The sequence below is a fragment of the Candoia aspera genome, chromosome 1 (genome assembly GCF_035149785.1).
Source record: "Candoia aspera isolate rCanAsp1 chromosome 1, rCanAsp1.hap2, whole genome shotgun sequence".
Lineage (NCBI taxonomy): Eukaryota > Metazoa > Chordata > Lepidosauria > Squamata > Boidae > Candoia > Candoia aspera.
This window is the reverse complement of record NC_086153.1, coordinates 101,621,684-101,765,862: the sequence shown is the minus strand read 5'-3', so window position 1 is coordinate 101,765,862 and position 144,179 is coordinate 101,621,684. Positions and strand designations below refer to the sequence as shown.

The following is a 144,179-nucleotide window of genomic DNA, read 5'->3' as shown; positions in this document are numbered from 1 at the left end:
GAGGACAGCTTAATAAACATTGCTTTTCTTTCCCAAGCTGAAGATATAGGTTTTGCAAATATATCTTATCCCATACTTCCTCTATTTATTAAGATTTAATTATGAAAACTCAAAAGTTCAGGCAGTTCATTAATTTTAGGGTAAGACAGATTAAAAGTCAAACAAATAAATTCAATATTAATAACAGAGGACATCATGTTAGAGACAGATCCACAATTCTTTTTCTTCTTGCACCAACAAAGTGGCTTGAAGGTTTGTTTTGACAATATTTGATTTATATTGACTAATTTAGATCATCATTTCATTGTTTACATTTTACACTTTGCAAATTATTTCAAGCTTTCCATTTATATCAGATTAACATACATATTTTTATCAGCCAAGAAATATTTTCAGATCCTACTGTGCATTCAAATTCATTAAACAGCATTTAATGACTGACTTGCAAGGTGCATGCTAAAACATGCTGGATTCCACATCCTTATATTCTACTTACAACTGAAGACCTTGGTTTCTGAAAAGGGATTTGAAAACCCTGCAATTACAATCAACTTTTTAAATGATATTCTCACTTAATTGCAAGTCCTGATTACAGTGTAGGCTCTTTCCTGATATTAAGATTTAATAATGAGCATCTTAAAAGCTACCTGGCATCATGATCTTATACTGAATTTTTAAAATATCATCCCAGAAGTGTACATTTTTAAAAAGCTCCTTAAGGTCTTAGAGTACATTGGATTGTATGAATTCTGAAATAAGGACAGCCAATGCCTGGGTTATCACCTTTGCCTAAATTTGGAATTTGGTCCCTTGGAAATTTATGCACCTTTTATTCACTTCCCTTATATAATGAACCCAAATGGAAGGAACCAGGATCATGAGAACTGGGGGAATCCACAGCAGTGGTCACTGGCTTCAAACTGGGAGGAGCAACTGGGGTGATCAAAGCTTCCCCCCCCCCTTTTAACCTGCATCATATGCACTGCATGCACATTAAAGGGGTAGGGTTTCACTTGCCACGTCATGCCTGCCATTTTGAAGCCAGAGACCTTTGCTGTGGATGCCCCCAACTGAGCATCCAGCCTAAGTCCTATATGCATGCCATAAGAATACAGAGTACATTATCCATGACTGAGCCTTTATATAATTGTGGTAGAAGTTGGTACTACACATGCAATTGTACAACTCCATGGCTAAGTGAAAGTGTTACTCTTTATTCCCTTGAGCATTCTTAATATACCTCTGACTGTATGAAAGTGGCTGTAGTATGATGAATTGAGCCATGGGTCTAATTGTAGCCTCCCAGTGAATGAGTGAAAGCTTTTGGGAATGCAAGGATTGATTTCTACCAAAGCCTTTGCTATGACAAAATCTTTAGCATCTAACAGACTCCAACAACTATCCTTCTGCAAGGGTTAAACTTTTGATATCTGAGCTTATGGTTCAAGTTTCATCATCCCTTTCCTCCTAGAGGAGTGGACTCAGCCTCCCATCCCACTCACTGAACAGTGGCCTTGGAGCTGAGCCAATGTGCCGTGTGATCTCTCTTGATAAACAGCTTCTCCTTTATCCTAGCAAAAAAGAAGCCTATTACAAAGGTATTGACTCTTTTGTCTGGGATTTCCATTGGCTGTGCTTGCATAACCCACTTTCACCTACCCCTTGCAGCATCAAGCAGTGTGTTCCATTGGAAACTGTAATGGCAAAGGAAAATCAGAGCAATAGCGCTCAGTTTCCTTCAAGCATCGGCAAACCTTTGGTGGGTCCCAGCTCTATGAATTAAAGGAGCTCTTCCTTTTATACAACTGCAACTCTGGACCCAACTCAACTGGAGAGGGAGAGGGAGATGAAAATCTGATGGTCATTTTTTCAATAACTAATCAACTATACTAGCTGTTATAAAAATGTATTTTCTTCTAAAAATATTGTTTCTGAAATAGGATTTAGTCAATCCTTATTTATATATGTCTTCACCTATGGGTTTGTAAATGGTAACACTTTTTTTCATTATGATTCTAATAAAATCTGGCTGTAATTCATCTTCCCTAACCATTATAACTTTCTTTCATAAGATTCTTCTTTAGGCTTTTTTTCTGCCTTTCATTCAGATTACATTGTTCAGTCTGTGATTACAAAAAGAGAGAGAATGAAAAAAGAAAACAACTTGTAACCATGCATTTCTGTGAATAATAACTAAAATGGATCTTGAACATTGTTAAGAAGATGTTTGGGAGACAATGCCCTACCCGGTAAAAATAGTTTAAAAGAAACACTGTGCCTCATCAGCAAAGGAGAGCTTATATTATAAAGTTGATCTTGGCAATTTTTTCTCTCCCCCCGCCCTTCTCATTAGATTAAGAGGGATAAATAATTATAATATTATAATAATTATATATAATATTCAATATATATATTTAATATATATAATATATATATTATAATGATTATATATTATATTTAATATATTTATATTGTATGTCATTTATATTGTTGTATATTATTGTATATTTGTTGTGGTTGAATGTTTTTATTGTGAACTGCCCAGAGTCCCTCCTTGTGGGGGAGATGGGTGGTGATAAATTTGATAGATAAATAAATAAATAAGGAACAAAAGTATAAGGAAAAAAAAGCATTTGAGATTATTTAATGCTCAAGTTGGATTTTGTGATTCAGCAAGTCTTCTCATATCATTGAACAAGATGTCCTTCCATTGCCTAGTGTGGCTTCTCCCTACATCTCTTGCAGGAGAGTTGTAGAAGTTTGTTTGGTCTAAGGCCATGCTCATAATCTATTATAGGCTGAATATCAGCAAGGCTAAAGTGAGTGGCATTATATTTCCCTTTTGTTTCCACCTTCCCCCACTATTTCTGCCACCCCCTTTCCTTCCTCTAGCTCTATTCAAAAAGCATCCATACTCACCAACAAGCAGTTCCAATAATCCCCATCCTATTGCATTGCTCAATCTTCTACTTCAGGACACACACACACACACATATATATATATGCATGCATGCATGCATACATACAGTATATATTATTTTATATATGTAAGGGGGAAAGCTTCACACCAACTATTGTACAAACAGGTTCTTTGCTTGGGTAGATGCCAATGTTTGCACAACTTCATACGCAAAGCCTTTACCTCTGCACTTATTATGTTTTTTACTTGATGTTGTGAGGCAGCAACATCATGGGAGTGATGTTGATTAGGTAAGATTGATCAAGAATTCTTCTACACCAAATGTTTTGGAGGGGGGGTGAGCTGGGCTTCTCTCCTTCTGCCTCCCTGTCCTGTGGAATACAGAGGGAAGGACTTTTCTTCTCAGAAGTACAGTATGTATACTTTAAAGCAGTGTTTCTCAAGCTTGGCAACTTGAAGATGTGTGGACTTCAACTTGCAGTATTCTCCAGCCAGCCATGCATTAAAGAGTTGTTCAAGGTAAACTCCCCACTCCTGCCATATAGTTAGAAATATATTATGTCTTGTAGTAAGAACCCTGGGTTTATGTCCCAACTCAGACTTGAAAAACTCTCTTAAAATTGTACTAGCTCAGCCACAAGTTTCTATAGGTTTAGGAATAGTAATCCCAATGTGATCTAACATATTAAAAGCTCCTGAGTTTCTATTTTAAAAAACGACTGGCTTAGTTAGGAATTTGTAAAGAAAACCCATTGGTGAAGTATGCCTAATCTGGCCTTGACAGACATCCATATGGAGCTGATGGACAACACTCACTGTGGTGGAATGTACTTTTGTAGGACATTCCTAAAGAAAAGCTAAATTACATGACAAAGATTAGAATTATAGCTGCTACCTTTTTACATTTTAGGAATAAAAATAACAATGAGTAAACAGTTCCAAATGTGTAAAACAGTACACTAAAGCCATCCCTATTTAATTGTACTTGCTGGTATAATTTGGCTGGTGCACCAAATCACAAATCAATATTCAGACACTCATTTATTTTTAAAGCCTATTCAAGAAAGCAATAGTGGATTCTACTATAACACTGTGATTTGTTCTATACTGAAAATCACTGAAAACATGAGGTGAACAATTCAGTAAATTCTGTCAAACTGAAGGGAACTATTGGGAAATACATTTTGTTTTATTTCACTTATATCTCACTCTACGTTTAGGGGATTCAGTGAAATGTAGACAAGGCTCCTGGGGACCAAACTAATCTGCCAAGTTTAACAGTTTAGCAATATCTTTTGACTCTATTCCATGCCCGAATGTTTTATAGATCAAAGTGGATCAGAATGGGATAGGAACTAAATCCTGGAGGAAATCAGGCCTGATTATTACCATCTGAAATGGTTTTGATGCCCCACATGTTTGGGGATTCATAATTCTAAGAAGAACAATGTTTGACAACATCTGGGAAGTATTCAGAAATCAACAGTCTAGGGTATAACATCAGATTATAAAGTGCAAAGCAGGAAGGGTTTCTAGGATGGGAAACGGTTCAGCAGATTGAAGGATGGATTATAAAGTGTTGAGTGGTTTAAAGGGATGCTGTTAGGAGGAGGTTGTGCAGTTTCCTAGATCAGCGGTACCCAATCTGCAACTCTCAACATCCCCACCAGTATGACCACAGATCATAGGAGAAGTATTTCACAACATCTGGAACCCAAAGTCGTAACGCATATAGGTACCTTTGATAGTGTTAATCATTAAAAGTAATGTACTGGTGGAAAAGAGATAGTGTTAAAAGACTGAGCTGAGTGGGACAGTGGCAAGAGGGGAAGGAGTTTTTCTCTGACAAAATCAAGGTAAACGATGAGAATGGTTGCCTTGCTGTTGTTAACAATGAAGGATCCATAGTTAATCCTAAATTATCTCATTTTGCTCTATTGCTCTGTTGACAATAACAAAGGTTTTTCTGTGTTGCCCTAAGAGCAGGAATAGATTTAGTGGCTTTATGTTACAAGGCAATAAATTACAGCTGAACATTGGGAGGAATTTACTGATAGTTGTAAGAGCATTTCAAAAATGAAGCCAGTTACCTAGAAGATGGTGGAGTTTCCATGTATCTCTTTGGAGTACCCTAGCAATGGATTTCCCACTGTAAGAAGAGGAAAAGACCCCTTCCAACTCAGTGGCTGGATCTGCACAAGACGCTAGGCTAGGCTGAAACTGGGCTAGGTAAGCTTATATTTATCTATATAGCCACCCATCTCGACAGCTCTGGGTGGCAAACAATAACAATAATAAAACAAATGCAATAGAAAAGTTAAAATTCATAGCAGCCAAGAAATGGCTCCATGCACTCAGGTTCCAGGCCTGAGCACAAAGCCAGGTCTTTCATTATTGCATTATCACGAATGTCTTTCAGGTATAAAGATAGGAGGAACAAGAGAGGTTAAGTTTCCACTGTGTGAGAGTATGTGAAACAAAGTCCCAGGGACTGTAATGAAGTTCTATAGTATCAGACTTTTAGCTGATTAATATTCATCAGCTTCAGTTCATTAACTAATGACCCAACTATATAAGCAACCGCAGCACCAAAAAACTATCTAGTTAGCATAGGGTGAGTCAGGGTGGTGTAGCAAGTGGAAATGTCAGAGAACTCTGCTTCAGGTCTGCATTCAATTATGAGGCTTATCAAGCAACTGTTGGAAATTTAGGTCATGATCCTATTTCAACTCAGCTGGGAAAAAATCTTACTGAACTCTTGGGGATTTACTTCTCAATATACTAATATAGGATTCCAAGGCCAGACAAGATGAACAAAATAAGAACTGTTATCCAGAACTTATTTCAGAACAAGTTGGATACAAATGAGAGAAGCAAATGAAATCACTGCCTGATGGATTCTGAATTTAGGAAGAGTACATTATAAATATTGGAAGAAGGTAAATCACTCAAGGTGGATATGATAAAATATAGTAGAACAATTGACATCAGTCCTGTCATCCCTTTTCTGAACATGCTATGGCATGGGTAGAAGTAGAATGGGCAACTCAAGATTGTTGAGTTGTAGGCGCTATATGTCATGGCAAGCACAGACTCAGATGAGGAGACCAATAATGTACAGCCTGTTGCAGAGTTACCAGATGAACCACTGCCTGAGGATCTACAGATAATTGAGGTGGGGCCATCCAGTAATCAACAGAAGCATCTGCTGTCAGTCTCTGAAGATGTAGAATCCGAGCTGCCACCACCATCCTACACAAGGGCTTGCCATGCAGAGAAGAGAGCAGAGCAAAGGTGCTCTGCAAGGCTCTTTGCAAGAAAGAAGCTATACCATCCCTAATGAGCAACAGCAGCACTGGCTCTACTTAAGTAGAGCAGCAGACCTAAGCTTCTCCAGTGGCAACAAACATCTGCTAGACCAGACTCTGTATGCCTTGAATCTTGACTTCAAAACCTGTGATTTTGGCTTTGGACCCCTGACCAGCTGGCAAACCTTCCGGCATGCTTGACTGTTGGACTTCACTTTGAGTACTCTTGGGCCTGCTGCTGATTTGGGACTCTTGTAAATATATTTGGGACTTCTTTCTTGTTGTCTGTGCATGTGTGTGTTTGGCTCAGGTTCTCCCTGCTGCTTTGGCACTTATCTAATAAAATGAAGAGTAAAGTTTGCAACCACCTCTTTTGTACGTTTGTACATACTTGGCCTCGGACAAGACACTGCTAATAGCTGTATGTTCATTATGAATAATGGAAATTAGATTGGTCCATGCAAGCCAGCAAGCTTTCAGGGTAGACTTTTCCCACAAAGAACGCTGCTGAAGAAACCTGTTTTGTGCTAGTCCCAACATCGATCCAGAGAACCAAGCTAGATTTAAATGCCCAAGAAACTTTTCCCCATGTCTAGATACCAAGCTAAATATCTATACACAAGTAACAACAGCACAGCTGTTTTTTTTTAACCAGTGAAGCTATGTCTAAACCATGTTTTAATCAGTTCATTTGGGGCAGGGAAAAGATGGCACTGCATAATGGCTGTCAGAAAGAACATTAACCTCAGAATATATTATGAATCTCAATGGTGCTTAAACCACAGGACTAAAGAGTGACCAAGATGAATAAGCAGTGTAATGTTAATCTTCAGAAAGTATTTGCTCTTCATGTCATCAGAAATTCCTTCTCACAAGTGATGTAGTTTACCCGGTAAATTAAATCTCTCAACTAATGGAAGAAATAACCCATGACACTGGTGGGGGAAATTAAATTAAAGTCACTAATAGTGGGTCAGCTCACTCTGAGCAGGTGTAATAGAAGTGACCACATGAATGATAAGCAGTCTTCTGCAAGGCTGTGACAACTGTCTCCCAGTGACGGTGACAAAAATTTATCTAGGTGGCAAGCAATTCACTGTCGAGGCACTAGCAGGTTTAGAAAGTAGTCTAGTGTCTCTGAGCAGAATGTCCTAATGCTGTAAAGGAGGAAGTCCTTGGTTGCTGTCACTCACAACATCATTTTGTCATTGCATGGAGTCCCAGTTTACTTTGCTGGGCAACCTGCTAAATCAGATCCTTTTACCAATCTGGACTTCGTTTTTTGTTTGTCCCACTGTTATGGGGAAACTATTTCAAATAAATAGGAAGAAAATGTGAAAGAAGATTGGAAGAAAAGCCAGTGCTTTCCATTTTTAGAATTCTAGAGTACATACTTTGCCAGATGAATAGCAGCTACTATTAGCAAGGCACTATGGTATAGACAAATGAGATATGCAGCAAAATATTATATTGAAATGAGAACTGTTCCTGATCACAACTCCATGTGCACCACCACCATCCCTGTTTTAATTTCATTGTTTGCTTTTTGGTCCCAACTGGCATCCACAATGATCATGGAACATTCCTAGCTCTTAGGAGATGCTCAGTCCTAGAGATGTTTTCATCCTGCAGACCTGAAGCATGCTGCCACTCCTTATTTTCAATATCCCATTTTGGCTACATGGTTTTATTAACTCAACATCTGAATTCCCTCTTGGTATATATGATGATTGATTAAAAAGGGAATATTCTCCTCTAGACTAAATTGCCTTTGAAACTAGGAGTATGATGAGTTTCTTAATAACACTCCACCGTGATGAGTGAGCTTCTTGTTTATATAAAAAAGGTAATAAATAGCAAGTAGACATGAAAAATAGATATTTCAGTAAAATTATAAGCTAGAGGAATAGGATCAGAACCTTAAAACAAACCAAATTTGATAGATGGGGCTTCTGGAATCTAAGCATAGCTTTACTTGGCTTTTAAATCAGGGTTGTTTTTGCAGGCTAGAGTATTTTCACAAATAATGTGGAAATCACCAAAATGAATAATGATGTTGTTTGGAAATGTCATTTGGAAATGTCTCTAGTGCACAAACTTCTGTTTAGGTAGTTAAAGTAAAGAAAATAAATTTGTGTTTACATTATCCATGGGATATAGATGAGTTTTTAAATTTTTTGTCATCTTGTTAAAAAGAAAGAATACATTAAAGTGAATTTTTCACCAGAGTTACTGATTTGCAAATGGAAATAATGAACTGTGTGTCCCCTGTTTGTTCATTCCACTTGTTTCCATTTAAATGATCATTTAATGATCACTGCTTAATACTGTGTGCCTTGCAAAACCTATAAAGCACAGCTGCAGGAATTATACTAAAACTAATATCAGCACTGGAATGTCCATATCTTCTAAGTGAAAAATTGCCCCCAAATTAATCCAGTTCCACCAGCTACCATGGGACCTGTTTTACTACATATAGAAAACATTTATAATCATTCACTTCCACTGTGTCAACAAAAAGCATCTCAGTCAGGAATTCATAGGCTTCACTTCTCACCTACATTTTTTCAAAGTTTAGTTGACAAAATAGCACTGTTCTTCTATTGTTCCTCAATGGTTTTTTTGGATTTGTTTGCCATATTGTAGTTTGGCTTTGGAAAAAAGTGTGGTTCCTATGTGTCTTTTGGATTTGGCTGCCACACTGTGCTTTAGAAAAAAGAGGGAATTATTCAATTATCTCATCTAACAGCAGGTAACTGCCATCCATGCAATCTTTTGAGATTTCTCCATGCTTGGGAGCTACATAAATTCTTCACAGGTCTGTGGGTATCACCTATGCAAATGGAATGAAGGGATATTCAGTTCAACATTAGTTTTAATATCAATTAGTACATTCACACATATTTTTATGCCCCATAACATCCAGATTGAAAGAAGTTATACAGTATACATACATACATACATATCCATTCTTAGCACCAAGAGCTGGTTCATTTGTCACATATAACTCTCCTTCACAAGCAAGATACGTGGCACATGTTTCCAACATCTTCATTGGTACAACTGCTGAACGGCCACTATTTTCTCTGTATTATGAATTCTGCTTTTCTGACCAGCAAGAAGCACAATTTAATGCATTGTGTCTCTGTTAATGTCTCTGTCCTCTGCTAGGAAAGCAGCAAGGAAATAACTGATCAGCAAAATTCTGACATGCGTCAAAACAATGATAAGTAAAGTACTCAGGAAGACCTTTCAGAAGATAAACATTTCGATGAATGTATTGATTTTAGGCTTGCAGATCCTTGTTGAAAAGCTGCTTGAAACTGAACAGGAAGTTGAAAAATGATCTTGAAAAGTAACAAAACTCAGTTTAGAAAATTGAAAACTTCTAAACTTTTCTTTTTCTTCAAACCTTTATTATACACACACACACACACATACAGGTATACACACAAACACACACACATTCACATACATATGTATTCTACATTTATGGTATATACATACATATATAGATACTGTCTCTATGGATCTATACAGTATCTATACACTAGATACACTATCTAGGCTTATAGATTACTTCCACCACAAACAATTGAAGTGTGTGTATAGAAAGTCCTTCCTGAACTAAAATATACATCCAGTTTTCTGAATGCTTATCAGAATAGAGCATTTGCATTTGTACATGCTATGTACATTTAATTCTGGGGTTGATTTTTATTTTATTTTATTACTTTATTATTATCAAATTTGATGGCCACCCAAGTCACAAATTATGACTCTGGGTGGCTAATGTAGGATTAAAGCCAGAACACCAACCAATTTTTTTTAAAAAAAAAAAAAGACAACCCCCCAAAGCATCATGTAACTGAGGCCAACCCACAATCACTCAGTGTCCACCCACTATAGTCAGGCTCAACACTACCCTGACCCAACTCCCAGATGGAGGGGAGAGAAACAGTTGGAGATTCTTTATCTTCTCCCAAGCAATCTTTCAGGAAAAAAAAAAAATCAGAAAAAAGGAAGAGACAAACCTTTCAGAATATTTATTTATTTATTTATTTTATATCCTGCCTTTATTATTTTTATAAATAACTCAGGTGGGGAACATATCGAATGCTCCTTCCTCCTCCTATTCCCTGTGAGGTGAGTTGGGCTGAGAGAGAGCGACTGGCCCAAGGTCACCCAGCCAGCTTTCATGTCTAAGGCGGGACTAGAACTCTCAGTCTCCTGGTTTCTAGCCCAGCACCTTAACCACTAGACAAACTGGCTCCAAAAAAAACAAAACAAAACTCCTGTATCACACATTAATATCATATAATATGAAACCCCTAAATCAGACCAAACAATGCAGCTGACCAGGCTTTTACTAACTCTGCAGAATATGATTAAGCTTAAAAATAAAAATAAGGAAATGGGGATAGGAGAGGGAAGAGGGAAAGATCCACTTTTTGAGCCTGATTTACATACCACTTTGCATACTCTGTTTCATCTCCAGTTAGACTTCCACTGTTTCCATACTTTTCAAACATTTTTTGTTGCTTTTGATTTTATAAATGCATAGCCTGGAGTATATATTTTGAATAGATGATGGTGGTAATGCCGTTGATGAGCAGGAAAAAGAAGAGACGTTTGCATGGTATGATTGTATAATATTGGAATTCTTGACCTTCTGTATAAAAGTTAAAAATTAAGTTAGCCATTCTAAATCTATTTCTTTGAGAAACAACAAAGAAAGCTATTCTGTAGTAATTGCTTACTCTTCAACTCTGTTATTAAATTAATTGCATTCATTTTAAAATCTTTTAATAGCAAGCATATGAACTGCTATTTATATTTCCAAGAAGAAAAATAAAAGGACACAATTCCCCACAGTCATACACAGTTCTAGAAATAATTCTAGTAATGTATATAATGCCTCTCATGAGTGACCCACAATGAACTAATATTTATAACGCAAGCTAATGGCTTACAGCTGACAAGAATCAGAGTGAAAGCAACAGATCAGCAAAGTTTCAACATGATTCAAATGGTTACTAGCGAGGTAATGGATTCCAAATGGCAAAAAGACACTTAAAACTCCAATGTTAATCACATTAATTTGGAAGTCAGTCATATTGATTGTACTCAGATAAACATACTTAAACTATCCTTCAATCATATATACTGTGTGTGTGTATATATATATATATATATATATATATATGTATGTATATCAATAATATCATTATAGAATTTACAGTAAGCCTACCACAGCACTGAGTAAAAAGGAACTTCTCTTAAGCCTAACTGTGTGCAATGGTCCCATTGATCCAGACAGAATTTTAGTGCAAGTGGCAACAGCCCGGAAATCAGCAGACAGAATAACAGGGCAATTCTGTAGATCAATGGGCAGGCCAACTGACTTCTATGCCCCAGAATCCATGTTGGGGCTATTCAACCCCCTGGGCTGAGAGTAGAACCCAATGCACCATAACTATGGAATTCTATTCAAACATGCCTTTTCATTTTCTAAAATACATTTTAAATTATTGAGCTGCAGGTTCTAGGAATTTAGTTTTGACCCCATTCTATCTACCTATCAATTATATGAAACGGGCAGCAGGACCGTATTTTTTATCCTTTGTATCAGTTAAGTCACCATAGTTTACCAATTCACATATTGTCAGTCCTTCGAGGTAGACCAGACTAGGAAACCAAAGTCATGCAGGATAATACTAGTTTTATTATAAGGTTACAGTAACAGAATTGTACAAGTCTGAATGCACTTTCCCCCTCCCTTCTTTTATCTTCATGAGAACTAGGGAGGGTAACATCTGAGACACTTTCTCAAATTACCTTTCTGCCCCAGATTCAGATTTCTTTTATCTGACTGTTGTATTGGTAATGGCTCTTCCTCCTTGTTCCTCGAGGTCATTCCTTCTACCCATTACATACATACATACATACATACATACATACATACATACATACATATATTGGTATGAAGTTTGAAAGTAGGTCATACAAATTGGGGGTACCCTATTGTGTGGAGAAACTTAGCACAAGTCCTATGCTAGTGTATCTCAAACATTTCCATATTGTGTTTTCAAGCACAATAATTGAACAGGAAGAAAATATCAGAGCTGTACTTAAGAAATCTTTCTCCCTGATCTAAGGATATGATATCGTAGGAAACAGCGTTTCTTAGACCAGATAGAAATGCTATGTAAACACTGAGCAGATGTCCTTCAATCTCAAAGCCAAGAAGCAAACAGCCAAATTTCTGCTGAATCAAAAACAGTAAAAGGAAGACACCTAGTATTGTGCATGTATGTATGTATGTGTGTGTGTGTATGTCTTAATGTCTGTAGGAAGCAGATTTTCTGCTAATTTATTATCTGCAATAAAGCAACTAATCTGTGTTTTCTGCATGAGCTTTTGCTGGATCGTCAGGGGGCCACCAAATGGTCTCCATGCCCTGGTAAAATAGACCTGTTTGGCTTCAGCAAAGTCATTCTTCATGGTTTCTAGATTCAGACTTAGTTGTGGTTCAAGAGTTGCATGATCAGGTAATACAAACCACCTAACCAAAAAGGGTGGAGTGCCATACTGTAGCATCTTTACAATATGAGTCAGTGCTGGAGTTAATGAAACTATTATGCAATATTTATTTAATATAAATGCGTCACACAGAGAAAGAAAGTCAGCTCAGTGGCAAATAAAGATAGAAAAAGTGACTGCCTTAGCTATTTGCAGGCATTTCTGTAATAATGATACTACCATTGCATCTTTTCTGAACAATGACTTTAGTTCAGCAACTTATTAATATGCTGCTCAAAATGCAAGCTTGGTTCATACCACGGGGGTCATCTGCTGCAGTGGCTTCCTTTTGGACAAAGGTCCTTTCACATATTAATTTTGCTTTGAAAGACTCAGTGGTTTTGTAGATGCTCATGTTCTTTTGAATTATATACCAGCCATCTGGAAATGTACAAGCCGAAACAGATTTTGCCTGCTTCTGTGTTTACAAAAAGATGATAAACCATTCTAGATCACCTAAAGAATGAGTCCCAAAACTTACTTCACCTTCTGTATTTGATCAAGTATTTTATTTGATTTTTTTTAAAACCACCCAATAGCTAAAGCTCTCTATTGCTGGGATATTCTATTGGAGGACTATATCAAAATGTGGACTGCAAACATCAGTTCATGTTTAATTTCCTCACTCTTTCCTAATGTCAAACTGATATAAACATATATGCTTTAATTTTATGATATATAGGCAAAACCAGTTTTGTAAGTATGAGAAAGATGGGGGGGTTCCTTTTTCTTCAATTTTCTATTTTTTTTTCTCTTTTTTCCTTTTTTTGCATATGTAGAAAAATGACACTATGTTTTCATATTAATATCCATCCTCCTTGCCAAAGTGCAATTATACTATTAGATCAGAGAAACATTCAAAAGGCAGGAGATTTGTTTAGTATTTCAAAACCATCTGTTCCTCATTACTAAGAAAAAAAATAGAGAGAGACGTGTTGCATCACATCTTCACCTGTTTAATTCAATTTCAGTTTATTATGGCTCTTAGCCAGCAAACAAATACAAAAAAAAAAAAAGAAGAAGAAGAAGAAGAAGGGGAAAAGAAGGGGAAAACAGGAAAGCATATACAGCACAGCACCTGTTTGTTTCTTTATTTATTTTTCAGAACAGCCTGTTTATGCCTACTATTCCTCCTGCTGCTGCTCTTTATTAAATTAACTCATTAATTACTGGCTTTTGCTTGTTGGATCCTGCAGTGGGCTGGGCAATGATGCTGTGATGTCATTGGAGAGATGGGTGAAATCTTTGCCCTCCTTTTCCCCCATTTTTATGTGTGGGGGAGTTAATGTATCAATTTGTATTTATTTCTCCAGGAAAATCAGTTAGAACAGCACCAGAGATATTTTCGCTGCAGTGTTGGGGTCTCTTGGATTTTCTACTCTGAGTCAGGACTCTGACCTAATGTAGGAACTTCTACAGCCAGTTCATTTTTAACACTGGAGATCTGAAATTTCCAAGGCAACACTCAGTCTTGGGAAGGTCAAATTAATCCACTGATTTTAATGCTCTTCCAATCCCAAGGAATGCTGCTATTGTGGGAAGCGATCTATGCCAGCCCTGGAGCTGGAATAAAATATTGTCTTCTCTCACAAAAAAATTATAGGGACAGAAATTGATGTCTTGCAACCCAATCAGCTTACACTGGAAAGGTATAGATGTCATGCAGTGGTTTCTCAGCCCTCTGAGATAAAAGAAAGGATTGTTTTGCCCCCAATTTTCATTCCTAAGCAAAGAATGATAAAAAAAAAATCAAACAGGGAAGCACATCTGACTGTAGAAAGTAGAGCTGCTGGTTACTAAAGCTACTGACAGGCTTATTTGCATCGGGCTATATCAAAGTGATGCTTGAGAAGGAAGACATCTGCCAAAACCTACTTTTGATGTTACTGTTGAAAAAGTGGTGCCAGCTTTTGACTTCAAAAGCGTTAGAAGCCAGGACAGAACTTGGTATTGCAAAAGCAGATGAGCCTGACTAAATCAAGTTATTATTGATTTATAACCACCCAGAGTCCCCTTTTCAGGAGAGATGGGCGGTGATAGAAATTTGGGAAATAAATAAATAAATAAATAAATATTATTATTATTTATTTAATTACTTGATTTTTATCCCGCCTTTATTTTTTTTATATAAATAACTCAAGACGACGAACATACCTAATACTCCTTCCTCCTCCTATTTTCCCCACAACCACCACCCTGTGAGGCGAGTTGGGCTGAGAGAGAGTGACCAGCTCAAGGTCACCCAGCCGGCTTTCATGCCTAAGGCGGGACTAGAATAGATAAAGTTAGCTTTATTGACTGTTGTTCAGGCTTCAGCTTAGGTTACTACTGCTACTACTGTTGTTATTACTATTACTACTACTACTGTATAGCTGTTTGATTGGACAAATACTCCCACTGTCAAGTTCTTCCTAGGAGGGATTAATTTAAAGACAACACAGTCAGGGTATAATTTGGAATATCTGGAAATGATGGTCTTCAGACTGTTGAGAAGTTTAACTCTGGTGAAGTCCTGGTGAACTAACCATCTAGATCAGTGTTTCTCAACCTTGGCAAGTTTAAGATGGGTCGACTTCAACTCTCAGAGTTTCCCAGTCAAGGCTGGCTGGGGAATTCTGGAAGTTGAAGTCGACCCGTCTTAAACTTGCCAAGGTTGAGAAACACTGATCTAGAAAGTATTATTGCATTCAAGCTGTGGGTTTCTGGATATACTTTTCTCTGTTCTCTGCTATTCAGAAGCTGATGTAGCTGGTCAATTACTTTAAAGTATTTCCAAATGATTTGCACCTGGTAATTGTTTACTCTAAATCTTGCTTGGGAACAAATCTGTGAAGCACCTTGTCTGCGATATTGCTTTTGCCTCTTGGCCTCTTTGCGCACAGTGATAGAAAGCAAACACCAGCTGGGCAAATAATCCTGTTCCAGCAGATGCTGAACAGTCAACAGCTGGGCAAATAGCTTCTACCTTTCACTTTAAGCCAATATGACTTTCCTTTCTACATCATTTTGCACTAAGGATTTGGAATGCATAAAGCATTCTTAATTAGCAGGGGTGATCCTTTAACAAAGCCATGTATAAAAGTATTAAGGATTCCTCTCTCCCTCTGTCTCTTGGCTTTCCAGAAGCAATAATTCTGGAAATTGCAGCAGAATGTAGGGTTATTGTCAGTTGTTCTGAATTACTTTATAATTCAAAACTTGAAAACTGTGTTCTCTCTCTCTCTCTCTCTCGTTTCCCTCTAGCCTAGATTTGCCCAACAATTTTACAGAAAATTGTATACAATCTACAGGATACAGTACAAAGTTTACATTTACATATCCTCTGCCCTGCTAAAGAAGATATCAAAGTCTTGTACAGTCATAATAAAAGCAATATATCATCACCATCATCATGGTATAATCAGTCAATAAAATAATACAAAGCAGCTATCACCACAATTCCATACTCAAAAGGAGATCCCATTTTGTCCAGAGTGACTTATTCCCGGGCACCTAACAACTGGGTTGCAGCTTAAAAATCAGCACGAACATAAAATCCTAAGCACCTTTACCAGAATATAAACCCCACTAAGCAATTAATTTCTAAGGAAATGCACTGCTAGAAGGGCAGTTGAGAGCCTGAAGGATGCTGCCGTCCTCCTTCCAGCTGAGAAAAAGAGAAGCTGTTCAGTATGGTGGCAAAAAACATGCTGTCCTTCTGATGATGGTGAGAGCAGAAGCCAGTTGTTCAAAGGGCATGATGGAGAAAGCGCAGATTCACAGATCACACTGAAAAGGCGTTTAGTGAACTACAACAGCTTTAAAATAAGAACAAAACTCCACAGAAGAAGGGTATAATATAAACTGGTCTTAACTTGCATATGCTGGCATGGAGTTGGAAAAGGTGGGCTGGATTTTGTTTGTGCCAGTTTTCAAACATCTGTTGTTGCCAACTGAGAAGCAATGGAACTAGTTGCTGAAAAGCAGATCTAGCTTTTGGCTGCCACGTGGCTATAAATAAACTGCTGCCCAGTGTACTTCTCATGCTACAAAACGTCATAAGCCAAACACTGTTGCTGGACAGATTGGTGGGTCTGCTTCTTCACATCTACCTAAAATTATCCACCCCACCTTTCTAAACAAATGTACAAAGACAATTTAAAAAAAAAGATAAATAACCAGGCAAGGCAACAATTAATCAAGCACAGCACGAAATACAGAAATGCAAACAAAATCAACAAAAGTGATGTGCATCAATTATTTTGCTAATTACGGCTACCACAATGAATATTGTGAGTCTGTGTTATGCAGCCAGACCTTTTACTCAAAAGCATCTTAGGTACCTGTGTTCAAGCGAGAAAGAACTATCATAAAGATATGACTCAGACTGAAGCTGGTACCATCCAACATGAGTTCTTCTCCCACGATATGACGTTTTGTGCATATTTTTCCAAACCATTCAAATTTATCCGCAGGCAATTGTCCTTAACATAAAAAGCTTTTGTCAATTATTTTTATTGCACATTTGTATACAGATTTTGCCATATTGTGTGCACACTTGCATCACAAAATCCAGAAAAAATCAAATATCAAAGGACAGTTTTGTTATAACAAGTGTATAGATCTGACATATTTATAATAGGCAAGTTCATACTTAAACGTGAACTGAACATACAGTATTTCTCCCCATCCCTATCCTGTCCTATGAAGAATGACTAGACTTCAAACTGCAGTAATAAACAATGCACTAGACCTCAGATGAACTCTTGGAGTATATAAGCAATGAATATTATTTGTGAATGCTGTAAAATCACTTCCAAGTGTCTATCTCTGTAGATTGGTTCAAACATGTGCCAAGTATCTCTACAGACTTGTTCATTGGGGGCAATCAAATGGTGGTTTACTTTTTTATTCATTTTATTACATTCATAAGGCCACTCAAATCTATAACAATTCTGGTGGCATACAATAAAAACAGTGATAAAACACAGATAACCCCCCAAACATCTGGAATAAACAAAGAACATCCATTCTAAACAGTGAAACACAGAGAACCCACCATTCATTCTAACCCAAGATCTGGGAGAAGAGCCAAGTCTTCAGGGCTCTTTTAAACACAGTCAGGGTTGGGGCCAGATGAATCTCAAAGATGCTTAAGCGTCAACAACTAACATCCAATATCAGGAGCTTCCACAGGGGGATCAAAAAATCGAGATGGTGGCCATGATCAAAGCCTTGCATGTAAAAAAAAAAGAAGGAAAGCTTTTATCACATGGTTGTAGCCACCATCTTGATTTTTTTGTCTCTGAATGCAAAAATCTGTTCATGTGTAATTTACATCCCGATAAACATAATCTGTTTAGATCTTCAAATGTAAGTTCATCTTACATTGCATTCAAATCTACAATGACCATTCAGTGATGATTCTTTAAGCAAGCAAATATATTCTTTAATATATAGATATGGTGGCCACATGGGGCTGGTCAAATTCTGCAAGATGGGAGGCATGGCATCATGATAGAAGCCCCACCTCTTTTATATGGGTCAACACATGTACAAAAAAGATAGGGTTTCTATTTCAACACCACATCTACCATCTTGCAAATTATAGCAAACCCCGCCCCCCAGGACCCACTTTATACAGGTTGTCCTGCTTTTAGAATTTGTTTAAAAAATGGTTCAACTTAGTGAGTATAGCAGGGAATAAAAGAAGATAAGCTTATTAGTTTCAATAGATCTAGGGTAAAAATATGATGCTTATCTTGATAAACATGTTCCTTCAATTAAACCATCACTACTTGAAGCCTTCATGCTCAATTATTAAGGAAAAACAAATGCTGTGATTAAAATTAAACAGTGACCAAAGGAAGAAACAAATTACACAGCACAGAATTGCTTGCACATGATGTCCATAATTGATAGATACCATAATTTATGGCTTAATCTGTTTCCTTAAAAGAATATTGCCAACTGAACACTGATATCATATTGCAAAACACACCATACCTTAGAGCACCATATCTACCATCTGTCATTGTAGTGCATAGTAGGGGGTGGCTTGGACATGATGTGTCACCTGTCATGTCCTCATAATATCTCCAAAATCAATAGGATGCATTTCTACTCGGGATTGGGGTGCCAGAAGATTAATGCAACATAACTTCCTGACCAGGAAACCAAAAAAGTTTGGACAGGGACTGAAACAATGCTGGGCAGCTAAGAAATACATAAAATAAAGCTTATTTTAATTCCCAATTTACAGCCCTTTAAAACTTGGTCGAGATAAAAAGTACGCATCCTAAAACCAGCCAGCCTATCTGGCCTTTAAAACCTAGTCAAGAGAGAAAGTATGAACTGACATTATTTAAAAAGCATTTTAATAACAAGACATTGATAAAGGTGAGATGTTCATGATACATTCTTTAACAAACATATTTATGGAACATTGAGGTATACATTATGCATGTGTGCACACACCCTGTAGCTATTCTATTCTGGACACTGGATGGTGATGATGATGATAGATTATTTTAATGTTTAATAATTTAATAACGTGTTTTATATTGAAATTTTATTATATATTTATTGTTTCATACTGTAAACCGCCCAGAGTTCCTCCGCTCGGAGGAGATGGGCAGTGACAAATTTGATAAATAAATAAATAATTTTTACAGTGAGACTGTATGGTTTTCTAGCATTTTCTACATGACCTCTATTTTCATTTATGAGCTATCCTCAATACCTACTAAAAACATTCTATTTCCCAGAAATATACCATTGCTAATTGCCTTATTCCATCCAATTGTAATTGTTTGGGCATTTGATGACTCATGCTAAAAAAGTTTCCCTTCTTCTTTTCTTACTTTTAATAAAACTGGTTTTTTTTAATCATAAAAGCTATGTTCTTGTTCTGATGTCCTCAAAAGGAATCAGGACTGTTATTTATAGCTATGAGGCCAGCCATATGCCTCAAAGCTACTAAGGTCAAAAGGTGATACTACAGAGGGTTTTTTTTTATCATCATCATCATTGCCCTACCATCACCATCACCAGTTTACAGGTGAGTAAATCGCTCAGATAATCTCTCTCACAAGCCACTCTTGAGGAGGAGGAGCCTGGTCAAGGCATTTCCATCCTCCAGGAAGATGGGTGGTGGCAATGGGAAAGTACTACATAACCCATAACCAGAAGTTGTACCATGCATTCAGGCAGAAGAGAAGTAAGGCTGAAGGGCACAGCCAAAAGGCTGAGGTCTCTCCAGCCACAATACCACACCCCCAGCCATTCACTACAGTCCTCTTCTCTCTAGGGTACTTTTGAACATTTCCTACCCCACACTATGAGTCTCAGAAATCAAATTATCAGAGCATTAAGGATTTCTCATCAGCTATCCTTCCTTTAGTCTAATGAGCTTAAATAAAACAGAGGCTTCTAAAATGTCGACATCTTTTAAAAGGGCACGAACTGAATAATATTTTAAAATAATTAATTATGTGGAGACTGAGGTTTCCTGGGTAGAAATAAAACTTTCAGGATCACAAAACAGAACAACATGGGTGGGAGAGAATTTTCCCGCCACAGCCTTATACTTGGCATAGGATCATTTTCATGCATATATATTCACCTGCACGTAATCTTGGCAAAGATGGACCCTGCGAGGCTCCAGCGCGAAACTAGAACAAATGCTCAGAACTATCATATAGCGCATTTCCTGGCACTGTGCCACTTCCAGACAGAGAATGCCCTTCTTTCAGATGAGAGTGCAATATGTATCATATAGAGAGGCACGCAACACAAGTCCTTTTCTTCTTCCAAAAGCTGATTATATTTCGAAGAGGAGAGTCCAAGTATGCAGGTTGCAATCACGCCTATCTGATCACCTCCACCTTTCTTAATTGTTAATATGAGTGTAGTCAAATGCTAATTGCCTCCAGTCAGAGTTTCCTCTTCTTAACTAGCATTTAAGTTTTAAGAGGGAAAAATGGCTCTTCAAATTCATATCGACAGCATGTGTCCTTTGTGTTTTCCACAGCTTGTGTCCTGTTAGCAACAAATGAAGATAAATATTGAACAGCAGCGCCTGCCCTGCGTCATTCGCACACAGGAGCCCTTTCCAGGATTCTGTTCTTTGCCAGAACTAAGTAGTTGACTGGTTGTTTATTTATTTATTTCTCATCATTAAATCCCAATTTTCTAGCCCATTTGACCATTTGCTTGTAACTTCCCACATAGCGGCCAAAGAATAATGACCAGTAAATGGTAAATGTTATCTCAACGGTTTACATCAGTGGTAATTGCCCATGATTTGTGGGCGTGTGGTGACAGTAATGACAAAAGGGGTGATGAAGAAGAATGCTTTTCAATTGGCACTAAAGGACACTTCTCAACATTTTATAATATGCTGAGCGACCCAAGTAAGAGCACATCTTTTAAATCAGTTTTTGAATTATTCCCTTTTGACATGTTCGTGATAATATAGCTAAGATTATGTACTTAAAAGGAATGGCCACAAATACTACATCAAGAACAGTGACAGAAGTTGGAGATTTCCGAAATCCCTAGGTGACTCACAGACCAATCTTCAGAAACAGTTTGGACAGTGAGAGCCCTTTAAAAATGAACAAGAGTCCTGCCAGCTTAAGTGCTTTAAGAATTAAAGGATGTTCCCATTTTCAGAGGACACATTACAGCAAAGTTCCCTAGTGCCTGTCAATGAGAATTGCCATTCGCTTCAAGGAGTCTCATAAGAATCACAGGATGTATTCTAGTGATAGGTTCCTAAAGGTCACTGCCTATAACAGGAGGTGGAAATGACCTTGGGAGACAGGGAGAAGAGCCACAGCCAGGGCAATGGTTGGACAAGAGGCAGCTGAGCCTGCAGAAGGAATGTGCATGTGGCAAATGTCTCAGAAGGGAACCTGAGCTGTGAAGGTGATGAGGGAGAAATGTACTTCCAGACTTGCATGATTCTGTTAAGGTAACCTCACGAGAAAGAATAATTCATTCACCTGGATGTGCTACCTCACAAGGCTGTGGTCAAGTCTAAAAGTACATTTCTCCCCTGTTGCCTTTACAGCCCAAGAAAGTAGGGAGGGTCCCTTCGGCGATGTTTGCCATGTCCACATTCCTTCTGCAGGCTAAGCTGCCTCTTATCCCAAGGTCATTCCCACATACCATTACAATGCCATAACCCTTTGTCAGCCCTTTGAGGTAGTCCAGACAGGAAACCAAACCATGAGTACTAATACAACCTTTATTATAAGGTTACAGTCACAGAATCTTGCAAGTCTGAAAGCACTTTCCCCCCTCCCCTGCCTTTACTTTCCAGAAAACTAGGAAGGGTCCTTTCTGAGATGCTTACTCCAGCCCCATTCCTCCTTTGGACTCAGATTTCATTTATCAGACCATTCTCTAGGCTGCAGCTCTTATTCTTGTCTCCCAACGTAATTCTCATAGACCATTACACCTTTATCCCAAAAGCCAAGTTGGGGGTCTAGTATAAAAACAGTGAGAGTGAATAGCCATGACAGAGAAAGGGGCATATGGGAAAATTCAGCCTTATAAAAAGTTCTGTTTCCCACCAGCATCCTGGCATCAGTTACTGGGATTTGCTTCTCTCATGTGTCCTGCCCATAAAGAAGGAGGCAGATTTGCCTTTAGTGGAAAACCAAAGTCATAAAGTGACTTTTCAAAGATTTCTTGTGTTTTTTGTGAGATCAGGTCTGAAAACATCAAGCAAAAAGAGTAAAGATAGACAAGAGTAGCTTTCTTTGATCTAGAGCCCTCTAATTGTTTTGAAATTACAACTCCCAGAATCCCTAATCCAACTAATACATTCTAGAGTTGTAGTCCTAATGAATCTGGAGGACACCAGGTTGGGGAATACTAAAGTGGACACTGTAACATATCACACAATACTACCAAGGAAACAGCTCAGTATCTTCTACAATGTCCACGTTTTTACTGTAAGAGGTTGGTATATAAAGAGCCTTGCATTAAGTATAGTGCCCCTTGGGAGTAATGCACTTGGAAATGGCATCATTTTAGCCTTAAGCATTATGTATTTAACTACTTCAGAGGGTTTGTCTTCCAAACTGCTCCTGCAGAAATGCTGTTTTCTATATAGCTTTTATCATGTTCAAATTGTTCTACTTTGCAAAGATCCAGCTCTCTGGAGAAGGCTGTAATGCTGGGAAAGGTGGAAGGAAAGAGAAGAAGAGAATGACTAGCAGCAAGGTGGGTGGACTGTTACAGCGGCGATGGGTACACTGTTGGAAGAGCTGAAGGACCAGGTTAGGGACAGATCATCATGGAGAACATCTATCTATGGCTCGCTAGGAGTTGACAATGACTTGGTGGGATGTAATCCTCCATCATCATCATCATCATCATCATCATCATCATCATCTAGCTTTTATAGATGTGAGAGCTTTATCCAACTGCTCCTAATCCCAACATGCTACTAAGTTGTCACTCTTATGTCATGAACAACAATGGACTAACCAGCATGCTAGATCTAGGGTCCATTAAAGTTGGGCAGCTAATCGATCTGTATAAATAAATAAATAAACAAATAAATAAATAAATTCTATTTTACAGCCTTCCTCAAATTTGTCGGGTCACACATCAAAGATCTAGTCTAGCTCTCCAGTGAATGAAGTGGGTTGGGGGAATATCTTACCTGTCGAGGGGGAAATGAAAGTCCTGCTTGCTCTTAGAAACAGATAAAGGGAGTAAAGTTAGCAGGTGAGGAGCAGGATTTGAAGAACTTTCGGTTGCCTTTTCCTGGGCAGCTTTCTCCGTCACTGTCAAGCAGCAGAGAACACACAGAATTGTATTTATGTCTTCCCTTGGATTTCAGTGTAATATCAGAGGTAACACAGATTTAATCTTCCTTCAGTTACAAATAACACCACCAACTCTTGAAAACCCAGAGGAGCATCTTTTCGGTCGCAGCACATACCATTTTGGAATACCCTTACCTAGAAATAAGGCCTGTGCCAATTCAGTTTCCATTTCAGTGCATGCAGGAAAGTTTTTTTTAAGAGGTATTTGATTTATGATGCTGCTCTTGTATCTGTCATCTGTATTTATACCATGGCATTTTATGGGTGCTTGCCACCTGGATAGCTAGTACTGACAGGTAGAGAAATATTTCTAAATAAATAAATACATGCATGCATGCATGATTCACAGCTCCTGACTCTGTTTAAAGTAGCCTTCTGTTATCTTAGCATCATCAAGATGAGTGGGCCAACTTCTAGAATTCTCAGCAGGGGCTGGCAAAAGTCACTAAAGTCATTTTCAATTCAAGCATGACTCCCAGTGACTTTGTGACTACATCCAGACATCTTGCCAACAGTATGGAAGTAATTTGCCAGTGCCTTCTTTCAGGGTATCTTTTGGATTTCCCCATCTGCTCTGCAGCCTGAGAATTTCCTGATGACCTCCCAGCAAAGCATTCATGAGGCCCAGCCCAGCTTAATTTCCAAATCCAGAGATGTTGTTACCTGTCTTTTTCAAACATCTGTAGGATATGGATTAGGTCAGCCTTCTCAAGGCAGAGCTTCTAGGAACAGTAGTCCAAACTTCTCTGGAAAATCTATATCCTGCCTAATTAATTTGGATATAGAATACAACCAAGCATTCTCCATTATTAAAATGAATACAAACGTGCGGAACTGATACCTTGTTGTAAAAAATTAAAGCTATGATTATAGTTGTATCCAAGGGGGAAAAGATAGCTCTAATACAGAACCTCTGTGGAGAGTTAGACGTCAAACTTTTCTTTCCCTCTGATTGCTAGTTTTAATCAGCCAGATCCAGTGAGACATTGACTTGAACAGCAACTTACAGTATGTAGTCAGGTTCTTTGATTTTCTAATCAGGGCTTAAAGAGTTCCTGCCGATATGTCATGGTGACAGGAGGAATGTTTGGATTGTAGATTCAATACACTCTAAGCTATCCCGATGCCTGCAAAGAGACCATTTGTAGGAACTCGTGGACCACAGTAAAAGCCAAGAGAGGAAATCAAGAGGTTCAGTTCACAATAGCTCTCTGCAGCTCTCTGACTGAAGGCCTTGGTTTTTTATTCAGGTCAGGCCTTACTGCAGACTCAAGACACATGGGAGAACAGAAGCTATATTGAGTGGATATCAAGCATGAGAATTCTGCACAAATAATTGATTGTAGCTAAGCACAAGTGGGGGAAAGAAACCGGGCGATTGGAATTGGAAGCTAAATTGTTTAAGCATTTTCCTAACAAAGCAACCAAACTTTTCAAATGAATACATGATATAGCATGCCAGTAATTTTATTTTCACACTTCTCTGGACATTATAATGCAGTTCTCCAATTATTTTTTTTAATCACGCAACATGTGTATATCTGCAGAAACTGTATACATACCTGCATACGTTATGAAATATGCCAAATAAGCCATGTGTGTTTTAGTTAACCTTCCTTATAAAGCACATTTAAATATTGTGGATAACCACTTCTTTTCCACAAGGCCTGCTAGACATTAAAGATTTGGGGCGGAGGGGCTAAGGATCAGTAATTGAACAATTGGCATTCCTTCCTCACAAACTGCTTCTCGGCTACCGGTGCAAGTTCCCCAAGGAGAAGAAAATGCTTTCCACAACCACTATTTCTCTCTCTCATACTACTCAACTCAGGGTCTTCTCCAAGTGCTTCCTCTGCTTCTCAGGGAGATAGAGAAGGGTGCTGAGTCCATGAGGAAGATAGGTGGTCTGAACTTAGAGGCAAGGATGTCATGGTTGGTTCGAATGGATGAATTTCAGATAAATATTCCTGTTCTCTAAACATGTCATCAGGGGTCTTAATGGTCCCCTCCCGACACACATGTTCACAGTTGGATAAACAAGAGGCGGAGAGAGATAGCCCACCGCTAGACAACAATGCACTCAAAGAATACTATCCCTGCTGCTAAACAGAGCTGCTTGTGTTTTGTGAACTTATTTTATTGGACAAGCTCTTTTGCCTCACCAAGCATTCAGGTGCCGAGAGGGTTCTTCCTCTCTTGTATGGTAGATGAACTGAATTTGAAGTTACCGTATCATGTCACTGGTTCGAAATAGATATTAAGAGCTATTCTTTGTCATGTGGCTCTACTGGATAAGTCAACTCAGACAACTAGCTAGCCTTTGGAAAACCAAAAGTTTGGACCACAGGGTTTGAAAAAAGTGTTTGTGTGTACAGCTATTCCATGATTCATCAGGTTCTCCCCTGAAATGAACAAAATTAAGTTCCTGACTTAAAATATTAATGCTCCTAGATTAAATTGCTTTAGTTAATTATTAATGTATTAATAATTATTAATAATTAATGTATTAATAATATTAACAAATGAATAAACTGGCTTTGGGGATCTCTTAAGAGCTCTCAATCCATTTTTACCATCAAGATGTAAAGGGAGGGACAGAGAGAAAAGAAGAGGAATATAGAGTAATAATGTATACGATTTATAGTGAAGCAAATTGTGCGCCAAAGGTAGAATATACTTCAGTCCCAAAGCACTTAAAATGTTGCACTCAAAGATCTGAAACCCACTTGAGATGCTTATAAGTGTGTGTGTGTGTGCTTATGTTTGTGTGTAGATTCTTGTAAGCTCTCTTTCTTATCCCAAGAGAATAATTTTTAGTACAAAAAGATCTGTTTTGCATTCTAGGTTTCTCCCCCCCCCACCTTCAGCATCCTCCCCCATCTCTAAAGATGAAGGTTAATATTAAACATGGTCTTAATGGTTGTCCAATCAATCACGATTTTTCTCTGAGTTAACGACAGGCAGAGCAACACACTTTGTAAGAAATCAGAGACAGGAGTGGATGAGATAATGTAAAATCACTTATGGAGGCACTCTAGAGACAGTGCCCATTAAATATTTAATAAAGTCATTAACCTGATAGAGGGAGGAAGAGGGTAATGGATGGCCTTTGCTTATAGGGCAAGGCTTGAAAAGTGCACCATTTTCCCCAGGGCAAGTATTGCAAATGCCCCAAATCTATAAAGAGAGTCACAGATAAAAAGACTTAAAGCAAGCTTAAAGTACCCATTTGGGTAATTTCAAAATTGCAGAAGTGTTTAGGATGACAGTGTGAAGATTGTCTATAGCATACACAGCCATCCCAAAGCAATCCAAAGGCTCGCTCAAGGTCTTTCTCCACCCACTTCTAACTAATTATGGCATAACACCTATTTTCTTCCCTTTCCCCATGAGATTGCCTTTATTTCATCTTCACTCATAAATGAGATCGGCTTAAGTTACCTTTAGCTGCCCTGGTGTTAAAGTAGCATTTCCCCCTGTAAGCCAATGGCATCTAAGGTCAGCCACAAAGTGTGTAAAAACTGCTAGGTTTTCTCACCCATTTCCTTTGAGGCAGGACTTGAAAGAGATGAGAGACAAGAGAAGAATCAGAAGTGGGGCAGCAAATTTCATGCTGGTATAGTTTTCTGCCTATTTAAGGATGGATGATGACAACTTCAACTCAGCAGTTGTGAAAGATCTTCAGTGTCATAGGGCAACAGCACAAGTATTCACAGTGAAATGACCAACGTATTTGGAGAAACAACCCCAAATAAACCATTACTTGGGAAGGGCGGGGACATACTCCAAAAGAAATGTGAATTCTATCTCTTTCTCCTGCCCTGTCCTCAAGGATTTGTTTGTTTTCAGTTTGGCAAGAAAAGCCCACCCTTAACTGTTACTGTATTGTTTATCTATTTGTTTATGGTGAATGACCAGCTTATAACTACAGTAAAATAGACTACAGGTACAGTAGGACACAATAAAATAAAACATTATAATGATATCTTACAACCCAGGGAGTAGTAAATGACACACACAGGATTCTTTCTCACTTCCCCTAACCATGACACAAATATGCTTTAGAAACTGCCTTTTTATGTCACACTCTGAGTCAGCTTACAGTTATTTTAGGTGATCCAGTTTCAGAGTAGGCTTTTCCCTTTCCCGCTCTTTTCCTGGCACAAATTCTGTGATGGATATGAACTAGCACACTTCGGATGAGCACAAATGCACTGCAGCATCCCAAAACACCAGAAAAAGGAAACAGGCTGCCTATACAGCATCTTCCAACAAAATGGATACCCACACAACTGTATCAAAAATTGTCTGACGGTGCAACCCACTATAGCACAACCAATGCAAGCTATGAAAAGGATAACACTGCCATACATCAGAAACATCTCAGAAACAACCAACAGAGTATTACAACCACACGGCATCACCGTAGCACACAAACCAACTAAAGCTGTTCAAAACATCTTAAGCCAACCAAAAGACCCAGTAGCCCAAGAAGAAAAAACGAGTTATCTACAACATACAGTGTAAGGATTGCAACAGCCACTGTGTAGGACAGGCAGACAGAAGACTAGCAGAGCGCATCCACGAACACCAACTGGCAGTCAGAAGACATGATGAAAACTCCCTAATCTCACAACACATGGATAACTCAACTATACATTCAGCTGGGAAACTATAAGCATCCTAGACCAAGCTAAATCCAAAAATGCTAGGGAATTCCTGAAAGCTTGGCATTCAGACAAATCAGCCATCAATAGCACATAGAAATAAACCATATTTACATACCATTCAAAAGAGGCAACAACAACAACAACAACAAGGCTAAGAAGGAAACAAAGAGACCAGGGCACATCCCTTCCAGCAGCCAACCCCCAGATAAGCAGGGATTAACACCAGACAGACAATCAAGCAGAGAACAATACCCTAATCAAGGAACTACCAAGGAGAAAACCACACCCCCACCAACACTGGCAGGGCAAGCTTCTGTATATAAGCCAGGAGCAAACCCCACACTCGCTGGCGCTGATGAGGTTACCTAGTTGGGTTAATTGGTATCTTTGTATATTTTGACCCACACAATTATTTTGTTGATGGGGATGAAAATCAGATGAGAAACAAAATATAAAAGGGGTAGGAAACTTACTAGGTTGTTTGTACATACATTTTCTATTGTGGGAGGATGGACAAAAGGGCTACACCTGCTGGACCCAAACTCAACTTCATGTTCTTGTTGCCTTCTAAATGAGATGACAAGGTGACAAAGGATAGTAAAAACAAGACATGATAGGAAAACTGTGCCAGGAAGATAGCAAGATATGATGGAGGTATGGTTCTAAAATCAGGAATATGTGATGGTAAACAAAACTATTCATTTAATTGCACCATGTTTTGTATCTCATCTAGACATTCCTTCCTCTGCACTTGGTTAATTAATTTTAGGTTGATCTCCAGTTGGATATCCAGGGTGGCAACAACTGCCCTCAATACTTTTTGAGCCTGGAGATATTGGGGAATGATGTGCAAAGCTTATGCTGTACTCCTACTGGATCCCACTTCTCATCCAGTTAGTGCTTTCCATGCCAGAGTGTTCAACCTATGGGCTCCATCACATCTCTCAGAATTATTTATGTGGCTATCAGAACATCTGGATTATGCTTTCAAACTCTGGTGGCAAAACTGGCAATTTTCAAAGGTGTGATTTTCTGATTTTGGAGCTTAATGAATTTATGTTGACTCCCCGGGCATAGAAATGACACTTAAACCAGTAGCCTTCAGAAAAGAGAATGAATGAATGAATGAATGAATGACTGCACACACACACACAGATTTTCACTTGCTTTTCTAAGTATCAGAGGGGCATCTTTTCCACCTGGATCTGGAGATGCCAAGGATCAAATGTCGCAAAATTTTTATTGTTGAACCATAGCTTCTGCAGAACTTGCATATGGCACATATGTTATTCTACAGTATATGTTACAGAGTGCTGAAGACCACAAGAGAGGTACGAGGAACTGGCAATGTTTAGTTGTGGGGGGAGGGGGAGGGTTACATTTAGAATTCCTGAAAAAATGTAACTCAGAAGAAGGCCAAGCTTTACTCCCTGTCAGCCTACAAGGGAAAATAGAGAAAAATGGGTTTAAATTACGGTTAAGTTTAAACAAAATATAAACAGACATCTATCATGGATGCTTTAATTTGGATTTCAGTCTGGAGCAGGAAATTGGGCATAGAGGACTAAATAGTCCCTTCTAATTCAAGGAGGAGGAGGAAGAGGAGGATTTACACTATATGAGGATTCACACCGGCGGCCTTCCGGAAGGATTTGAAGACCTGGTTCTGCTGCCTCACCTGGGAGGGAAGGGCAATAGCTCTTCCTGGTGGTGGCTGGTGTCCTAGAGTCCTCCCTACCAAATGTAATCTCCCCCACTTGGATTTTATATTTATATGTATTATTTTAGTATCTCGGTTGCTTGCTTTGTAATTTTATATGTTGATGCTTTTAAATGGCTAATTTTATTGTAAACCGCCCAGAGTCCCCCTTTTCAGGGGGAGATGTGTGGTGATAGAAATTGGAATAATAAATACAAATAAATAAAAATAAAATAGATTTAATGTCATTAAAGAATGACAGCACTCAAGAGATTGTTCCAGGCAAGCTTGGCTTTTCTCACCCAATCCTATGACAAGCATTGGAGGCATTAAAATGAAATACTAAACTCTCTAAAGAGGTTAGAAGGGGAGCAAGGACAAAAAAATATTTGTAAGCACAGCAAGTCCCATTGCTTGTTTTATATGCTTTTCAAGTTATACTTGAAATTGATAGCAACTTCCAGTGCTGATAAAGCAGCACTGCCTTTTAGCTTGCTGTGCTTTTCCTGTCTTTCAGAAATTATGGCAAGCTAAAGTCTAAATGATACCATGAGCCATTTATAAGAATGCAATTCAGTGACAAGAAGTTTTATTGTTGTTGCTTGTTTGTTTTGGAGATAACAGCATAAATACTCAGAAGGAAATTCAGAGTACTTCATTTTTAAGTTCAGTTTCCCCAAGAATAACTTTGCAAGATGTATTTTAGAGTTATTATGCAGTGCATTTCCAACAGAAAAAAAAATGCACTGTTAATTTCTTTATAAACAAATTGCATTACATCTGAGCCAATGGTAGGGTTGCCAACAGCTCTGCAATTATGGATTTCAGAAATGATTTCAAATAACTGTTGGCTGATATTTGTGTATCTTCAAAACAAATTATTTCCTGGGAAGCAGCTTTATCTTTGAGGTACTGTTGCTATAACCCTCCCAGATAACTTGAGAAATTATTTTTAAGAATGTGTGAGAAGTTTATTTTTCATGAGAACTTCCTAAAGTTGCCAAGAACTGGGAAAGGTTAAAAAAAAAAAGCCATTTCCCATTATTTTTCTGTTAGACCTCCCAGGTTTGCCCTCTTTCTTGTTTCATTGTTAGTGATGCTTCTTTAAGTCTAATGTAGCCAAGCATAAGGCAGGATAGTGGCCAATCAAGATATATCAGAGCTGAAAATGGCATCAGGAGGAAATGCAAGCAGGTGTTGACAGCCTGCTGAGTGAAAATGATACAAAATTACATCAACATAAAAGAAACAACATAAAACAACAGGACAGCAAGAACTCAGAATGGCACAGAATATAATGAAACAGATTCAAACCAATTTTGGATATGCATATAGCTTTTCAACTGTGCCAACAAGAGAGGGATCTAAATTGATCCTAACTGGATTCTCTGCCTTTCCATGTGCCACACCAACGGTCTGATTTTTTAAATTTACCTTATCTGAATGTTCTCCAATTTATAAATTATTAGCATTGTTTCATTATGTTCTTTTTAGGATTGCTTATTTTTTCAAGCTTCCAAATAAATTTACAACTTACCTAAAACAGATCTGATTATGTGCAATCAAGTCACTGCTGACTTTTAGTGATGATATAAAATTTCCCCAGGATGATTTGTTCTTCAGGTCTTTCAACTGTGCAACCATCACCACTGTTATTGATTCTTATGGTTTCCTCTTCTCTTTCCCAGCATTATAGACTTCTCCAGAGATCTACATCTTTGCATAATGTGTCCAAAGTATGGTCATTTGAGCCTGGTCATCTGTGCCTCAAGTGAGAACTTTGGGTTGATTTGTTCATTGATCCATCGGTTAGTTTTCTTCGTTACCCATGGTATTCTCAGGAGTCTTCTCCAACACCAAAGCTCAAAAGTGTCAATACTCTTCCTATCCTGCTTCTTCAAAGTCCAAATTTCACTTCCGTAGACTGTTGAAGGGAAACCCATTGCCTGCACAATTCTGATCTTTGTAGGTATAGACACATCCAAGACTCTGAATATTTTTTCCAGGGTCTTCATTGCTACTTTATCCAGCATTACTCTGTGGCGTATTTCTTGACTGGTGGTTCCTTTGCAGTTGATCCTAAAAGGCAGAAGTTAACTACCACTTCAGTATCTTGTTAATTCTAAGGCTGGTTACTGTACCTGTTGACATTAACTTGGTCTTCTTTATATTTAATTTTTTACTATGCTTGTTGACTTCTATTACTTGAGTTTTCAGATCATTTGCATTTTCAGCTAGCTAAGTAGTGCCATCAACATAGTGCAGGTTATTGATATTTCTTCCCCAGGTTTAAAACCACACACATCTTCTTCCCATCCAGCTTCTCTCAATACATATTCAGAATATATATAGGTTGAATAAATAAAGTGAGTTTATACAGCCTTGCCTCATTTCTTTGCCAACTTGAAGACGGTCTGTTTTGCCATGTTCCACGTGGACTGTGGCTTCCTAACTTGTATGTTGATATCACATAGAGACAATGAGATATTCACCTAAAACAGAACATGTTTTTAAATTAATCTGCTAGATAGATCCCTTGTATGACACAGACTGCTCAGTGCTCCTGGTCCTATTCTTAAAACAAAACAAAAGAAAACCAGAAAAAGGAACATGATCACACTGTTGTGAACTCATGAGCAGAACTTCTGTCTAATTGCACCTGTGAGCTTCTTTTTATTACTTTAAAAGATCATATTAATTTGGGCCTAATTCCTGAACAAATTAATATTTCTTCAGAGCCCCTTTGACATTGCTTCAGGTGAACACCTCAGCCCATATGGAAGCTGATATACCAAGCAATACATATTTCCCTGCTCAAATAAACTTTAAGGGACTTCTAATCCAAATATAGACCATACCTGTGACGTCAACAAGATACAGTATCAGATATTCTTGAAATAATTATATTGTTTGATTTGAGATAGTTTACCCAGCACCAGCCCTATATAAAAAAGCAGCTGGTGGTCTTCCCAGCCCTCCCCTTTATCCTCCCAACTGGACTTGCCACCTGAAGAGCCACTTCACTGAAGCTCTCCAAGGTAGCATGACTCCCCTCCCCCGCAACTGCAGATGAAGTAGAAAGGGACATGAAAGAGAAAGTAAGGGAGGGAATAATAGGTTCTTCACTTCTTGGCCTCCCTTATTGTTTATTAGCTATATCATACCATAATGGAGGCTGGCTATACCTTTGAATATACACTAGATACCACTGAATGAATAGTTGCAGCAAATACCTTGTGGCATAGACAGCAAAGTCCAGCCATTATGGAATGAATCTCTAGGCCAGGCTGTATATGTTGCTATGTAGCTCAGCCCAGCAGGAGAGACAGGCTTCCGATGACACTTATGACACTTTCTCTTGCAGGCCTTGCTTCGTTTAACTCAATGTCATATCAAATCTCTTTCAGGTCATAAGAATTTTAACTAACTCCAGTATATTTGGACAGCTTATATAGCAAATGCCCTTTCATTAAATTTTCCATTTTCTAGAATTTAAAGCAGCATTTTATCTCTCACTGACATATCTCAAAAGGTTTTGGGTTGTTTTTCTTTTTCCTCCCTTTTTCAGCACCTCTATGGTTTAAATTGATTTACTTACATTCTTGAATCTGAAGTCATTCCTTACTGTGCTGCATTCCTATTCTCTTTCCACCCCAAGTTAATAGCATTTACACAGGGAATATGTTGATCTTGTTGTTATTAATATTATCTGCAAAGCATTCATATCTCAGTAATCTAAAAATGGAGAGGAAAGCCTGCTTGCTCTGAATTTTTAATTATGTTCATGAAAATCATAACCACTGAAGAAGTGTGGAACTTGACTAGACCTCTCTTGTTGGCATTTGGTTCCTAATTGTTCCATACTGGAAGGCCCTAAGCAAGAGAAGCACATGAAATACCAAAAATTAAAGGATTGCCATGACATTTTCCCCTAAGAAAATACAGAGCAACTATGTGGGTCTTTAGATAAAACTTCTGAAAGCAAAGTTTCAGTGAGATTTCCTGAATTTCTTAGAAGGAAGTTTTGAATATACCAAGCCACACGGTTCAATTTTAGAGATATATGTAATTGCAAAAGAACTTCAAAATTGTCAAATCAGGAAAACAAAAGCTTCTAACAATAACCTTAAACCTTGACTTACACTCTTCAAACACATAGCTGAACTCTGACAATAGACATAATCCTAAATCAGTGGTATACAGCTGCTTTGGGTGCTAAGCAACATATTCAAATTTTCTGTTTGCTTTTAATTACTGTACATTAGAAAAGGCTTACAAATTTCCATTTCTCCTAGTATCGTCTTTTGTTCTAGAAGTTAATGAAAGCAAAAAAAAATAAAAGGGTAGTCCAAAGAAATAATTATTCTTAATCCTCTGAAATAATATAATTAATATATTATAATAAAAGATAATATAATATGGAAGCAATTCAAATTATATACATTAAATAACTGTTTATACAGAAAACATAGAAACTACTGTTTATTATCTTTTGAAAACTCTTATACCAGACAAAAGTATAGCAGACAAAAAGTAAAGAATATGCATTCCCAGCCCATGAACCATATTCATACATGAATAAATGGATGGATGGAGGAATAAATACATCTTAAGAGCAAAATATTACGGTGAAGCATTTGAATAATTTAAGGTGTTTATTTATTTAGAGTTTTACTTGAACGAATAGCCCACTCCAAATTCAGTTAAAATAATAATGGCTATAAAAATTCAGAAATACCCATTCTGAAAAATTGTTCCAATTGAAAGACTTAACTTGCAATTCACATAGTTTTGAGCAGCACAGTAACTCCATTAGTTGAATAAATAGGAAGTGAGGAATACTTTTCCATAATTCATTCATGACAAGATTATTTAGCAACATTTTCACTTCATTATTTCTTTCAATCAATCAATCAGTATCAATCTTTGGTCATTATTTGTTTCTTCTTTTTTTTTAAAGTGTCATCAATAAACTCATATTCATATCCAACAACGATGTGAAACATTGGAGTTACATACAATTGTCTTTATTTCCAGGTGGAAAATGAAGCCTAAAGAAACCAAATGCAGCCCATTTCTTGGACTGGACTATTTGTTCCTCGGCTGCCATCTCTCATTTCTTCTGCTGTTGAAGTCTAAGAACGCATTCACCTGAAATACACTGGGGGTCCTGGCATTGCCCAGAAATAAGTTATAAATAAGTTTCCACACAGGCTGAGTGTTCTCTCCGTCAATGCACAAATCTAAGAGTTCTCTGAGGTACAGTGTAACTGGAGGCTCTGGCTGGAGGAAGGTGTGTTTGACCATGCACCGAGGCAGAAAGGGGCAGGCAGACAGAAAGCTATTCCAGGAATGTCTCATCTAGGGAATATGCTGTAGGTGGATAGGGAGAGGCATTCTCAGCCAGCAAGGTAATGCAGAACAGAAAGTAGAGACTATTTGCCTCCAGTAGTCAGGTTAGTGAGAAAAAATAAAAGCGGGGTGCATCTCCCCCTCTGGTCTCCTGAGAAGGAATCACGGAAATCCCACCCACCCCCTCATTTTCTTCTAATTCAATCCTGATGCCAGTTATGGAACATACTGAAGATGCTTTTAAAATGCTTTTAAAAGTGCCTCGATAACAGCTTTGTTTTTCTGCCTATTGTGAAAAATCAAGCTATTTTTATTAGAGCTACCTCATTTCAAGACACACATTTCCATCTTTTAAAATAGTTTCTCATCTATCCCTCCTTTGGGCCATAGCACTGCTAGCAGGAATGAAATCTCTTTTCTTTTAACACCAAACTCGGCAGGAGATTACAGATGGAGTGATAATTCTACCTTTTCAATTTGCAAAGTCAGGGCAACCCTTAAGGAGTCAAACACTGATGTACAGTTTCAGAGAGAGAGAGAGAGATAAAGCACCTTCATGGATAACATCATGAGTTTTAGGTGTTACAATATAACCACATTTGTTCACTTCTTGCTAAGTACAGCATGGACTACATATTTCCCAACAGTCCCACTTCAATCATCCTTGTTATCTTCCATAATGGACTTTGATATCTTGCTAGTCCTTGGTTGACCTTATTTTTTCTCCTTGGTTGATGACTTTGGACACTGTAGTGGGGCTTGCTGCTTGAAAGAACATGCATTCCAAAGAAACAAGGTGGATTGTGTCCCTCTAGCTTCCCCAGGGGGGAGTTCTGTAGAACCTCTATTCACAACCCTCCTGCACCCTCCCACACTCCTGGGGAGAGACTTATTTTTTTAATCTCAGAGAAAAACTATCTCTGCATAGTTTATTAGAAAGAAGAAGGGGGAGAACACTTACGCCTTAGGGTCTTTCTTTCTTTCTTTCTTTCTTTCTTTCTTTCTTTCTTTCTTTCTTTTACATTAGAAGAACAGCAGAGGCATGTAGGCTAAATTCTCTGCCAGAATGACAGCAATAATTCAAGATCAAAGCCTTTATTATGTATAATAGATTAAGGTTAAGGAACTAAATCAGAGTTAAAGGCAATGGGAAAAAGCGAAAAAGAGAGTATCATGATTTTGGCCACTACTCTTCCAAAGAGGAATACATATACAGTATGTATCCATGCATACACAGACACACACAGACACACACGCCTCAGACAGAAAAAAAAAGGATGCAAATGCATGGCTCAGGTCAATCTACAAAACAAATGAATAAAATGTAGCTCTGCTATTCTCCATGGCTGTTTTCTTCTGTGTCTTCAACCCTTATCTGGGTTGGAGTGATTTTCTTAATTGGCTGGTGCCAGCCCAGAAGGAGGAGCCTTCTCTTCCTGCAATGGAAAACAAACCCACAATGACAAAATGGAGCTGACCTTCTTTCCCTCTTAAACATTCACTGAAGAGAAAGGGAATCTTCCCACTCCAAGCTGGTTAGTCAGAATTTGAGTTTCCCTGCCTTTGATCATCTCTACCCACTCTCTAGATTGGCGGGTCCAGCTTAAGTTTCTTTTAGCTCTTTTGTGTTAAAGGAACTTGGGATTTCACCCCCTTTGCTACATAGTATACACTCTGTGTACAACTCTTGAGGAACAAACTAATTACAATTGATGTTTCCGTAATTCTTCCTTCCCACTTTTTTTTAGTGAAATCAGTCCTTTTCTTCAATACTTTTTAAAGCTGAAAATCAGTAGCAGGAAATGCTCTCAATTTATTTTATTTTTAAGTTTCAGTGTACCTGAAAACAAAACTTCAGTTTCTCCTGTTATATTTATTTCTCCAAAGATGTTGTAGGGCAGGGAGGGAGGAAGAAAAGGTAGGGAATAAGACAGGACTTCTACTGTATAGGACTTATTTGTTTATTTGTTTTTCTGAAGTGGCCATATTGGATCAAATATTGATGCCCAGCCTGTTTGTGACTGTCTCCATATCTGTCATTTTCTGAATGTTCATTTGGGACCCCCTTAGTTGCAAGACACTAAACAAATAGCTGGACTACTGAGAGTTTCTCCCTTAAGCATGATAAGCCTGTGTGGAAAAGACCCTCATCTGGGGCTTATCTCAATAGCCATCAATGAGGCTGACAGAACACAAGCTCATTACCATCAACACGAGAGGCTGTTCTTTTGAGACCTCATCCTGTTATGCTTTTGAGACACTGACAGCTGTTGTGCAAAACTAAACAAATGTTTGGGAACTAGCTGGCTCCATCAAGTGACTGCCAATGAACACTGCAAAGCAAAGACATTTTAAATGTTTGCTTTCAGAAAACCTAACTTTACACACAAAGTGGGTTTGTTTAACAACACTAGTTATTTTTAAAGGCTCTTGTATGGGTATGTTGCTGATGAAACCCAATGTGGATGGATCTATATGCAAAAGAGACATATATATGCCATCTCTTTAATTGTTTAGGAAAAAAGTGGGAGAAATGCAGCTGTATTCTTTTTTTTTTAACAAATTTATCTTAAGGGAGGTTCCACCCAGCTCTTCAACTTCTGACCTAGAAGCGTTAGATGGGAGAAGTCAAAGATATAAAATCAGAATCAGGAACTAAATTCTGAGACCAAAGACCATTTCCATGGAGCCAACAAGACCACATTATTTCTCTAGCAAAAATTCAAAAGAGGACTGGCAATATAAGTGTATCAGCCACAAAGGAGGTCATTTTCAGGAGCTAGATTGATTAAAAATTAACCTGAAAAATCTCATATTGATGCAATTACTTAGAATCTCTAAATGATACTTTTTAAAAATGTTCATTTCTGATGAGAACAGAATAAACCTTTTAATAAGGAATCAGTACTTAGGAACTTAGTACTTAGGAGTAACTAGGAAACTTCACAACACATAAATATTTTCCAGAAATGTTTCTACTGATATGCTCCTATTTGACATCTACATGAGGCCGCTGGGGGAGGTGATCCAATGGTTTGGGGTGAGGTATCATCAATATACTGATGATACCCAGCTTTCTATCTCCACCCTGGGCCGCCTGAGTGATGCCGTGGATGTCCTGTCCCAGGGCTTGGAGGCTGTAAGGGCCTGGATGGGGCGCAATGGGCTTCGACTCAACCCAAGCAAGGCTGAGTGGACTTGGCTATGTAGGCCTTCCAGTGACAAAGTTTTTCCATTGTTGCTCCTGGATGGGGTTGCACCGCCCCAGACAGACCCGGTGTGCAAACTGGGGGTCCTTCGTAGACTCACAGCTCCTGCTTGAAGAGCAGGTGGCAGCTGTGGCTAGGAGGACCTTTACACACCTTCGGGTTGTATGCCAGTTGTTGTCATGTTCCACGTTGTAAGGCATATGTGCATCACAATGGGGAACATGCACGTTAGGTAAGAGGAAGGGATAAGCATAATCCCTTAATCACGCAAGCACCCATATCCATAAGGTAATCACCAACATAATAGAAATGCCCCTCAGACCAGACTTGGCACCCATCAAGAGATAGGGGGAATGCCTTCCCATTTCCCTAGGGGATGCACTCACATACCCCTCAGGCACCCATGTCCATAGAGGAATCACCAACATAATGGGAGCGCCCATCAGACCGGACTTGACACCCATCGAAAGATCGGGGAAACACCTTCCCATTTCCCCAGGGGACGCACCTGCTCTGGACGAAGGCAGGGAGACAAAGGAGAATGCCGGGGATCGCCGGAATCGCCCATCAGCTGACGCATCACAGTCCCAAGCACCCATCCGGTCCTGGCTCGAGGGGGGAGAAGCACAACGTCCGCCAACAGAGTATAAACAGGACACCCTGCCAACACATAAGGATTCCCATCTTTTTCTTTGCATGCACTCCATTCTAATAAAGCCAGAAATCCTTAGACCCTCTAAGTGAGTCTGTGTTTTATTTAGAGCGTGGCAGCCTTGACATAAAGACGGGAATCCAAACATTTTTTTTCCCTAGCACCAATCTGGACCAGTTCCGTGAGGGATCCACGCTAGGATGGAAGACTTCAACTCACAGAGAAGCAGCTACCCGGTGACCGGCGACGGAACTCCCGTCCAGACGAATGGAAGATGCCTGAGGCCCCGACGGCGTGACGTCCAGGGGAGCTCAGGATCGAGTTCGGAGGGAGAAGCCATGGCGAGCGCTACCCGTGAGTCCCGAGGCCCGTGGCTTGCCCTCGACGAGACGGACGGATCCTCACCTGGATCGCCCGGCACCCTGGAGGAACTGCGGGATGTCCCGACACCAAAGGCGTCAAGAACTGGAGGCAACCGCACCACGGCGAGCTCGTGAATGGCGGAAAGGTTGAGCACGGTCGAGGAAAAGCTGGAGGCGATGCGGCAGCTGCTCCAGAGGTTAGCAGAGGCGTACGAGTCCCAAAGCCAGGGAGCGGAGGGACCAGGCACCAGAAGCCCGACACTCCTCACCCCCCCCCTTGGAGACGCACCAGCCGGAGAGATGGAGGAGAGGTCCGGAGGACGACACAGTGCCAGGCAGAGTCCTGTTCCAGGTACCCGCCAGATGTGCTGCGCCCCACCCTCCCACCCCACAGCCGAGGCGAGCCCAACACACCGGAAGCCGACACGAGAGAGCACAAACACCACCGACACCAGATGGAGGGAATCCCCATGTCCCGACCACAGAGCCCTGACTGCCCAAAGTACCCAGCATCACCCAGCTGCGGCTTGGAGCCCACCGAGAGTGGCGATCAAGGACTTCAGGATCAAGTTCGATGGGGACCCCACAAAACTTTCTTTCTTCCTCACGAATGCGAGGCTTTACATGGAGGAATGGGGCCCCTATTTTCGAACTGAGAAGGGCAAGGTGAATGCCCTAGCTGTCAAGCTGAAAGGACAGGCTGCCGACTGGTACTCCAGTTGTGCCAGTCAGGTGCCCCAGAACTCGAGGACTGTAATGAGTTCCTATGGGCAGTGGGACTGTATTTCAGGGACCCCCTGGAAAGGGAGAGGGCAAAAAGAGCCTCAAAAGCCCTCAAACAAGGACAGTGCTCCATGGCAGATTATGCCATGGAGTTCCAAGCCCTGGCCGGTAAGGTCGAGGTATGGTCCCAATCAACCCTCATCGAAAAATTCAAGGAAGGGTTGAACCTGAATGTACTCAGGTGGGCACTCTGCAGAAACAACCCCAACACTCTGGTGGAGTGGATCTGGCTGGCAGGGGAGGCAGAGGAAGCCCAGGAAACTTTCCTCCAGGCACAGAGGGAAGCGCAGTACGCAGAAGCGGCGAGAGGACCCCGCACAGTTGCACGACCTGCGAACCCAAGATCCCAACATTGTATGGACGACCAGGACTGACGTTTTGCCAGTGGTCAGTGCTTCAAGTGTGGGGAGGAGAACCACAAGGCAGCGGCTTGCCCAAAGGCAAAGGCGAGAGACAGCCCAGGGAAGGTTCCAAACAAACCAACCCCAGCACCAAGAAAAAGACCAGCCGCGAAGGGGGAAACCTCAGCAAGGGGATTCCCTGACGTCACTGCTGACAAGGAAAGCGGAAGCGACGAACCAGCGGAAAACACCAGCCACCTGCCTTAAAGAGCGCCAAAGGACAGGTGGAGAACAACAAAGGGCGCAAAGACTTTGGGGTGAGTGAGAACTGTCCTACCCTATATGTGAGAGTCACCCTGGCCCACGGGGGGAAAACAGAGAATGTTTGGGCGCTGATTGACTCGGGTTGCTTGAAATGCCTCATGCACCCGGACCTGGTGGCCGCGCTTAACCTCCGCTGCTATCCACTTCAGCACCATTTGGTGTTCACGCAGTTGGATGGATCAGCAGCGGGAGGGGGCCCGGTCACCCAATACACGGACAGAGTTGCGATGAGGCTCGGCGACCATGAGGAAAGCCTCCCCTTCATCGTGGCACTGGTGGGCCAACCTCTACTCATCTTAGGGATCCCGTGGCTTGTGCATCACAACCCCCAAATAAATTGGATGACCAGAGAGATCACCTTTTCGGACGGGCATTACCAAGCACCCACAGGGGATCGGGTTCCCTGCGCTGCAATGGGGAGGGCGACAACGACCTCAATGCACCTGGAGGCAGCAACCCCGGAGGGCCTGCCAGCCAGGTATGCAGACTTTGCCGACGTTTTCGGTGAAAAGGAGGCTGACAAACTCCATAGAAAACCCCATAGAAAAACAGACTGCACCATCGAACTGATCCCGGGGGCAACTTTACCAAAGCCTAAGATTTATGCTATGACTCAGAGGGAGTTGGCAGCATTAAGGGACTTTATCAACAAAAATCTGGTGCAGGGGTTTATTGAACCAGCTAACTCACCAGTCAGGGCCCCAGTCCTCTTTAGGGAGAAGAAGGACAGGTCCCTCCAGCTCTGCACAGATTACCGTGGGCTCAATGCCACGTCCATTTCCAATAAATATCCCCTGCCCATAATAAAGGACATTTTAGCCCACCTCGCAAAGGGCAAAATATTCACAAAATTAGACCTCAGGGAAGCCTACACAGAAACCCCCCCGCCCCCACCCATCATGAAAGATGGGCAACAACATTTTGAGATACAAGAAATACTCGACTCCAGGAGGCAAAGGGGCACACTACAATACCTTGTCAAATGGAGGCATTTCCCACACCCAGAGTGGGTCCAAGCTCAACATGTCTCAGCTAAACGGTTGGTAAGGAGCTTCCATGAAGCATACCCATCTAAACCAGCACCCTAAGATTTTCTTTGGGGGGCAGCATGTCATGTTCCCCGTTGCAAGGCATATGTGCATCACAACGGGGAACATGCACATTAGGTAAGAGGAAGGGATAAGCATAATCCCTTAATCACGCAAGCACCCATATCCATAAGGTAATCACCAACATAATAGAAACGCCCCTCAGACCAGACTTGGTACCCATCAAGAGATAGGGGAAACGACTTCCCATTTCCCCAGGGGATGCACTCACATACCCCTCAGGCACCCATGTCCATAGAGGAATCACCAACATAATGGGAGCGCCCATCAGACTGGACTTGACACCCATCGAAAGATCGGGGAAACACCTTCCCATTTCCCCAGGGGATGCACCTGCTCCAGACGAAGGCAGGGAGACAAAGGAGAACGCCGGGGATCGCCGGAATCACCCATCAGCTGACGTATCGCAGTCCCAAGCACCCATCCGGTCCTGGCTCAAGGGGGGAGAAGCACAACGTCCGCCAACAGAGTATAAACAGGACACCCTGCCAACACATAAGGATTCCCGTCTTTTTCTTTGCATGCACTCCATTCTAATAAAGCCAGAAATCCTTAGACCCTCTAAGTGAGGCTGTGTTTTATTTAGAGCGTGGTGGCCTTGACAGTTGTACCCATTCCTGGACCAAGAGGCTTTGCTCACAGTCACTCATGACCTCATGACGTCCTACTGCAATGCACTCTACATGGGGCTGCCCTTGAAGAGCATTCGGAAGCTTCAGCTGGTACAGGATGCAGCTGCACAGGTAGTAAATGGTGTCAGATATTTGATACATGTATCACCACTATTATGTGAGCTGCATTGGTTGCCAGTGTGCTTCTGGGTGCAATTCAAGGTGCTGGTTGTCACCTCTTCACGGCTTGGGACTGGGTTACCTAGGGAACATCCTTCTCCCAGTTCTTTCTTCCCCTCCAATTTGGTCTGGTAGGTTGGATATGCTATGGGTCCCGTCAGCCAAGGAATGTCAGTTGGCAGGGACTAGAAGGTGTGCCTTCTCTGCTGTAGTGCCTGCCCTCTGGAATATTCTTCCTTCAGAGATCAGGACCTGATCTTCCTTCAGACCCTGTTGGCCTTTCATAATGCTATGAAGACCTGGTTACATCCCCAGGCCTGAGGCCCCAAGCACATTAAGGGCCCTGTTTCTTGGCTATATTAACATCTATGCATTGCTTACTTGGCAGCCATGTATGTTTATTTTGTATTTTTAATTGTTTTAATTATTTTAACTGTTCTATAATTTTTATGACTGTAAGCCACCCAGAGGGACGCGGTGGCGCTGCGGGTTAAACCGCTGAGCTGCTGAACTTGCCAATCGGAAGGTCGGAAAGTCGGCGGTTCGAATCTGCGTGACGGGGTGAGCTCCCGTTGCTAGTCCCAGCTCCTGCCAAACCTAGCAGTTCAAAAACATGCAAATGTGAGTAGATTAATAGGTACTGCTTCGGCGGGCAGGTAACGGCGTTCCGTGTAGTCATGCTGGCCACATGACCACGGAAGGGTCTACAGACAAACGCCAGCTCTTGGCTTTGAAATTGTCATGAGTAAGGATGGCGAGCAGGGGGCTCCCACCCAGACTGTCAAGCGCATGCGTAGCACTGAGGAACTGTTCAGCCATTCAAAGAGACACAGATCGGGACCGCCTTAACCTTTGGGGTTTATATGGCTGGGTTTTTCCCACGCTTCCTCAGTTTGTTAGGATTCTTGTTAAGTACTAGTAATAAATATTAGAGACCAAGTCATTGTCTCAGTGTGTTTCCTGGTAGTCAGGACAGAAATGGAGATGAGCACTGCCCCCTAGAGTCGGACATGACTGGACTTAATGTCAAGGGAAACCTTTACCTTTACCTAAGCCACCCAGAGTCACTTGTTGAGATGGGTGGCTATAGAAATTAAATAAATAGGAGACTTCCGGTGGGAATATGGCAGACTGAGCAGGCAGAACTGGCATTGTGGCAGTTCTGCTGGGCCCAGGCTGGTTTCTCCTGAAGCCCAGAGCTTTTTTCCGGATTAAGGAAAAAGCTTGGAATTGACCCATTTGTCCTCAGGACAGCAAATTGCAGCCAGGAGATCATGGACAGCATGCATAATCTATGGGTAAGACTTCACCAGGAGGCTGAGATTTCACCATTTCTGAGCCACGCTGCAGCCCTTAAAGGGACAATAAGTCCAGCCACCCCATTTCTAAAACACCAAATGTATACATATATGTATATGCATGTGTGTGTGTGTGTGTGTGTGTATGTGTGTGTGTGTATTTGTGTGTGTGTGTGTGTGTATAAATAAAGGTTTGCACCCTAAGAGAGGCTTTCTACAGTAAGAAGAAGCAGAATCACTTGGTGCTTGTCATTATTTCTGGATTAATTTTTAAAGTTTTATAAAGTTTTGGCTTGTTTTCCCATTTACGGTTTAAGGAGGACTGAGAATATACAAGTGCCTTCCTGTTATTCTTTTTGTACTGAATTTGAAGGGTTGAATATTTTCCTACATGCTGGATTTGTCATTTTAAATCTTCAGTTTTCAGTTCACTTTCCCTGGGACCTCCTCCTCAGTACACTTTCTCTTGTCAATTTCATTTGGAAGCTTGTAATTAACTCATTAACTTCTATCTGTGAGAGTCAAGTATCTAGGGGGCACCATAATTTACTGCCTGAAATATGGAGAATTTTAGGGAGGTTTTTCAGAACTTTGTTGTGACCTTAAGCAGACCTTCAAAGAGACTCTCTCAGAGTGCCATGAAATTATTCTGCAGAATACATGGGACATTGGAGAAGATATTATTTCTAAAGTGTGTCATCTGGCTGAAGATGTTATGGAGAAACATGGAGATTCTGGCAAAGATGGAGATGTTCCTGCTGTTAGTGAGATTGAAGTAATGCCAGGTGAAGACTACATTTTGGTGCTGAAGTCTGAGCTGCAGATTAGAGTTGTTTTTGTGGGAAATGTTATGGCTTTATGAGGGATTGTTATGGGAGAGAAGAGAGTATGTTTCATGGGAGTTTTTTTGCTGAGCAGTCTTGAGTTTTTAATGGGGCAGTTGGTTTGTTTGATTTTTGTAAGAAAAATGCCTTATGTGTAATAGGGAGATAGGTAAATGCTCTGGTATACTTGGAACTGGGCTAAAAATTTAAGAATGTGTAATTGGATTGATAATGAGGTTATTATGTTTTCACTTCTCTTTAATGATTTGGATTAAGATTTACTGGAATTCTTTTAAGGTTTGTTTAATTTGCAAGATTTACAAGGTATCTATAACTGAGGAGCCTTATGATGAAGGTGAAAGAAGAAAGTGCAAAAGCTGGCTTGCAGCTAAACCTCAAAAAAACCAAGATTATGGCAACCAGCTTGATAGATAACTGGCAAATAGAGGGAGAAAATGTAGAAGCAGTGAAAGACTTCGTATTTCTAGGTGCGAAGATTACTGCAGATGCTGACTGCAGTCAGGAAATCAGAAGACGCTTAATCCTTGGGAGAAGAGCAATGACCAATCTCGATAAAATAGTTAAGAGCAGAGACATCACACTGACAACAAAGGCCCGCATAGTTAAAGCAATGGTGTTCCCCATAGTAACATATGGCTGCGAGAGCTGGACCATAAGGAAGGCTGAGAGAAGGAAGATGGATGCTTTTGAACTGTGGTGTTGGAGGAAAATTCTGAGAGTGCCTTGAACTGCAAGAAGGTCAAACCAGTTCATCCTCCAGGAAATAAAGCCAGACTGCTCACTGGAGGGAATGATATTAAAGGCCAAACTGAAATACTTTGGCTACATAATGAGAAGACAGGACACCCTGGAGAAGATGCTGATGCTAGGGAGAGTGCAGGGCAAAAGGAAGAGGGGCCGACCAAGGGCAAGGTGGATGGATGATATTCTAGAGGTGATGGACTCGTCCCTGGCGGAGCTGGGGGTGTTGACGACCGACAGGAAGCTCTGGCGTGGGCTGGTCCATGAAGTCATGAAGAGTCGGAAGCGACTAAATGAATAAACAACACATAAGATATTGCTTGGTTTTTAGGTTTAATAGAGTTAAGATTGTTGTAGTACTATTAATTATAAAAGTAGACAATTTATATGTTTTTATAATTTGATTTTTATTATAGTGGACAGAAATAGATAGAATAGTGGTAGGAAGGAAATAATTAAATAAATGTTTTTTGTGGGAGGGAAATTGATTAAGAAATTTATATATTGTCATGAGTACTGATGGTGAGCAGGAGGGGGCCCCTACCCAGGGGGGAAAACGCATGCGTAGTTTAGAGACTTTGAGCTATCATTTAAAGAAACCCAGAACAGACCCGCCTTGACTCTAGGGTTTATCTGTCTGGGTTTTCCCACGCTTCTTCAGTTTGGTAGGATTTTCTGTCTACAATAGCAGTAATTGAACACTAGAGACTTTCTCCTCATCTCGGCGTGGTCTTTGCTTAGTCAGGACATCAGTCCTACCCAACTCTTACTCCCATCGAAAGAGGGAGGAAAGAAAAAAAAAAATTGGCAAAATGTCTTCAGAAAACCAGGAGCTATGACAAGCCATACAACAATTGGCAGCAGCCTTGCAGCAACACCAGCAGCAAGTAGATCTCCAGGTCAACACACTACAAGCGGCTATGCTCCAACAGTTACAACAACCAGCTCCGATCATCCCACAGCCAGTGCCAGCAGCAGCAGCAGCTCCGCCAGTAGTCTTGAGATCCCAGGGCAGCTTACTGGAGAAATTTGGAGGAGAAGCCGGACAGTTGAGAACTTTTCTTACCCAGTGTATGATGTTTTTCGACAGCAGACCGGCAGAGTTCCCAACAGACTGATCCAGAGTCACCTTTATTTTAAGTCTGCTAAAAGGTCCAGCAGCCAAGTGGGCTATGACCTGATCAGAGAGATCACTGCCAGCCGGGAAATACGTTTGTCCATAGACACTTCCATGGTCATGTGGCCGGCATGACTAAACAGAACGCCCACCGAAGCGGTACCTATTAATCTACTCACATTTGCATGTTTTCGAACTGCTAGGTTGGCAGGAGCTGGGACGAGCAACGGGAGCTCACCCCGTCACACGGATTCAAACCGCCAACCTTCCGATCGGCAAGCTCAGCAGCTCAGCGGTTTAACCTACAGCGCCACTGCATCCCTTATGTCTGTGTCTTACTTATATTTAAAAACAAACTATTATTTTATTCCAACAGGATTTTCTTCTATTGGTAACCTTGCTTATTCTTACTCACACTTGTAGCAATGTGCCATTCTCCAATTACAGAAGAGATCAGAAACAGTCTACAACTGCTATGTCATTGTAGCATTGTCTTTATACTTTTTCAATAAACTTCCTAAATGTTCATCCCTCAAAATATAAACAAAATACAGACAGTACTATGAATGGGAAAAAAAAAAATTGCCATTGGCTTTGAGCCTGAGTTCCTATGGGGATCCTGTGATCCAGCCCCATAAATCAAAGCCATGCACTTTGGAGTGTGCAGTAATTGGAGCACTAAGTGATCTGAATGATAGTAATTGGCATGTCATGCTTAATGTGAGTTGAAAGGAATGCATAAATAGGAATAATCTGGTATTATGCTACATAAATTATACATACTATATGTGAGGCAATGTGGCTATAATTACCTTTACTATAATCCCACCTGCCCCAATTACCTAGGTTCACCATTACCCATGCTCCAATTTCAAGGTTTAACTTCAGATCAACTTTTGTGCATGGAAATGTTCTGAGCTCTTAGCATTAGCTGAGCTTCACCTTTCTCACAGTGATGGAAGGGTCAAAGTCAATTGAGGTTTCAAGTTTCATTGGTACATGGAAAGGTAAGATAGAAAGAACTGAATATTTGAAAAAGCCATACCTGCCATCTACCTCCCTCCTCAAAGAGGCCCATGCCTGAATTCCAAAATGCAGGCATCCCCAAGTGGAGTTCAGTTCCCACAATTCCAGCCAGTCAGGAATTCTGAGAGTTGGTGTCCCAACATATCTCAGTGGTACCTAGTTAGGGAAGGTTGGTATTGTAGCATCACTAGAGGGTGATTTTGAGCAAGCAGAACACTTCCTCCAAACCATGAATAAGCCACCTCTGGAAATCTGGAAGCTGCTGAACTACAACTCTCAGAGTTCCTATGAAATACAGCTGCTGGCTTGGGTTGCTGGAGTTTTATTTAACTAGCCATCTGGAATGCTGCAGGTTGTAGGGCTAACACATCTAGCTATAAACATATAGATGGCAAAGAGACACAGAAACTCCAGCTACCCTCTAGTGGACTTCCAGATTTTTTCAGTCCAGATCTTGTAGCCCTGACATGTTGCGTATTCCTGATCCAACAAAACCCTGCTTCATCTGATGTGGCATCTGATGTGTGGCCCCAGGAAGAACGATCCCTGACAGCTCCTGGGTTGACAAGTGGAAGAGCAGTTTCCATGTTAGGAAAGCCACAGGCTACCTGATTCGTCCTGTTCAGAAGAAATTATGCACAAACATAGCACTAGGGAGGAAATGAAACTCTAAGGTTTACTATGATTTATGTTACAAACTTCTCAGCAATTACTCCTAAAAGCAGCAAGCAGGAAGACATCAAGAAGAAGGGGAAGATTTCCCCTCAAGAACATGCTGACCTTGGGAAGGCAAACTAAACTTACTTGGATAAATATATCATCTTAGAAAACTAATATCTACATTAGATGAAAAGTTATTTATGTGTTGCAAGGACAAAACATCACTGGAGAAGATGAGAGCACTGGAAAGGCGAGTCAAGAGGCAGCAAGATTTTTCTCCAGCACAGTTCAGCTTTACCTCTTTATGCAGTCACCTTTCAAATCAAGTGCACTGAAATGCAGCTCATGGCAAAACAAGCCTCTGTTTCTGGATCCAGCAGTCACAGCATTCTCCCATACTTTGCATTCCACCACCTCCATTTTTGTTTCTTTCTTCTGCCCTTTCTGTGTACCCAACAGCAACTGCAGCAGGAAGGGGTGTGGCAAAATGTACAAGATGGTGCTATCTTGCATAATTTGACCCTTTCTTCATATACCACTGAGTACATTGCAATTTATGGTCCTTGGCTGTCAGCATTCCATGATCAATGAGCTGTAGGGGGATTATAGTTGTGCAAATCCTCAACAGCCGAAAACCAAATAGATTGTTGCAGGAGACAGAAATATATTGCCCATGGGAGGAGTAATTGAAGGCATCCCTAGATGGCTGTTCAAATCTCAAGAAATCATCACATGTTATAGAATTTCAGCTTTTTTCATGGGATTGAAGGAAATTTTGAGACTACTTCAAATGATGAGATGTGATCATCTTGTAAGATCTTGGGTGATTCGGGGGACATTCTGTAACAAGATCTAATAATAATATATTGCACCAGAAAAACCTGGACTCACATAGTTCCTTCTTCTTCTGTCAGGTCCTTCCTTGACACACACTCACACATTTACACACACAAACATTGCTTTTCCTAGGCAGAAGTTTAAACTGACTGTATTGGAAAGAATGGTATGGAGGAAGAGTTCATTGGCTGAACTGCAACTTCCCAGTGTTTCTAAGGATTTCAGCTAATGCCTGTAGAAATCAGTGTAAGGATAACACAGGTACAAACACCCCACTTAATTCTTCTAGTTATGTATGAATTACAAATTAACAAATTAACAAATGCATAACGGACTTGGCAGTGTAGAAAATTCTATTATCACCATATCAAATAGTTATAAGTACTTAGCTCTGCCAAAACACTGAAGCCAAGTTTTACTCGTGTTCTGTATTTTAATTATTTTAATAACTTATCCTGATGTGTCTGAATAATTTGTTTTTGTTTAAATCCATGAAAAAAAATAGTTGTAGTCTTGTAGTTCCCAGACAACAAAAACATACTTTCTCACAACAATTCCCAGACTCTTTTGTTTCCAATGACAGCAAAAATCCACTTTAAAACTTTTAGTTGCAAACAACTCATTGGGGAGCAAGTGCAAGAGAGCATTTGGACCTGGGTTTTACCATATGGAAGAAAAATGTTTGATAGCAATTTAGAGACAGAGGCAGCTGTTAGTTCCTCATATGTTTAATTGACATCCATTATAGCAGTGGATGGTGCAGACCTAAGGTCAGAACTTGGCCCATTAGGAAGAAATGGCTATGGAAGAGAAGAAATGTGGTATAGGAAATGCTCTATTGGTTTTCAAAGACATGGATGAGCCATTGTTTACTCTGTCCTTACAGCTTCCAAGAGCTTCATTTCTTTTTAACAAGAGATACCACCATTACACTAATCGAAACTTGCCTCCTTCCAGATACTTCCCCTCTGACAACTTGCTTTTTCCCCAGCATCCAAATCAGGCTTGGCAGAGAATTCCTGCCAAATCGGCCTGATTGGTAGCCATCTTCATGAGTCACAACACAGCAGCTCCAGATGGAAGGCAAAGAAAACTGTTCCCTCCAGAGTTATTTCCAATTCAGTTCTATCAATCAACCAAGCAGCTGGGAATGAAGAACCATTCAGTGCTTTAGCCAGCTCACTCATGCCAACAATTCAGAACATGATGGGCTTCCTATCTTCATCCCTTCTGGGAAAGGAGGGGGGGAAAGGCTTTATCTAATCATGATTTCCCCAGGAGATACTACAGATATCAGGCTAATCTCAGGACGACGTTTGTTCATGTCTGAATGTGAATATGCTCTGGTGAATCTAATCATGGTAGATTTCATCATACATTTGTTGTAATCCTTGATCTGTAAGATTTATGGGAATTCAAGAATGGGGGTGGATGTATGCATGTATGTGCTGTTTAAAAACAACTCAGCTCCTCCAAATGAAGTATACAGTATGTATCTTTTAAAATGGAAAGTAATGAAAAGAAATGTGTTGGAACATAGAACTATGCTGGAGACATAAATGTAGCTTTTGAAGCTTATTATGTAGAGGAATTGGCTTACCTTCTGCAAGCATGGTTAAAACCAGGTTGTTACCTCTGGAGATAGAAGACATGGCAAGAATTGGTCCATCCAGGAGCCAAGATTAAAAGGGAACAGTTATACAATCCTGGCAAAATTGTGAAGGCACATAGCTATAAAACTAGCACACTGTGCAGCCAGAGAAATCCAGTGAGTGTTCTTAACACTGTTGACTTACAAGATCCAAGACAGGAGAGCAATGAAGTATACTGTGGCAGGGGAACAGATTAAAAAAAACCTAGGTATACTTGTGTGAGTTATAAGTATATAACAATAAGAAACAGAAAGCATCTGGAAGTTAAATTCTTCAATATTCCTTTGAATAGATGGGTTTCATAGTGTCGGTAACTCTGATGAGTTAGTAAGCTCATATTTGCCATGGAGGTGCCCTAGTTCACCAGTATTACATAGTTTAGTGCATTTCAAGTTCACCATTGCAGACTTTGATATATTCAGCTAAAGGATTACAGAAAGATCATCATCATCATCATCAATTTCAGATATTCAAATCAATTCCCATACATTATAATTATTTGTTAACTTTACACATCCTTTTTAAGAAAGGTCAATATTATCATTTGCCAGATTGCTGGTGGGGAACACAGCTGCGTAGTGAATTCATGAAAGAGGCAAGTTTTAGATCAGGGACTTTGTGGCTCATAGTTTTATGTCTTAGCCACTAAGCCAAAGCAAAGTTGAGGAAATTCTATCAGAGACTCTGGAAAGTTTTATGCCTATTAGTGCAGACAGAACTAGATTAGCTGGACTGATTGTTCAGATTTATGGCAACATCATTTCAGCACGTTTGAAATTTCATCTTGCTAAGTGTATGGGACTGCCTTGAATGTCCTGACTGAACAATAGTTTCAGTAGTTGTTTGACATTGACATGACATCTGTTCTAAATTTGTTGCCTGATGTCTTGCTCCTCATTACAATAGAAAATCTCCTCACTAGTTTATTTTAATGAAACCAGTTGCTATTCCTTAGCATTATCACTAATGCTTCAGAAGAATCTTAGAAAACTATTTTTTCCCTGCTGGAATAAAAACAGGATAAAGATCAGGAAGTGGTTTCAATTACTCTTCAATTTGTGTATCCTACAGGTGGAGTGGGTTAAGAATGTACAAGATGCTGTTGAACAAAGATGAGGAACTGAATCTTGCCCCAAGTCAGAGTCACCTCCATAGAGGTACTTAACATGCTAGGAAGACTGGCTGATGTGAGTTGGGGGGCTTCAAGGATACACCTGCATACGTAAGTATAAACCAAATATGCTAGTTGATGTTGGCAGGCAAGATTTGTTTGTTTGTGGGATTTATACAGCCACCTATCTAAACTATGTGATTCTAGGATAACACAAAAACACAGTATATCATAAAAACACTTTACAGACAATATCCCATACATGTTAGGCTCAACTAATTGCCTGCCCAAGTGCCTGGGGGGAAAATTTTTCTAGAAGGCTAACAGGGACTGGGCCACCTGGATTTCATGGGGGACACTGTTCCATAGGGCAAAAGCCATGACAGGAAAGTCATGCTTCCTGGGTCTCACTAGGTGTCATTGAATCATGGAAGGGACCCAGAGCATGTCCACCCTGCCAGATCCAATGACACAGACTGGGGACAGAGTTCCACAAATAATATGGCCCCGTGCCATGTAAAGCTTTATTAGTAAGCACCAGCAACATCATTAGTAATATTAGTAATATTTATGTGCCATCCCAGTTCAGTGACTCTGGGTTCAGTGACTCTGGGTTCAGCTAGGAGAAGCCCCTCATCTTCTCTCAGTGCCTATCCATTTTAGCCCTTTGTTCAACATGAAGGGAAGGGCTGAACTAGAGCTGGAGATGAGGAATGGGCAGGTCTTGTGGAGAGAGGCTCGTACCTGGCTTCCACCGGCTACAAGTGAAGACCTTGTGAGCTCATTGGTCAGAAGTGGGCACCACTGCTAAACAGCATCAGCATCAAACAACACAAGTTGCTCTAGGATGTTTGGGGGTAAAATTCGCAGCTTTCCAAATCTCTACATTGTGTGTTTCCCTTGGTTTTATCACCAATTAAAAATGAAATTAAAATGTATAAAATATGGCAAAGAAGGAAACAGAATTCATTTGGCAAGGTGATATTTAGGAGACCTATTCAATCTTTAGCTCCACAAGTCCCAGTAGTAACAGATTTCCTTGGCATTGCTCTGAGAGTTTCTTCATGCTATATCCAATGTAATATTTTAGTTCTAAAAAGCCAGAATGTCATTAAATAGAATGACATTTGACATTGCCTTAAGCTGCCCTTGTGAAAAATGTGACTATCAGCCCAGGGAATTGGGCAAATCTGTATTGTCTAGTGAGGTTAAAAACCAGTCATATCTTTCTTTACATCTGCTCTTTTTGGTGGCACCAGGGAAAATCAGTGGCAGGCACAAATGAACCGGGCCTCCATCTCTTCAGTCAGAACTATTAAACACTGTTTAGGATGTTTTAATTCTGAAACAGGACAGACAGTTCACCTTTCCAAAGATTAGGACTGGAAGGTAGAATAGTGACTCTGCCTCGGTTTTCAATTGCAGCATCAAGCTGGACAAAACCCATCCTTTAACTGACGAACAAGTGACCTAAGCCTTCTTTGTACCCATATTCCAAAATCAGTAGGGGGCTTGTGTGGAAATAAGCACCCAAGGTGTATATATATGTTTGCAGCCAAACACAATTCTCTGCCCTCAGAGCTCAGCTCTCTTCACTCATCATACTTCTCCCAAACCACCTGTCACTACTTGGAATGTCATGTTAATGTTTTATGGGCAGACCACCTTCCTTGCTTCCAGAAATGGCAACACCACTTGAATAATTTACAGCACTACATTTCTGCTCTACTTTTCTGCTTTAGATAGCAACAAAAGGTAGGGTTCCAATGGGACGCTGGTGATTTGTTTGCTTGCACACCTTTGCCAAGTCTTTATCTGGAGGAATTAATTGAAAAAACATGTTCCCAGATGTAAAGAAATAGATTGGGGAAAAGAGTTGTAGTAATGTCTATAAGTTTAATTTACTTCAGGTGCAAGGTTTAAATATGGTAGATGGGCCTCCAGCAGAAAATGCTGACTTCCAGGCCCTTGCAGCTTCTTACTACAAATTCCCATTGCCTGGCTGCCTCAGGAGTCAGAGATCAGATCCGCCCTTTTGGTCAAACAGCAAGTTTAAATAATATCTTTGTCCCTCTCCCTCTTGCATTCACACATTGTTCCATCAATTTTGGTAAAGGAGGTCACTGGCAAGGAGTGATACCATCTCCTTCATGGAAGCTCTTTTGCCAGTGCTTCTTCATACCACCCCATTTCTCATGGCTTCCATGGTTGCCCATCTAGGCCCAGGCAAACTCTTCAAAGATGCTGCTACCATTATTGCTATCATCTCCACTGATGTTGCTGCTATGTTTCCAGCAGCTGGTCCTCCATCCTACTATGTCCTGGTGGAATGTCCCTCACATTCTTTTTTAGTATCCTAAAATAAGGACAAGTAAAAGATAGTTTGAATTCTACTAGGACAGCCACCTACAATCTAATAGATACATTGACACTGCAACTTTGGCCTTTGTAGCTGGGCACTGAGGACACTGTGGGGTCAACACATCTAGATTCATTGCTGCTTGAAAAGCTACCAACACATGGTTCTTAATGGTTCTATATAACAGGGGAAGAAATATCCACTGGGTTACCTCAGGTTCTATCCTGGGCCCAGTGCTCTTCAACATTTTTATAAATAACAGACAAGGGGAGAGAAGAATGCTCATCAAATTTGCAGGTGACACAAAGCTGGGAAGGGGGAGAGGATTGCCAACACCACAGAACACAGCCTCTTAAGGTTCCAAAGAATCTTGATAGATTTGAACATTGGGGTCTGTCCAATAAAATTTAATTTAATTTAGTACTGTAGTGAGAAATGTAGATTTCCACACTTAGGTAGGAAAAACTGGATAAACAGGTACAAGATAGGTGATACCTGACCTGGAAGTTGTATTTCAGAGAAAAATCTGGGCATCCTGGTAGACTACAGATTGATGCAGTCTTGGGCTACCTCAGGATTCCTGGAGTTGTGGGTGGAGGTTTTCACTGGAGGTTTTCTGGGATGGTATAAAGATTCCTGTCCTGGGAGGGACTTGAACTAGAAGACTTCCAAAGTCCCTTCCAACCTTATGATTCTGTGATTCTAGATAATGTACAGTAGACCCCTGAATGGCTTACAGAAGATTTGAATTAGTTTTTTTATTTCTAATAGCTTATAGTAATAGTAAAATGACAACAAAACCCACATCTTTGCTCTGACTAGTCCTCTGTTAATTAGACACTGGTTGTGTTCATACAATATATCCATAATTGCCTCCTTGAGTTATATATAAAAAAGGCAAAAGATGTTGATGATGATTCTGGGCTATTTCTGTTAATCCAACTTTATTGTTTTGCCCAATACCTTGAACCTTGTTTTGCCCAATACCTTGCCCAAAACATACACTATTCATATAGCTTAGGTTCACATATTAAGCTAGCATGCAGTTGACCCATTTTTAAAAAATGAATTTAATTAAAAGTTTTAAAGAGAACATAAAAGCTAACACAAACTAATACAAAATAGAGAGAAGAAAGAAAGAAAGAGAGGAATAAAAAAGAAAAAACAAAAATGCACTGAAAAAGAAAAAAAAAGAAATAGAAAGAAGCAGCTTCTGGTTTTCTCTGCAGCAAATATAAGTATGACTACAAAATCTCTTACTCTTTGATTACAAAAAAGCTCACTTTTTTCTACTATCCATTTTTTTCTAATCATCAAAACCACAAGTCATAAGTGCATTTTTATCGTTTCATGCAAAAAGTCTATAAGGTGTTAACAGTCAGATATAAATCCAGATGTTGTCTTCTCTAATCAAGGAAGTCAATTTAGCCATCTCTGCAAGTTCCATCATTTTCACCAACTGTTCCTCCATTGTGGGTGGTGTCGAACCTTTCCACTTCTGAGCATATAATAGTTTTGCTGCAGTTGTCATATATAAAAACAAAATTCCATGACTTTTTTCTCATTGCCTGATTAGTAATCCCAAAAGAAAAGTCTGTGGTTTCAGCTGCACTTTAACCTTTAAAAACTTCTGAATTAATGTATGTATTTGTGTGCAAAATGTTTTACATGTCCACCAAAGATGAGAAAATGTCTCTTCATGTTGTTCACATTTCCAGCAAAGATTCAAAGTAACTTTATACATTCTAGACAATTTCTCTGGTGACAAATACCAACAATGCATCATTTTATAAAAATTCTCTTTAAGCGTGGAACATAATGTGAATTTTAATCCTTTCAACCACATATTTTCCCATTGATCTGTTTATATATTATAGCCAAAGTTTCTAGCCCATTTTATCATACATTCTTCCACTTGTTCTTCTTCTGTCTCATATTTCAGCAAAAGTTTATACATTTTAGCAATAACATTTCCATCATTAGTACAAAATTCTACTTCAAACTAGTCTTACTTCGTTCAAAACCAAAAATCTTCTACCCACTTCAAACCTTTCTGATAATTGTACATAAGAAAACCATTGAAAACTATAACTTTCTGTTGACAAATCTTCTCTTCATTTAGTTTTACAATCCCTTGGAAGAAATTGTAGTACATCACAGCAATTTAACCATTTATGTTTACTTAAGGTTTCTTGTCTATAAAATGCTTCTTGCGCTGAAAGCCACAAAGGCGTTTTCAGGCAGAACCTAAATTTATATTTATTCCATACTCTAAGAATGGCCTAATGCAGTTGATTAATTTACGCTTCAGTGTTCATGCAAACATACCCTCAGTTTTCCCCAACTGTATCATGTTTAAAAATGATACATGATTAAGTTCTATAGCTCAGTCATTTGAAGTTAAAATTATGGACATAAGTAAAAAGGCGGAGTATTGTAGTTTGACATGATCACCACCACCACCACCCTTTAGCAGAGATTAAGCCTGTTTCTCCTAGCCACACGGAGCACAGTGAGGCTTAGTGCTTAAGGAAACATTGACTGCATGTGACACAAAATATCTCTGGAGAAAGAAACTGAAAACTTTTCCAAGTGGAAAGGAAAACCTCAACAGAGGACTGAAGGAAAGGTTTTATTTTTTTTTTCCCCCCAGATTGGGAGAAATGCATTTCTAATCACAGGATATAACTATACGCCTCAATTCTGGGGCTGCAGTTTAATTTTACTCATAAAATATAAAAGACAATAAAGTATAGAGGTCAACACTGCATAGCTTTAGGAAATATTATCATTAGGTTTTAGATCCCAGTCATAAGTTAACTCAAAATCAATATTTGATGCTTGCACTTTATTTAAATTACCATGCTGAAAAGTGCATTAAAATTTTAATGTTTAAAAAAGTCCTTGACTTCTCATATAAAACCAAGAAAGGGCCAGGCAATAAACAATTTATACTTCTTTAGCACTTTTTTTTTCCAATTCCATTGTGCCCTGTGGGTGTATTTCATACCATAGCAAATTGCTTCAGATAGCTCTCATTTTCCATTCTTCGTAGAATTTATAAGGTTTAGTGGCCTTGAATCAGACCCCGATCGTGAGCTTGCAACTTGTAGCCCTTGATGGGAAGCATTTTCCCCACTGCATTAGAAGCCACAGTGGACCATTCCAATGGGACATTGTCATTCAGATGCAACTAACCATCTGGATGCAAGTTACATTACATATCAGGTTGCAATTCCTTTTTCTGCTGTCTTTTGGACAAAACACTCTATCAGGTAAGAATAAAAAAGAAATATTAAATTTCAGCCCAAACAAGACTTTGCTCAGGCATTTTTGGTATACTTGTTATAATGAGGATGGATTACTGTAGTGGATTCTCTGAGGGGCAGCCCTTGAAGCAGGTTTAGAAATTACTGTTTGAGTGGAATGGGCCATCTTCAAAATTACGGCTGTGCAATGCTTTAGATTCAAAAGCAAAACAGTGCTTTGGCATGTGCAGTGGCCACATTAACCCCACATTCAGGAATTAGCAGCAGCAGCTTCACAAGCTTGACACAGTTTGAGAAGTTGCTTTATTGCAGACGTGAAAGAAGTCACAGAAACAAAGAATCTCTTCCCACTATGCTGAGGCCTCCATGGGGGAGGAGATGTCATGATGCAAGCAGCATTGCACTGTTGCACCATTGTGACACAACCTCTGCTCCTTTGGTATGTGCATTGTGATAGTGCATGCATGCATGAATGCATGAAAGGGGTGGAGTTTGCACTGGAACAACACAACACTGCTCTCCTAGTTTTGATGAAAGCATTGGATCCCACAGACACCTCTGCTACCTTACAGAACACGGAAATGAAAGCATGTGTGCATCTATGGGTTGATCATGTTTTTCCCAGCTTTGAGATTGGACTGCACCCATTCAGTGTTTATATAATGGTTCTGTTTGGCCTGAGCAGCACTACTACCTGCCTCACGGGCTTCAGCCCTTATACAAAATGCTGGCCAGTAATTATGGGAGTTGAAGTCTGATATCTAAAGGACATTAGTTTGGGAAAAGCTGACCTATTGTGTCTCAGTTGCACTGGCTGATTATTAGCCTCTGGACCTAATTTCAGGTACGTTGTTTACTGAAACAGAAGACAATTGTGCATAGTTATTTATTAATTTATCAGTTTAGCACATTTACACCTCACCACATTCCCATAGGACTCTCAGCAGTTTGACAGGTCTATGAAAACATCTGCCGTCGCTGGTTTGTATTCAAACAATAATAAAACCTTTAAAACATACCCCAAACCAGATCTCAGATCCCAAATGCCCTTTGGAAGAGCTCCATTTTCAGCTGCTTCCAGAGGCAGCCAAGGTCAGACATAGCCTCAGCTCCAGAGGGAGGCTGTTCCAGAGGAGAAGCAGCATCACTGGGCTGTGGCCACCTGTACCTCTCAAAAGTAGAGAACTGGCAACTGCTTCTCCCAGGAAGACTGAATATAACAGGGCATGTATTTTATGTCATTTAACACATATCCCCCCAAAGAAGAGTAAATTATAACAACACAGTTCTATTTTTAAAAATGTGCCAAAATAAAGAGTGGGTGTCTTCTTATTTTTCTTTGCACCTCTGCCTCTCACTTCTACACAACCTGTCACTTCCCCAATCATTTGCATGTGCCCTGACCTTGCCACACATCTAATTATATGTCAACATGATTGTAATGCATGAAGTGTTTTGGGGATGTTACATCTTTTCTTTTGCTTTGGTGTAATTGAATAGCATGTCAAAGTAAACTGGAGTTTGGCTTGTGATTTGATTTTTGTATAATACAATTATAGAATTGGAAAGGCCACTGAGGCCATTGAGGCCATTCCTTGTTCCTTGCAGGAATCCAAATTAAAGTAATCCCAAGAAATGGTTGTTTAGCTTCTCCTTAAGCCTATCCAGTGAAAGGATCCTATAATCTTTCTGGGACCACAAAGTTTTGAAATGAAAACAGAAATCACGATTTTAAAATGGCAGACTGTGAGGAAGTGAGACGTATGAGGAGAAAGTGAGGTTCTCTGGTTTTGTGGGGGCTTCAAGTCAGGGTTGACTCCTGGTGACTGCCTGGACTAGTCCCTGCAGTTTTCTTGGAAAGATTTCAGAAGTGGTTTGCCATTGCCTCCTTCCTAGGGCTGAGAGAGAGAGACTGGCCCAAGGTCCCCAGCTGGCTTTGTGCCCAAGGTGGGACTAGAACTCACAGTCTCCCAGTTTCTAGCCTTATGCTTTAACCACCACACCAAACTGGTTCTCTGTAGATTCTGAGACTCTCAGTAGACAACTATTATTAGAATGCATTGTTTATATACTCCAGCCACTGTCTTTCTGGGAGATTTAACAAGCTATTTCCTGAACTTTAGGTATAATGTCTCCTTCAGAATTGGCTTTCCCTCCCTTCCCTATGGATTCTACAGTTTGTTTTTCCACATCATAAAAGTGTCCCTCTTCTCCTCCCACCTTCACTATTACATTCAACTCAACTATTGTACTCAGCTCAACTGCCTTCCTCTGACAGTATGGGACCAACGATTTCTCCATCTCTTTCCCTTCTTCCTAGCCTATTATCTGTGCACAGCAAGGTGTGCAGTGTGGGGTCCAGTTTTCCCAGTCAGCAAGAGATATGTGGTGGCAAGCGGCTTCACTCTCTCTCCCTGCTCTTTCTCTTCCCCCTACCTTCATTTCCGTCTTCCAAGTGAGGGACCTGAGTGAGGCACTTGCTTTCCTAAATCAACTGCCATTCTCCCCCTGTTTGCATTATAGTTGTCTTCTAACTTTCATTTCTAGGTCAAGGGGTAAAAAATGGGCCTGCCTTTTCGAAGATAACTTACATGGGAATTTTAAAAAAAGAAACAAGAACACCTCACCTTCTTTTTTGGGAAATACTTCTTTCTTTTCTCCTCCTCTCCACCATCTTTTAAAACCTATATTTTGGATCATGGATCCATTATACCTCTGTGAGCCTCTTGAGCATGAAGACTCAGTTGGAGCTCCTATTTTCTGGCTTTTCAACCAATAGATGCCTCAGCTTGACACATATAAGAACATATAAGAACATATAAGAACATATAAGAATTCTTGGTTCTTGGCCCCACAAGTGCAAGGACTCAAGAGAGAAAAGCATGGCTTCAGCATTGCTAGTGTAAAAAACCCTTCAGAATGCATGCTTGTTTCAGTCTGTCCTTGTACTTCAGCCCCTGCTCCTGCTGGTTTTCGTGGTTGCAGTTTTGTTGTTTACTCTGAACTGATCTCATATTTTCACGTGTTTCAGAGTCTTGTAAGCTGATGGGAATATTTCCTGCAAGGCAAATACATCTTTTCACTCAACAATTAATGAATAAATGAGCTCCAGCAAAATGGCACATCAAATCTCTATCTATCTATCTACCTACCTACCTACCTACCTACCTACCTACCTACCTACCTACCTTCCCACCCTATGTATTTAATCTTGAAATGTTGTAAGACATAATGATTCTATAACCTTAGGATGAAACCCAGGAATGGGCACAGTGAATCCTTAAACCTTTCATCAGCAGATATTGAACCTGATGGTAATCATGCCAGCTTGCTTGACTGCAAGTGTGCTTGCCTGGGTGGTCTGTGAGAAATGCTTTTTATTTGCTACATTTTATATACTGTAGCATAACAATAGAAATCTATGTAAGGCCTCTAATGTCTCTGCTTTGGGGTTTCACTATAAAATCTGCAAGCTATAGTAGACCTATCAATAGGGTGCCTACAAAGGGTGTAAGTGTATTCCCTTTAGTTATCTTTGAAGGTGCACTAAAATAAAAATCTTTACCTCCATCTACTGGGGATTTTAGAAATTGCTAAAAAATATATCCATGGTACTTCAGGTTCTGCTTTGTATAACTGAATTAAAGATAGTGCTGAGAAAAAAAACAACCAACCGCATAGTTATTCTTCTTTCTGGAGCAACTGTTTATATTATTAGGCTTCTGAGTGACACTTTACAAGGTTATGTTGAATCTATTGAATGCATTTTTCTTTTAAGGGAAAAACTAAGTCAATGTCATCTAGTATTTTACTTTATTTTTATTTTATTTATGAGATTTAGAGGCTGTCCAACTCCAGAACAAATCTAGGTGGCTCACACTAAAAAAAGAAAAAGAAAACCCTTTGCGTCCAGACAAACCACACTTCCTAAAACACAAAATGTAACCAGCAAGGGCTCCAAAACTGCCTGACTCCAAGACCTGGGAGAATTATTTTTTCCCTTTCTCTCAGCCCAGCCTACTTCACAAGGTTGCTATTGTGGAGACAGAACGAAGATGTATACCCAGATAAGCCTTGATTTCTTCAAGAAAAAGTGAGATATAGGATTTCCAGTGGGGACATGGCAGACTGAACAGCTGTGCCCACGGACTCAGCAGGCAGAACTGACAATGCAGCAGTTTTTTCAGGCTCAGGCAGGTTTTTCCTGAAGCCCAGGAGTGTTTTTCCAGAGAAAAGAAAATACTAGAATCACCCCATCTGTCCTCTGGATGGCTGCTTGCAGCCAGAAGATCAAAAACAGCATTCGTGTTCGACTGGTAAGAGCTAGCCAGGAGGCTGGGACGTCACCATTTCCAAGCCACACTGTAGCCTTGATGGGACACTAAGACTGGCCATCCCATTTCTAAATCACCCAATTTATATTTCTAAGTACATATACATAAGTACATATACGGAAGATCTGTATAGGAAGGATAACAATATTGGGGATAGCTTTGACGGTGTGGTCAGTGAGCTAGAGCCAGACATCCTGAAGAGTGAGGTTGCATGGGCCTTAAGAAGCATTGCTAATAACAAGGCAGCAGGAGACGACGGCATCCCAGCTGAACTGTTCAAAATCTTGCAAGATGATGCTGTCAAGGTAATGCATACTATATGCCAGCAAATTTGGAAAACACAAGAATGGCCAACAGATTGGAAAAAATCAACTTATATCCCCATACCAAAAAAGGGAAACACTAAAGAATGTTCAAACTATCGAACAGTGGCACTCATTTCACATGCCAGTAAGGTAATGCTCAAGATCCTGCAAGGTAGACTTCAGCAATTCATGGAGCGAGAATTGCCAGATGTACAAGCTGGGTTTAGAAAAGGCAGAGGAACTAGAGACCAAATTGCCAATATCCGATGGATAATGGAAAAAGCCAGGGAGTTTCAGAAGAACATCTATTTCTGTTTTATTGACTATTCTAAAGCCTTTGACTGTGTGGACCATAACAAATTGTGGCAAGTTCTTAGTGGTATGGGGATACCAAGTCATCTTGTCTGCCTCCTGAAGAATCTGTATAACGACCAAGTAGCAACAGTAAGAACAGACCACGGAACAACGGACTGGTTTAAGATTGGGAAAGGAGTACGGCAGGGCTGTATACTCTCACCCTACCTATTCAACTTGTACGCAGAACACATCATGCGACATGCTGGGCTTGAGGAATCCAAGGCTGGAGTTAAAATCGCTGGAAGAAACATTAACAATCTCAGATATGCAGATGATACCACTTTGATGGCTGAAAGCAAAGAGGAACTGAGGAGCCTTATGATGAAGGTGAAAGAAGAAAGTGCAAAAGCTGGCTTGCAACTAAACCTCAAAAAAACCAAGATTATGGCAACCAGCTTGATTGATAACTGGCAAATAGAGGGATAAAATGTAGAAGCAGTGAAAGACTTTGTATTTCTAGGTGCGAAGATTACTGCAGAGGCTGACTGCAGTCAGGAAATCAGAAGACGCTTAATCCTTGGGAGAAGAGCAATGACCAATCTCGATAAAATAGTTAAGAGCAGAGACATCACACTGACAACAAAGGTCCGCATTGTTAAAGCAATGGTGTTCCCCGTAGTAACATATGGCTGCGAGAGCTGGACCACAGGGAAGGCTGAGAGAAGGAAGATAGATGCTTTTGAACTGTGGTGTTGGAGGAAAATTCTGAGAGTGCCTTGGACTGCCAGAAGATCAAACCAGTCCATCCTCCAGGAAATAAAGCCAGACTGCTCACTTGAGGGAATGATATTCAAGGCAAAACTGAAATACTTTGGCCACACAATGAGAAGACGCTGATGCTAGGAAGAGTGGAGGGCAAAAGGAAGAGGGGCCGACCAAGGGCAAGGTGGATGGATGATATTCTAGAGGTGACGGACTTGTCCCTGGGGAGCTGGGGGTGTTGACGACCGACAGGAAGCTCTGGCGTGGGCTGGTCCATGAAGTCACGAAGTGTCGGAAGCGACTGAATGAATAAACAACAAACATGTACCCTAATAGAGGTTTTTTACAGCAAGGAAAAGTGGGTTCTCTTGGTGCTTATTGTTATTTTGGGGATTTAATTTTTTAACAGTTCTTTTTAAGTTTTGGACTTTCTTTTCCCTCCAAATATTAAGGAGGATTGAGTGTAAATAATTGTCTCTCTGTTAATATTTTTGTACTACATTTGAAGATATTAGCATTATCTTACACATTGAAATGGCTGCTTTGAACTTTCAGTTTTCTGCTTCTACTTTCCCTGGGGAACTGTCTGCATATCTCACTTTTGCTTGTGTAAGCACATTCCAGAATTCTCTCATAGCTTTGACTTTCACTGGTTAAGCTGCTAAGGGGCACCATAATCTACTGCATGAGACATGGAGGATTTTAGACAGATTTTCTCTGACTTCCACCAAGATTTTAAAGAGATTTTTTCTGATTCCTACCAAGTTTTTATGCAAGGCATTCAGGACATTGTGGAAAATATGAGGTCTAAAATGTGTTACCTGGTGGGGATGTCATGGATGAAAGTGAGGAATTTAACAGTGACAGAAATGTCTCTTCTAAGGGTGAGATCAGGATTTCTGTTGAAATGCTGGATGAAGATCAGACAGTCGAGTTGAAGAATGTTAAGGGAGAGAGCGAGTTGCAAGCCATAACTGAAATTCATCTTCTGGTGGAACACCTTGGAAAAGAAGGAGGTACTATGTATGGGAGAAGAGAAGAGAAGAGAAGAGAAGAGAAGAGAAGAGAAGAGAAGAGAAGAGAAGAGAAGAGAAGAGAAGAGAAGAGAAGTCAGAGTTTTTGAGGGGGCCAGTTGGGCTGTTCAATTTTTTTAAGAAAAAATCTCTGTGCACATTATGGGGATATGTAAATGCTCTGGTTTATTTTGAAGTGGAATAAGCGTTAAAGAATATTTATCTGGATTGCTTTTAGGGTTTGGCTGACTTCATTTATCTTTAACGATTTGGATTTAGATTATTAAGGTATAATAAAAAATGTCTATTTGGATGGTTTTGGGTTTAATATGAGTAAGATTATTAAAATTGTTGTATTATCAAGTACAATGGCAGACAATTTATATGTTTTTTAGTTTGATCTTTATTATAGTAGACAGGAATGTATAAAATAGTAGTAAGAAGGAAATAATTAAATAAATGTTATTTTTTGCGGGGGAGTTGATTAGGAGCTTTGTATAAATTTTTCTTTTTTTTTTCTTTTTTCTTTTAATATAAGGGGAGGGAGTAACTGTATTTAGTTATTTTTACAATGTGCCAGTGGAATGATTTATAGAAATAATGTGATTTTGGTTTAATATAGAGTAAGGGATTGATTAGGGAAATTTTTGTATATCCTTGCTGTTAAAAGTTGGAAGTCACCTCTTTTTGTAACTTTGAAAAAAAAAATTCTCTTGTGTTTCCACACTTTTTTAGATTCTTCTCTTTTTTTCTTTGTAGTTTTTTGTTTTTCTGTAGCTTTTATCTTTGTTTGAAACTTAATAAAATTCTTATTAAAAAAAGAGAAAAGAAAAAGTGAGATATAAATCTAACCAGGCACTGAACCCAATCTCAGTAGACCACTTGCTCAGATGACTTAATGCCATTTAAGAAGGTTTATTCTTTCCACCTGCCACAAAAATGTCCTTCAAGGTAAAATGGAAAAGTATATTTCATTTGTTTCCAATCGTGTATCAAACATTTGGGATGAAAAGTCATCATATTTCTCACACTGCAAACAATGGGACAGAATTTAATCAGGATATAATTCTAGTCCATTGTTTAGCAATAAATTACTTTTTCTAATTGGAGTTAAGCACTAGATTCAAATCACTCTTGATACAAATCTCTCAGGGCTGGAAAGAATTCTTAGCTCTGAGATTCTGAGGTGGCCTATCATCTAATTGTTAACTAGGCCTGATCCTATTTAGTTTTTTGAAGATCGGCCTCCAAGTTCAGCTTGGTGCTTTCAGCTGCTATGATTTTTGTTAGTATACGCTGCCTAAGTTTCTGCCTTCTTTTCTGAATTATTCTGTAAAATAATTCTTTTTTATTATTATTATTCATTTTTTTCTGACCCCTTTAGAACATAAGAAGAGCCTTACTGGATCAAACCAAGGTCCATTTTAGGCCAGTCTTTTGTTTCCCAAGGTGGCCAACCAGATGTCTCTGGGCCTCTCAAGCAGGAGATGGAGACATAATGCCTCTCCTACTATTGTTCTCCTGCAACTAGCATTTAGAGGCATGCTTCCCCCAGCTTGGGAATAACACTGAATTTCAAGATTCTTATTCTTTGACAGGGCTGTCCTTTATGAATTCGTTCCCTCTAAAGCCTACGAAGTTGGTGGCTGTTACTACATCTTGTGGTATTGAATTCCACAGGTTTATTATACATGAAGAGTTACAGTTCTAAATCTCCTTCTGATCAACTACATAAGACAACTCCTGGTGGCAGTTCTGAGATGGGGACAAAACTTAACCCTGTCCATTTTCTCCATGCATGATGTCAAACCACTCAATCAAGTCCCCCTCACTTGCCCTGTTTCTAGGGTAAAGAGTCTCAAACATTATGGTATTTTCTTGTAAAGAAGGTGTTTGAGCCTCGTCATCATTTCAGTTGCCCTCTTTTGCACTGTTTCCAGCTCTGGCACTTCCTTTCCCAAATGGGGCACATTATCCTAGTTGTGGATATACCATTGATTTGTATCGGCAGTCATATTGTTAGGCCCCTTCCTAATGATCCCTAACATTTGCTTTTTTCACAGCTTCCATTCTTTGAATCAAGATCATTTTTCTTGATTACAGTGAAGACTCCATCAGTTTATATGTGAGATGGCAGGCCAGACAGGAGTCCTTGCCCTAATGTGCATCACTTTAGATTTTCTTAAATTGAGCTGTGTTTTCTGTTTGATTAACCATTAACCCAAAGATCCTTCTGGAGCTCTTCAAAATCACTTTTGGTTTTTACCACTTTGAACAGTTTGCTACTATCTACCAGCTCACTGCTTAAGAGTCGAGGTCATTTTTTTTAATGACTTAAAAAGCACTGGTTGCAGCATGTCTCCTTGGCAGACTCTACTTTTTTTTTCCATTCCTAGTTTTTGCTTTATGTTTTTGAGCCCATTAGTAATCCCTTAAAGAGCAAGTCCTCTTGTTCCATGACCACTGCATTTACTCAAGACCTTTTAATAAGGAATTTTGCCAAAGGCTTTTTGAAAATTCCAAGTATAAGATGTCAACAGGGCATCTCCATTCACACTCCTGCAGATACCCTCAAAATAGGTTGATGAGACAGGATTTGCCTTTGCAAATTCCATGCTGGTTTTCCTTCAACAAGACTTGTACCACTATTTTTTATTTGATTATTGTTTTCATCAATTTATGGGGAGCAGACATAAAGCTCATGGGCTCATCATTTCTCAGATGTCCCTGGGTCCCTTTTTTAAAACTGTTGCCACAAATGGTGTCATTCCTTTCCTTCGTTGGCCTCTTTCTCAGTTTGGCTATTTACCAGCCTGCCATTCATGCCCAATAAGAGACACAGGGCTTTCCTTACAAATTCTCCTGCATCTGGAAGGTGCACTTCATGGAAGCTGAAAGAAACTTAAGCGAGAAGAGATAACTGCTTCTTGAGATTTGGAATCCCCACATGGGAAGGAATTCCAGCCTATTCAGTACTTCTCCATCAGCGGCAGAAATGCTGACATGTTATCAGAGAAAATGTCTTGAAAACTTATAACAATAGGAGAGTGGTTTTGTGCATGCTCTTATTTTAATAAATTGTTCTACAAATTGAACTGATATTATTATCCCATAATAATCCCACAATATCTTTAGGGTATAATTTTAGAAGCACTGTAAAATTAGAGTATAATTTTAGAAGCATTGTGGGAAAAACAAAATGGTGAACACATGCATTGTTGGACTGAGATGGAAAAGAAGTCATTGAGAATTGGGTGGCATAGAAGTTTAAATTATTATTATTATTCTCTTACTTCAAGCTTCATCTTTATTTCTTAATAAAATTTTAATTTAGTTTCATTTTACTTCATTTAGGAAGCTAGCTTAGTGAATAACCTAAATGTTATGAATAACTTAAATATTGGGTATCCTGTAGCTACTTTGGGTAATTTGCAAGAAAAAACATATCCAAACTTTCTGTGTAGTGAGTTTCATATGATATTTTATAGATGATTGTAATGGATATTATTCATTATTTATTAGGTGTGTACATCAATACTAGAGGCTTCTATTTAATACAGTATATTATATAATGGATGGGATACTTGTGGACTGTGGACTTCGCTTTTACTTTTTGAGATGGAGGGAAGAATTTTCTGTAGAAGCATTAGGAACTACAGTACAAACCTACAGCACATTTAGTTCTTCTTGTTGTAGTACTTTTAATGTGTGATTGATCCCCTATCTGTGATCAAAGTAATTTCCATTGTCTCTGGCCAGTTCTATTGCCAGTTAGCATTCTAAGTTCCTTCTCTCTATGCTTGGGTACTGTATCAGACCGGGGTTTATATTTTATGTCTGTGTGTTAAAAAAAAATTGTTTTCCTTCATATGGTAATGCCAAAATGTACTTCAGAAGAACTGTGGAGGGTTACAGCAGAAACCTCTGCAGCATATGCATGATTTTAGTTATTTATTTATTTATTTAAATTTATTGGCTGCCCAACTTTAGTGGACTCATATGCTGAATAGATCCTCAGGAAGTTTGAAGAAACTTTCTGTGGTAACAAGCCCATTCTTCAAAGTTTATGTGCATGAAAGCAGGAAGGCTCCTGTCTAGACAGTCATACAATCTATAAATATGAATATGAAAGAACCTTATAAAATGAAGTCAAAACTTAATTAAAGATGAGCCAATGTATTTCAGCTGCTTTCTCTATTCTTGCATAAATCAGACAAATGTAATTTGCCATTGTGAAATAGCAATGTGGAATTTTTTATGGAACCAAATCCATACAACCAATCTAAGAGTAAGGTTAAAATACATTTTAACTCAATGCATTATGTAGTGAGTTGCTCTTATAATTCCTTCTTTCTTCTCTTACATCTCAAAGAAAAAGAATATACCAGCAGAGCCAAGTGGCACATTAGGGGATTAGCTATATAAAAAGCAGACATGTGGTCTCCATCCCACCTGATCCATAAGCAAAGAAATTTGGGGGACCATTGCCTTGAATTTTTCCAGAAGAAGGATAAATTCTCAAGGAGATGTTCATTAATAGCAGTCATAATAACATGACTTTTCTTTTTTCTAAGATTTGTTAGGTTTTTAGTTTTGTGGATAGCCACTGTAACAGTTGGCTCCATACATAACATTAGGATTAAATCATAAAGTGGGTTGCTTGGTTATGCTTTAGCATGTTGCATGAACCAAGTCTCTGTGGCTTCTCAATAAACAATGGTTAAATAACCATAGATTAGCATGATGAAAGAGCCAGGCTATTTTGTTGACAGCTTGGTGATTCAAATTCACTTAATGCTACAGATTTAGCTTCATTCCAGAACAATTTGTGTGGGAAATACAAAACTGAGAGAGGATACTTGGAGAAAATTCTGGAAAGCTTTTCACCCCCTAAGGGATAACTATAATAAAAATTTCAGATTTTTTTTAAAAAAAATAGAAATAATTCATCTTTAGATTTTATTAGAATCCCTCCTTCCCCTCATGCATCATTCATTCACCGTCCATTACACTATTGTGTGCGTTAATGGTGCTTACACCTTTTCATTTACATACATCCTAGCCCACCAAAGACAAAAGCAAAGCATTTTGTTTACTCCTGAAATAGAATATAGCATGAGTGCATTCAACAATTTATGTGACTAAGACTACATTTTCATAAGCAAATCCTCATTGCCAAATAAATGCATTTCTCTTTAATATAATATTGAGAATGGATGACAGAATCTTCTTTTTTAATTAGAACTGAGTATCTACTGTATATGCAGTTGCAGATAGTGGTCCCTTCCCTAGCATCATGGCAGAAAAGAGACAATGCAAACCAATGACATTGTTCTGTTCACAGATAATGACTCACTGGTGTTATGCCACCACTGTCACTGAATTGAGTAGCCTTCTCCCTCTCCACTATAACTAACTGGTGGTATTTTTTCAGTGATCCTAGTAAAAAACTGAAATGTAGAATTCTGGACATAAAAGGCTTCAGAAATCAAGTTCCTTAAATGTCACTCATAGAAGAGATTAGTCCAACATACTGTAAAAGAATCATTTGTAATAAAGTTATCATTACAAAAATGAATTGAAATAATTTGAGAGGAAGATTTCAGTCTATATTTTATTTTTACTGCAAGTGAACCATTTTTTACCACACTGAAGGGTGGTGCTTTCAACATGCAAGTTTGGTCCCTGATAATACCTGCAGAAGTTAAACATGATCTCATTGTGTCCTATGTATAATGTATTTTCTTTTCAGTGTCAGAAACTTTTCATAGTCTCACTGGATTTACCATTTATGGAAAATCGTTTGCCAAAATAACTGGCATTGTGGTTCTCAATAAAACAGACTAAAAGAACTCACCATTAAAAGATAATAAGCAAGATGTCTAACCGAATAGTAACTCTGTCTGGAGAAATTGCTTTTATTTAACATGCCAATGTTTTACACTAGATTCTTTCCACACTCCTAGAAGTACAGTCTAAAGACTTCCAGTAGGCAATTCATAAACAGGATGAGTGGCCCAATACAATCAGTGCTGTGGTCCATGATCAGACAAATAAAAGCAGAAATCCATCCACATCAGAAAATTGGTTGACAGAATTAATTGAAATCATTGCTTGAAAGCAGCTGAGCCCTACTCAGGGCCTGCTAAAAGAAGTAGAGGCTGGCACTCTAATGCAGTGGGATCAGATAGGTTCTCATATATAATTGTGTAATATTTGATTTTTTTAAAAATTACAAAGGCTGTATTTACCAACTTAAGCTCATCACTTGACTGTCAAACAGATACCATTTGAAGAATCCCATTATTTCTGCAGAACGTGTTTCCCCAAGTGTATCCTCTTTTTCCTAAAGCAAATATATATCCATTGCATATATGCACTCCCAACATCTAACTCAACATTGCCATTGTAGCTGCAGAGTATGAATAGAAAAGATAAAAAAGTACAGGAAAGTGTTTTTATGGACAGGTCCTGCTATGCACAGGAACAATCATATTCTTTCATAAAACCAAATCAATGAGATTTAATAGATTAGCTGTGGAATCTGGAAAGTACACATAATCATTCCAAAGCATTAAAAGTACGGTGTTACAATGCCTCTTGTGCAGCAGCTGTTTAAGATTTGTGTTCTTGACTATCTCTTGTTTAAATAATAAATAGAAGAATAACTTCATTGTACAGCAGAGAGAGAGAGAGAAAAAATCCTGCCTATTTTAGTTTCCTTAATCTTACAGTATAAATACTGCCATCAAGACTGTGGCATAATGTCACAGATTTTAATAAACACACATTCCTTAGCCTTTGCCAGTATTTTAAGCTCACCATTTATCTATTCTGAGGTTAGATTGATCTCACAGTTACTTTGGTGAAAATAGCAGCCTTTGTTTGATGTAGCATGCAATAGCCTAACAAATGCATTACTCTTGCAGAAAAGGCTTTCCTTCTTCCAATTCCATTGCAGACAGTACATATATACACACACACATATATACAAACACACACACATACATCAACCTACACATGCACACACATAGATGTACCTGCATTCTACAACTTTGACTTTAAAAGATTTTTTTAAATTCCTAAAGAAAAAGTGTTCTTGAACAGTAGCAATATGTATTCCTTCAACGTATAAAAGTATTTGCATCTGCATAGGATGTGGAATCCATGTCATAATAATCTTCTAGTCGCCAATGCAATGTTTCAAAGGTTGGCCGTTCTTTGGGTTCGACATTCCAACACTGTAGCATAATGTTGTACAATTCTAGAGGACAATTAGCTGGTTGAGGAATTCTGTACCCTTGATCCAGTTTCTGGAGCACTTGAAAACCCATCAGACCTATAATGTAGTTTTAAAGAATTGTAAATTATGCATGTGTAAGATGATAAACACGCTAATTTAAAATAAATTGGGGAGATGATGCATTCTCAGGGATAGTCTTTTGCACAAGACTCCATGCTTTCTGACATCTCTGCAGTAATGGCAAATCAGTATTTTTAATACAAGAAATAATTCTACCCATTTTAATCTAACTTTTATTTTGGCAAATGGCTAAAAAACATGGAAAAACTCGAATTCAGAGTTTTGGGCTTCTCAACAGGATCATATAAGAACTGAATCAAGAAATGTTGCTGTCTTTGCTGAAATGACAGAAATCTCTCCCTGTTCTTTGTAAGGATGCCAAGAAAATTATCCATAAGCTCCTGAGGTGATCACCTCAGTTTGCCTAATGGTAGAGCCAGCAGTTGCTTCTGTTAACCAAATATTGACACAGGACCCTAACTATTTCCTTTCACTTAGTGGGGGTGGGGGTGGGGGTGGGTAAGGCTTGATACAATAGGCATCTCCCAAAAACCAATGACAAAAAATAGTTAAAGTTGCATTGCATGTCAAAACATAACCCCTAGCCATTCATATTTTCATTCTGATGTCAGACACAAGTACATATGCCAGGAGATTTGTATTGTAATATCACAATGTATGTTTTTTCACATGATCCCCTTCTCCCCTCCCTGCAAATGCCTATGGTTATTGCAGCATATGAATTTGGCCATTGGGGCTTAGTATTATGAAGGAACCTTGCCATTATGACTTAATCCACAAACAATAGTTAAAATTATGGTTTAGAATTATTAGCAGCCATAACAGAAGACATAAGGCAAGAAGAGGAGTATCAGTCTTTTCAGATGGTGGGATCACTGAACAACTGTGCACAATAGTGTGGGTATTCTACAATGAAGATTGTGTGGGTGGGTGGGTGTATAGGGTTCTTTTAAAAATATAAAATATACAAAGTCCCAGATCTCATGTGAGAACATGGAGTTTGACAAACTGGACCAGGTGCTAGTTTGCTGACAGATGAAAGCTGGCACATCAGAGTGATACCTAAATTGTAGAAGCTACATCGGTTCCTATGTTTCCAGGCCCAATTCAAGGTGCTAGTTGCTACTTACAAAGCCTTTTGTGGTGCTGGACATCATTACCTCTGGGACCACATGCTCCAGGAGAATCTGCCACACATGCTGATCCAGAGCACGTGCTATGATCCCTCAGATGTCAAGGGGAGCACAAAGACAGGCCTTCCCAGCTGCAGCCCCCTTGCTCCAGAATAGCTTGTCCCTCTAAGTTCAGGCCAGCCCCTTACCTCTTTATCTTTCAGGAAAGGTGTAAAACTGATGCTTTTTCTCAGAACATTTGAGGCAGAGGATGTCACATAAATGACAGCAGCAGTTTTGGGTAGTAATGTGCTAATTTAGCTGAAGATGTTGTTTACAGATGTATGGTTTTATTATTTTATTGATGTAAGCTGCTTAGCAGCTTTGGAGGAGGTGGCAAACAAATAGATGTATAAATCAACCTTGTGACATTTTAATTGTTTTAATTTTTAAAATACGGTATATATATGTTAGAGATTATCGGTGCTATTTAGTTTAGTAGATGGTGCAACATTTGCAGCTGCTGCATTGCCAGCCCCTAGTATAGGACATCCAAGAGTTTTTATTCCATACAAAAATTGTCTAAGCTTTATTAAGCTTTCCCATCAACTGCAGAAAAGTGAGGAAGTCTAATTAAAAAAACGTTGAAAGCATGATTTTCAAACAAAGCACTCACCTGCATAAGGCATTTTTCCATAAGTGATTATTTCAAAAAGGAGTATTCCAAATGACCAGACATCAGATTTAATGCTAAACCTATTAGAGCGTATTGCTTCAGGAGCTGTCCATTTCACTGGTAGCTTTGTTTCATGCTTGGCTTCATAGACATTTTCATTTTCTACCTATTTAATGCAAACAAGAAACAATGTGATAAATGCCCAGATCTGTTCATTTCCACTATTGTGAAATTCAAATTAACTTAAAGCCTTTTTTTTCATTTGCTAACATTTACATAATCCTAATAATCATTATAGTGAAATTGCTTGTTGATCGTTAGCTGAAATTAATGGACTTTCAAGATGTTCCCTGACAACCTGAACTAGCCAGATAAAACCTTTGTTCCTTCATTCCTAGTCCTTGTTTTGTCAACCATCCATGCAACACCAGTATGCCCATGATTAATTGGGGCCTACTACTGTGAGTCCTGAATCTGTCAGTGACAGCAGTGTAAGCTACCTGTTGACTGCAGGGCCACAGGATTCATGTGAGGCCTTTAGCAAGAAGGTGACAGCGAGAGCTAATGCATTCAGAACCTTTGTTTTGTGATTAATTGCAGGCACTAAAGAAACACTGACTTTGATCATCATCACTTAAACAGTTCCAGGATTTAAAAAGCAAACTCCAAGAAGTGTAAATTAATATATTGGTTCAAAGTGGCACCAATTAATTTAGGCAAAATGAGCTGACAGACTCCAAAGAATAAATGGAGAATTATTTACTTATATATTAGATTTTTTTTAGGTTAGCCTGCTTCCTTTCCCAGATGTGCATTGTTCTGAGTTTCACAAATGGAATACTTACATATTCACTCTTTCATTCTTTTTTTTTCTTAAATAAGACTACACAGATCACCATCCAGATTTCTGTATTACTTCAGTGTACCTTGTTAAAACTACGTATTTCTACAGCAAGTTAAGGCAAATTGGTTGCTCCTGTATGGTCTCTCTGCTCTCTAGAGTAGTTAAACAAATCACAGAAACAAGCGCAGTACAAATATTTGACCTAAAGTTTCAATCTGAAGGCAATTTGATAGAATCATTCTTTTGAATAAAATATTATAATGAACTCATCAGATCGATCTGACAGGTAAAATCAAATCAGGCACCTCCAAATTGATTTTGACTTAATTCAACAAAGAAGCAAACACACTTTCATCCAAATCACTATTAAATTTATCAGTTTCATCCACGACATCCCCAACCAGATGACACATTTTAGATCTCAAATTTTCCACAGTGTCCTGAATGCCTTGCATAAAAACTTGGTAGGAGTCAGAAAGAATCTGTTGAAAATCTTGGTGAAAGTCAGAGAAAGTCTGTCTAAAATCCTCCATGTCTCAAGCAGTAGATTATGGCGCCTCCTAGGAGCTTAACCAGTGAAAGTTGAAGATACGAAAGAATTCCAGAATGTGTTTACACAAGCGAAAGTGAGATATGCAGACAGTTCCCCAGGAAAAGTAGAAGCAGAAAACTGAAAGTTCAAAACAGCCGATTCAACGTATAGGAAAATGCTAATATCTTCAAATTTAGTACAAAAGTAATAACAAGGAGACAATTATTTACTCTCAATCCTCCTTAATATTTGGAGGGAAAACGAAGTCCAAAACTTAAGAACTTTTAAAAAATTAAATCCCCAAAATAACAATAAGCACCAAGAGAACCCACTTCTCCTTGCTGCAGAAAGCCTCTCTTAGGGTACACATACTTAAAAGAAATACAAATTGGATTATTTAAAAATAGGGTGCCCGGTCTTAGTGTCACATTAAGGCTACAGCGCAGCTTGGAAAATGGTGACGTCCCAGCCTCCCAGCTTGCTCTTACCAGTCGAACACGAATGCTATTTTTGATCTTCTGGCTGCAAGCAGCCGTCCAGAGGACAGATGGGGTGATTTCAGTGTTTTCCTTTTTCTGGAAAAACACTCCTGGGCTTCAGGAAAAACCTGCCTGAGCCCCAAAAAACTGCCACATTGTCAGTTCTGCCTGCTGAGTCCGTGGGCACAGCTGTTCAGTCTGCCATGTCCCCACCGTAAGTCCTCTTAATTAAAGTTGCTGATTTTTGGATACCAAGAAGGCCAAAAAGATAAATAAGGGAGGATGCTATTCCTTCTTACTTGTGTCCAAGACAGCCAGCACAAATTTAAACACTACTTTTCCTAAGTATCTGATCTCTTCCTCTCTGAATGAAGAATCCTAGTCTGTCTTAGATCATATAATAAATGCTGCAAATGCTGCCATTTTAACCTACAATAATCCACCTACAAATTTGCTGCAGCCCATTGTCTTGATTTGCTGGAACCCAACACAGGGCCTAATCCCAACAGGCCTGAAGCAAAAAGCCAATCTACCGAAACCAGCCCAGAACCTCTCGCCCTTTCACAAGCCAGCACGTCTGCAGCAGGGCCAGCAGATCAAGGAATGAGCAATGAGTGTTCCAAATGTGCATGCTAAACAAATCACAGAAGGAGTTTTTATTTAGCCACTGCTGCTGTCAGGAAAATCCAGCTAGGAGAAACTGAGCAAGATACAACACCGCATTTCAGGGTAAATTAGAATTGTGTCTTGCTGTGACTTCCAAACATAGCCTTTGTCTCTAGCTACAGCCAATCAGCTGATTCTTACTGTGGAAACTCCATGACAATCATTACTGTTTTTTGTTCCCAATATTAGAGACCATATATATATACACAGTAGATGCTGCCTCTGCACACAGCAATTCCATTCTTAAATACCACATTTGTACTGTAGATGTCATATTATTTAGGGCAGTGTATCTTAAAGTGTGGTCTGGGGACCACTTGGGGGTCCTCCAAGACCCTTTCACGGTTCCTTGAAATTAAAATTATTTGCCAGATATTGAAGATATTTGCAAAACTTTAAAGCAATGTCACTCTTCTCATTATTTTTTTTTATTTCTTAAAAAAAGGGTACTTTTCATGAAAAATATTTTATTCATGTTAACCTCTAATGGGTTTAATGTTATTTTTACATGATTCAATAAATATTCTACAGTTGCATCAATCTTAATTTTTAATATGATAAATATTGATAAACATAACCATAAATGTAAATGTATAAATATAGCCCATACAAACAAAAGCTCTTCTACAGTCCTCCATAATTTTTAAAAGTGGGAAGGAGCCCTGAGAGCAAAAAGTTTAAGTAACACTGATCTAGGGCATGAATTCCTAAATTATATATTGGCTTTCATGCCTAATATAGCTAATGCATCCAAACATCTGAGACATTAATTTAAAAATTATACTACTGCAGGCTACCTTAAAAACCCGTGCAAGTCCAAAATCTGCCACTTTGTAAACATTGTGATCACCAACCAGGACATTCCTTGCTGCCAAATCACGGTGGATGTAATTCTGGGATTCCAGATAAGCCATTCCAGAGGCCACTTGAGCTGCCATATCCACCTGTTCTGGCAAATGGATCCTGGAACCTGCATCATCTGAAAGAAGAAATATTTGGAGAAGGTTGGGGGGAAAAAGCTTCTAGACATGACTTGCTACAAGCATTCTCTACAGGTATGCCTTGAGCAGACAGATTCTACCTGGAATAAGCAGCCTTGCAAATACCCAGTCCCCAAGCTATGTAGGACTTCACTTGCATGTGGAAACCAACTGGCAGCCAAAGCTGCTCACACAGTACTGGTGTTTTATGGCTATATTGGATGGTGCTGGTCAGCAGGCCAGCCATAACATTCTGTATTACAAATGTAGTCCCCTGTTCAGCACAGTAGTCCAACATAAGGTGGTGAAGATAAAAGTGACAATTGGCAGTATTTTATGTTCTTGAACAGTACACAATTGGCATACCTGACATAGCTGGGCACAACTGTTCCAGCAGGAGCTGGCCCTTTGTAACTTTCGCCCTACCACTCTCTCATCAACCTTCTCTAGAAAGTGAAAGGGAAGGGACTGGGCCACAGTTATCTAATAGACTTGGGTCCAGGTTTAGCCCTTAAGTGGGGAAGGAGCATTCCAGCATTCTCTTCAAGGACACTGGCATCTCCCCCTCCCACAGCAAAATGATCACAATAGCACAGCATCCAATCCCCAACTGCACATACAAGCTAGGAGAGGCAGGGATCTAGCCCATGGGACACAGAGCTCATCTCAGGATCTCTGTCCACTTCCTCAAGATCAACAGATTCAAACTCATCCCAGGGAACCCTAACCCTAACCCTAACTCTCCAACCAGCTTCCAACTATGAACCAATCTTAATTTAGATTATTTATTCCAATATTTTACTGATAACAATAAGGTAAAACATAGCATCCACCATTTTTGATGAAGAAATTTGCTACAGAAAAGGTATCATGATGGATATTATGGGTGGTGTGGTCAGCATGTCTCTTTCATAGGTATGCTTTCATAAATCTATTCTTTTTTGTTTCTGTGTAAGTTTTTTTCCTTAACCCCACAGTTCTGAAATTGTGCTGCAACACCCCAGGGCACTGCAATATACTGTCAGGGTCACCACAGAATATTTTACTACTTAATAAATGGAGCTGTCCTAATTGTCCCCAGGGCGTCGCAGCACACAGTTTGGGAACTGCTGCAGGTGCTGTGAAAAACTTATTGAGATGCCAAGGATGTTGTGAACTGAGAATGTTTGGGGACTTCTGCCTTAACCACATAAATATTTTAATTATACACATTTTTGGTAGAACAATTGTATCACAAATTCTCAGAAATGCTAACAAACCTGAGGGATACTTGTCTTCTTATCTGCATGTTACTCTAGTAAGTGCAGAAGAGGTTGGTTCATTTGGATGTAGACCAACTTTTTTCTCCCTATTTATTTATTTACTTATCTATCAGATTTTATCACCACCCATCTCCCCAAAAAGGGGGACTCTGGGCAGTTTACAATAAAACAAAGTTAAGAATTCAGTGCCAATTAAGTAAAATAAATATATTATAAACAGTAAAAATATAAAACATGATAAAATCCAGATGGCTAAGTTTGCAATTAAACTTAGCCATAAGAAATCTTCCCTGCTCCTGAGAGTTGCATTTCTACATATAGAGAGGATGTTATTTGCATCCTCTATCCCCCATTTTTTATGGTGCAGATCCACTGCTTAGCAATATGAAATTGCCATCATGTTCAAAAGACTGCATCAGGTTGAAGTGCTATTATCTTCCCCGTTAGATGCCATCTAAGATGGCTAAGTTTGCAGTTAAACCTGTGAGTACAACGGGCCCTTCTAGGGCACTAGCCATCCCCAAAGAAAACCGTTCCCCTTCATGCTCCAGGCATGTTGACACAACCAGGTTTTTAGTTTTTTGTGGAAGTCCAGGAGCAAAGGGGCCTGTCTCACCTCTGGTTCCTATACCTTCCAAGATCTCATCAGTCTCCAAACTCATCCAATAAAATTACTGGATTCTTTTGATCTACAAGACTGTGGTTTGGGGTTTACTGCTCGTTGTTGTTCTTTGTTCACCTAGCTAGTCTCAAGCTGCAATGGGATGACTGCAGTATTGTTTTTTTGTTTTGTTTTGTTTTTTATCTGGCTGGGGGAAAGTGGAACAGCTGGGAGACAAGAGAAGAAGTGAGTGACAAGTAAGGTAAGTGTTTCAGCAGATATCAAAGGCTAAGTAGAAGAAAGGAGGCATTGTTATTACAGACTGCTACTGTTCCTTGAGCCTGAGATACATGTACTTGCTTTTTCCCCTGATCATCTTCCTGCCACAGTAGCATTTGCTTCTTTCACTGATTCTGCTTACTGAAAGCACTGTGGCACTTGCTTCAGCTTCACCTATTCATGGAATACAGATGCAGCCATCATGTTAATACTGCAGTTTGGGAGGTGGGAAGGAAGGTGGATGAGTCTGTAGGTTGAGTCATGGCAACTGGATTTCCTTCTTTTGGTAGAAATGTTTCGCTGCTTGTCCAAGCAGCTTCTTCAGTCTGGGCAAAGGTTGGTGAGAGGACCCCATATATGTCTTCCAGGGTGGCTGCATTGTCCCTACAACAGGTGTAGGGACAATGCAGCCACCCTGGAAGACATATATGGGGTCCCCTCACCAACCTTTGCCCACACTGAAGAAGCTGCTTGGACAAGCAGCGAAACGTTTCTACCAAAAAGAAAGAAATCCAGTTGCCATGACTCAACCTACAGACAATTCCACCTGGATGACCGAGAATCTTCATCGACATAAGATGGATGAGTATTTGGTGTTTTAAGAACCATGCAGTATAGTCAAGTTATATTATACAGTACTGAAGATTAGGCACTGAGAGGATCTTTCAGCAGTCTTATTGTGGTATGCAGTTGGGAGGGAATATGTTGGGACAGAGTAACTGATGAACGTTGTACAAAATAGCTCACTGTTAATATTGCAGGTCAAAATGGGACTGAATCTTCCCTGCTCCTGAGAGTTGCATTTCTACATATAGAGAGGATGTTATTTGCATCCTCTTTCCCCCATTTTTTATGGTGCAGATCCACTGCTTAGCAATATGAAATTGCCATCATTTTCAAAAGACTGCATCAGGTTGAAGTGCTATTATCTTCCCCGTTACATGCCAACTTTCACCTCTAGTTCTCCCACATTTCAAACGGTTGCCTCCTTTCTGAGAAGGAAAATGTGCCTATTCCCATCATTTGAAATATTATCTTGATATTGTACTTGTAAAGTCCCATTACACTCCTCTTATTAGGTGATGTAAAGGCTAGAGCTGGCAAGGGAGAAGTGAGGAGCTTGCAACTAGACAAGGCTGTTTTGTTAATATTGTCCAGGTACAGCCAGACCAGTGTGAGAAATGGAGTGCAAATGATCTCTTACAAAACAGCACACAAAAGAAACGCAGACTTTAAATCTAAGAAGGGTGTGTCTGTGTCTGTGTCTGTGTCTGTGTCTGTATCTGTGTAGTACCCCTCATAGTGAGAGAACCAGTTTGGTGTAGTGTAGCGGTTAAAGCATCAGGCTAGAAACCAGGAGACGGTGTGTTCTAGTCCTGCCTTAGGCACGAAGCCAGCTGGGTGACCTTGGGCCAGTCACTCTCTCTCAGCCCTAGGAAGGAAGCAATGGCAAACAACTTCCAAAATTTTGCCAAGAAAACTGCAAGGACTTGCCCAGGCAGTCGCCAGGAGTCAACACTGACCTGAAGGCACAAATTATTATCTACCTACTATCTGTCCCTCCCTTCCTCCCTCCCTCCCTTCATTGCACCTAGTCCTGTTTTTTAAATAATAATAATAATAATAATAATAATAATAATAATAATAATAATAATAATAATTCATATGCCACCTGACTCTCAGAACTTTTGCTTTGAGATAGGCATGCTTCCATAATCTAGCATTTTTTTATTTAATTTAATTTTTATTTATTTTTATTTTATTTTCTATCCCACCTTTATTATTTTTATAAATAACTCAAGGTGGCGAACAAACCTTATAACTCTTTCTCCTCCTATTTTCCCCATAACCACCACCCTGTGAGGTGAGGTGAGGTGAGGTGAGCTGGGCTGAGAGAGAGTGACTGGCCCAAGGTCACCCAGCCGGCTTTCATGCCTAAGGTGGGACTAGAACTCACGGTCTCCTAATTTCTAGCCTGGTAACTAATCTTAATCTTTTGGTGGAAAAGTTATATATATTTATATCTGGAAATTGGTCTCACAAATTCCTAAGCATATTAATTTAGATACTTTTTTTAAAAATTGTGTGTGTTTTTCTTTTTTTTATCTACAAAACCACTCTTTGTTAGTTTGCAATGCATGACTAGAGGACAAAGCATGGCTAGGAGAGTAAGACCTGAAATGAAAAAAGAGGTGTCACATCCCACACCAGGTAATAAGGCCACACCTTGTCATATATCGCTTTTACCTAATCTCAGTTGTTTAAGGGGCTAGCTATGGTTCCTCAGTGATAAGGAAAGACAAAGTATTATTTATCATTCATATCACTCTTTCTACATTATATAAAGAAAGACCTTCATTCTCTTCATCGCTTTCCATTTGATCCTGATGTAGGTAACTTTTTGGTGGCTAGGGACCATACTCAATATTTTTGGGTAGAAAAATATGCTTAACAAGGCTACTCATATAGGTAGAGTCAAAATGTTCTATATTTTTCCCCTTGGCTTTTGGGAGGGAAGGAGTTTTGTGGGAGTTAAATGTTTTGGGGTTTATAGGCTCCTGGGTCCAAGAGAGAGAGATTGGGTGGCTGTTTGTGGCCTTGGACCTCAAACTGCCTTCCCCTGATCTAACAATCCTTGATGTGATGTCCATCACATTTGGAAATGTTACATCAGATGAGGAAGAGTGCAAGAACTGAACGTGGACCAGAAAAGCCTGGGTCAAGGCCTTTTCTGAGTCAAGCAGTTTTCTGGATAACCCCGAAACAGCCAGACTCATACTGTAATATATTGTGTAGTCCTGATTTGTTATCAGAAATAGAGACAAACAAATAGGCATCTGCATAAAAATAAAATGCAAACTGCCATCCTCTTTCTAGATCCCCTTTCCCATAATTTACTTTAAGTCTACATCATTTTTCTAAGGAATTATTTTTAAACAAGCAATGCGCGGAAGTGGAAGACGACAATAGAATAGGAAGGACAAGAGACCTCTTCCAGAAAATTAGAAACATCGGAGGTAAATTCCAGGCCAAAATGGGTATGATCAAAAACAAAGATGGCAAGGACCTAACAGAAGAAGAAGAGATCAAGAAAAGGTGGCAAGAATATACCGAAGACCTGTATAGGAAGGATAACAATATCGGGGTAGGTTTGACCGTGTGGTCAGTGAGCTAGAGCCAGACATTCTGAAGAGTGAGGTTGAATGGGCCTTAAGAAGCATTGCTAATAACAAGGCAGCAGGAGACGACAGCATCCCAGCTGAACTGTTCAAAATCTTGCAAGGTGATGCTGTCAAGGTAATGCATGCCATATGCCAGCAAATTTAGAAAGTACAAGAATGGCCATCAGATTGGAAAAAATCAACTTATATCCCCATACCAAAAATAGGGAAACACTAAAGAATGTTCAAACTATCGAACAGTGGCACTCATTCCACATGCCAGTGAGGTAATGCTCAAGATCCTGCAAGGTAGACTTCAGCAATTCATGGAGCGAGAATTGCCAGATGTACAAGCTGGGTTTAGAAAAGGCAGAGGAACTAGGGACCAAATTGCCAATATCCGCTGGATAATGGAAAAAGCCAGGGAGTTTCAGAAAAACATCTATTTCTGTTTTATTGACTATTCTAAAGCCTTTGACTGTGTGTACCATAACAAATTGTGGCAAGCTCTTAGTGGTATGGGGATACCAAGTCATCTTGTCTGCCTCCTGAAGAATCTGTATAACGACCAAGTAGCAACAGTAAGAACAGACCACGGAACAACGGACTGGTTTAAGATTGGGAAAGGAGTACGGCAGGGCTGTATACTCTCACCCTACCTATTCAACTTCTACGCAGAACACATCATGCCACAAGCTGGGCTTGAGGAATCCAAGGCTGGAATTAAAATCGCTGGAGGAAACATTAACAATCTCAGATATGCAGATGATACCACTTTGATGGCTGAAAGCAAAGAGGAACTGAGGAGCCTTATGATGAAGGTGAAAGAAGAAAGTGCAAAAGCTGGCTTGCAGCTAAACCTCAAAAAAACCAAGATTATGGCAACCAGCTTGATTGATAACTGGCAAATAGAGGGAGAAAATGTAGAAGCAGTGAAAGACTTTGTATTTCTAGGTGCGAAGATTACTGCAGATGCTGACTGCAGTCAGGAAATCAGAAGACGCTTAATCCTTGGGAGAAGAGCAATGACCAATCTCGATAAAATAGTTTAGAGCAGAGACATCACACAGACAACAAAGGTCCGCATAGTTAAAGCAATGGTGTTCCCCGTAGTAACATATGGCTGCGAGAGCTGGACCACAGGGAAGGCTGAGCTAAGGAAGATCGATGCTTTTGAACTGTGGTGTTGGAGGAAAATTCTGAGAGGGCCTTGGACTGCAAGAAGATCAAACCAGTCCATCCTCCAGGAAATAAAGCCAGACTGCTCACTTGAGGGAATGATATTAAAGGCAAAACTGAAATGCTTTGGCCACATAATGAGAAGACAGGACACCCTGGAGATGATGTTGATCCTCGGGAGAGTGGAGGGCAAAAGGAAGAGGGGCCGACCAAGGGCAAGATGGATGGATGATATTCTAGAGGTGACGGACTCGTCCCTGGGGGAGCTGGGGGTGTTGACGACCGACAGGAAGCTCTGGCGTGGGCTGGTCCATGAAGTCACGAAGAGTCGGAAGCAACTAAATGAATAAACAACAACACATCATTTTTCATACTTTCTTAATGGTATACCCATGTAGTAGAAAGAAAAGAAAAGGTGTCTTTTTCAGGACTCATGGTAATGTTCCCGTGACATGTATACACAAAGAAGGATGGCTTTTATTATTTAGAAATAACAATTATCTTCTATTTTTGAGGGGGGGCAATTTGTGAAGTCTCTGATTAGCTATGAAGGCTCCAGTAGAGGGGAGTACAGGACCACATACCTCCCCCAAAGGTTTGAGAGCAACTTCCCCACACTATTCTCAAATTTCCACTAAATTAGAATATTAAATGCGACTGAAGGGGCAGATACTAACTACACAAGGAACAACTGTATTAACTATTTCATTTCATTTCATTTTGTTAAGATTAAATCTAAATTAAATCTACTTTAGCTTTTGTCTGGCCCATCACTTCTTAGAGTACAGCACCAGCATGCCATTCAAAGTGCAAGTGGTTTGGGACTGCCCCCCCCCCCAGATGTTAATCCCTGCCAGTCATTACTGGCTTCATATCCAACCATACTAAATTGATATGCTCATCTCTCCTTCCCCCTCCCTCCCCCACTTTTAATACCAGTGTCTTTCCTTTACTGCAGACTGCCACACCATATCTAAATGAAATGTTTCCTACTCACTTTGGAGGTATTCTAGCAGACTCCCATGTTTCATCAGCTCTGTAACAATATAAATTGGATCCTGTAAAGTGCAAACAGCATAGAGCTGTATAAGCTTAGGGTGTCTCAAATTCTTCATTATCTGTGCCTCCCTGAGGAAGTCCCTTGGATCCATTGAACCTGAAATGAGAACAGCAGTTAAAGAAAATTAGTGTGTGTTATTAAGGGCTATTCTGGTGCGGCCCAAAGTCGTGTGGAAATAACCAGGGACATTTTCTGCCCCTTTGCTAAGCAGCATAGATAGCAATGGAAATCCTCGCTACGTAATTCAGATATGTAATTTATGAAATTGAAATAGCAAAGGAAAGCACATTGCTTCTTTCCCCAAATTTAATTCTAAAAAAGTCCATCAACAATAGCAACTGTAGTTCTGGTTCTCCAACTTCCCTCGACCCCCACATAAACACTACTGGTTATGACCAAAACTGAAATCACATGGTGTTATTGGTTTCACTATTCATCTGAATCCTCAAAATGGAAGCACAATCAGAAAATGTGCAGTAATTTTCAACATCTTAGCTGTCCAAATCCAACCTCTAGCCACAGATTTAATCCATGGCAAAGCTCTCACCCATCATCTTCAGGAAGTATTGTTGTGGATCATTGTATCTTGGAATGGAATTATTTTATTACTTATTGTAATAAATATTGCACTTTTGGTATCATTAAATGAAATACAGGTTCTGCTACCCCTATAATGCAATAAGTCCATGCCAGGAAAAATCAGATTTCACAAGAATTTAGACAAGTAGATTAGTGCTGTATTGAAATTTCTTCTGCCTATGTGTCATCAGTAACTTTCATTTAAGAGAAGATGACATTCCTTTTTTTTTTTTTGCGGGGCTGGGGGTGGGGAATGAGTGGGTTGGGAAGAAATGTGAATAACTCCATTGCCTTGCATCACCATCACAGCCTGAAGGTGATTCCATAAGTCAAAAGTATCAATTGGTGAAAAGATCCATTTCATTTTTGCTCAAATTCTCCTTTTATTCACTTTGAGTTCTGTTTGACTCAATTGCAAACTTGGCAAAAACAAAATCCACATGCAGATTTATTTGCATTTTGGGGGATCTGTCTTCTAACATACACGTATTCCCAATATTTGCACTTCTGCAAATAATATGCCTTAAGTGTTCCTTTTTCTTTAATAAATCATTTTTCTATAGCACTGTCTCCATATCTGGAGCATCCATATGTCTTGGATTTTAGATTCCAATTGGCTGGGAACTGTGAGAGTCTAACATTTCTGGGGCCATCAAACTGAGGAAAGTTATCCTATAGGTTCAGTTGGGGCAAAAATGATAAATTGGTTGAAAAATACAAATAGAAATACATTTGGCTATTTCTAGTGGAAAGCCTTCTCTAGCCACTAATTTTTTCCAGGCCATTTACCATGGAAACTTTACTCACTTACTGCATACTCTTCTCATGTGCCGATCTCACACACTTTTAAAGTGCATGAAGAGGACTATTGACAATTTTATGAGAAACATTTTATTTGGAACCGTAGAAAAGATATGGGGACCATATGGCCCACTAGATATTGGTGAACTTCCAATCCCAGCACTCCTCACCATTGGCCTTGCTGGCGAGAACTGAAGAGATTTGGGTCCAGCAACATCCAGAGCAGTGTTTCTCAGCCTTGGCAACTTTCATGCTGGCTGGGGAATTCTGAGAAGTCCACCCATCTTAAAGTTGATTTAGAGGGCCACTTTTTCTCTTCTGCATTAGAGCCAAACTAGGCTTCACAGATGTGTGCAATTTCCCTTGTAGTCCTCTTAAAGCATTATTGCATGAACAAATGTAATATGATTTTTTTTTTAAGATTGGCTCCTTATGCCCTTCTGCTTTCAGATAACGTATTTAAGTTTTAAAGCTGTGCTTGGTACAATAGGGTTATAACCTTCTTCAACTATCTATTCATTAAGAGTTCTTACCAAATAATCACTGAAATCTCACTGTAGGTTTCCTTCTACTCTTCTTTCCTATACTATCCCTCCCTTCCTTTTTAAAGGGCATCAGGAAAATACTCAGCAATAAGAAAATCCAAAGTCAGACCTAGTATTAGAATGCATTAAAAAAAACTGTAAAATGGTTAAAACATAATGAGTTAGTAGACTTGCAAAGGCAGCTGGCATGGTTTTCAAAAAAACTACCCCAATTCTGATATATTAATCAAAGATCTTAAAAGTGCTTCATGGGATCACTTTGTTTCTATGCAGATTGGTGCCAGTTTAATTAGGCATTGTGCATGGGGGGGGGGTTAAATGAAGGTCTTTCTAGATGAAAAGGCTGCATTTTAATCATTTGTTCTTTTAATTTAACATTGGCAGGATCAAAGATCAGTTTCTAAGCAAGTGGAGAAAATGGCGGAAAAGAATGGATTTATCATGTGAAACTTCTTAAATGTGTAGCATTCAATAATCCTAAAAATAATTATCCCTATGCTCTTTTTTAAATGGATAGCTCAGCTTCTTCTCTATCCTACAATAACCATTTTACTGTACCTCTACAATAGAGCAAGAATTTTGTTGATTAATATCAGGGTTTTAAGAAAATAAACAAAACAAAACCTATCCATGATACCCATTGTTTGAACAAATGTATCTCTCACACTCAAACTCACTGCCAAGAGATTTTTAGTTAAATCTTCTCAACATCCAACTGAATTTTTTAAAGGATATTGGTTTTTTGCCTTCCATTTTGGTATAAATAATTTGTGACTAAATCCCATGGCCAATAGTGTCAGTGCTACCATTATTTGATTCAAAATAACGTCATGCCACTTTGGTCTAGTGGTTAAGGCAATAGGCTAGAAACCAGGAGATGGTGAGTTCTAGTCCCGCCTTAGGCATGAAAGCTGGCTGGGTGACCTTGGACCAGTCACTCTTTCTCAGCCCAACTCACCTCACAGGGTGGTTGTTGTGAGGAAAATAGGAGAAGGAAGGAGTATTAGATACGTTTGCCACCTTGAGTTATTTATAAAAATAATAAAGGCAGGATAAAAAAATCTAGAAACAAAATTCCATTTGGCCTTACCAAGAGAGTTTAGGATTAATAGGAACTGAAGACCCTGGTAGTATTCTGATGAAATAAATTTGGATTTGTTTTACAATCTGTTATGGGAAAGCTCACCCTAAGCACTCCTTCTTTTCCCTCTTGCTATTTCTGTGGAAAGATAAGATGCTGCTCCTCTAGTTTAAGGCGACTGTCTTCCTCAGCCATTCCAGGCCTGGCCCTACTTTTGACACAGGACAATTCTCCTGTTCCCATGGGTTCCTGCTGACTTGCACCATTCCAGTCCAGACAGCAGTGGCTTGGCAATGTGGCCGGCTGATGCTTGGTCCAGACTGTGGCCACTGCAAGACCTGATTGGCTGTTTCCCTGCTTCTTGCCCTTCCCATCTGTGCAGGGCAGGCAAGATTCACAGGCTGGCCTTTGCATGGGCAAAACTCCCACACTTAATGTTTCCTTGTAGAAATTGTTCCCTCCTCCCTAGTCCCCACCATTTTCCTTTTCTTTCCCAGATGTCTACTTACAGGGATGCCTTCACACCCCTTTTCCCACATTCTTTCCTTTGATGCTAATGCAAACCCACCCTTTTATTGTACCAATGTTGTTTTGATGCTGTAATGATTAAAGCAATGCGAACAGATTCCTTCATTTCTATATTCCACTGTTAATCTATGGAACCTTTATAGCAAGGAAGATCAGAGGGCTCAGCTTCACAGAAGCAAAAGAGCATATCCTGAAACTGTAGCTCCATTGCAACTTAAAGGCAGGGGGGTGTTGGTGGGAAGAAAAGGGAAGTCCTGCAGTTCTATGAGCAGAGGGTGGGAAAGCAAGGAGGGGATGTTTCAGCCAGCCTGGGCAGAAACTAAAAAAGTGCCCACTGGGAGGTGTAAGGGCTGAGTGGAGTAATGAGCTTCTAGGGGGGTAGAAAACATGGGGTGATGAAAGTTGACTTAATGGATCAACCATAAGATAAATTTTAAAAATGGCAGCTGCCAACTGCTGGAGAACATAGAAGTCTTTTCATCTAGTTGCACAGTGGAGGGCTACACAGGGCAGTGACCTGCTGCTGGTTTTGTTTTTAATGAAATCCTTTTTATTTTGTTCACCACCCTGAGTTTCTTGGATAAATGGGCAGCCATATAAACTGGATGAATGAACAAATAAATAAATAAATCCCAGCTGTTCTATACAGCTGTTGTATAGTCCTTGCTGTCTGTAAGTCTTCTCCTGTGCATTTTGCATCATTTCCTTATCAAGGAGAAATATGTAATCTAAAGATGACAAGCAAAATTTGCAATTTCACTTAAGGTAGGAAGACTTTTGGCTGGGATTTTATATTATACACTTTTTTCTAATAATCAGGACTCATTTGACTGCATAGGACATAAGGCAGAAGAGCATATGGCCTACCTTCTCCCTGCTCTGCCCCACCCCTCAAGATGCCTTATCCCCAAGGTTTTGACATCTGAGGTATAAAATTAAACAAAACTGTCTCCTTACAAGTAAGAAAAAGTAACATTAGTTACTTTTAAATAAGAAAAAGTAGTAATATTAATATACACTAACTAATTAACAATTTACTGCTTTTTTATGACCTTCTGACTCAGCAACCTGAAGTGACTATGTGCAATTCACACTTACTGCTTGCCCCATCACCAGCACAGGTTGCCACTATTTCTTGAGTGCAGGAACAGATGACATCATCCTCCACTCATCCTAAGCCATCTTAAGACCTAGATTGATGGTCTGTAGCCCTTCCTTCCAATGTAGTCACAGCCCTAGCTCTGATTCACAGCAGGTGCCATAAGAGTAGCTATGTTTTGGGGGGGGGGGGGCAATTGACATTGTTTTCTTGATGGCAGCCAGAGGATGCCCACTCTTCCAGATCTGGTAGGTCAGGCACAATCCACTGAGGAGAGGTGGTCCTGCAAATAATCTGGTCCCTCTTTGCCTCTGAGTATTATCCTCCCAAATAGGCAGGTTTATAAGAACGGTGGTGGTCCTTCAAATAACCTCAACCAACAGCCAAAATCAAGATAATGGATCCACCACTATTCAATATATCTAGTTCAAGGGACTGAGTGGCCGCCTTTTGCACCAATTAAGTATCTCAATTATCTTCAAAGGCAGTTCCAGTTGCAGTAATCATTTAAGCATGCAATTTGCACACTCATAACCATGTCTGAGTCCGCTCTCCCTGGAAAGCACCACAGATGAGAACTATGCTATGAAACAGAACAGCAAAAGGCATGAAGGTGAGGAGGATTTTCACTGGCCCATTGTCAATTATGTCAAGCGAATTATGTCAAGTGAAAATAAAGCATATGACTAGAAAGAAAGCTAGTGAAGAACTGACAAAGTTTTTTTTAAAAAAATAGTAGGAAAACAATGGAATTTATTTTATCAACTTTAAACATCACAGCACAGGATCATACATGGAAGAGCTCTAGGAAGATTAGAGAAGTGTTCAACATACCTGGTTTTAATGTTTTAACTGCCACTGGTGTATTATTATTCCATAATCCTTCCCAGACCTCACCAAATTGCCCGGAACCCAGTCTTTTCAAAAGTTGCAGAGAATTTCGATCTATCTCCCACTGATCTGCAGTTTGATATGATAAATCATATGGGGCTGGGACTTCTGTCTGGATAGAAATAAAACAACAACATACATAAACATCCATTTTTTGCCTTGCCAAAGAATGCCAAGATGGCAATTTTTGCAGTTTTTCTTTAACAGTCAGTCCTCTAAACAAAAAGCTTTGGGCAGCAAATAGAACAATACTTTTAACAAGAGGTCACTTCTTACAATGCTCACCAAATACTTCCTACTGTAAAGACAGCATGGCGCCTTGCTGAAAGTCCCATCTTACTAAAGCAGCATGAAACAGTTGCTTTGAGCAGTAGCTTCCAGCAGGGAACGCTATTTTCCTATTGTTTTATGATTTTTATTTTAAATGTGTTCCACGTCAAAGCCAGAAAACATTATTTCCATGACTTGCTTCAGATTCAGAAATATCTAGGATGAGCCATGCTTGTTGGGGTGCTTTCAGACAGATGGCTCCTAACACCCCCAGCCTTACTGGTCAGATGTTCCATATTTCTTTCCATGGCAGGATTGTTTTCCTATCAAGAAAAGAAAATGGAAATGGTGGAGAAACTGAGATGGTTCCAGATAGATGATCGTGTCTGGATCTTCTATAAAATTTGGTAAAAGGTGTTGGAAATGTTAACAAATCAGCATGCCTCAATTAGCATGTAAATTGAGTTTGTTCCCAGGATGCAACTCTCCATGCTTGTTGGAGGAAGCTGTTTGTTGCTACTTCCACTTCCTCTTTCTCTCTTCCTCCTTCACCATCAGAGAAGAAGCCTGTTTTGCTTCTCTCTCCATCTTGGGCACCATGCGGTCAGCCTAAGAAAAGAAACTCTTTCCCCCTCTCTTCCATGCAGCTCTTGTCAGCTATAGGGCTGAGAGTTCATTAAATTAGGGAAAAAGAAGAACAGATTTCATCCTTTGTGAACAGAAATGTAACTGGACCAAGAATAAAATGAGTAATATATTCTTTTGCTTTACTTTGAACCTACCCTATCTAAGTGTGTGATTCTTTATGCTTCGGAGGACAGAGTGTGTAAGATCAATAACCTGTGTTTCTCTGACATGCTCAAACTAATTTAAGATAATATTCTTTTTCTGTGCGCAGCTTCTCCACTGTGTTAAGCTCTGTTCCATTCTATGGTTCTAGCAGGCTACTAAATGGCTTCAAAAGGGACAAGATGGTGATAAAGTTCATCCAGAGGCATCACTGGCACCTTAGTTGCCTCCCTTTGCAATATGGGACTGACAGGAGAAGGAATGAGAGATGAATATTCACTGTTTATTGCAGAAGATTATATTGGGTTCTTCTGTTACCATGACAACATAGGCACCATGGTTGCATCACTCCTTGAGCTTCTGGAGTCCTTTCAGGGCCTCCTTCACCCACTGGCATTGACACTGGTGTGGAGAGGTACCAAGACTCCTGCGCTGCCTAAAGATTTTTCATATTAAGCCTTAAGCATGTGTGAGAACAGTGCAATTGCTATTTCCTTTGAAGCGAGAGAAGAACTTGGTCAAGATAAATAATCAATACTTGGTGTAGAAATCAATGATCTCTGGAAGAATCAGACCTGTCACCAATCCACAGAGTACAAAGTCTGAATTAATTAATTAATTCTACTAAATAAATCATGGAGCAAATCTATCTATGTGGTCGCTAGGAGTCAAAAATGACCTGATGGCACATAATCAAACAGTTAATCACTTGATAAAATCCTTGATATTTCTCAGCTGATTGTCCTCCTTTCTGAAGACTACCTAAAAGTTGTACAAGCTATGAAAACAAACTTTCCAGACTGTTTTCTATATAAAGAACCCTTACCCTATACCTCCATACATAACCTCAGTACCATTATGTGCTACAACTTTATTAGACACACCCCAATGATATTAGAAGTTGTACTTTTGCATTTTCAGAAAGAATGAAGACAAATGTATCAGATTCAGAGAATGGCAACAAAAGTGGCCAGCATTATGGAAAAGATGTTTTATGTGGAAAGACTGAAGGAACTGGACATGTTTAGCTTGAACAAGAAGAGGCTGCTAAGAGGATCTGAAGATTTACCCACAGATAAACACTGGAAAATTTTATCTCTGGATGTGTGCTAAGCTGTTACCAACAGACAGACAATAGCAAACTCTAGCTCTATTGCCTCTGTTTCCTATCACTGCCAGAAACCCAACTTTTCTCCAAAGTAATAGGTAATTAAGCCTAATAGATTTTATATACCTTAAGGCTACCCCATGATGCTGTCAAAATAAAGGAAGAAACACTGCTTTAATGTTGGTAAGATAAGATAAGCCCTGGTCTTCTGCTGCTGCTCCTTAACACCAGGTCAGTGAACAAGGCCCCCCTCATATGTGATTTCATCACAGAGGAGGGGGCAGACCTGGCGTGTATCACCGAGACCTGGCTGGGCTCGGAAGGGGGTATAGCCCTCTCCGAGATGTGCCCAGCTGGGTTTCAAGTGTGGCACCAGCCAAGACACCAGGGCAGGGGAGGAGGGGTGGCAGTTGTCATCAGAGAATATCTAGTGGCCTTCAGGGGCCCTGCTCCGCAAGTGGCCGGTTGTGAGATCCTGTTTTTCAAGCTGGGATCCCGAGAACAGTTGGGGGTGTTGCTGCTGTACCAGCCTCCCTGCTGTGTAACAACCTCCCTGCCCGAGCTGCTGGAGGCCATCTCGGGGTTGGCAGTGGAGTTCCCCAGGCTTATGGTTCTGGGGGACTTCAATCTGCCATCCCTGAGACGTGCCTTGGAGATGGCCCAGGAGTTCATGGCTACCATGGCAGCCATGGGTCTGTCCCAGATTATCCGGGACCCAACTTGAGACAGTGGTCACACCACGGACTTAGTTTTCTTGTTGGAGCAGTGGCAATGTGATCTGAGGGGAGAGTTAGATCTGTCCCCATTGTCATGGTCAGACCATACCCTGGTGGCCCTGAGATTCTCTTATGCCACCCCCCTCCGCAGGGAGGCTGGACCCATTCGATTGGTCCGCCCCTGGTGACTGATGGACCCAGTAGGGTTTCAGAGGGAGCTGGGGGTTATTCCCGAGGGCCTGCTGCACGGTCCAGCAGAGGTCCTAGCCACGGCCTGGAATAGGGCCGGGGCCTTGGACAGGATCACGCCTGTGCGACCTCTCTTGCCTCGTTTGACCCATCACTCCCCGTGGTTTACGGAGGAGTTGAGGGTTTTGAAGAGGGTTAAGAGACATCTGGAGCGTCACTGGAGGAAGACGAAGACTGAATCTGACCGAACACAAGCTAGAGCCACTATTAAGGCCTACCTTGTGGCGGTAAGAGCAGCGAAACGTGAATATTTCTCCACTCTTATTGCATCCGCAGAATGCCGTCCGACGGCCCTGTTCAAGATCGCTCAATCTCTTCTGGGTCAGGTAGATCCAGGGACCCACCTACAAGGCCATTCGGAAGAGTTTTCACAGCATCTGCAGGATAAAATCACTCAGATCCATTGTAAGTTGGACTCTAAGCATGAAGCAGAGTCTGGGGAGATGCCAGGGAAATGTACTTACCCTGTTATCTGGGAACAGTTTGATCCTGTTGGGCCTGAGGAAGTGGACAGGATTCTCCAGACTGTGAATGCAACCACATGTCAGCTTGACCCATGCCCTTCCTGGCTATAAAATCAGCCCGGGAAGTGACTTGTGGTTGGGTCCAGGTGATGGTTAATGCATCCTTGAGGGAGGGGGTGTTTCTGGCTACCTTTAAGGAGGTGCTGGTGTACCCCTCCTCAAGAAGCCATCCTTGGACCCTACTATACTGGGCAATTTTTGCCCTGTCTCCCACCTTCCCTTTTTGGGAAGGTGGTTGAGAAAGTGGTTGCATTGCAGCTCCAGAGAATTTTGGAGGAAACGGATTATCTGGACCCCTTTCAGTCAGGTTTCAGGCCAGGATATGGGATGGAGACTGCATCGGTCACACTTATGGATGATCTCTGGTGGGAGCGGGATGGAGGGAGTGCATCCGTCCTGGGTCTCTTGGACCTCTCAGTGGCTTTCGATACCATCGACCATGGTATCCTTCTGGGGTGGCTCAGGGGGTTGGGGGTGGGCGGTGTAGTTTTGCACTGGTTCACCTCCTTCCTCCAGGGCCATTCCCAATCGGTGGTGATAGGAGAGGAGAGATCCGGCCCTCGACCCCTCCATTGTGGGGTGCCGCAGGGTTCGGTACTCTCTCCTCTCCTATTTAACATCTACATGAAACCGTTGGGTGAGATCATCCGTCACCATGGGATGAGGTATCATCAATATGCTGATGATACCCAGTTATATATCTCCATCCCGGGTGAAGTAAGTGATGCAGTCTCCACCCTTTCCAAGTGCCTGGGGGCTGTGGGGGCCTGAATGGGGAACAACAGGCTTCAACTGAACCCTGGTAAGACAGAGTGGCTGTGGATTGATGGCTCCTCAGGTTCCAGGAAGCTGTCATCTTTGGTTCTGGATGGGGTTGCGCTGCCCCATTCGGAACCAGTGCAGAACCTGGGGGTCCTCCTGGACTCGCGACTCCTGCTCGATGCGCAGGTAGCAGTCGCGGCCAGGAGGGCCTTTGCACATCTTCGGGTGGTGCGCCAGCTACGCCCATTCCTGGACCAAGATGCCCTCCAAACAGTCACTCATGCCCTTGTCATCTCCCATATAGACTACTACAATGCGCTCTACATGGGGCTACCCTTGAAAAGTATTCGGAAGCTTCAGCTGGTCCAGAATGCGGCTGCGTGGACAGTTATTGGGGCTGTAAAATCAGCCCATGTGACACCACTGTTACGCGAGCTGCCTCGGGTGCCAGTTTGCTTCTGGGTCCAATTCAAGGTGTTGGTTATCACCTTTAAAGCCGTACATGGCATGGGACCAGGGTACCTGAGGGACCATCTCGTCCCCATAACATCAGGCAGTGAGGGCATGGTATGGACCCCATCAGCAAAGGAATTTCATCTAGCAGGGTCCAGGAGGCGAGCCTTCTCTACAGTGACGCCCACCCTTTGGAACATCTCGCCCCCGGAGTTGAGACAGGTTTCCTTGCTCCCGGACTTCCGGAAGAAACTGAAGACCCGGTTCTGCCGCCTTGCTTGGGAGGGGGAGAGTGATAGTTCCACCTGGGGATGGCTGGCGCCATAGCACCTCTTAGTGATTGTGTTCCATCTCCACTTGGATTTTACATTTGTTTTTATGTATATTTTAATGGTAACTTTTACGTGGTTATGTTTTTAGTGCTATTTATTGTAAACCGCCCAGAGTCCCCCATTGGGGGAGATGGGAGGTGATATAAATTTAATAAATAAATAAATAAATAAATAAGGATGACTTTAAGCTTGTCTCATGGGCTGAGGATGAGATGAAGGCAATGTCATGGGGACACAGCAAAAAAAAGATATGTTCAGGGCATGTTTGTGACATGTTTAGGTGCAAGTGGGGACAAAGTCCAACTTTTTTTTTTAATCTAACAAAAGTGAGACAGTTAAAATTGAATCAGTCTTACCATACTAAGATTGGATGTCAGTAATTGTCCATCCAATCAAGAATAGAACTCAGCATTATAAAACAGATTGCACTCTCTTTCAATCACCATCTGCACTGCATGGAGATGTTCTTGGATTTATCATTTACTAGAGGTGCAGGCAGCCTCTGATATTCAGGTCACTTTTCATCACTTACACTGATCATGATATTCCTGAGACATAAGTAGTCCTCTGATAACCTCTTCTACTTTGATCGTTGCCTGCTTTGCTTATTGCAATGTGCTTATTACAAAGCATATTATGCACTGAAAATGGTTTGAAATCTTAACTTATCCTGTTGCCAGGGTCCACTCAATGGAATTAAAGTGTGCCACTTCCACTAATCTATTTCTTGGATCAATTCAGAACACTGGTTGTAAACTTTAAAGCCCTAAATGGTTTGCAGCATGTTACCTTTCGAGGCCAGACTGTCTAAAGGAATCCCTCTTTCAATTTTTAGCTTTCTTATCATTCATGTGGCCCTGCTGAAGAAAGCAAGCAGTGCTATGTCACTTCTGTGGAATATCCTCCTCAAATAGGTTTGCTTGGTACCTACATTATGGTAGTTAGATGACAGTTCTTTTTTTGTGCTTTATTTTTCCAGGCTACTGTTTTTATTATGTGTTCCTTGTTGCTGGCTTCACCTTACTTTTATCATAGGCTGTTTTATTCATAGAATCATAGATGTCCTTCAGTGGGGAGAAATACAAGGTATTATATTCAGGGAGAAAAAATAATAGAGCACACATACAAGATGGGGAATTCATGGCTTGGAAGCAGTACATCAGAGAAGATGTGAGTGTGGTCACTAACAACAAGCTGTCAATAGTGTGAGATAGTTCTAAAACACAGCTCTGGGCTGCTTCAAGAAGCACTGCATCAAAGACACATGAAATTCTGCACTGGTGAGATCACAGAGTACAGTATATGGTTCTGAGTACCATACCTCCAAAAGAATATTGACAAATGAGAATAGGATGAGGGGGGACAACAAAGGTGATACAGGAACTTCAAGACATGCCCTATGAGGAAAGGTTGAAGGAACTTGGGATATTCAGCCTGGAGAAAGGGAGACAAATTTAAGTGTTCAGGTATATAAAAGGCCGTATAGGAAAGCGGGTCAAGAGCTATTTTCCATTGCCAGAGAAGCAAGGACTGGAAATAATGGGTAAAAATTGCAGCTACCTAGATTTCATTTAAACATAAGGAAAAACTTACTGATCATAAATCTATACAACAGCGGACCCATCTACCAACATAGGTTGTGGGTTTCCCATCTCTGGAGGATTTCAGGAAGAAGATGTCCAGAAAACATTAGTTTAACTAATACCTTTAATTAAACTAAAACATTAGTTTAATTAATTAAACATTAATTCTCTAATTGTTCTCTGGACAATTAGAAATAGATCAAAATACAGCTTATTTAATTAATTTGATAAACAAAAGTGGAGGAGGCATGGCAAGAATCTTCTGGAAATCTTGGGCTTTGAACATCCTGCACTGTGTGAGGACTGGGTTTGATTTGGATACAACCCCGCTCAACTTGGAAAGAAATTAATGAGATTTATATTTTAATGTAAACCAATCTAATCTATATCTACATCCAATTGTTAAGCTCTGAGCATTATAAGACAATCTGTATTAAAATGTACATCTTAGGAGAAATGTATATAAAAGGGTAGATTTGTTTTGACCAATATATATATTAAAAATGGATTCAAAAACAGGTTGTAGAAAACAAAACAGATTTGCTTATCCATTGTACAACTCTGCAAATTACAAGGAGTTAGTCTTCATACAGTCTACATTTCATAACAACATCACACTTCAGTGAATCAAAACAGTAAATGTGCACACATTCATATCCTGATGCTATTGCTTTTGAAATGACCTACAATGTAGGAAAAGCTTCAGAGATTCAAATAATAGATGATTTTATTCAAGTGTTTCTTTTAATATCTCAAAGATTAAAATATCCCTAGATGGGGGCAGGGGAAAACCAGCAAGTTTTATAGGGTATCTAAGCACTACCCGTACAGCCCTGATTGGATCTGTGGTTTCTGTTTTTAGGCACTACTTAGAGACAGGAAGAGTTATGAGCTTAGTTATTTCATCTCAATATAAGTTTATATTATGACTTCATAAATCACCCAGTGACATGCGTCTTTCCCCCTTCAATTGCACATTTATTTGCCCCAAATGATATGATGTTGAAATGCCAACTCCAGGAATGAAATGGTACAGTTAAGTGCATTTCCTAGAGCAATCATCACAGCATGTAGGGAAGTCATACCTTTAATAACTCAATAATCAAATACTGATCTCTATATTTGGGGAGGGGGTGAGAAACTCTCAGACATAGCTGTACCTTTATGCAAGGCCTCCCAAGCCTTACACACAGCCCATCGCTAGATGTACTGTAGTGCTTGACAAAGGCATTCAACGTGTGAAATGGTGTCCTCCGAGTCACAAAAAAACCACCATTTTCCATTCGTTTGATTCGGTAGTGCTTCGCGGTTGTTCCATCCCGAACTAGGAAAATAAAAGGAAACAAAAATACCATGTCTTGCTTTTCTAATGCTTACAAAGAAATCAGAGAAGGCAGTCATGCAGTCCTCTTCCACAACAGCTTATATGAACTGAATCCCTCAGTGATTCTCTGTACGATCATTCCTGGACTCTATGCAGCAGACATGGATCACCTACAGTCTGTGGGCCATGCAGACTCTCTAGGCTCTACTGTTTGGCCACTAGAGCACTCCCAAAATTGTGCCTTTGACATTCAGTCATATAATGCTTTTTTTCAGAAGTTTGGTAGCATTACATTGCAATTTAATAGCTTTTTTGCTCTAAACCTAAGTAGCCAACTTGAGTGCTTAGATACTCAGAAAGGCCAGGTATACATGTAATAACTAAAACTAAATAAAATAAATAAGTGGAAATGTATTTTTTTTTAAAAATCCACCCAAAAGTCAGTGAAATTATTAAAATTCTGTTCCCTCTAGAGCACAATGCTGAGTTATTCTATTTATCTTTAAGTACGTTATTCTTCTATGGGTCTTCTTATACCTTGTTTCAAGTTGGTCATTGACCAAATAAAGTTATCACTGACTGCATAACTGCCCTGTTCCTTGGCCTTCTCAAAATTTTGAAAAGAAACTAGCCAGATGTGGTATCATGTTGTGCTTGAATATTTCTGGTTTATATACATTCTATTGCTTTTTCTCTCATTTAGGCAAACAACATGGAAAAAGAAAGAGGGGAGTAGTGTGTGTCTGTGTATAAATAATTTCATTCAGATATGATATTATTCACAGATATGAATATAAATGTATCAATTACTGCACATCATCTTTCCAATTTTCTTTGACCAGTATGGAGAACAGCAGCCCTATTTTAAACCCAGATAGGATGTGTGAATTGTACATTTAATATATGCAGGATTTTATTAACAGTAATTCTACATTAATGGAATTCTTAATTCTGCTTGCTTTAAACTGATGTATTTTATCAGGAAAACATGTATTGAACATGCAGCTACCATCAACTGCCACAAGAGGGTGCATGTCATACAAAGCTGTTAGTTTTAGGTTTCTTCCAAGTTGTAAATGTGCATTCTACCTCAATGAAGTAGGTTTAGTGAAAAGCATTGAAAGATCAATTATAGGTGTCTTTTATTACATACTTACATACATATCATGCTATTACCTTCCAGGGTAAGCAATGTACAAAGCACAGAAAAGGTGTAAGAAATAGTAAGCCAAAGAAATGAAAGGCATGACATCAGAAAACAAAAGGATATATACATAAGCTGAGTTTTTACCATACATGACTTCTCTCCATATCTTCCTAAAGAGCCAGTCTGATGTAGTGATTAAGGCACCAGGCTAGAAACCAGGAGACCATGAGTTCTAGTCCCTCCTTAGGCACAAAGCCAGCTGTATGGCCTTGGGCCAGTCACTCTCTCTCAGTCCTAGGAAAAAGGCAAGGGCAAACCACTTCCAAAATCTTGCCAAGAAAACTGCAGGGACTTGACTAGACTGTTGCCAGAAGTCAAGACTGACTTGAAGACACCACCCTCTCAATATCTTCCTAACCTTGGAAACCATCCTTATTTCCATTATACCCTCACACCTCTTACTATATTCTATTTTGTTCTTTAAACTTGTCACCTCTCTTGTTCAGCATCTTAGCAACTCCGTGCAAGATATTCTATGCAGACTAAGATCCAGAGGCTGACTTGCAAGCCAACATATGTGGCCTGCATCCTACCAACTAGAAAGTATATGCAACGTACAAACTCAGGGTGTTTTTATTCATGATCCCTACACACTATAAATTGGGGGAAAAACTGTAGAGATAAACATTTTAGGCAAATCTGATTATATTCAGAGTAAATTCAAAGCAGCCATTGTTACTATTTTATGATAAGGCTGATATTATAGAAAAGCATCAATCTTGCCAGTAAAAATGTACCCCTTGCTTATTTTTTTGCATTTTTATTGGATTATTTATTTATTTATTAAAAGACTAAATTAAAGTCTTGAGTCAAAATTGATTCCTGGTGGACACATATGGACACATCTCTGCTGTTTTCTTGACCACATTATGGAAATAGTTTACCACTGCCTTCTTCATAGATTCTCAGCCTAAACATGCAGCAACAATAAGAAGTAGATTAAACAGTTCACGAGAGGAGTCAGCTTATAAAGCTTCACTCACAGGAGTGTCAAAAGGGAAGCCGCTTGCTGGAATGGGAATGTTTCCATCAAGAAAGCAGGGCTACGATATCTGGGCTGCAATCTTATGGGTGACCATTAGATGACAGCAAAGGACTAAACAAAACCCTGAAGCTTCTGCTGCCATATAATGGTTGTCTGGATTTTGGCAACCAAGATCTGGTACCCTTGAGGAAAGGAAAGCAGAAGGGATTGGAATAAGTGGGAGGCCATAAACTAAGTTTTCTATGATCTGGCTTTCCTGTCCCAAATGATTCAAAGCAGAATCACAAAGCTCATGAGTTAAGACTTACAATAAGTCCTCCACTTCTCTAAAAGAAACCAAAACACATTCCCTCCACTAAAGGGTTAAGAAATGACAAAGCCTTCTACTGCTTCTCAAAAGAACTCATTCACAGACATTCACATGTGTATGCATGTGTATTTCTAAAAAATGACCCACTCAACAGATAAAAAATGCATGCAGTAATCAACAAGAGTTGCCAATTTCTCTAAACCAACCTAAGGAAATTTAAATTTAATTTAATAAATTTCCTATGACAATGGAAAAGAAATAGTAGAGGGTACCTGAAAGGGAAAATTCACCCTTTTGACTTTCACTCTCTCTGATTAGGAAGGCTCCCGTCTCATTCTCAGGGTAAAGCAGTTGTTTCTCAGCATCTGCTCGTTTAATAGCCCCAAAAAACCACCTGAAAGAGAAAGAAATGTGTACAACTAATTAATAATCAGAGCTAGATTTACAAGGATAATCATAGGTTAAAGCAAAGGACCGGTTCTGAACAGAGTTATTATCTTCTAAGAATAATCTTGTTCCTGAAAAAGGTGTTGCAACATCTTGTGTAATGATACAAACAGGAGATCCTTCCTTATACAAGCTGGGAACAGGACAAATGAACCTGCAGCAGCATTTTAGAAACTCATGTATCCTGTGTGCATCAGTGTCACATCAACTATATACCTATCACTCTTGCCAAAAAATACAAATTAACTAATGAGTAAAAGAGGCTAGAAGTTGGCCACCCATGAATGACATTAGGGCAGGGTTCTCAGCCTTAGCATCTTTAAGATGTGTGGACTTCAACTCCCAGAATTCCTCAGCCAGCAAGGTTGGCTGGGGAATTCTGGGAGTTGAAGTCCACACATCTTAAAGTTGCTAAGGTTGAGAAACCCTGCCCTAATGTCATGCATGGTCCTTGATCTAATTTCAAAAACTCTTGCAAGAAATCTTGTTCAGGCCACCAAAAAAGGTTACCTGTCCTTTCAGAGTATTCTGGACACATATTCTGGGGCCAGGATGCTGTGAAGAAGGCTTACTGAACTCTTGCTTTAGTAATCCATGTGTTCTGCTGTTTCCCCAGTTTAAAGGTGTTGACTGAACTATAAGTAGGTTGGTGAAGGGCCTCTTGGAGCATAAATCACTGCTATAAAGCTGATACAATTATTAATTCCTTTGTAGCTGCAAGAGATCATGGAAACTAGTTATTTTGTTGAAAGATAACACAACACCTGGACAAATTTCCAATTGAAATGAGCAATTCAAGGTGAAAAAAGAAAAGAAAACTTAACTCTGCACTATCCTAGTCTGGTTATAGAACAGTGCACACCTACACAGAATTACATTTAATTAAAAGAAATGAGTAGAAAAGATTAGGAAAAGATTTTAAATTGTTTTAGGTTAAATACATTTAGTTTGCACAAGTTTTCTTAACGAGTTTTCTCACTGAGCTATGTTAAAATTTAATGTCCTACCATAGCCTTTCTTGACAAAGAAGTATTTGGATTTTAAACTGTATTTAAATTTTGTAATTTTGTAAATTACAGGGTTTTTTGCTATGTTAAATAGCAGTCCAACGAAATAACGTTAGTATTTTGCTATACTTCTGATGTTTGCTTGTTTTTTAAAGCTGAAGGTTTAAAGCTCCAATGAATGGGTATAAGTCATATCAATGGAGATTAAGAAGGCCATTGGGGGCTTTTTGCCCAGAAGAGAAAATTTGGTGGACCAATTTATGGCTTTTGCTTATTGGAAAGGAATGATGGATAAGAGGGAACAATTAAGGGAGGACAGAGGATAAAGCAATTATTACTTATATTGTTCCAGCAGTTAATCAAGATGGTGTCAATTTTGAGAGAAACTGTTTGATCCAATTCATAAGCAGCAACCAGATTACCGAAATATTTTGGCAAGTTGCCAGGAGTAATGGCATCTGTACATATGCATGTGTGTCTTTGCTTCAGCCAAAATAATTAGACTCCAAACAATTGCCTCAGTGATTGGCTTCTAGCTTCTAGTTTCTCAAGATGGAGAGACAGACAATTTTATCTATGAAGCATCTTGGCTAATTCCTTTGCCCCCTGCTACAGCTTTCCTTCTCTTCTGACCTCTTCAAACAAGAAACTCTTTCTGTGCTGATCTTCCCCGTTTTCCATTTTTCATAGGGCTATTGCTTGGGGAGCCTTCTAATTTTTTAGACACTTTCCATGTGTTCTAATAATAATCTCAGAACACTAGAGATTTTTTCATTGGAATTATTCATGGAACATTAATTTTAATACATTTTAACTTGGCTTTCCTTATTGTGTGGTTCTGATTTAATGATCACTTTCCATAAGTTTATCAGAGAAAATTAAGGATTTTCAGTCCTCTGTTCACTTAGCAGGGCATCAGAAAGAGGGGGAATGAGAGAGAGAGAAGGGTTAGAGAGAGAAAAAAGAGAGTGTCAAACAGAAAAAGAGTGTCCATATCCATTTCTGGCTTCTTCTCATTTTATTTTAGTCTTGCTTATCTTGGGATCCCAATATACTAACCTTAAGGGATTGACAGACCCAACAAAAAAGTAATTGCCCACCCCAGACTAGAGAAAGCAAAGGATGACTTTTTAAAAGATTAAAATAAACAGGCTGTAACCAATCTAGTTTTACATATTCACATTTTCCTTATACACATCATTATAGAAATGTATGCATTATGCATGTTTCTCTTTCAACACACTCACACACACTTTGACGAGCCTCAAATGTTCACTCATACAAATGTCTCCCCCCTGCCCCGATTTGGACAAAACAAGTATAAAAAGGAAACAATATTTGAGTCCTCAGTGCTTTCACTTCCTGTACATCTAGTCTTCATATTGTGTACCTGACAAAGAAGGCACTTAGCCTCAAGAGGTAATAGAAGTAGGCTACAATAAGATAGTGAATTATTTCTACTGTTGTAGGGCAGCCAGCTTTAGAATGGGAGCAGTCATTGGGAGCCTTGGAGTAGGCACCATCAGTACGCTTTGACTCTGACTCCAGGAAAACAGCAGCTGATTACTTTGACTGATGCCAGAGCAGTGTAGGAATTCATGTGTTGGAATAGCAGTGGGAAGATCCAGGTTCTAGTCCACCCTCACCCAGGGATGCTCACAGGATAACTTTGGGATAGTCACTCTCAGCTAAACCTACCTCACAGGCATACAGCTGTATGGGAAAATAAGAGTTGAGAGTGTTATGTACACTTCTTGAGCTCCTGAACAAAAGAAAGACCGAATATAAATCTAACACACAAACAAATCAGTCAACAAATAAAGCAGTGATGGGAATGAACAGGCTCAGATTAAATCCAGACAAGACAGAGGTGATATTGGTAAAACGAGAATTGACGAATTGAAGTTGTAGTTCCATCTGACTTGACTACTGCAAGAATTCTACAATTCTTAAGCAATGTTCAGAAATGTTAGTTGGTGCAAAACCAACTGAAGATGCCAAATGGTGAATGATACTGAGGATATTATTCCATTGCTGAAAAAATTGCACTGGTTGTCAATTGTTTTCTAGACACTTTTTTTTTGGGGGGGGGGGGAGTGTTTGTTTTTTAATGTTACCAGCCTAAACAGCCTGGGGCCTAGTGATTTGACATAAGGGACCACCTATCTCGAGATGAACTGGCCTGGACGTTAAAGTCAGCCAGAGGTCCCTTTTATATATGTTCTTACTTTCTCAAGTCCATTTGTGATGCATTCAGGAGAGGGCCTTCTGTTATGCTAGTCTCAAGCTCTCAGACTACACTTTTTGCTTTTAGGGAAGAAGTCCAGACTTTCCTCATAGTATTCCTCAAATACTATGTTTGCTCAAAAAGAACCCAAGTTTTCTCTAAATAATTACCTGTGAATTGGGGCAGGCCAGGCCAGTTGCAGTTAATGAGAAGAACAGAAGACTGTTGAAAACAAACATCTAGGCAGGAGGTACAAATGTCTGTAGACTTCCTGGATGCCTTTGAAGACAAGCTGTGCCTCAGTGGATGTTTGGCTAGTGAATGTCAACCTATTTTGTAATGCCTAAATATGAATTATTTTCTCTTTCCTTTCTTTACTGGTGCAGCTACCCCTTTCCCTTACCACAAAACTTCTAATTCCTTCTTTCTGACTTCTTCTCTTTCACTATTTGTGCTCGAAGGAGAGAAAGGAATAAATTTGTGTGTATATATTTGCATTCTTTTGTTCATTGGGTATGGCTGGTATACGCAGATGGGGATCAGTTAATTTTATAAATTGGGTGTTGTATTTTGCAGGCAACTCATTTTAATCAGTTATTAATTCATAGTATTAATTTTTTGGGGGTGTGATTCCCTACCAGTGTGTATCTATACAAGTACATATATGCATAGACATATACAAGTATTTCACATACTCACACTTATTGCATACAATTGCTTTCAGATGGAGTTGGCAATCTTAGGTTGACAAGGTAGGAAAGCTGGAAATTGCACAGGACTTTTTCTGTCTATACTTACTTTATAGTCATCTTAAATGCAGGGTTGCTGTCCTCCACTGTTATTGTTTTATCAGTTTATAACTATTTATGTTTTAGTTTTTCTGGTTAGCTTTCTTGAGTGCCTTCTGAAGAGGAAGGTGGGCTACAAATCTGACCAAATTAATAAATAGTTAATAAAATTCCATATAGCACTAGCTGGACTATGCTATGCCTGCAGTACAAGTCATGAGGTAATTCATGTTTCACAGATAGAAATAATGAGGTCAAAATGTTAATTCTATGAGTCAAACCATCCTGAGAGTAACCTGTGAAAAAGCCAAAGGGCCATCAACAAATTTAGATTACAGCAGAAATATGAACCCAAACTTGATTCCGAGGTGAAGCCCTGGAAATAATAATGATTTGTTTCTTTAATCAAGCTCTTGAGTGAGTATTGTTGCCAGGGTGGGGTGAGGAATGAGGAAATAGTAAAGGGCTAAATGAAGATAGGGGATTGTTGATTTCAACCACAATGCAGTAAGTGGCTTCTAACAACTTCCCATCATCTTACAATTTAAATATCCACTTTGTGGTGACATAGAAAACCACAAACTGCAACATACTTTTTTTGTTTTATTTATAATATTATAAAGCCAACCGTTAGAAAAGGGAAGATGTATCATCATCTTGACAGTTTTTCAGTTTAAATTGAACTGGAGAAAGGAATGTTTAGGACTCTTTAGCTTAGGAAAAAAGAAACTGGGACATGATTGAGGCATACAAAATCACACATGGTATGGAGACAGTGGGCAGGGAGAAGCTTGTCTCCTTCTCTCAAAATGCTAAGACTTGAAGTCATCCAGTAGAAGTTCCTTCACTTCTTCACACAGCACATAGTTAGCCTATGGAATTCATTCTCAAGACAGGGTGATGGCCATACACTTGGATGGTTGTAAAAGCAAACTGGATATATGCAAGGAGGATAGGTCTGTCAAGAATAATTAGACTCAGTGTTGTCTTCTGGTTGCAGGAAGCCTCCATCCAAAGGCCAGTTCCGGGTGAACTACAGCAAGAAAGGGTATGCCTCTATCTCCTGCTTGTGAGCATCCCAGAGACATCTGGCTGGCCACTGTGGGAAATAAAAGGCTGGACTAAAGATAGACCTTGGCTAGCTTGCAGTGCGACTCTTACGTTCTTATAACAAGCCAGCTTAATTCTGCACTAGTGTTTATCAACCTTAACAACTTTAAGAAGTCTGGACTTCAACTCCCAGAATTCCCCAGCCAGCATGGTTGAGAAACACTGTTCTACACAGCAAATGGAATAATACTATAGGACATAATATTGTATGTCCACATAGTATGGTGGTCTATGACCATAATAAAGTTTTGATTTGATATAGGATTGAAAGAGAAAAGTCTAAATAGCTGCATCCTAAAAAAAAGGAATGGTAGAGCTATTCAGAAGATTGAGTGCACATCTGCGTTTATACTGAACATTTTGATTTACTGTTTTAAAAGTAACAACAAAGCATGAAAGGAAGGTCAGAACTAAATTATATATTTCATTTATTTTTAAGCAAACCAGAAATCCGTTTCAAAGAGTTTGCCAGATATCTGAGTATAGAGCAAAGGGGAAACAAATAAATGTCTGAACTGCATGCAAGATGCAACAATTGTTTGTCCCACACAACCCATATTTTTGTCAACTAAGAGCAGTGTGGCCTCCAGGCAATAAATTAACCTTAAAACCAGTTCACTGAAGTGTATTCTAACTGAAAATGGTAAGATTATTGTGTTTTCATTACTCATATAAAAATAAACTTTTTTTTTAATCTTTTGAGACCAGTAAAAGAGTTATTATAGGCTGTCATAACCAAACCTAAAGAATTTGGGAAATTTATCTCAGAACACAGCAGAACTGTCCCTTCCTCCAGCCAGTTACATGATGAAATAATGCTCAGTGTAAACATTTCCAGGTTATGAAAGAACAGGTTGTAATTGTATTCTTCGTCTTCTTCTTCTCATCAGCTCTGTTAATATGTAAACACCACATGAATATTTCCCCCAATAAATCTTTGAATAAGAGTCCACCAAAGAATTGTGTTTTTTAATGCTATGCCCTTTTCTTTTTTTAGCTGAATACATTCGTCTGACTCATCTTTTGTGATTCTTTCAGCTGAAGATTTAACCAGTTAGTATCCTGCATACGCAACATAGTTTGCCTCCTAAATAGTAAGTGATGCCAAGTGAAATGAGACTAGGTTTTGGCATCTGGGAAGTGACAGGAATAGGCATGGCATCCTCAGCTCCAACTGCTTTGGTTACAATGACTAAAGCCATATGATACTGTGAGCTCAGTCCCTTTTGGGTGTGTGATGTAATGATGCACAACAAAAAGGGCAGGGCTTGCATCACAATGGCATGGCATTGCTTTTGTCAGACTGGATGGTTTGGCACTACCCTCCCCAGCAGAGGTTGCTGCATGGCTAACATGCCAATATATTTTATGATAAATATAGATAGTCCTTGCTGAACAACCACTTGTTCAGTGACTGTTCAAAGTTACGACAGCGCTGAACAAGGGGGCCATACAATGGATCCTCCTAGTTGTAGCATCCCCACAGTCACATGACTGCAATTCGGGTACTTGGCAACCAGTTCGCAATTACGGCGGTCACAGCATCCTGCGGTCATGTAATTGCCATTTGCAACCTTCCCTGCTGGCTTCCCACAAGCAAAGCCAATAGCTGGCAGGAGGTCGCAAATGGTGATCATGTGACCATGGGACATTGCAACTGCGCAGGATTCGCCTAACGACAGCAACTGGGACTACTGCAACTGTCGCCGTACGTCGGTGCAGTCATATGACTTTGCACTTTGCAACTGCATTGCTTAGCAATGGAGTTGCCAGTCCCACTTGCCATTGTTAAGCGAGGACTGCCTGTACGTAGAACAAGGTAGGGAAAGTATGCAGAGCGTGGCTGTGGGAATTCTCTCCAGTTCCTTAAGAGCAGCTCCACTCAGGGTCACATGACACAGAAGGAAGCAGGAGGAGGTTTGGAACGGAGCAGTCAGCAGCATTCTAGGCCACTATCCAACTATCCGTTGATTTTTCCTCCACAGCCCCAAGCTGAATTTGGCCCACATTTTTAAACTCTATCTTTCTTTTGCCTGTTTCCCCTTCCCCACCAAATTTAATCCCTTACTGTTCTGTTTCTGAGAGTTATCCTGAAGATGGGCAGATGGACAGACAAGACTCCAAAGCCACTTTAATACAATTTTGCTCAAACATCCCATTGGGTTGCAGTGAACAAAAAGTGGTAAATAAGTGATGCTGAACGTGGAAAGGATGTGGACCTATTATAGCCTCATTCATTTATTCATCTGTCTAGCTCATCTCATTACATTTGTCGAGAGAGACCAAGATTTCAAATAGGTGGACTTGTCTCCATGGTTACAGGCCTGGTACTGCAGGATCCTTTTCTGGAATTACACTTTGCACTTTGAATGGACGGAGAGTCCAAACAGGCGATTGGCTCCTTGTTTGGACATGCTATACCCCTTGCCTTGAGAACAGGATATGTTTTGGTCTGGGTACTTGCATGGTATCTGGGTGCTGAAGCTTTCCGGCTTAAAATCCTGCACCTGCATTCAACTCATGCAGCTGCTGACTTCCCTGTTCCTACTTAGTATGATGACAGCTTGGACTTCTGCCCAGTGCTTCGTTCCTCTCTGCCATTTGCCCTTGGCCTTCAAAATGCCCTTGGCCTTAAAAATGCATCCTTGATCCATTTTTTAAGCTGCTGATTTTAGCTCACCCAACTGCCACCTGATAATAATGCATCTCACTGGGATTGTGCCTCCTGGAAATAGCCATGCCTTCCATGTGTTCTGCAAAAAGTAAAGGTGCAGACAAAGCTGCATTCAAAAAGTTACATGGATGCAGCATATATCAGAATACTATGAGTGTTCACAATATGCCAGGATGGGTGTGGCTGATCCCAAAATATCTATGAACAAAATATTGGGCCACAGCTATCCAACCTTTTATGTTGTAAGAATGCCTCTTGAATCTCTCAGGGGCCCAGAGATGTTGTTGGAAATATAGAATAGGCTGAATGGTGGCTCTTTGCTTTGAAACGTGCTAGTTTCCTTTTTCATTTTTTACTAAACATATCTTTAAAAATTAAGTAGAGCAAGGAGCTAGATAGGCACCAAGGAATGTATTGTTACAGATGTCCCATGTTGTGCATGCTTTCCCTACCTTCTTATATGGATCTCATCAAAAATATTGGCATCATTCTTATTCTTGTCAGGCATTAACATCTGGTCTCATTTCAATCGGCATTTCTTGACAATTTGGAGGCAAACTATAGTATATATATGAGCTATTCACTAGTTAAATATTCAGCTGAAAAAATCACAAATTTCATTTGCTATATGACCATTTATATGCCCATGCCTAAGGTATGAGTCAGAAGAATGTATTTAGCTTTAAAAAAAACCAAAGAGCATAGCATAAAGATGCTCTTTAAAGCATTAAAGAGCTAGTTTGGTCTAGTGATTAAGGCAACGGGCTAGAAACCAGGAGTCTGTGAGTTCTAGTCCCACCTCAGACATGAAAGCTGGCTGGGTGACCTTGGGCCAGTCACTATCTCTCAGCCCAACTCACCTCATAGGGTTGTTGTTGTGGGGAAAATAGGAGGAAGGAGTATGAGGTATGTTTGCCGCCTTGAGTTATTTATAAAAATAATAAAGGCGGGATAGAAAATAAATATAAATAAATAATAAAAAGAGCCCTTTTTATGTGAATTCATGTTGGGGTCACAGGGTATACATGGCAATAGACTCTGTATAGAAGTTATGAATACTGTTACTTGGCATACAGGAAATTTATTTATTTTACTTATTGTTCACATTTATATGGCCACCCATTTCACACTAGGTGACTCTGGGTAGCGTACAACCATAATACAATCCCAACTGGCAATGCACATCCATACCCTTATTGGCAATGGATTTTGGCTAAGATTGTAATGTCTCATCTGTACTCACTGAGTCTGAGTTTACAGGTAATATCTAACCCTTAAATTTCATTTGCTATATCACGATTTATATGCCCATGCCTAAAAATACTGGCTTATCCTCTAAAATGTGAGACCAAGATTGGAGACAAAAAAATCATCTGCATAAATTGGCTATTATGTGGGCTAAGTGTCATCTCACTGCTTCCATTTTAAGCATCAATGATTTCTGGACAATGTTACCCAGAGGGCATTTTGAGTTAATCCAGTAGTTGATCACGGCAATCTAAATAATAGTGAATCTACAGTCCATATGGCTCTCAGTAGCATATACTTCAGAAATCATATGAAAAGGCTGAGTTCTGGGTTCAAAGGGAATATGATTTCTCCATCTGAGTTGTGATCTCAACCATTTCTCCTGTACTTCCTAGATTGGACTGTTCCTCATTCTCAAGACTTTCCCATGATAAATGGCATGGGTAATGTGAATAGTTGTAGGGAGCAATATGATAACTAATAAAATGCTCATAAAAACTTTACCCCTTTCCCCACTCATTATGCCATTATTCTTATCTGTATGCTTTGGCAGTATTTTAATTTATTATCTCTCTCTTGCAGCTAATTTACGCCCTTTCATTTGTGGACTTTGTTCATCAGTGGCCCGTAGCGTCATCACTGATAACAAGAAAGGAGCAGAGAAATCCAGAGAAGTGTGCTTCAAACACATGCCTAAGAATGATTGCTTAAGTACTGGCTAAGGAGATCAGAGTGGAAAACACTTAGCAATACCACTTGACATTTCAAAAAAATTAATTAAGCCTCTCCCAGGAAAAGCATAAAGAGCCATTAAAGGAAGAGTTAATTTTAAAGCTCACAAATGGATCACATGCCCTATTTTGATCACTTAACTTCCATACGCAAAACACAAATTTTCATATTAAAAAAGCACTTCAAGTATTCAGAGATAGGTAAACCATGATTTAGCTTTCCTCATGCCTGGTGTCCTAGCTAGGTAAAGCTATGAACCACCAAATGCAAGATCATGAATCATCCAATTTAAGCAGCCAAATAACAACCGCAACAAAAAAAGATCTGTGCATCTCAAGCATGGGACCTAGAGAAAATTAATCATTACCACCCGCACAAGCTTCTTATTAAAGGAAAGCTATTTTTATCACCAAGTGGGTGAAGACAGAGAACATAAGGAAGAGAGTGGGAAGAGTAACGGAGCAATTCCAAAAAGAGGCAAAGAGAAAGGCAAAGTCTCCAGAATTTCATCTCCCATTCTCTGTACTGAAGGTTTTATTTCTAAAACACCAGTAGAATCAGGTTGGACAGAAAGTCAAACCAAGATCTGAATAAGCAAGTTTCATCTTGGAGTAAAATTATTGGCTTAACTGGGTCTTCTTGGGAAAAAGATACAATTATGCAGGTCACACATGGGTTGCAAAAAAGATTAAACCTAATGGAATGTAAAGTGCTCTGACTCATAGTCCTGCCACCCTATGTCATTTAAAGGGACTTTCTCCTAGTGAGTACACTTAGAGTTGCAGCCTAACAGTGCTACACAAGCTTCATCCTTTATATTCACACAGGACTAACCATGGTTTACAGAACCATGGTTTGCTGACTCAGTCATGGGCTAAGCTTAAATTAGGAGTGAGCATTGTTCTTCCAGAAACTGCATTTTGGTTATTTATATGCCTCCTAAGGGCTATAAGAGGTATAGCTGGCAATGTCTTGATATCAGCAGAGTAGGCAAGAGTAATGTTTTGGGAAAAATTTGGGGATGATTTAAGACACCCATTTTGTCCCTGGAAACCCACTGAAGCAGAACCAATGATCCAACTGGGGAGGACTGAATTGTTAAATAATTGCTTTAAACCTCTGTAAACCCACCCTATCCCAGTCAATTAATCTCTGACAGTCTGACTGTTTTGGACCCACCAACCTAGGGGCATCTGAAGACATTTGTGGGGCCTCAAAACATTCTGGGAGTTACATCTGGACTGTGGATGTTTATTCTGCTAAATCCCTGTAAACTATAGATTACAAACTATAATGGCTGGGTTCATATAATCACTAAAACAACATCAAGCCAACCAGATTTTTGGTTAGTTGATGTGAGAATCCAGTAATCACTGAGTGCTGATCTTTACCTAATCCAGATGCTACAATGTATATATAAGAAAGTGGTAGCACAATCTGTGAAATTCCAAAATTTGCTAGCAGGGATGAGGGGAATTGAGTGAAATAGCCTAAAAAGGACACTCCACACTTCAGTATTTTGTGGCAATACCTGCTTGCTTATACATCATTACAGCAAATAATTATCTTTATTAATAGATGGAGTAGTTATATGGGCAAAAAAAGACTTGCACCAAGTATTCTAATAATTTTGTCAAAAGTATCCTTAAGGATTTTGCTGTGACTGCAAATGGTATATGAGCATGCTACTTTTTCTTTTCTTGATCAGACTGAATCACAATTATTAAATGGAATCAGCTGACCCCTCCTCTTGAATCTGATCACTTCAGCTACATCATTCCAAACTTGTTTCTGCCTAAATAGTCCTGCCTCTTCATTTCTGTTACCTTCTTCTGCCTTTTTATACAAAATCAGTCTTGCACAAATCCCAAATGAGATGGGGCCCTTGGAAAGAATTGGCTTTTTCTTTCCTCTGGCTGTGAACTGCTGAGATTTTTTTGTGGGCACAGAAGAGTAACCTTTGGGGTATTCAAAAAGCATGTAGGGTAGGCTGACCGTACGTACTGTTTTGAACAGGACAGTCCCATTTTTTTAACATTTCCTGACCGTCCTGTTGTTTTAATATAAATATCAATTTTGTCCCATTTTTTAAAAAAGTTGGAGCCATTATTGGGAAAAGTGCTAAAAAATTGAAATTGAAAAGGAGACTGACTTACCCATTGGCAGTCGTTCTCAATCCAGCGGGAAACCCAGAGCGGGAACCGCAGGAACAGCTGATTGGCAGTGAGCAAGAGGAAGAGTCGCTGATGCCAATCAGTGCAGTGGAAGAAGGGCGGAAAAGTACACCCAGCAGAAAAGAAGCCGATAGGCTCTCAGGCCAAAACAGCGGGAAGAAAATAAAATAAAAGGGAGCACCAGAGAAGAACAGGTTGTCGGGGACAGCCATTCACTAGGCTCCTCCATTCCTGTTCTTCTGTCCCAGCTCACTGCTGCCTTCAGCCCTCCTGCGCTTCTCCAGCCTGCTGCCGCCTCCATTTACCCCATCCCGTTTTGCCATCCCAATGTCCTGTTTTTGTCTCAAGGAAATATGGTCAGCCTAATGTAGGGGAGGAAATTGAAAAAGAGGATGTGGATTCCTCGATAGTGCAGATTGCCGGCATCAATGGTTGGAAAGAAAAAAAAAGGTCAAGAAAGCATGTTTAAAAAAATCTAAATTACAACTGAAGAAACCAGCTTTTCTGTGCCTAACGTAATTGTTATGGTATTCAGAAAGCAGAGTTTCAAATTTTGATTTGGGTCATTCTGATTCAAAGTATAAAGATTTTATGCACACAGTGAGCTAGCTCACATAAATATCCTCTCACAATGGCTCAGTTTCAGCAGCAAGGCCAAGCCATACAGTGCACATAATAAAATCAAGGATCTTTCTCAATCCCAAGAGATTCTTCCGTTCACACCCTCCCCATACGCTGTGATCAGATACCAAAAATTGCTTGATTTTTAAGAATCAATCTGAGAAGAATGCAGACCCTGTCAATCATTGGATCCAATATCCCATTTTCTCCTTTCCCAACCATGGTGTTTTTCCTACAGTTCTGTACCATCTGGAGCTTCTTTGCCACCTTTTGCAAAGCTCTGGAGTTTTGGAGAAACAGACTCCAAGAACTGGAATGGAATGAAAAAGAAAAATGGTTCTGACAATCAATCTAATGCTCACTCCAGATAACGCATTCCTCTGACCCTCAGTCATTTGAAGGAGGCATTCCTGCTATTGATGGATAGGGCGAAGAGCACCGAATTAAAAGGATGTGTGCTTCATTGAGCTGGCTCCCTACCTCTGTTCTGTGAATGCCCTTTGTGAACAGAAGAGGCACCCAGTGAACATGTCCTGTGAGGAAGAATAATGCTCAGCAGAAAACCTTTGCCATTTCCTCCAAGAAAGGGGTGTGTGGGGAAGGGTGTTGTTTCTTTGTAAACAGACAGTAAGATATGGCCATGTATAGCATGAAGACCTTGGAAAAAATATTCAAATGCCATGATGTGTCTATACCTACAAAGATCAGAACTGTGAAAGCTGTGGTGTTCCCTGTGACCCTCTATGGAAGCAAAAGTTGGACTTCAAAGAGTCATCTCTCATGTGATTTCATTTGATATAAAGGCTTTTAGACTCCTGAAAATTTTCCCATTTGCAAGGTAAGAGAAAGTACTCTGGGATATATACAGTATTGATGCTTTTGAACTTTGGAGTTGGAAAAAACTCCTGAGAATACTGTGGACAGCCAAGAAAACAAACAAATGGATCGTCAAACAAATCAACCCAAAGTTTTCACTCAAGGCACAAATGATGAGGCTCAAATTATCCTATTTCAGACACATTATGTGAAGACCTAGCTCTCTGGAGAAGGCTCTAATGCTGAGAAAAGTGGAAGGAAAGAGAAGAAGAGGACAACCAGCAGCAAGATGGATGGATTCAGTCATGGTAGCGATGGGGGTGTTGTTGGAAGAGCTCCTTCAGCTCTTCCAACAACAGATCATCATGGACAGATCATCATGGACAGATCATCATGGAGAAAATCTATGTGGTCGCTAAGAGTTGACAACAATTTGATGGCATGTAATCAATCAATCAATCAATCAATCAATCAATCACATTTATAGTAAACTTGTGGGAGACCTCCCATGGCCTTCTGAGCAGAAATGTTCATGGGATGCAACTGAATATAAGTGAGCATTTCAGTGCCCATTCTTTCTTCATACTAACAGAGAGATCAACATGTACAGATCTACTGCAAATTAAATAATGTTATCTTATGGGGCCTCCCAACCTTTCTGTTGTGATCACCGGTGTAATTCTGTGATTTACACCAGTGTTCCAATGCCCCATAAGATAACATTATTTAATGAAGTCATGATTCCACCATGAGTCATTATCTTAATCTGAATTCACATGTTGCTCATTTTAATCAGTCAATGACATTCTTAATGCCTTGCTTACAATAATCAGATTTAGCTTAAATTTTTTCAAAGAGTCATCTCTCATGTGATTTCATTTGATATAAAGGCTATTAGGCTCCTTAAAATATCCCATTTGCAGGGTAAGTTAAAGTACTTTGGGATATGCTATTGATGTCACCTCCCACTTACAGTGAAAGCTGACACTTTCTGCTACTGAAGTATATGAGCCAGGTTCTTTTTCTTTCTGACATTATGGTGTAATCTCCACCTATGTTTGCATTCATGAGACATATACACACAAAAATTCTACCCACAATGATTAGCAAATTAAATACTGTAGATTTTTATTATTAGTTGATGTGTTTGATTACAACACTACTCACCTGTTTATTAAAAAGATTACATTTTTCTACTATCTTCCAAAATCTGCCCTTTAGCCATAGCTATGTATTTGGATATTCTACTTTCCAGTTGCTCAGTTCTGAGAGTCTCTAGTTCTCTCCAGTCAAGGTGCAGAGAATTTAGTGGTAGTTATTATACAACTGAATAATCCCTGGCACTACTTAGTTTTTGTATATGTTAGCACAAATAGAATGAAAAAGTATTTATATTCCAGTAAGTCTTTTTATTGTCTGGTTAATATTAAACCTGAAAGCTTAGTCATAGAAAAAAATGCAGTTGATTTTCCTTTAGAATTTAAGCATGAACTGAGATATTCAGTGTAGTTCAGTAGGTGCCCATGGACCCTCTCTTCCCATCACCAATTAAATATCTGTATCTATCTACAATGAGGACATTATGATGTCATTTGGACTGGAGAAGTGTGGCCAGATGGTAGTAAAGAGAGGGAAAGTAGTCAAGACTGATGGGCTGGAACTACCAGCAGGCCACATAGCAGACACACAGACCAGCTACAAGTACCTTGGTATCCCACAGTCACATGGGAACCACGATGAGGAGGCAAGGAAGACAGCAACATCCAAGTACCACCAAAGGATAAGACAGGTCCTGAAGAGCCAGCTCAATGGGAAGAACAAGATCCATGCCATCAACATGTATGGCCACCAGTCATCAGATACCCTGCCGGTATAGTGAGCTGGCCAAAGGAGGACATGGAGGCTGCTGATGTGAAGACCCGGAAACTCCTCACAATGTATGGAGGTTTCCACCCCAAGTCCAACACTCAGAGACTGTACATCAGTCAGAAAGAGGGTGAGCAGGGTCTGGTGAGTGTCAAAGCCACTGGCCTGGATGAAACCCAAAGCATTTAAGAGTACATCAATAAGATGGCACCCAAAGATGAGCTGTTGAGAGAATGCCTGAGGCAGCAGCAGACATGGAAGGGAGATCAAGCAGAGAAAGTTCCATGGCAAGACAAGACCCTGCATGGGATGTACCATTGACAGATAGCTGGGGTGGCTGACCTTGGGAAATCCCACCAGTGGCTGGAAAGGGCTGGACTAAAAGACAGCACTGATCATAGCAGCACAAGGACAGGCACTAAGCGCCAGATCCATAGAAGCAGGTGTCTACCACACTAGACAGGACCCATTGTGCAGACTGTGCAGAGAGGCCTCAGAGACAGTCCAACATATAGTGGCAGTGTGTAAGATGCAGGCAGGACACTGAACAGCACAACCAAGTAGCTGGCATTATGTACAGGAACATCTGCACAGCGTATAGGTTAGACCCTCCCAAGTCCAGATGGGAGATTCCACAGAAGGTCGTGGAGAATTACAGGGTAAGATCCTGTGGGACTTCCAGATGGACAGGCATAGGTACTGGCCAATCAACCAGACATCGTGGTAGTAGACAAGGACCAGAAGACAGCAGTGGTGATAGATGTAGTGGTGCCAAATGACAGCAACATCAGGAAGGAGTATGAGAAGCTGGAGAAGTACCAGAGCCTGAAGGAGGATATGGAAAGAAAAGGCCAAAGTGGTCCCAATGGTGGTGGGAGCACTCAGGGCTGTGACTCCCAAGCTGGGAGAGTGGCTCCAACAGATCTTAGGAACAACATCAGAGCTCTCTGTCCAGAAGAGTGCAGTGCTAGGAACAGCTAAGATACTGAGCAGAACCCTCAAAATCCCAGGCCTCTGGTAGAGGACCCAAAGTTGAGGAAGATACCTGTGCAGAGAGATGCAGACTGTGCAGATACGTAATGAGATGTTGGCATGCTGTAAAGTCACTCACAGGATCACTTTTATTATCAAGACTAATTCTGGGCCTCTCATGGCACACATAGGCATTCTCAGAAATTAAAAGCAGAGTGCTATGTTTGGAAGAGATGTCCCCAACCCGGGTAAAAACCATACAAACAAAACAAGGAAGCTGCAGCATGAAATGCATCCAGGGGAACTAGTGGGAGACATAGGGAGCCTTATCTCCAGTTTGATTCTGGTACATTGGGATTTGGTCACTGGCCACCACCACCATAGTAGCCATTTTATGAATGGATAAGAACTACAAGACAGCCCTTACTTAAAAGAAGAAGAAAAGAACCCACAGGATGCTTTCAAAATGGCAACTGTGCTCAATAGCCCTGAAAGTTTGAGGGCCCTTGGAGTAGAACATCGAAGATTTTGATTACCTGTAATTCTGTTTTGACACTGAGCCCATCTAATCACAATTAGATCTTAAGGTAAAATACAACATTTATGTTGTTTCCAGATACCATTTTCCCAAACATTAACACTAAATAATATTTGTTTGTTTGTCAAATTTCGCCACCACCCCTCTGCCCCCAAGAAAGGAACTCTGGGCAGTTTACAACACAGCTAAAAAATCAGAATATAAAAAAACCACATATAGTACATACAGTAACATATAAATATAAATACAAAATATAAATATAAAATGGAATCAAGATGGCAGTTAAAAGTTCTAATTCAATTCATACATTTATGAGGACCACTTTAAGGGGCCAGCCATCCCCAAGAATGACTACCCACCTTCCCGCTCCAAGCGAGATGGCAGAGCCAGGTCTTAACTTTTTCCAGAAGGTCAAGAGAGCGGGGGCTTGCCTCACCTCTGGGGGAAGAATGTTCCAAAGTGTGGGCCACAGCAGAGAAGGCCTGCTTCCTGGACCCCACCAGATGGTATTCTCTTGTAGACGGGGTCTGTAACATGCCCCCTCTGCATGACTGGGTGAGATGGGTAGATCTAATGGGGATGAGACAGTCCATCAGGTAACCTGGACCCATGCCATGAAGAGCTTTAAAGGTCATAACCAAGACCATGAACTGGAGCCAGAAGCTAACTGGTACCCAATGCACCTTTTGCAGCGAAGGTGTTATATGTGCTGATCTTGAGGCACCTAAAATTGCCCATGTGGCCACATTCTGGACCAGCTGTAGCTTTCAGATACTCTTCAAGGGTAGCCCCATGTACAGAGCATTCCAATAGTCTATATGGGAGGTGACTAGGGCATGAGTGACTGTTCGGAGGCCTCTTGGTCCAGGAAAGGGCGTAACTGGCACACAGCATGAAGTTTAGCAAAGGCCCTCCTGGCCATGACTGCCACCTGCTCTTTGAGCAGGAGTCATGAGTCCAGGAGGACCCCAGATTCCACACAGGAACTATTTGGGACAGTGCAACCCCATCCAGTGCTAAAGATGGTAAATTCCCAGATATAGAGGAGCCCTTAACCCACAGCCACTCTGTCTTACCAGGGTTCAGCTGAAGCCTGTTGTTCGCCATCCTGACCCCCACAGCCTCCAGGCACCGAGAGAGGTAGAAGCAGCATCACTTATGTCTCCCGGGACAGAGATGTATAATTGGGTATCATCAGCATATTGATACCTCATCCGGTGGTGACGGATGATCTCACCCACTGGTTTCATGTAGATATTGAAGAGTAGTGGAGAGAGTACCAAACCCTGTGGCACCCCACAAAGGAGGGTCCATGGGTCGGAACTCTCACTCCCTATCACCACTGATTGGGACCGGCCCTGGAGGAAGGAGGTGAACCAGTGCAAACCACACCACCCACCCACAACTCCCTGAGTCGCCCCAAAGGGATACAACGGTCGATGGTATCAAAAGCACTGAGAGGTAAAGAAGAGCAAGGATGGATGCACTGCCACCATCCCTCTCCTGCCAGAGATCATCCATAAGTGTGACCATTGCTGTTTCCGTCCCATATCTGGGCCTGAAACCTGAGTGGAAGGGGTCTAGATAATCCATTTCATCCAGAATCCTCTGGAGCTATAATGCCACCACTTTCTCAACCACCTTCCCTAAGAAGCGGAGGTGGGACACTGGATGGAAAGTGTCCAGAACAATAGGGTCCAGCGATGGTTTCTTGAGGACCGGGTGCACCAGCGCCTCCTTAAAGGCAGCCTGGAACACCCCGCTCTCCCAAGGATGAATTCACCATCACCTGGACCCAACCACACGTCACCTCCCAGGCTGCCTTCACCAGCCAGAAGGGACATGGATCTAATTGACAAGTGGTGGCATTTACTGGATCCTGCCCACTTCCTCAGGCCCAACAGGATCAAACCTTTCCCAGATAACCAGTAAGTACGATCCCCAGGCATCTCCACAGACCATGCATTACGCTTGGAATCCAACTTGGCAGGGATTTGAGTGATTTTATCCTGCAGATGCTCGGAAAACTCCTCTACACAGCCCTGCAGGTGGGTCACTGAGCCCACCTTTCCCAAAAGGGATTGAATAACCTTAAATGGCTGCTGGGCAGCATTCTGCAGATGCAATAAGAGCAGAGGAATATTGACATTTCTCCGCTCTTACCGCCACAAGGTAGGCCCTAATAGTAGCTCTAGCCTGTGTTTGGTCAGACTCAGTCCTTGTCTTTCTCCAGCAGTGCCCTAAACATCTCTTAATCCGCTTCAGAACCCTCAACAACTCCATGAACCCCGGTGAGTGTCAGGTTCGATGGGACAAGAGAGGTCACACAGGCGAAATCCTGTCCAAGGCCCCTGCTGCCTCTTTATTCCAGGAAGCAGCCAGGGCCTCTGCTGGACCATGCAGCAGATCCTCAGGTATAACACCCAGCTCTGATTTCCATCGAATGGGTCCTGCCTCCCTGCAGAAGGGGTGGCATAGGAGAATCTCAAGGTCACCAGGGCATGATCTGACCATGACAATGGGGACAGCTGTAACTCTCCCTTCAGATCACATTGCCACTGCTCTGACAAGAAAACCAAGTCCAGTGTGAGGCGGTCTTGAGTCAGATCCCGAATAATCTGGGACAGGCCCATGGCCGCCATGGTGGCCATGAACTCCTGAGCCACCTCCGAGGCATGCCCCAGGGATGACAGGTTGAGGTCCCCCAGAACCATGAGTCTGGGAAACTCCACCGCCAACCCTAAAATGGCCTCCAGCAGCTCAGGCAGGGAGGTTGCCACACAGCAGGGAGGCTGGTACAGTAGCAACACTCCCAACTGTTCTCGGGATCCCAGCTTGAAAAACAGGGTCTCACAACCGGCCACTTGTGGAGCAGCGCCCCTGAAGGCCACAAGAGACTCTCGGATGACAACAGCCACCCCTCCTCCCCTGCCCTGGGGTCTTGGCTGCTGCCATACCGTAAACCCGGTATTTAATTGTTATATTCAGACAATCATGATTTCTTTACCCCTTTTATTTTGCCATGATCCTTCAGTAATATTTTATCATCTTTTCTTTACCTTTCTCATTCTTAAACTGAATTATGAATTCAATTTTTGCTGTCCAGATACTCATACCAGAATTTCTCATTTCCTGTATCATGACTAAAATCTTCCTAAGAATTTAACTGATTCAAATAAGGCAAAGTTGCTTATCCAAGTTGGAAGCATTGCTAGAATATAACCATCTCTGTATCTCATGCCTTTTATTTATGATTATCTCCCTTTGTAAAGCTATGCTCTTGAGACAATTAATATTCCCCTTAATAATTCTATTCATCTCTTCCCCTTTCCCCTAAGTAGTATCAAAATTCCCAAAAGTCTCCAAATTCTCTCCAGATAATAACCCTTATAGCATTGCAATGTTCTTTTTAATGTGGTAGTTCTTTCCATGGGTAGAAAAATCTGAAGGGTGATTGTGGTATTTCTCTTTCCTCTGCAAGGGGAGGAAGGAAGAAACATCTTGCTGCAGAAATGGAAGTCCTGTTTTGCTTCACTAAAGCGTGGTTGCAATATTTTGAATTTCTTAGGGTGTTTTCACAGGTACCCTTTGTGATGATACATCATCGAGACCTCATTGTTGTATTCCCACAGCACTGGTCTCCTTGGGCAGCTGAGCTGATTTTTTCTGACTCAGCTCAACTGAGCCAGAAAATTGATAAATTGCAAATTAATAGCAGAAGTCCACAGGGCTGAGATCCTGAAAGCCAGACAGGTTTCCGTTCAAACCAACAACCCAGATTGTTTTGCAAAAAGGCCAAATGCACACAGTATGCCCTGAAAATCCGGAAAGGGGGTGGGGGAGGCCAGTAAATATGTAAGAAAAGGTACTAAGCCTTTTTTTTCCCCTCCTTCATCTTTTTAGGAGACAAAGGGGGATTTGTTGTCAACCAGAGCAATCCCTACCTGGAATGGGTTATTACAACAGTCCAGCCGGGCAACAGCATTTGTTGTCTACAATACATTGGCAGAGGGTTATTTTCAGGTTTAGGTAAAACAATTGTCAGTAATACAACAATGGAAGGTAATTTGTTGTTTCTCTGATTCTTGTTTTGCAGTGCAGAATATTTTTTTAAAAAATTAAGGCTGAAAAAGAGGGATCAAACTTTTAATTAGGACACTTTGATACCATGAAGTCCTAATTTATATGCATTATTAAAATAAATCTACCACTAGAAAATTCAAGCTTTCCTTCCTTGCTGTAGGCTACAGATAGTTAAGATACTTAAAGTAAATATTACTGGTGGGATTTAGATAATATATGCATTAAATCTATTTTCATACCAATCTCATTTAGGTCATTAAAAATAAGTCACATCAGACAGCAAGAACCTATCTTTAGATATGTTCATTAAAATCTGAAATATTAACTGGATACGAGGAAGGAAGGAAGGAAGGAAGGAAGGAAGGAAGGAGGCATTGTAACTGAACAAAAATGTCTGTCACTGGTAAAATAAACAGAATCCATCCACTCCAGAAGACTTGAGATATTGAGGATGTGATTTTGGTGAACTGGGTTGTTTAAAAAACTCTTCACAGAACAAAATTCATTCAGATATAGTTTAAAAGAATCAAAAGTATAATTTTAGGAAGATACATCCTTTTTATTATTTCAATATTTTAGATAAGTAATTAGAAGGCATTAGTTGAGAATACCCTGCTCTGTGCCTCAACTAGTTAAGTACTTCAGAAGCCAATGTTCACTTTTTACTGTACTGTACAATAAAACTTTACTTTTATAATAGGCAGGAGTTGGAACTGTAAAATCAACATATTTTTTTTAAAAAACTTTGTTAGTTATAATAATCTTCCATGGTGCCTTAAGTAGCTTTGGAAATTGCATGTAATAAACAACATATATTGGTAAAAGCCTTCAGTCTCTGAATTGGCTAATATAGACAGAGGTCCCTATTCTCCAAACCCCCAATACCATGTCACCCAAGCAGCCTTGAAAAAAATGGCATTTTTTCATCTTTTCTGTATTTTGGCACATGTTGCTACCTACAATAAAACAGTGGAGACTGGTGCTAAGCTTCTAAGCCAGCGGTGGGGAAATTGCCTCTGTCTTGGGAAAATGGCTAGATATAATCCCCAATCTACCCATACAATGTCAAGGAGCAGAGGATAATATGTGGAGCTGATATATAAATGCTAAATAAATGTGAAAGACAAAAAAATCCCTGAAAGACCATCTACATCTTTTCAACTTTTGAAACTTAGTCAGGGATTTTTTTTCCCCAGCTGCAAATAATAGAGAACAATGACATAAATAAATAGTCACCTCTCTGCTACTGATATCTTCAACACATGGATAGGAAGAGTTTCTCCCTGTGAAATACATGTGAGGAGAAATTGTAAGTAACCCTTCCTTCCATGGAGAAGCTTTTTGAACATGCACAGATCCCTTTCACACCCTTGCTAACAGTATAAATGAGTGAGAACATGATCACTAGACACATCATCTGAGACAAGAGTCTGAAGCCCAGGAATGAGGGACGGAGAGACGGGAGATACCCTGTAGTGGTAGACCCTACATAGACTACTCACAGATGGCAAAGGTTAATCAACTTCTTGGGCACTGCCTCTCTCCTTCCTATATTTTATATCACATGGGATGATTCCTCAGCAATATTTCCATCTCTAGCCAAGTAGCTGGTCTTACATACAGCTGATCTTATTAGGAACATATATAAATATGCTTATTTGTGTAGGCTACTGGCAGAAATTGCTTTGCCTAAAACAGAAACACTACTGCACAAATACCAGTCCATAATGCATTATGGATATTATAATCTATAAACAGATACCACAACAGCTGTCCTGAAATAGCATGATTTTTGTAGCTTAATCATGAACATATCAAACAGCAGTTGTTTAAAAACTGCTGAGGACTACTAAATCTCTGTATCATTAGAAAAGATTTGTTTGGATGGGAAATTCTCTGACTCCAAAGCTCATCCTTCCTATGAACTGCATGTCTTCCTGTCATTAACAGCTGTGAGTTGCACTCACGAAATTGTGTGGCTCCCCAGCTTTGTCCCCCAAGTTTAGGTACTGAGGATGACAAAGGAGCTATCTAAATAGGATGCTGTGGGCTGGCTGTGTTGGACAGGGGAATGAAAATCCTGAATCCGTATGTTAATGAAAAATGTAACACAGCTAGTTCTCTAACATTTAGTGGAAAACAAGCATTTTATTGTTTAGCTGCCCTGATGTGTGAAAAAAATAGGATGTATGATATTGTAGCCTTCTCTAACTAGGTGCCTGCTGCGTATGTTGTATTATAATAATTGTTTTATTGTAAACTGCCCAGAGTCTCCACGTGAGGGGGAAATAGGCAGTGAATAAATTTATAAATAAACAAATAAAATAAAAACTCCCATAAAAACAAATAAAAACAGGATTTTTTACACCCACGTGTGCTCTTCAGTGTTATCAGTGACAAGAGATAAGTGAGTTGTCTCAGATGTACCTGACTGCATGACACATTTATTGTCCTGTAATTTTCTTGTCATGTTTCAGTTGCAATCAGGAAGAGCAGATAAGTTTTGAAGGATGATTCCTAAGATATAGATGTGCTTGCATCAAACTCAGACCCTGGTGGATGCATGGATACATCCAGGCCTTTATCTAGGCAAAAATATAGAAGAGGTTTGCCATTGCCTTTGCCCAAGATTTTTTTTTTAACCTTTCCAGTCTCACCTAAATTAGGACTCTGGGACTGCCTGGTCCAACCTTGCTTAACCTCTGAACCTAGACAAGGTTGGCCTGGTATGCCCATATCTGACAGCTGGCAGTATGCAGAAATGGTCATTACATAAACACTACTATTGAGCTTCTCAAAATACAAGGCTGTGCTAAGAATAAGAAGCCATTATAAGCATTTTTTTCCTAATGCATTCGTTTGCAGATGCTTCCACTGGCAGCAAACATTCCTGGAACAGACGAACAACACACACCTGGTGTGTTTCTGATAGCAGCAAGAACACCTAGCAGACCACTGATGTCAACAGAATCCTGTTTGTGTGAGGCACAGAAGCAGGTGTGCTGAATTAACATCAGCAAAGTAGTTAAGCAAGAAGACATTATTTCATTTGTTTTACTTAAAAATAATAATTAAAACCACATTTATTTCTCATTTATTTATTTTTAAAATATATATGACACACTTCCAAATAAATGTTTTCCCAGGGAAGCTTACAAAATCCTTTGACACCAACATCTGGAAAAGAAAAAGGAAGGGGAGATGGAGAAGCAGATGAGGAAGAAGAGGGGTGAGAAGCATATAGTGTACAAAAAACAGTACGGAATCTTTTAAAAAGCATTAAAATATCTGCTAGGCAGCAACATGATATTAATTAAGAAGCACAGTTGTAGGATAGATGAAGAGTTGGCATGTCTCAGAGAACAGAATGTCTTTCCCTCACAACAATGCCACAAAGTCATTTCCAAGCACATCTCTCTAGGGCAGTGTTTTTCAACCTTGGCAGCTGTAAGATGCTGGCTGAGGAATTCTGGGAGTTGAAGTCCACATATCTTAAAGTTGCCAAGGTTGAGAAAAACTGCTCCAGGGAAGAATTCCAGAACCAGGGAACTACACTGAGAAGGCTCATTCCTGGATAGCCATGACTTATGAGTTACAGGGCTGAGAGGACATAATGACCACTTGCTGCTGAAGGTCTAGGGATGTAGCAGTGAGCAGGGTTTATGAAGTCTTATGGTTCCCGGCTTGCATTTGGCTTCGGGCTCACACACAGTGAAACACCCAAGTGTATTATTGCCATAAATTATATTTATTTCCTTTAGCCGGCAGCTTAAACTCAAGCAGCTAAACAGCTCTGCATCTCTGTTTGTTCCAATGAAAATAGCAGAAACTCATAATTTCTAGTTACTGTTTTTTTTAACTGATTTTATGAATGATTTTAATCCCTGTTACAAATTAGGTAGTTGTATGCTGCTCAAAGTTGGCAGATTGGAGATATCAATAAGCCCTGTAAATAAATAAATAAAATAATTGTGCACTCAGGAAAAATACATGGTGTACTCCAGCCCTCCTATAGTTCTGATTAACTCAACATATTTTAAAAGGCAAATCCACTCAACTTGTTTTCACTTTTCAAATATTTGTGGTACTTTTTCAATTTAATCGTATAAAATGTCTGGGAGCTGATTCACACTTACATGTGCATTAACAACACTTTACTACTTGAATCACAGCTGCACTTGTGAAGAGCTTCTATTGAAAAGCACGGTATTTGAGGTGAAGTGATAGGAAAGCCTCAAGCCTGTGAGGATTGGTTGAAGAGGCCAATTTCATGGAAGTCATCATGATGTTGCAGGTGAATGTGCATAAGGAGGAAGAAAAAACAACTGAAGCGTAGATAACTTTTCTATTATATTTGGGAGTGAGAGAGAGACAGAGTACACATGATGTAATCATATGTACATTTGGACATCATGTTCTATGGGCAATTTATGATATAGTGTGCTTTATACATTTTCTGTACTCAGTAGTGCTTCCTAGCTAAAAACTGAAAGTAGAATTTGTAACTTATGCCAAATTACATTTTCCCGGTTGTAGTTATCAACATCTCCTGGTAAAAAGCTGCTATTCAAGCATTACAGAGATTCTTCATCAAAGGACTTAGAAAGGTACAATACAGAAATAAAGGTGAATGTTTCTGTGTCAGAACATGAGCACTACAAGCCATCATTTCGCTGTTTTTAATACAAGATTGAGCATCAATGAAGTCAGTGTGGTTGACTACTGAGAAACGGGTTATAAAGTTACAAACTGTCCTGATTACCAGGAAACACACTGAGACAATGACTTGGTCTCTAATATTTATTAGTAGTACTTAACAAGAATCCTAACAAACTGAGGAAGCGTGGGAAAAACCCAGCCATATAAACCCCAAAGGTTAAGGCGGTCCCAATCTGTGTCTCTTTGAATGGCTGAACAGTTCCTCAGTGCTACGCATGCGCTTGACAGTCTGGGTGGGAGCCCCCTGCTCGCCATCCTTACTCATGACACAAACCTTACTTGAAATTTATTCTGGCTGAACTTAGTGAAATTGCTTTTGAGTAAATGTGTGATACTGTAATCTGACTGAAGTCTAATGTCTACTCTCTCGGATACTTATGCCACGATATATGTATTAAGGTAAAGGTAAAGGTTTCCCTTGACATTAAGCCCAGTCGTGTCCGACTCTAGGGGGTGGTGCTCATCTCCGTTTCAAAGCCGAAGAGCCGGCGTTTGTCCGTAGACAGTTCCGTGGTCATGTGGCCAGCATAACTACACGGAACGCTGTTACCTGCCTGCCGAAGCGGTACCTATTAATCTACTCACATTTGCGTGTTTTCGAACTGCTAGGTTGGCAGGAGCTGGGACTAGCAACGGGAGCTCATCCCGTCACGCGGATTCGAACCGCCGACCTTCCGATCGGCAAGCTCAGCAGCTCAGCGGTTTAACCCGCAGCGCCACTGCGTCCCTATATGTATTAGTTTTTAATAAAATAAAAATTCATGTGTTTTTATTTCAGTGTATAATATTGAGTGCACAGATCTGCACAGCACCTGAATGTCCTTAAAAACACAGCAGATGTACACCAGTGAATCACATCCACTTGTTCAAACTCCCTATACTAAGACAATTACATTCAGCACATACTTCTCCATTCAGTAATGAACCCAAGTCCCAGTAAGGAACTTACTGCCCTGGTTTATCTTTTCATGCAAATACAATTTCCGAGTTTCCAGGATGAAGGTAAACAAGGAACAATCAAGCTGCAATCAAGTCTCACCACTCTTCATTGCCAAAGTAGTTTTCTAAATATTTGAATAATTAAAATAGCAATTCTAAAATTCAGGAGATCTGGAATGTACCACTTTTTAAGGGCCATAGATATTGCCTTTTCCACTTTAAAAGCCATTCGGTTTTAGTCATATGCCTCGGCCACAGCTAAATAGACAGTTGCTCTGTTTATGCCTCTGGGCAATCCCAGGGCCACAATTACCCTTTTCAAGTTTTGATGACAGAAACAACAAATGAGTTTTGCCAGCCCAACAGGCCTGTTCAATGAAGGAAAAGCCCACACTTTCCAGGAGATATTGCTATCTAGGTACCTCAGATGGTTGCTGTTAACAGAGGGGTGGAAGAGATTCCATTTGTCCTGTTTACCCTGCACTTCATCCCTAAAGCAGCAAAGAGTACACCTGCACACACATACCCACATGCAGTGATTCATTAAGAATAAAATAAATTCATTCGAAGAAAGGGAAAACTTAATATTTGCAAAAAAAAAAGTTCCAACCTTTAGTGAAAATAATGAATAAATTAGGTCTACACAAACATAACGTTAGACAAAAACCCCACAACAACATTTGGTTGCTTCTAGTTACTCAAAAGTGCATTCTCCATATTTTAGCTAAATATATTTGGCCATTTCCCCAAGACTATTTGTCTGTCTGGTGATTGCTACTTAATAGAAGATGCTGATGCTAGGGAAAGTGGAGGGCAAAAGGAAGAGGGGCCGACCAAGGGCAAGGTGGATGGATGATATTCTAGAGGTGACGGACTCGTCCCTGGGGGAGCTGGGAGTGTTGACGACTGACAGGAAGCTCTGGCATGGGCTGGTCCATGAAGCCACGAAGAGTCGGAAGTGACTGAACGAATAAACAACAACATTATCTATAAATCTATATATCTCTGTCTTTCCTCTGTTATTACCTTTACCCCTATATCTGTATCAGAACTTACGGTTCAGCTTCAATACTCTGGTCAGGAGCAACATAGTTAGCTGGGATATAGCCTTGCAGTTTTTGTCCAGGTCTGGCAAGACCATTCTCCACAAGCAGTTGTGCAAACCACCAGCCCTCCTGAGAGGTATCCAGCACTTCAAACCTATCTCCAGGTTGAAAACTCAGATCTTCTTCAGTCCGGGCTTGGTAAGCAAACAAGGCAAGAAATCTGCAAGTCTGCCCTACTGTTCTGGGTGGAGATGATGTGGATGATCCTACCGGAGGTTCTGTGGGACCAGAGATGGTTTCACCAGTCTTACCTCCTGACCTGCAATCACAGGCTTTGAAAAGCCAGAGCACATAGGACTCCAGACCTGCACAATTCTTCTGGCAGCAGTTCCCCATACTGCAGCTCCTCTCACTTTGTAGCTTCAATTTCTTCAGCGTCTTTTCCCCTGTCCCCTGTTAGGCATTCACAAATCCTTGAAAAATATTTCTTTCATTATATGTCATTTCAGAACTCATTCTTCAATCCCTTGGAACAAGATAAAGGGGAAGAGCATTTGCTGGGATTGAGGAAGGTCTTTTGCTTGGATTCTCCCCTCTCACCTTCTAAAAGTCTTCACCAAGAGTTTCTTCCTCGTCTTCCAGCTACGCACTCAGGACTGAAACCTGAGCAAAGAAAAGCTTTGTGTTAGGGGAAGTTTTCAGTTCCTCTTCTGAACACTCAGAAAGACCCAAGCCATTCTCTTGAGAGCCAAAAAAGATTGAACAAGCAAACAGAAGCAGAACAAAAACTTTTCAGCCAAATCTTCCTGTTTGTTCCTCCTAATATTCTTTCGTCTCTCAAAGATACAGCTAGCGCACAGAGACTAAAACCTCGTCGCTCTTGGTAATGAATAACTACTTGGACTGACCTTTTGTGTTAATAAGCTGAAATGTTGACAAACTTCTTTTATATGTACTTCCTGGTTTCTCCTCTTTCTGCCTCTCTCTCTCTCTTTCATACACACAGAGAGGCATATTGTCCCTTCCATTCTGTATACCACAAATAAAACAATCTGCAAAATCACTGTAGCACACAGATAAATGTGTTATTATCGTATTTGCTATGAATTCTCAAGTCTCCCCAGATACTCAATCTCTTGTGAAAAAAGTGTCATCACCCTTACAAGAAATTATGCTGCTCAGAAAATACTGATTTCCATTCCTCTTGCCATGGTCCTCCTTTCTCTTTTACTGAAGCCAGTAAATCTCTGAATTCTATATGGTGTGTGGTTATATTATTGCCCTGGACACTTTATGGATCACACACAGGATTTTTTTTTTAAAAAAAATTGTATTGCAATTTTTAAAAGAGAACTACTGTACAGAAAAAACAATATACAAAAACATTTTTTTAAAAGAGCAATATCCAACTAATTAATTATGAAATACCAACATGAACAAAAAGAGAAAAAAAATTGAACAGAGAGAGAAATCCTAAAAAATTAACATGCTAAATTAAGATGAATCTCCTAAATATATCACATATACATATAACCATGTAACAGCGATGTATCAATTTGTGCATAAACTTTTCTCTGTTCTTGTAAAATATAATGAAATTTACACCAAATATATATTGTTCATGTTTTGATTAGTAAAAAAAAAAAACCTGCCTTTTCAAAAATGGATAAATTACATATTTCTTGAATCTCGTTTTTGATATTGGAAGTAATAGTATTTTTCCAATCTCTCAATATAATTATCTTGGCTATTCCCCTTCCCCATAATAACCAGTACTCCCCAAAAGTGGTCAGGTTCTACAGTTTGGAATATAATTCAAAATAAGATGGACATCTTTAACTTAAAAACATTTATACAGACATCTACATATATACAGTATGTTACAATATTCTTCCAAAAAGAGACCAAATCATATCGTTAATATACCCTGAAATTTGTTATATTGCCAAAACAGAAAATCTACAGCCCAACATTTCTGGTAAATTCTTTGAGAAATCCAATAGACTTGAAATAAAAACTTTTGATGGATTCATTCCAACTTCAAATCCAAAGAAGTAAACTTAACATATTCTAAGGCTTGGATTTACTGATGTTCTATTATTGATTATTCCGATACTTTATTTGTTAAGACATACATATCAGTAATTTCAACTTGAATATTTTTGAATTTCTGATATAATTTCGAAGTTGGTTTAATATCAACAGATTCAATCAGAAATGTATTTGTTTGTTTGTTTGTTTGTTTGTTTGTTTATATTCATCACATTTATATAGCCACCCATCTCACAGACATGACTCTGGGTGGCACACAGTAAAATGGACCATAGAAGAAACAAGCAATAAAAATTATTGCATAGTAAAAAAAATCAATATTATTTTAAAAGATTAGAAAAGAACATCTTTGATGTTACATACAATATAGCCATTTCACCAGTGATAGCATCTCAGGGTTCTTTGAAGCAGCTAAGGCATTGGGCTCATAGTGATAAATCAAAACATGCTAAAATTGATTATATTGCCACTAATATGCATTAGGCAAAGAAAATTCTATCTGTATTTGTTGAGAATCCTTAAAACAATCATTACAGAGTAACTGATTTAAAGTAACTGTTTCAGATTCTGCCCATACTTTCCAATAAAATGTCTTCCCAACTATTTTTAAAGTACAGTTATTCACAAACTTAAATATTCATAAGACTCAGCATGAAAACCCACAATATGCCCAATAAAGCCCAAATATATCTAACTGTACATAAGCCAGGAAACAAACAAACAAACTTTTTTGCTATATGTTGACCCTGGTAATTGCCAGGACCTTAACAGAGATACGTAATAACTTTCCAATAAAGCCAATAGAGGTTGACGTTCAGTTAAATTCTCATCCACATAAATGCACATGATAAAGTAAATGTCCAATTATATTTTTGAAAGCCTAATAAATTAAAACCTCCTTCTTCCAGTAGACTCAACTTAGCCAATGAAATCCTTGGTGGCCTGTCTTGCCCTATAAATTTCCTTATTAGTCTATTAATCTGAATAAAATATCTATTTGGAATTAACACTGGCGTACCTTTCAAAATATGCATCAATTGGGGAACAATATTCATTTTAATAACATTCATCTTACCCCACCAACTTATTGGATTTTTAATCCATCTATTCATATCCATAGAAAACTTATCTATGACATATTAATTTCTACTTGTCAACCAAAACACTAATGGAGATGCTTACATGTATGTTCAAAAGCACTGAGCCAAACTAGATGACGGAGTTCTGTTCCGCCCAAAGACAGACCTAAGTCCACTTTTCCAATTAAAAGCAGGCATGTACCAAGCCATACAGATCTCTGCCTTGTCCAAAGTAAAGTGTACTTCTTGAAACATGTCTCTCTCCATCACCTTTTTCCCTCTAGGTAAGCCCCAGTCCTTGGAAACTTGCATAAGGAGAAAAGCATACGGGACTGGCCGGTGGAAAGAGACATGACAGGGCAGTAAGACATTCAGCCAAGGGGAGCCCTGAATTGGAGTCACGTTTTCCTGCATCTAAAACTAAGTAGAATTTGGCTGACTTGGATCAGTGAAGCAGCAGACAAGTAATAGCAATCAAAAGCAAACTAAAAAGTGGTTCTCCCAGTCTATCTGCATTTCACACATAATCAGTCACCACTGCAGACAGATCTAACCTAAGAACTGTTTGGTATATTGTTTTCTGCTACAGATTAAGGTTACTATGGTAACCAATCATTTTGGCCTGGTGAAGAGGTTGAATTTAATTGTCCTCTTTTCAGGTGTTAATAGTTGAATTGCCTAAAGGGAGGGTAGTTTGCTTGTTTCAGTTCCTCCTCTTTAGGCTTGTAGAGAATAAGCAGCTGAGAGCCTGTGAAAATGCAAAGCCTGTAAATATGTTCTTGTGCTTTCTGTAAATAAATTTATTTTTATAGAAATGCCTGGTGTGTGACTTTTCTGATCTCATGAATGCTTTCTAGCATTCTGCCAACAAGAACTACTTGCATGATAGTCATAGTGATACTTCTCTTAGAATTATACTTGAGGAAGTTACATTCAGCACCTCATGTCTTACCTTTCCAAAGTCACAGGGCCACTGCACAGCCCTTGGAAACCTTTTGCATTCTTGCACGGCTTCATTTTGGATGTCCTGGTTAAACTTTCTGCCACCAGATACGTAGCCCCTGGATGTGCCAAATACACATATAATTCCTTCCATAAATTTCTATTCTGTATAGTGGTAGATGTGGTTGGCAATGACAAAAGAAATCAGAAAACAAGTTAATCAAAAACAGAATTAAAGAGAATATCAATAGTTATTGCAATAAAAATACAAGCAATAGAAAAAAGAGAAGAGTTAAGATAATTTCTGTGCATGCCCACACTTACATCTATTATCTAGGAATATAGATCTACCCTATGCAGGACACATTGTGTAATACACCTTAAGTAAGGTCATATTATGAATAGGAAGCAGCTGCCTATTCTTTTAGCATTTATGGCCACTTTCCTGCAGAAAAATCATTGTTCTCTTAAAATATATTTTAGCATCTAACCTGCTTGTAGGTCAAAATTCCTCTGCAGAATGATGGGTCTTTGGGCTGAAATATGTAGCATTCCTAATAAAGAATCATGTCCATATCAGAACTTCCCTTAATCTGGGATCTGCTTAATTTTCTAAGTATATGTACTGTAGCCCACCAAGCAATTGATACATAAGTGGTTGGAAAGGTGAATCATTTATGTTAAATGAACGTGTGTGAGTTCCAAAATCTGTTGTCTGCTGAATGCTGTTATAAACTGCCATTCACAGCAATCCTAAGACACTTCCACAAAGAGGCTTTGAGACAGCTTGGAATCCCCTCTGGACCTACCTATTCCCATGACATTGACAGAGACTGGAAGCTGAACTAATTTTTTATCAACTCCAGGGCTATACATATAAACTCATTGCAAAACTAGTCTTTTTTCTTGAAGTACTGCAGCTCCTTCTTTGGTGGGAACTCTGATCTTGTTCGGTCTTTGATCTTCACTGGCAGAAACTCTGCTAAACCTTTAAGAATCACATCAACTTCAGTGGATCAATTCCTTAAATAGTATTGTTATATGGAAGTTTGGAAAAGTTTGACTCTTTAATGAGTAGCAGGGAAGTGCTATGTTCATGCAAGGTCCAAAGCACTTCTTTCAAATTATTTTGAACTATACACAGCCCTACTATGTAATATATGTTTTATTTATGAATAAAGCAAGCACAGTACAGAGAGCAGAAAAGTCTTGTGAAGACAAATCAACTGTGACTGCATAATAACTTTAGGAAGCACCAGCTTGAACTCCCTCTGAAAAGTTTTTCTATCCTTTAACAATAAAAAGCAGACATCTTTTTTTCAAAGACTGGAGAAGAATAATTCCAGTCTTCTGGGAACAGTATTGTTCTTTAGTTAATTTGCTAAGCAGACCACTCATTAGTTTACTGGTATATACAATCCTTCATAGTAACTAGAGCAGCCAAATTCATAGCATTGTAAACACTCTTCCATTGCAGAGCATAAAAAAATCTGTGCCATTTTTTTTTCTCTCTGCAAACTTTTCCCCCAAATCCTTATTAACATAATGAATAGCTGTGATAAATCCTGTTTTCTGCTGCTTGCATTGTGAATACGTTTTGAGATCAGTGGCAAGGCTCGGTAACAACGCGCATGAATGCACTGATGAAATGCGAGAATATAATTTTTATTCAGATTCTTCAAACTCCAGCACTAAGGACAGCTTCTTCTCACCTAAAATCAGATACATTTTATACTTGTTCTTTTATTCCAATGGCTTGGAAGGTCTAGAATCGTTAACGTGCTGTAAATCTTCAAAGCTGAAGCACCATACAGTACTACTAGTTGCCACACCAATGTGTTGCATTAGTGGCTTGGCTACCAATTGGTGATGCTGCCAGAGTGGAGGGCGATACCACTGAGGCTCCCGCGGATCCCCAACTTTAGTTTTTACCTCAGCCACTCTCTAACAAGCCGCCATACACACATCTTTTGTCTTCAACTGCCAAAAAAAGGAAAGGTGTGCTCTTAGAATCTCTGTATCTCCAGATGGTCTTTAGGAAAGGGAAGATGGGGCCAGATAATTTTTGTTAAAGTGTATAAATTGGGCTACTGTCGTTGTATCAAGTAGCTCAACCCTTCTGCAGTGGCGGGGAGGGGGACACACCAGTACTTCCAACGGATGTTGAACTATGCCAAGAATACAAGTCATAAACTGTAGAACATTTTGGGGGAACTTTGTATTTTCACTCATACAACTACCTTCTCCTAACTGGGGTGGGGGAACCTTCGGCCCATTAGTCTAATTCAGCTCACCAAGCCACCCTATGGTTGGGTACCTCTTTTTCTGAGATTTGTTTTCTTTTAAAAATTCTCAAATCAATACAGGTAACTCGCACTTAAAATTTGGGGGAAATGATAAAGTAGAATAAATCAAAACGATCAGCACAAAGAAGCTTCCAGCTGGTGAAAAAAAAGACAGGAATGACAAAGCCAGGTAGACCAGCATCACTTGGTGCAGAAGCTTAATCTCTGGTGCTGGAAGAGCAGTTTCCCCACCCCTCTGAAACTCCTGATACAATTGTGTGATCTATGGGCTTATAGGGAAGGCTTCCCCATTTGACTTATACTTTGACATAGGGTCATAGATCCTTGACTGTTCATCTTGAACCTACGAGCCGGGTGGCCTGAACTGCTCCTTTAAACAAGACGTAATTAAATGGATTGTACAGAAATGTAATAACTGTTAGCAATTCAACTGTTCAGTTTTTTACATTGGCTTAGTGCTGTTAGCATTATGCACATACCAACTTCTGAAAATTATAGCATTTTAAAGTTGTTTTAAATGCACAGCTTGTGGTCTACTGTGTACATTCTTTACAAACAACATTTTCCCTGATAAAAGCCTGCCATTACCTCTAAATCCAATAGAACCCATTTCCATTTAACATAATATCAGCTTAGGTTGTTTACTTATAGAAAATAACTGTAATGATTAAACACAGCTGTAAAACACGCTTTTCTTGGCTAAGCAAAGGGCAGTGATTCCATAAACAAATTAGAAGTTGGTTTAACAGAGGAAAAACCTTGAGTGCAATATTGTTTTGTGTTCTGATATATATACTGTATACACACACACACACACATATATTAAATCACAGTTGTAATATAGCTGAAATATTTGGTTTCAGGAATATATAATACTTATTTGCACATTAATTGGCACCATACTTTACAATGGTGTTTGGGAAAGCAATAACAAAATTGCTTCCTGTGCTATGTGGGTTTTTTTTAATTTGCATTTACTTTTTGAAATATCCTTGAACATATAGGTTAAATATCCATTATTATCAGGTTTACTTATGTGATGTTACTCAGAACACTGAAGTGCATTTGCAAGTGAATAATGACCAATGCTACCAATTACCTAAGCTGGTGTGTATGTTCTGCATTTAAATCACTTAGCCCACTGCCATTCTAATGTGGCTGCAAAGCAGAGGGAGAAAGAAAAAACAAGGCTATTCTATCATTTCTGCCAGCTGCCTTGGGCACTTTCCTAAATCTGGCTTGGCCAGCAGCCATTCCATCAGGGAACCTGAACTGTTTTTACCCCAGCTAATCAGCATAAGAATCATAAATTTAAGGACTGGAATCTCCTTTAAATTAATACAATAAATATATTAAAATTGCCTGAATTGAAGTACTCCGTCTTACACCTCATTACAAAATCACATATCTTTTCCAAGGCTAGCAGGAATAAATCCCAGTCTCCTTCTACTGAAATTGAGGACTGCAGCTTTCAAGATGCATAGAGTAGTCAAGCTTAGGAAACCAATGTGGCAGAGATCTAAGATTAGCCACATAACGAAGAGTATTTGGAAAGCAGGGGCATCTGCAGGCAATGGGTCAACGAAATCAAGATGGCAGATGCAACCAGGCAATCAAAGCTCTGCCCCTTACATGTATGCAAAGTGTGCAATACATATTAAATAGGGCTGGGGCTTCTATCCATCAGTATTGCCCATCATTTTGACAATGTTGCCCTCCCCCCCACCAACTATGTCCTTCTTGGAAAGTACCTAGAAAACCTGACAGAGAAAAAATGTAGCTGTTGCCCACTAATTTAACTTTATAAGTAAACCAGATCAGGTGCAACAGAGGGGATGACGACAGGGTCCGCACACTGGATTAAGCAATGTCTTGCTTAATTACTGTATGTTGAATAAATCATACCTACACAATTGTTGAATAAATCACAATTTAATTATTTATTTAACTGATTTGTAAGGTTGCCCATCTCGCAGATGCAACTCTGGGTGGCTCAAAACATATTAAACCCAATAAATGAATATCAATTAAATATAAAAACCCACAATGAACACCAAGAATAAACCCGAAGCAATCAACAGGAGAACAACGATGCATGGGCCACCTAACCTTCCTAACCATTAGAGAATATTCTAAGTTATAGACTATGGTTTATAAACTGCAGTGGCTAGATTCTTTCAGCTTATTAAACCAAAACATAATAAATCACATGTGTACCTTTGTCCACTTCATCTTACAAAGGACAACAGAATACATATCAAGAAGCCACTAGATCCATATCTAATCATTTCTTAGCACTCAACAAAGTCCCCACCCTGACCTCCAAGATAGGATAGGTGCATCATCTTTAAGGGAAGCTCTGGATTTTGAAATATCTTTGGTCATCTTTGTTTGACCATTTTTATTTCTATAAAATGTTACATCTCACCTTTCTACTGTGTTTACATAACTCAATAACCAAACTTTTAGTTTGATCGATGAGACAAACTATATTTTAAAGGTGACTTTTCTATATTGCAGAATGAAAAATTATTACATTATTGCAAGAAAATAAGGTGGGGAAAATAATACTTCATCTTTTTTTTAATAATCTTCTGATGGTGTAAAAATAACCAACAATCATAAAAATACAATACCACTGAGTATCAAGGTGATTGCTGTATAGCTGAATTAATTTCCACAGCAACATCATAATCATATCCTGTATTTTTAAAAAGTTGCAGAAATTTGAAAAAATGTTTAAGAGCTTGTAAAAGTGTAGCTCCAGCTTCTTAACCCAAGCACTTATCTGCTGATATATTAAATCTTATGGCTCGATTGTTAGCCTTTAGTTTTCTGGGTTCTTCAAAGGAAATTTTATTACACAAGGAAATATTCTAGCTTGCTTTTTTACTGCAGGAATATCCTGGAACATTTATTTGACTGCCATACTGCTGTTTACTAGATTTGTTGTTTTAGTTACAGAATATATTGATTTCCCATGGAGAGCTTGTTTAACTTAATGGATAAAAATGTAAGCTGCTGGATAAGAGACTAGGCTATTGTAGGCCACAAACTCCCCAAATTCAGTTCTTGCCTAAGGGCTGAATTGCTGATTATGTGTAAAGGTTCTGCATTTGGAGGTCTCCATATAATTCTGTCAGACCTTTGAGATAATGGTAGATGAAGGCTGTTGCACAAAGATAGGGAATGTATAATCTTTCCCTCCTTTTGCATCCTCGGTCCAGATGGTTCCCCTGGAGATGCTAATAACAGTATAGAAGAAGTGTGGGCTTAAAGTGAATTGAGATTTCTCCTTCAGATATAGGATCATGATCCAGCAGAATGAAGTAACGTTGCCAGTATCTCTTCATTTCCAGAATGTCAACTGTCTCACTTGATGGAAAGTAACAAACCACTTTATAGCTTAGAATGTTGTGATGATCCAACTCTATTTTGTGCTGTACTACTTATAGTTTTAACAGCTACAAAGAAGCCAAATGTCTGGATATACAACTGACTGCCTCCCTGTATCAGTTAAAACTCCAGATTCCCTGCCTTTTTCCCTCCAGAGGAGAAGAACCAGAAAGTGAGGGTTAGAGGTACCAATAGGAGTTCAAGAAAGTCAAGATGATAGTTGCAGCTGTACAAGTGAAACCACATCCTTTTTTTGCACACTGTATATGCAGTGCACATAAAAAAGAGGCAAGGCTTCCATCATGTAGTTGCAGATGCCATATTGATTTTTTACAGCCTGGCTGGGACAGGTACTGCTTGTCCTCTGGGCCCTGACAGCAGCAGAAAGTGCCTTCTTCTCTCATTTTCCTGTGGGAAAAGGCCTCAAAGTTGGGGGGGTTCAGCCATACCTGAGCCTTGACAGTGAAGGCGACCTTGAAGGACCTCTCCGTGACTCCTCGACATGGGATAGAGATGTGGAGAATGTAGGTATTCACCTGATGCTATATACTCTCCCCTCACCAGCAAGACCAGATCAGTTTTGAAGGTATTCTAAACGCCTTCCACTAAAAATAAAGATTCAGCAATACAGTAACTTTATCTTCAGCTTCAGCAGAATTAGGCTGGCGAATTTGAGAATTCTAACAGTTCTTTTGCAGAAACTGCCTTTTTGGTTCTTTTTGCTCAGCTCTCAACAAATACTTATCAAGAATCACTTCCAGGACTTCACAGAAGACTTCTATCATCAGTCTTAAAGGTATATAAGCTTTTGTCACCCATCCATCATCCATCCATCTTGGGTTTCTCCTGGATCCATGGAATAGTGGTGGAAGCCATGGTGAGGAGACCCTTTGACCAGCATCAAGAGATTCTGCTAATTACATCCTTTCCTGGATCAGGAGATGCTGAAGATACCACTGTCATTTCTCAGTTGATTTTCATTAACTGATTAAGTCAGTTTCAACTCTTAGTGATCATACAGATAAACCTTGTCCAGGATTATCTGTCTCCAAGCTGACCCTTAAAGTTCCCCAATAGCGCACCTATCACCATTGTAATGGAGTCTTGCTGCTGGTCATCCTATTCATTCTATTCCTTCTTTTCCCAGAATTCCCATAATGGAATTCTCATGGGAGCTAGGTCTTCACCTGGTATCCAAATATGGTGACTTGAGCCTCATCATTTGTACCTCGAGTTAAAATTCTGGATTGATTTGTTGATGATCCGTTTGTTTGTTTTCTTGGCTGTCCATGCTATTCTTAGGAGCCTTCTTCAACAGCATAGTTCAAAAATGTTTATCCTTTCTCTGTCCTGCTGCTTCAAAGTCCAACTTTCCTTCTTTCCATAGAGTATCACAGGGAACACCATTACCTGCGTGATTCTGATCTTTGTAGATACAGAGACATCCCAGCATCTGAGTATCTTTTCTGAGGCCTGTGTTGCTAATCTATCAAGCTTTACCATGTCACATATTTCTTGAGGGCTGGTTGCTTTGCTGTTGGTAGTAAATTCAAAAGGCAGAAACTATTTAGCACTTCATTGTCAGTTCTAAGGCTGGTTACTGTACTTGTTATCATTAGTCTGGCCTTTTTTATATTTTAAACTTAGTTCCATTTTTACTGCACTCCTTGACTTTCATTATGACAGCTTGTAGATAATTTGCATTTTCAGCTATCAGACTAGTGTCCGCACCATAGCAGAGGCTATCAACATTTCTTCCTCCAATTTTAAAACTTCATCCAGTCCAGTTTCCCTTGATACATATTCAGCACATGATTTGAACAAATAGAGTATACAGCTTTGTTTCGCTGTTTTGCCATCCTGGAGCCAGTCTGTTTCACCATGTTTTGTCTGAACAATGACTTTCTGTCCTGTGTAGAGGTGTCCAATGAGAACAGAGAGATATTCTAAGATTTCCATTTTCCCAAGGCGATTCCAGGGTTTGATTTGATCAACACATTTGAAGATAATCAGCAAGACACTTTTTTTCTGTATTTTTTAGTTTCCTCAGTTATCTAGCATGTATCAGGAAAAATCTCTGTCAGAGCAGCCTTGCTCCAATTAACACGCGGACTCACTTAAAGGGTTTAAGGATTTCCGGGTTTATTGAAACAGAATGCGTGTGGAGAAAAAGACGGGAATGTGGGTGTGGTATCAGGGTCTCCCGTTTATACCCCGGTGGTGGACCTTGTTCTCCTCCACCCCCTATTGTCCCCCAAGCCAGCGTTGATATGACATGCTGCCCCCCTAAGAGAATTCTAAGGTGCCGGTTTGTCCGGGTATGCTTCGTGGAAGCTTTTGACCAGCCGTTTTGCTGAAACATTTTGCACTTGGACCCACTCTGGGTGTGGAAAATGTCACCATTTGACGAGGTACTGTAGGGTGCCCCTTAGTTTCCTGGAGTCTAGTACCTCCTTAATTTCAAAATGTTGTTGCCCGTCTATCATGATGGGTGGAGGCGGGGGGGTTTCCTTGTGCCAGCTCGTCGGTGTCGCTTTCCTCGCCTTCGGTGCAGTAGGGGAAGTCCTTTGCCGCGGTTTCGCCCGTCACAACTGGCATTTTCCTGGATGCTGGGGTTGGTTTGGTTGGTGCCCTCCCCGAGCTGTCCCTCGCCTTCGCTTTCGGGCAAGCCGCCGCCTTGTGATCCTCCTTCCCGCACCTGAGGCACTGACCCTTTGCGAACTGTCGGTCTCTTTCCTCCTTCCAAGGTTGGGGTCTCGGTTTTGCCGGTCCTGCAGCTGTGCGGGGTCCTCTCGCCACCTCTGCCTGCTGCGCTTCCCTTTTTGCTTGGAGGAAAGTGTCCTGGGCGTCCTCTGCCTCTCCTACCAGCCGGATCCACTCCACTAGGGTGTCGGGGTTATTTCTGCACAGTGCCCACCTGAGCACGTTCAGGTTGAGACCCTCCTTGAACCACTCAATGAGGGTGGACTGGGACCATACTTTGACCTTACCGGCCAGGGCTTGGAACTCCATGGCATAATCTGCCATGGAGCGCTGTCCTTGTTTGAGGGTTTTCAGGGCTCTTTTTGCCCTCTCCCTTTCCAGGGGGTCCCTGAAGTGCAGTTCCACTGCCCAGAGGAATTCATTGCAGTCCTCTAGTTCCAGGGCGCCTGCCTGGCACAACTGGACATATCAGTCGGCGGCCCGTCCTTTTAATTTTATTGCTAAGGCCTTGCCTTTCTCTGTTCGGAAGTAGGGGCCCCATTCCTCCATATAGTTCCTTGCGTTGGTGAGGAAAAAGGAGAGTTTTGTGGGGTCCCCATCGAACTTAACGCCGAAGTCCTTGATCGCCGCTCTCGGTGGGCTCCAAGCCGCATCTGGGCGTCGAGGTGTGCTTCAGGCAGTCAGGGCTCCATGGTCTTGCCGTGGGGATTCCCTCCATCGGGTGTCGGGTGGTGTTGGTGCCATCTCTTGCTGGCTCCCGCTTCATTCTGGTTGTCTCGCCATCGGGGTGGGAGGGTGGGGTGCAGCCCATCTGGCAGGTTCCTGGAAGCGGACTCTGCCTGGTGCTGCGTCATCCTCTGGACCTCTCCTCTGTCTCTCCGGCTGGCGCGTCTCCGAGGGGGGGGGTAAGGGGTGTCGGGCATTTGGTGCCTGGTCCTTCCGCGCCCCAGCTGTGGGATTCATACGCCTCTGCTAACCTCTGGAGCAGCTGCTGCATCACCTCCAGCTTCTCCTTGACCGCGCTCAGCCTTGCTGCCGTTCGCGAGCCCTTCTTGGTGCGGTCGCCCCTCCGCTCTCTTTCGGTTCTTGACGCCGTGGATGATGGGACGTCCCACGGTTCCTCCGGGGTTCCGGGCGATCCGGGTGAGGATCCCCCCATCTCATCGATGGTGGCCCACGTGCCACGGGACTCACAAGTGGTGTTCGTCATTGCTTCCCCCTCCGAACTCGATCCCGAGCTCACCTGGTCCTCGCGCCGTCGGGGCCTCAGGCACCTTCCGTTCGTGGGGCTGGGCGTTCTGTTGCCGGTCACCGGGTAGCCGCCTCGCCGTGAGATGCAATCTTCCATCACTAGCTTGGTTCCCTCACAGATTGGATCTGGACTGGTGCTAGTGGAAAATTTTTTTTCGATTCCCGTCTTTATGTCAGGGCAGCCTTGCTCCAATTAACACGCGGACTCACTCAAAGGGTTTAAGGATTTCCGGGTTTATTGAAACAGAATGCGTGCGGAGAAAAAGACGGGAATGTGGGTGTGGTATCGGGGTCTCCCGTTTATACCCTGGTGGCGGACCTTGTTCTCCTCCACCCCCTATTGTCCCCCAAGCCAGCGTTGGTATGGGTCCGACGATGGGCGATTCAGGCGATCTCCGACGTTCCCCTTTGTCTCGTCTTCATCCGGTGCAGGTGCGTCCCCTGGGGTAATGGGTGGGAGTTCTCCCGGTCTGTTAATGGTTTCCAGATCCTGCCCTAGGTGCGGTTCATTTGTCCTGTTGATTTATTTATGGGTTTGGGTGCTTAAGGGATGATGTGTGTGTTTAAAGGATAATGGTTATCCCTTCCTCTTTCCTGATGTGCATGTTCCCCGTTGTGATGCACTTATGCCTTGCAACGGGGAACATGACAATCTCTTTTCTAAAATCACCTTGAACTTCTGGCATTTCTTTTTCCAGGTAGGGCCCTAGTCTGTCTTCAATAATCCTAAACATTATGTTGTTATCATTGAAATTAAGGATAATGTATGATAGTTTGCACAATCTGCTAAGTCTCTTTTTGGATTGGTATGTAAACTGATCTCTTCCAGGCAGTCTGCCACTACATCGTTCTCCAGATTTACTGGCAGAGTTTGGTTAGAAACTTCATTGATTCTTCTATTGCTTGCTGTATTTCTATGGGTATTCCACGAATTCCTGTAGCCATCTAATTCAGTAATGACCAGAATGCTGATCTAACGTCATCTTCCAATACTAACGGTTCTTGTAAATAGGGAATATCTTCTAAAGTATCTTAGATTTTGTAGGGAGCTAGATGTCGACATCTCTACTGGACAGTTTCAGTACTCTTGCCATTTTTGTTTCATCTCCTTTGAATCAGTTATTGCCTGTCCATTGCTATCTTTTAGTATACCAATTCAAGGTTGGAACCTCTTTCTTAGTCTGGATATCTTTTGGAATTTTTTTCTTTGCCTAATTTTTTCTCCATTTTTAATGTCTTTACAGATGTTGTTAAAATCAATTAGATTTCTGTGGGCTCTGCCTGGTGATGCCCATGTACATATATAGCCATTGTTTTGGTTGTTTGAAAACTGTAATAGCAATGAAGTAATAATTTGATTGACAGGAACTGGTAAGTTGTTCCACTTCATTTCTGTTCCCCAGACCATACAGTCCAACCACATTTTTCTGCTTACGATTTCCAACTTTAGCATTTCAGTCTCCAACTATAAGCAGCACATCTTGCTTGCATCTTCTGTCAATTTCATTGTACATGTGGTTGCCCTAGAAGACAACTTGGAAGCTGCAGCTGGCACAGAATAAAGCCGCCCACCTGTTGACCAATGTTATTTGGTTCAG

General features: G+C 40.2%; 1 protein-coding gene across 1 annotated transcript; it reads right to left on the bottom strand.

Moving 5' to 3' along the window:
• Window positions 1-70,448: 70,448 nt before the first annotated feature.
• On the bottom strand, window positions 70,449-129,707 carry FRK (fyn related Src family tyrosine kinase). Its single transcript, XM_063310892.1, has 8 exons — window positions 128,863-129,707; window positions 101,118-101,239; window positions 98,180-98,343; window positions 90,177-90,345; window positions 84,647-84,805; window positions 76,985-77,166; window positions 73,667-73,832; window positions 70,449-71,893 (listed from the first exon to the last, which is right to left on the bottom strand). The coding sequence occupies exons 1-8, from the start codon at window positions 129,246-129,248 to the stop codon at window positions 71,679-71,681; spliced, it is 1,563 nt and encodes a 520-aa protein (XP_063166962.1). The 5' UTR covers window positions 129,249-129,707; the 3' UTR covers window positions 70,449-71,678.
• Between the last annotated feature and the right edge of the window lie 14,472 nt (window positions 129,708-144,179).

Excerpts from the sequence above, each read along its gene's own strand:
- FRK (XM_063310892.1), bottom strand. The coding sequence starts at position 129,248 with ATGGGGAACTGCTGCCAGAAGAATTGTGCAGGTCTGGAGTCCTATGTG. Across the intron at positions 101,240-128,862 it reads CAGAGTATTGAAGCTGAACC|GTGGTTTTTTGGGGCTATTA; the intron begins GTAAGTTCTGAT and ends TTTCTCTTTCAG. Across the intron at positions 73,833-76,984 it reads GACTTGCACGGGTTTTTAAG|GTAGAAAATGAAAATGTCTA; the intron begins GTAGCCTGCAGT and ends TGCATTAAATAG.